This window comes from Ammospiza nelsoni, chromosome 9 (assembly GCF_027579445.1).
Source record: "Ammospiza nelsoni isolate bAmmNel1 chromosome 9, bAmmNel1.pri, whole genome shotgun sequence".
Taxonomy (NCBI): domain Eukaryota; kingdom Metazoa; phylum Chordata; class Aves; order Passeriformes; family Passerellidae; genus Ammospiza; species Ammospiza nelsoni.
In genome coordinates this window covers 13603940-13748118 of record NC_080641.1, presented here as the reverse complement: position 1 = coordinate 13748118, position 144179 = coordinate 13603940, and the positions used below count along the sequence as shown (strand labels likewise).

The 144179-nt window shown below is 38.5% G+C and overlaps 1 long non-coding RNA gene across 1 annotated transcript; it reads right to left on the bottom strand.

Moving 5' to 3' along the window:
- Positions 1-71198: 71198 nt before the first annotated feature.
- On the bottom strand, positions 71199-138623 carry LOC132077208 (uncharacterized). Its single transcript, XR_009419015.1, has 3 exons — positions 138408-138623; positions 114563-114741; positions 71199-71269 (listed from the first exon to the last, which is right to left on the bottom strand). It is a non-coding gene; the product is annotated as an uncharacterized LOC132077208 (long non-coding RNA).
- Between the last annotated feature and the right edge of the window lie 5556 nt (positions 138624-144179).

The following is a 144179-nucleotide window of genomic DNA, read 5'->3' as shown; positions in this document are numbered from 1 at the left end:
TCAAGAAGGCATTTGTGTTGTTCAGCTCTTTCCTCAGCTGGTGGAAAAGAGGAATAAGAGGCAATGGGAGATGGGGAGATGGATGAGGCAGAGATAAGGCAGAGATAAGGCTCAGTGTGGCTGCTGGCTGAGCACTTCTGCAGAATTTGGGAAGTTTTCCACATCAGCTACGCTGCAGCAATACTTTCAGCACACCCAGCCCCATTAGAAAGTCAAATAAGAAAGGATGAATGGCAGGAGATGAACGACCCAGTTTAACTCACAACACTTCTTTCCTCATTCTGAAGTATTTGTTTAAGTTTAATACATGCAGTTACAGAATCCAGCAAATACTGAAAATTAGCATAAGAAGTAGATGATTAATAGCTTAAATGCAGGAAAATGTAGTTTTCAATGGCACAAACATGCTCACCACCCAGTGAATATCAGGCAACAGATATTTTCTTAGGTGTACAGTAACTCAAGCACAGAAGTACTTGATTTTATTTTGGATCTGATTGTATTGAAAGTCTTTATGAGCTCCTGGACATCTGCTAAGCAGTTTTCTCCCAATGTTTATTTTTGTGATTCATACACAAACCAAGCAACATGTGTTGCTCACCATCCTGCAGCAAACAGGCACCTTGGATCCATTCTAAATGAGGTAATTTGTTTCACAATCACTGGGCAAATTTCCTTCTTTCACGTGCTTCAAATAAGTTAAGAGCAAAATAAATATGAGATTTTATGGGTTGGATTTGTACCCTATTTAAAAGGTATGCAGATGAGTGAAGGGTTGCTGAGAATGATATTCACCAAATTACTCCTTATTTTGCCAAATCACATTCATTCTCTTCATTGTAAAACCATGTTCCCCTGCAAATTAATGCCCCAAAGAAGCAGGCTGAGAGAAGCTCAAGCATGAGTCAAAGTAATTACTGGAAATTTAGCATAACACACAAGGACCTCGTGGAGCTTTCTGGCCTGGAACAAATGTTTGCTGTGCTGTTAACTCCCATGAACAACAGTACCTCATGACCTGTCCCTGACACACTGGTGCATGTCAGCATCGGGAATGGGGGTCTTGGACAGTAACTTCACTTCAGAGCACTGAGACTTTACACAACAGTCATTTAAAATTCAGTATTTATTGCCTAGAGATTACCATTTAAAGTGCATTGACCCTGGTGCACACAGCTAACTTGTTTCCTGGCTTAGTTCCCTAAGAATATTCACAACATTATTTGATAACAAAACTAATTCAGAGCTGTGCATCAGCCAAATGTATTACAACACTTTATTTCTCATGTGAAACAACTCTGAAGAGACTGAGCTGACAGCACTGATGACAACACATGGAATCACAGGATCAGCCTGGGAAATTGTGCTGGATTTTTAGCTAGTAATCTCTCAATACCCAAACAAGAGGTGACTCTGTTCCTCTAAAACACAGAGCAATGTGTTCACTTCTGCCTTCTCTTGCTCTGCAGCTCCTGCTTTGCTTGGAACTTACTTTTAGTACCGAGGGTGCAGAGAAATTGCGACTTTCATATTAACTGCTTTTCTACAGAACAAATTCTGTTACACTTGCACAGAGGAAAAGTGCCCTTCCCAAATTCCTCCAAAGAAAACAGCCCATCCACACACACTATTCCTGTCCTTCCCAGGTTCCCTGGTCCCACAGCTGTGCTCACTTTAGCAGAGGCATCTCTCAGGTAGGTACCACAGAGTCTGAGAGCAAAACCACCACTGCTGAGTCCACCACTAAACCACATCCCTGAGTGCCACATCTACGCATATCTAACAAACCCCCAGGGATGGTGACTCAAACACTACTAGGAACAGCCTGTTCCAGAGCTTGACAACCCACTCAGAGAAGTTTGCCCTAAAATCCTGTCTAAGTCTCCCCTTGAAGCAGCTTAAGACCATTTCCTCTCAACCTGTCACTTGTTACCTGAGAGAAGAGACCAAACCCCATCTGACTGCATTTTCCTTTCAGGTGGCTGTAGAGAGTGCTAAAGACTCCCCTGAGCCTCCTTTTCTCCAGGCTGATTGCCCCAGCTCCCTCAGCCACTCCTCACAGGACTTGTGCTCCAGACCATGCCCCAGTTCTGTTGCCCTCCTCTCGACAGGCCCCAGCACCTCGGTGTCCTTGCAAGGGGAGTCTGGAGCAATTCTGCACTACGGGCACATTTAGCATCCTCTGATCCTTAACTTCCTGCTAAGAAACACAGCTCTATTAATCTGATTCTATGATTGAGTGAAAGAATTTCCTTGAAAGAATAAGTATGGGAGAGCAGCAAGTTTTGTCTCCTTGCTCTGGGAATTCGCAGTTTTGTAGCCTGACCTTGTTTACAATTCGACTCTGTTCACAGGGATTCATGCTCTGCATTTAAATCTGTTACTGCACTAACTGTAACTCACATCATGTATCTATATGCTGTGTTTCTTCTCTCCCATTGGAAATAAAAACTCCTTTGAGCAGGGATTAAATCCTCAGAACGTGTTTTTATGCTATCTGGTACACAGGAGCTCCACTATCATCCCTTAGCAGAACACATGAACACCTCCCTCAGTGGAAATGCACATCCTAACCTCTCACAGCTATTTATAGCTGACCTCCTGCACCATGCTGCCTCTGCTCATAATAGCTCCCTTCTCTTGTTCTCTCCAAAATTTCCTTCTCATTGGAAAGGCCCCTCAAGGATGCAGGCAGCTGAGAGCTGCAGGTTCTGCATAAACCTTTGGGAGAGGGAGCTGGAGCTGCTGAGAGCTGCAGATTCTGCAGGAACCTTTGGGAGAAGGAGCTGGAGCTGTTGAGAGCTGCAGGTTCTGGAATAACCTTTGGGAGAGGGAGCTGGAGCTGCTGTGCCCCTCGACAGACAACCTCAACTGCAAACTGCAGGTCCCTCAGAGCTGCCAGCTGCTCCTATTTTGGAATTCTCCCACTTCCAGGCTACTCACTTCCACAACATTTATAGGAACTGAGCTCTTAGACCTTGAGCTCTCTGAAATTAATTGGTTTTTGTTTCGATCGATACAGATGGACAGAATTTATGTATTAAAAAAAAGCTCAAAGGGTTGTTCTGCTTCTCATCTGCTAAAGATGAGAAGTTAGACTTTATGCAAATCACATTAATATTGTCCAAAACACATAGCTGCAAATAAAAATACTGGTTATTGGCTATACTCAAATATTCAGTAAATATATTAATATTCATTTTTTACTATGCTCAATGCTATTTAAAAAGTATCTCCAAGCTTTGAATTTAGTGAAAGCACTTAAGTAACCAATTACATACTGCAAAATAATTAATAAAATGTGAGAAAATCAGAGAGCTCGTGATCAAATGAATAGATTAGAGAACATTTATTCAAAACATTACCAAATATATGGGAGTATAAAAATATTCTCAAAAGCTGAAGTCACTTCACAGGTTCATGAGCAGAAAATTTCATGTGAATAATAATAATAAATTCTGGCTTAAGTTTTTAAATCTAGGAAATTCATTTCCATGGCCATAATATTCCAAACATGACATATTGTGTGGGTATCATGTAACAGTGTTGTTCTTTTCTTTTAGAAAAGGCTCCCACTTTTAATTTTCAATGAGAGGCACAACACAATTTGCACTTCATTGATGTTTCCAAACCCTAAGCCACCCTCCCTCTGACATTTCCCATTCCCCCATCCTCCCTGTGGTATATTACCCCTTAACCTCAAAGGAACAGAACTTTACACTCCATCTTTTTGCATGCACTTCGCTTGATCTTGAGCAACCAGAGACAGACACAGTATCCCAAGACAAATTCTCTCCAACTCTTTATGCAACTGTGCTTCTTTCCCAGTGAAATCCCCTGCTGAATAGGTAATAAATTTGTTTTTCTCAGTCACTCTGTGATCCACTAATACACTTCCTTGTTTCTCTCTCATTTTCTGTGAAAACATTGCCACCACTGGCAGGAACCTTGTTGTTAATTTCAAGAACACAAACTTTTATCTGGAGATTAGATGTATTCAGAATTCACAGTATTTAGACTGTGATACAGCTCAAGGATATCCAATTTAAAGCAAGCAAACAGAACCCTGAGCCTCTCCTCTCTGACAGTGCCACTCAATTCACAGCAAGGAAGAGAAAAGGCACTAAGGACCCAGCACATCCAACTATTCTCTTATTATTCCAGTTAAGCTGAACTACGGAATGAGAAAACAAAGCAACAGGAAGAGCTGAAGCCCACTTAAACCAGGGGAAGGTCATGCCCTGTGTCCCAGTACCAACACCAATTACAAAAACACCGGAGAAACAGAAATGTTTTTAATACAATTACTACAACACAAATCCCATACACAATCATACATAATATTTCCCAGCAGGTTCCTCCATCTATTCCTGGGGAAGTCATTGCTGCAGTGCTGCTGTGCCAGGGCTGCTGGAGGCAATGAGGGCTGACACATCCGTGACAAGAGGCGGCAGCGCCCGGACGTGAGTGACAAGGCACAGGCTCCCCAGGACTCAAATAGAACAGGGCTGGGCACAGACTGCCTCACATCACACCCCTGTCTGCCTCCTGGACTCTGCAGCTCTTCCCAGGGCACCCTGACCACTTTCTTATTCATTCTCCTGCCAAAATTATTCAGACACAAGTGTACTCTGCCAATAAAGGTCACATATTTAAAGAAGTTAAAAACTTAGACCATTTCTTTGTATGTCTTGAACTATCTTTCAGAAAACCTTGAACCAAAAAGGCACAAGACAGACACCACCATGAATGTGAAACAGCAAAGAAGAAATTAAGAAGTCATTTGAATAAGCAAAATTACTGTGACAGATAAAAGCAAGCCCTCACTTTCCATCTCTCAACAGAAAATCAGGATTTTGGTTCTGTGGCCAAATTTAAAATTCAGAATATACAAATTGAATTGAAATAGCAACATCTTTTTACTGTCCAAGTAACTGATGTGGTCCCTCCCTCAAATCTAAACAGTTACTCTTGTAAAAAGTCTTTTTATGCCCCTCATTCATTTGGATTAGAATCTTCCTATTTATTCAATAATAAATTATTCAAGCATTAAACCATCTTGCTGGTTTTTTGTGGCAGTTGTTGGGTTGTATTTAACTTCACTTCACTTGTCCTAAAGGCACTATGACACCAAATCCACCATTTTTTAAAATAACTGTTGCTGAAATGAGTTAAATAAGAAAACATATACGAGAGACATCCCTTACATTGCTAAAACCAGCCATGCTTTCATCGCTTCTACTTTATATTACACTATATGGAATGAAATCAATGCAAGACAAGAACATGTTAAATTTTGTGACTTTTGTTGACTTTCCCTTGAGATAATGTTCTATGGAGACAATTGTGTATTGCTTCTTTACTTTCAGATCAGATGCACCTAGAATGCACTTATGAATTCTAAATATTAATAGTTAAATATTAACATTAAGTAATAAAATGCTGTGTCATTAGAGCAAACTAAAGAAAATGCTGGTATCCAGGTTTCAGATAAGTATATTCCTTTTACAAATTCCAGAACACTGGAAGTAAAGAGGCCATTTTTTCATAACAGAACTTTTCAGCCCCAAATTATTTACTTGAAAGTACACAGTTCCAAGTTCCAACTCAGCAATTGCTCTGCCTTTTAAGTACCAACAGCTCATTTCAGCTGAGATGTACATATTTCTTTTTTGTTCTCCAAGACATCTTTATAAATAAATATCCATACAGACTTTCTCCCTGAGACTGCTCTTCTGGAAGGACAGAGGAAACACATCCATATACACATTGTTTATATAGTGTGTTATTATTGGACTTCTGGGTTCTTTGCTGGATCTGCATTCCATCCGTATGATTTCAAAGAATCTTTCAGGTATAGCCCTGGTAACTGCATTTTTGGCAAAAAAATGAGTGCATTCTATCTGTTCAGAAAACATGCCAAAAATTCTACTAATCCACTATGATTGTGTTTCCATATATTCATTCTTTCCCTTGGACTGGCTTTTTCCCAGGCCCATTTCATGAAACAATTTGAAGTATTATTCATACTGGTCAAAAGAAATTGGACTCCTTTTTTGGTTTTTTTGGGTGGAACGTCCTTGGCATTGTCAAAAAATATTTTTAAAAAGCCTCTGGGGGACAGTTTGTCCTTGGATAGAGTGTGCAGAGTGTGCAGCTGCAGAGCAAGAGAAAGAGAAAACAATCAGTGCTAGCTGCTACCAATAGAAATGCCCATTAATAGCAGTTTCATGGCAGGATGGTTGTGACATGGCCATCACTCACTTCCTGAGAACAGATTTCAGGATGATGAAGCCGGACAGGAATCCATCTCTCAGGGGGTCAGGAACCAAAGAGAACCACACAAACTTCCTTCCCAGCACAAGCAATTAGAATGCAATCTGGTGAGGCAGAGCCCTGGCTAGAGTGTGGCAGCTGAAACCAGATAAAAACACTTCACAGTCTTTAAAAGATGTGTAAGTCCCTTGTTTAATGTATTAACCTTTAACTGTTTATATTTAAGAGGTTGTTTCACATCCCCACAATTCTCAGATGACATTTCCTACTGACTGCAAGCTTGTTCATATTTCTGGACCCACAATGTCCAGTGCTGCTTTTGAAAAATTTTTCATACCCCCCCATTAAAATTAGCAATTTTTAAATTACTTTCTACCTTTTCTGCAGCAGTATTCCCATAGAATTCTGAAAGCCAAATGCCAACTTCCCCACAAGATTTCAAATTTCTGCCTTTGGTTAGCAGTGATTTCCCTTTATCCCTGCTTTTTCCTGAGCACATGGGATAATTTGCCCATTTCAGTGCAGGCCAGTGCTGCTGCAGCAGCACAACGGGTGCTGTGCCAGGGCACCTCTGGGGAAAGGGTTTGTAATTAACTGCAACTGCCACAGCTGAGAGGGCACAAAGAAAGCCTTTGTGGGCATTGCAGGAGCTCTCCAGATATCTCATAGTCAAACCCCACTTTTGCTTTCATTTTATGCTAAGTACGCACATTCAGGAAAACATCCCACTCTATTTTCTGCACTAGAAAATTGCATTAGTGCAAATAATGGAACAGAATGTGAGCTCAGGAGGCCATCACAGCTTCCACCATGGTTACAAAACAGTGTTAAGGTGGCTGTTATTGCTGAGATATCCAGGCTTGTATTGAACTTTCTAATGTTCAATGCCTATTCAAAAAACAACACAAATCTGTCTGTAAACATTTTGTCTGTGGAAGACATTGTCTCTCTGTGGCCAAACTACTCATTTGATACTGAATTCTAGTGCATCCACAGCTGGTAGCAGAATTTATTCTCATCCTCTGCTGATGATTTTTTTTCCAATATACATGATTACAATTTTTTTTCATGAAAGGGAGGATAGTGGGTAAATAGAACTGAAATTAAGAATCTAAATCTTTGTCCCAGCTACGTCTTCTTAGAAATATTACACATGTATACAGTATGTATATTTTGTGCTGATTATTCAACTACAATACCCAGCAATGAAACACAGTATGACCTTCACAAAAAAAGCTTTCAGGGCTTTTGCCGTTACCTTATGTCAATCCTGTACTAGCAAGTTACACCTATCTGAGCTGTGACGAGGTTTCTAAAAGTGAAGTAAAGCCAAGGAGGGAAATTGCATTGGAATGTTTAGGATTAGTCCCATCATGAATTTGACCCAAACACTCTATAAAGCAAACATCTGTCTGGAACAGAATCTGTATGGATTCATTCTTTTTGCTGCTGGGAGGTTCCAGGTCACTCAGGCATGTTTGCAAATGTAAATGGTCCCAATTCTAAAGGTTTGTCAAGGTTGGTTTACAGAAGCTGATGTTTCCCTGCACCTCAGAGAACTATAAAAGCATAAATATTCATGCTTCTTATTGTATTTTTAAGTGCACAAGTTTACATTCAACGTTCCTGTCTGGTGATCTGTAGAACACCTGAACCAAAGAGCTTTCTATTGCCTGTAAAATTAATTATGAGAGGCAAATTGAAGCACAGAGCAAATGAATACTCATCTTTATGAGAAAATGACAGCAGTGAATTTCAAAAAATATCGTTTTAAAGCCAGAATTTAGTGCTGTATGTTTTATTTAAAAGGTGAACTGACACAGAAAAAATGTAAGTGTTAGAAGACTTTCATCATTTTTATGTCCACTATTAAATTCAGGAAAACTCAAGAAATTATTTTCCCTGCAGATAACATTTTAAAGTATTAGAGGATTTTGTACTGTTTACCCAAATCATTTGGTAGTGCACTTTTCAGTACCTGTAGGTACCCATACAAATCTTATGTAGCCATGGTCTCTGTTTTAATCCCAGCACTCAAGTTAAATGTCAAGATTAAAGGCAGATCTTAAGCACACAAGTAATCTCCTTTACAGTGTGGGTGTGGAGCTACTAATCTCAGATTTGTAATCAAACATATTCCTAAATCTTCTTAGAAATCTTTAGGTTTAAATACCTAAACTCAAATCTTGAGCAAAGGCTGAACACCAGAGTACAGGCTCATGGCTGCTCATAGGCTCCAAGTTAACCAGAACCTGTGTGACCCTATGAGCCCAGCATTAAATGTGAACTGAAATCACGGATTTATTCTGCGGCCAACCCCCTATTATTCAGCTTTTCACATGAAATTTTAAATAATGAAGGCTTCTGCAGCTTTTGCTGCATCCACAGTGCTCAGAAACACATTCTGAAGAGGCCTGGGTGTTACTTTGGTCACTGTAAGCCTCTGGGGTTCCTGTTAGGCTCCATGGAAAGACTGTCTCTGTTCAGATACCTCTAAAAAACTGCCTGAAAGACAACTTATCTCCTTGTCATTTTACATGGAAGAAACTACAAACTTGTTATTAACTCCATTGTTACTGACTAGATCACTGCAAGCTGCAAAACATCCTCACAAAGTCACTAAGGTCACAGCCAAGGTTACAGTGAAATCAATTCCAAGTAATATGAAAAGGTGCTCTGATTCCTATGAAACATTAAAACTGGAGCAACACTCAAAAATAAAATATTCAAAATAAATATAAAATAAAGACAGAGCATGTTTAAAGTGTTTAAACAAGCAAATTTCTTCAAAGGTAAAAGCACTTTTGTTTATTTTCATAAAATCATAGAAAGGGGTCATTGAAAAAATTATAAATAAATTATTGCAGCAGAAGTCAAAGTCCCTGGTCACGTTTGGAGGGGAAACATGCTTAATGCAATTCAAATTTAAAACATAACTTCTCAAAAACAATACTGGAAAGATCCTCCTTGCCTTACCAATAAATCACAAGGGTTTTAAGAGCTAATAACACTATGAGGATTTATTTCATTATATTGCAAAACAAAAGTAAAGACCTAAACTCTTTTGCCATTTACTGACAATTTTTGCTCTAAGGGTAACTAAACCTGAATTCTGGAATAAACAAGAGCAATGTCCCCTGGCCAAGGCAAGGCCCCTGAGCAGGTTTTCAAACAGAAGCATTGCAGTCTCACAGGAAGGCACTGCCTGCACTGGCCACAGAACTGCAGCTAATGGAATTAACTCCTTGTGTCACAGGACCTGTTCTCCACATCTTTTCCCACAGACAAGCTCCTCTCTTGGTGTTTGTTCAACAACCCGTCAGCCTTCAGATCTCTGACACAAACAACATTGCTCTTTAGCAGGCTGAAAGTTTATCTAAAGAGGGGGGTTTTAGGTTTTGTTTTTCAAGTCAGTTCATAAGAAATTTATTTATACGTCTTACACCCCAACTATCAAACCAATGTGCAATCTTGACAGCTCTCCATAAACAACTCTAATTGCACTCCAAGTAGAGCCCCTGCAGTTACTACCAAATCTTTACATGGGGCTCCTGAGCATCCTTTATCAGCAAGACTTTCTCTGTCCTGCCCAAAGCTTCTCTTTCAGCTGCCCTTGATAAACCCTTTCTTGCCCAGTCTGCCCTCCCAGCTCCACCTCTCTTGGCCAACGTTGCTGCTGTGCTCTCTCCTCAGGACTGAGCTCTGCAACTCTTTCTCTCTCCTGCAGTGCTCAGCCAAAAGGCAAAAATTACTTTCTCATGTCTTTTGAGGTGATCACAATACATCTGATATCACATTTTTTGTAAAATATTACATTATCTGGTAGTTGCTCAACAAACTCTTAAATTCCATCTGCAAATAATGTCATTGGACATAAAATTCTGGCAACCTTATTTACTTTTTGCAGTGCAGAGGGCATGACAAGCTCCTTGACTCACACTGGAGGGAGAGCACACACACAACAGCAAGTGCACACAGTAGATTTTGCTGACCTTCAATTCCAATAACAGCTCCTAGCACCGAGGACTTCCTGAGAACAGCTGCTGCTGTTCTGCTGCTTTGCCTCCTCAGGTTCAATGGCTTTTCCACAGAATCCTTGCAAGTAAGGCTTTACTCAAAAAAACAACCCCTCAACTTCTCTCATTAAACTCCTCATCAAAGTCATAGCCTATGTTTACAGCAACCAGGACTTCCTCCCTCAGGTAAAGAAAGGCATTAACTACCAAAGCCTGTTTTGTAGATGAATTCCAACAAAAGCAGCAGTGGTTAGAATAGAACACCTTGTAGTAAGCAGCAGTTCACCTATCTTTGATAAGCAAATGTCTCGACTACAGACAGTAAACAGAGCTTTCCTGCATGACTTATTTCTTTAAACAAAAGGAAAATGCGACCCAAATGAAACCTGAAACACCAGGAGTCCAAAACACCTTAGACTTGCAACAGAGGCCTGAAAGTCTGTTTCTCTAGTGAGAGCCCTTTTTCAGGGTTTGGAGGCTGGGAGTATTCTCTCTCTGTTCTTGAAAGCTTTTATCTTATGCTGTGAGGAAAATCTTTCCTGTTTGCTTCACCAACTGCAGCTCAGGTGGTTACATTATCAACATATTTTCCTTTTATATAAGCTTTTAATAAGAAGTATCTGTTGAGTTCAGTGAAAATACTGTTTTATAAGCATGCATAATAATGTGTGATAAAAATTTAAACAGAAGATATGATAGACTGAATCATGCATGAAGTATGGAATGTAAGATAAAAGCATATTTCTGATTACCAAAAATATTTCTTGCTTTTGGTCAAGTCTAAAAATTCCAATTAAATGCCTTGAGTTACACCAAAAATTTGCAGAAAACTATCTTTTATATAGTTCAAGTGAAAACAGTTGCATATTTCTGGTCTAAAACATCTCTGAATAGCTAAATCAAAGTACAGAAATCCTAAAATGTTTTGTATCCAAGGTGGAAGTAAAATCTAAATCAGTTGATTTCCCAACTTTGTTCAATACCTGGATTGCATTAAAATCCTTCCAGGAAATGCACATAAAATCCTGCAGTTTTCTATTCACAAATTTACTTCCAACTACACTCTGAAGGTAGATTATGCATATGAAAGTGTTATTTAGATCGCTGTTATCTACCACAGCTAAACCTAAGCTGTAACAAATTTATAAGCACTATCCTTTGAAATCCCCATCGTTTTCCTATTTATATAGTTTTCCTATCCACTACTCAGGCTTCACAGGATATTTATTCTCTCTAGTTCCTGCAAATTAATATTGCACATGAATGTGCCTCAGTACCAGCAATTTCTACAAAATTGCACTGGAATTTAGTAAATTTCTTTTTTTATTTTACACAGGCAGACAGCATTCCCTCAACCCCCAGCATCTCATAATCAAGCAGAGAGCTGCTCAAGCTTGCCTCCTCACTCCTTTGTCTTTAGTGCTGCCTGCACATTTAAATTTTGTGCAAAACAAGCACTGCATTTGTTTTGGTGATGAAAGTAAGAGAGCATCCTCTATTAAAATCTCTTGAGTAGCTCCAGGAACCAGCACTGAACAGGCAGAGCAGCCCGGTGAGATGTACCTACCCATGATAGGAAATAAAATTTGTAACTCATTAACAGAAATTATTAAGATTAATGTGCATATTTTGGCACATTTGGGAATATAATTACAGAAAGAAGCTATAAAAATCAAGCTAGAAATTAGAATGGATCATTGAACTAAAATGCAGGGTTTTAACAAGTTGCTTGAAATTGGGATTTTGTTAGAATGAACTCATACATAGTAAAAGCTCATCTGTGATTAACATAAAGCTTCCATGGTTACAATACCACCCAACAGTACTCACAGCACGGGGAATACCTGTACATCACTCATTTTTTGAACCACAAAATACATCTGGAAGAGTTCCTAAGGCTTTTCTGATTTTTAGTCTGGAACTACTGAGGGTTTACAAAAATCAAACACAATGAAACAAAGCTAGAAAGTGATTGTAGCTTGCAAAACATAGATTGCAGTGGAATTTTTCATTTCTGGGAGAGGCTTTTCACAGCAGGTTAGAGAAAGACTGAAATGGCTTCTTATTGTTTACATGCTAAGGGAAACATAATATGCATAATATGCAAGAGGGCAGAGTTGAGAAAAAACAGGTTTGGTAACACGACTGCAAAATAAAGGTCTGAGGAATTATTAGAAGTTTCTGCTGCTGCTGGAGGATCAGTAAATAAAGAAAAGAGGACTGTTGTCACACTCAAACCTAAGATGAATCTTACATCACTGGAGCATTAAAAAATATTTACACTAAATCCTTGCAATAGATGATATTAGAATGACAGCCCACAGTTCCAGAGTCATCTCCTTTTTAGAGCCAAGGCTTCTCTGCAGGACAGTACTTGAAAGAAAGGGCTCCTTCTGTGGATGGGTGCTTTTGCTACAACAGCCATTTCCAGATGCACAGGGCTCACATCTGCATTGCCTCAGAAGGTGCTACCCACTTACTGCTTACAGGAATTTTGTGATGAACTACTCTGGTTTTCTTCTGAAAGAGATAGGATAAAAACAAAGAGAAGCAACTGGCTTCTAAGCTGGGTAAGCAAGAGCCAACATCTTATGCAAAGAAGAACGTGGCTATTGTGTGATGCGAAAGGAAATCACCCTGAGTCACCGCTGGTCACCCTTCTGCAGGTTCCAAGGTGCATGAAGAGAGTCAAATCAGTGCATCTGGATACGGACAGGAGAGGACAAGAAATGCAGGGCGGAGAGAGCCAGAATAGTTAGGCACTGCGTGCCAAAAGCAGCGATTGCAGAGGCAGAAGCGGTAATGAGGGACAGCCGCGCCTCTCGGCACCGACTCCAGCGCTGAGGCTGCAGCGCACGGCCGTCGCCGCTCCGCGGCAGGCTGCGCCCGCCGTGCTGCCCTCGGCCCCGGGCCCGCTCGGAGCCGGCGCTGCCGGAGCCGGGCACAGCCGGGAACGCGCCGGGAGCTGCTGGGGAAACCCTGCTCACGGCGCTGCTGGAACAGAGCGGAACACTGGCTCACTCTGTTAACTGCTGGGTCACCCCCGTGTACAATTCCCAGTGATCTGACCTGTCAAATATCCAAGCTGATCCACCCAGCTTATAATGACCAGCAAGTTCTGCTCATTCGTTTTGTGTGAGTCGAGATGGAAGCAGAAGTGTCAACCTGATGTGCTGAGACATTAGGATAGGGGAACGACAGAATTTACTCTTAATCAGTGAACCTTGCTGGTTTCCCCCAAGCAGAATCCCCTTTTAGGAAACTAATAGCTGGTTCAGCCCTCAACAACTACTATGCCACTCATCTGCAAACATCCTTCATCTTCAAGAGTGGACAGCTTTATTAAGCTGTTGTTCCACCAGAACAGATGCTACTCATTAACTTCACCCAATTATTAGTCACATAACACTAGAATGCTTTGCAGATACTTACATAATGCCCTCCTCAAAAAACCAAGTAATGACATCTTCATTACTGACCTGCACAAGATTCAAAATTTTTTCTCCAAAGTTTTCAAGAAAAAACAAATTGTTTTCATATGAGATGAAGATCATCATACACATATTTTAGGGACTGTTTGTCACTTCAGGAGCTGCAGTGTAGACCTCCATTTCCTTCAGAACACACTGGGAAAACTCCAGCTGATACAGAATGCCTGCAGCAAAATTAATCACCAACAGAGAAAATCTGCTGCCGTGCTGCCCCTTCTTTAGAATCCATGCTGACGTCTCAAATTTTCCTTTAAATTCCAGTTTCATAAAAATGTTTATTCCTGTGCAGAACATTCTCTAGGGCTATGACCTTATTTATCTGAGGAAACATGTGTCCCTTATTCTCTCCAATCATAGGTTCTTGATAGCTTAGTCAATTAATTATGCAAATTAGAAATAGGGGTCAGCACATATCACAATCTTGGTAAATTCTACCTTATGGGAGCTGCTGATATCCAGCACTCTATTCAGTACCTAAGACAAAATAAAATGGTTTTGGGGATTTTCTTCAAGCCTTTAAGTGCATCCAAAAACATTCTTCTGCACTGCTTCTGTTGCTCTTCCTTGCACTGAACTTGTTACAGATCATTATATAGATAAGAGAATGAAGAATATTGTATTTTGATATAGAGAAAAGACTGAAGACAATTTTAAGTAGACAATATCACTCCCCTTCCACTTGGAGTGATGGGACTCAAAGAAGGCTACCATCAGAGGGAAGAAAAGGTAAGAACAAATGCTCACAAGCTCATTGTAACGATGACAGGATATAGAACAATAAACTGTTAGCAATGATGGTTGTATTTGAAAGTTGTAGACTTCCTGACTCAGCAGTGGGTCTTTGGACTTGAACACATAATAATTATCTTGAAATCAAAGCAAGAAGGGAAGCCTCCATTAGTTGCATCTTCTCAACTGAAAATGTTGTTTTCCAGAGGTAACAGAGTACACACACCAGCACATGTAATTGCACTGTATATACTTACTAATTTCCCACTCAATGCTCTAAAAAACAAATTTATCTGTTACTTTTCCTCTTATTCTTTGTTCTATGGTACATCTTTGCTTTGATTGCTCCTACTTGCTGCCTGATTTTCCTTGCTTTGTATCAGTCTCCTCACAGCTTTTTTCCCTGACCCAGCAATCACATCTCCAGGGAAGACTGTTTTTAAACATGCTGAAGTGAATCAACATACAGAAGTGTGGTTCTTTTTTCTGCCATTGGTTAATTGAACTGTTCTTCTAAATACAAGGCTCTTTTATAGCCATAATGACTAAAAAGTCCTGACCAAATCCAAGAGTCACCTCAAAGGAAGTTTTACCAAGTCAGCTCAGAACAGCCAGTGCTACTCTCCCAGAAATTCACATTACAGCTCCTGCCACAAATCTGCAGTTAAACGCAAGTAGAGCTGCAAATATTTGGAACAACTGCTATTTAATCAATGTGGGAAATTTGGGATTTAAATGACCTCTATGAAATTGATAATATGCATATAAAAGGACTGCAAAACGTTCATGTATAAAATTAATAGAGGGATGTTACAAAGATTTGGAAGCTTGCAGAATATAACAAAGAGAGAAGGTCAGATGCAGCACAAGACAAAAAAGGCTAAACTGCAACAGCTAAAAGCCAAAGACACCCAACCAGAGTGAAAATATGGATTCAGTGCAACTTTGAGATCTCACGAACTTTTTCTTCAAGTCTCAAATAAGGAAAACTCTACTCTATCCTAAGACCTGGGGCTGGCTGCTCTGACCATGTATTCATAGAGCCTTCTGGCCTAAACGCCTTTACTAAATCAAGCTGATCTGAAGGCATCATCCAGTCAGTTCTGAATCATTAACTTGCAACCACACAATACCAGAATTTCATTTTTTTACTACAATTAATCAGCAAGCACCTGTAACAGAACATCACATATTTGATGCCTGACTACATGCCAATTATGTGTTTTAACATCTCTGACTTAGAGCTCTCCTAAACTTTTAAAACATAGGCAATAATTAACAGCAGTTCAAGGGTCTCTTCAATATGAATAACACCTTTAAAGAGTTTCAGAATTTTATTCAAATAAAAAGGAAAATAAACTGCCTTACAAGCCAAGGCTGTTTCCAGAAAGTTCAGGTAAACTTTAAAAAAATCAGGTAAAACACAACAAGCATCTTTCAAGGCACCAGCTGTTCTGCAGTTTCTGAATACCAAATATTACACATGATCATATCTGTGAAAGTGAAAAGAACAGTTTTCTATCCATTTCCATACCCTTAATTTCATTTCTAAATGGTCTCTCTGAGAATCATGAAAACTTGCAGGTTTTCCAACATCTTAATTTAATGCACTTCAGATAAGAGATCTGACTACTGATGGGAGAGTCCTGCATGAGGAAGCTGCGCATGCTGCAGTACTGTCCCTCTTCCAAGGATCCAAACCCCCATCTGAGATTTTGTCTGGGACACCCACAGAAACCCTGATGCAGTCAGAAAGCTGTGGGGCAGCCTGAGGGGCAGAGCCACACTCAAAATAAGGGTAAAATCCCCTTCACAGGCAGAACTGCTGGAACGGACCTTGGTATACAGCAAACAGACATCTAAGCTGCTCTTGGCTTCAGCAGGGAAAAAATCACAGCAACATTGGTGAGGTATAGAACCCAAATGAATTAAAAGACAAGAGTAGAAGGTGGTAAGTCACCAACATCACAAATCTATTTCAGAAAGCAGGAGAACCAACATTTCCACTCCTGAGTGATGCCTGCCAGCAAAGCCTCTTTGGGCACCTTATCCAAAGCAGGGAGCATACTAATGCTCAGCTTAGGAGATCATTAAATCCCAGCTATTTATTGGCTAGCACATCCAAAAGGCAAGTGTTTTGTATCCAAATTATGCATTTTCTGCTCACAGATTCTCTTTTTCCAGATGCATTCAGCTCTGCCAAAAATTACTCAAAAAGGGAGGGTAACAAGACCAAATTTCCTAAAGAACTAAGGAGATTAAAGCATGCAAATGTTTTAAATACATTTAAATCCTCATTGAACTAGCGAATATTAGGAAATTACTTTTTCAGTATCCACGAGTTCCCTAGTATAATTCTTACACATCTAACATGGAAAATTTGCCCATTAAGCCACTCTTTTTTAGAAACCAACAATAAGGCCACCACAGGATGGTAAAAGAAATACATGACCAGTTCTAGACATGAATATTGCTGAATCCCACAGACACTGAGAAATTGCCTTTTCTGGCTGGTTTCAGAGGGAGTAAAGAAACAAACAAATTAAATACAGGAACACGAAGAGGTACAGGGTCTAAAATCACTATGAATTTGTATTACAGCATTGCTTGGATGATTAAAGAGTACAGTACAATAGACGAAGAAATTTCTCTATTTTCTTTCTCCTTCCTGAGGGAAGAGCTGAGTTTGAGGGATCTGGCCCTACCTGGATGAGAACAATATTGCAAGAAGTAGAAAATTTTCTAGACAGTTTTTACATTTCACAATTAAATTACAATCAACTCTTGCCATCTGGCAAACTATGCACAGCACATATACAAAAGTTTTAGATGAGGCCTGAGAACAAGCTTGGAAAATTAAGGTGCTTTTTCCTTCTTTAGTCTAAAATACTGCACTAGGCATTAATTTAGGACTGGACATTTATCAGTTTGCTAGGGGTTTTCAGTTGTTTTTCTGAAAGCTCTTTATTCTTTAGATCTGCAAGAGGTTGTAGATAGAATTGTCTGTTGTGGCCAACATTTAAAAAAAGACCCTGCCTTGAAGCAAAAATGGATTAAACATAATGGAACTTTGGCAGAAATTCCAACCCTTAAGTTCTCCTAAGGCCCTGACTTATATTCACATTTATATTCACTGGGAGAGCCAGTGTTTTCTCAAGTTATAAATACGTAAGGCCACTTTTCCCCAGGTTCTTTTACACCTAACCAGCTCACTACAGGTCAGAGTGTTACCATACTTTTGCAAAGTAAGAGTTTGCTCTGCACACTTTTTTACCCTGTACAATTATTTCTTCTTTATGCTTTTTTTTTTATCCTCAGCCAGTGATTTATAGGATTTCTTCACTGATAAGCTGAAACAAATCAACTGCTGTAATGCTGCTGCCATACAGCAAATCAATGTGCAGCAAGGCTTTCTGTGTATTATCCACTTTGTGGCTGACACAAGTGTGCAAGTGGTCATGAAGTGGTCTGAGGAGTAGAACAGGGGTCAGCAGAGACATATGAGGCAGGTTAGGTCCACACTAGAAGCAAGAAAGTAACAAAGATACAGAAACATCACTGAAGTACCTTGCAGTGACGTTACAATCAGAACTGTGAGGTCACCACTCTGCCATTAAAACCAAATCTCACAACTGCACCAACTTTTGATCCTACTACAGAATTACTGATCCAGAATTACTGATCCTACTACACATTGGATAATTGTGTACCAATTACCCAATACCACCAGCCCCAGCTCTTCCATTTGGCCAGAAGAAAGCAGCCCCTTACCAGGCATGGCAGAAGCAGCAGGTCCCTGGAGGGGAGCTCAGCACTGCAGGATGTACATGCAGAAATGAGACAAGGTTCTCTGCTTCACCTGCACTCCACACCTCATTTTACTGTTCTGTTCAGGCTGGGTATCTTCTGGCTTTTACTGAAACAAGATTTTACACACTATCATTAGTCTGGAACTCTTCTTGAGGATCTTGAAGCACCAGTGTGAGTTTACTAGAAAAGATTTAGAAGTACAGGCATTATTTAGTTCAGTTCCTTAATATATTTAAAAGCACACCATTAGAACAGCCGAAGAGCAGAGATCCTGCTTTTAAGAAAAAACTGTTCTTGCTTTTTGGAAATTATTTCCATATTAAACTCCATTTTCACTTTTTAATTTTAGTTTCGTTTAGTTTTACCTTTCATTCTATATTTTCAATTCTTAATGAAATACTCTCAGCCATTTTTTAAACCTCATCTTGAATAACATTAAAAGAGCAAAATACTGTGTAGCACCCTTGGCAGGAAGGAAGAGGGAAGGTTCAACTTCATAGAGTTCTATTCCTCATATATGAAGTACTCACTCGTGCTCAATGTGCTAAGTCTGAAGTCTGAGTTATACACACCCTTTTTCATTTTATAATTTATTTTCTCATTGAAAAATATGAAAAGGCAAAAAGCATTGTAATGGCAAAGCACAACCATTGACAAGCAAAGTATCACAGGATATTGTGTGAAGGACAGAAGTGTCTTCTAGAACCCTAAACCAATATATTTTTTTCCATTTAAGAAGAGAAAAAACACTTCAGTGCAAATCCAAAGCACTTCTCTTTCTTTGCAGCAGCAACCCAGTTACAGTAGTATCTTTTATGTGCCAACAAGGGATATTTTAATTTGTTTTTTCACTTTAGACATTACCAGAAAAGATGGTTACCCAGCTTTGGGCCATGTTGTGTGTGTGTTCGAGTAATTTTTCTTCTGATATTTTCACAGTTCAGAGTGGAGAATGTGAGCTTAGCCAAGAGATAAGTAGAAATACCTTCTACATTTGTATCAGTAAAAAAACCACTGACAAAGTTTCCATGGGTAGATGGTTCTTCCTGGACAGGTTATGAAGAAAAAGGGACTTCAAAATACAGTCTTGTCATATTTGGACAAACTTTCTCAAATACAGTGTGAGGTTTTCATTAGCATCTAGAACTGCTTCTAGTGAAGTGTTTCCCCAATATTTCCCTGTCTGTTTTATTGCTGCTAAGTGAGCTAAGATTGTCTAAATTATTTCCTCAGTTTAGCCTGTAAATTAGAGCTGTTTTTGCAGGCTGTCTCACTGTGACATGAATTTCAAATTTAATGTTTCATATTATTTCCCCATCTCACACTGTTAGAAATTATCCTGAAATTGCAGATAGCATCAGCTTTGACTAACCAGCAAGGGAGGCAGCAAAGTGGATTATCAATATTTTCATTCTTTCCTGGTTCACTGTGCACCTACAGTAAAACCATGTGGCCCTGAATAGCCTGCAGGTACCTCAGCTTCCAAGCAAAAACTATTTTATTTCCTCAATCTACTATTAATTCATTTCCAGGAATCTTTTCTCCTGTCAAATACTGTGGAGCAGACACATTTTAACTCTGGAAAACGCTGCTTTTTCTTTGTAGCTCCCCCCCTGTGAAACACAAATGGTCGCACAAAGGCACCTAGAGAACACCAACACACTTGTGCTTGGTGCTTACCCTTGGCCGCTTGTCAAGTCCGTTTCAAATAATACATTGGGTATACACTAAGGATTAAATATTAACACTAATATCTTATTCCTTGACTGGATACATCTGTTCCAGTCAGAAGAGGAAAGTTCAAGAAGTGAGACAGCAGCAAGTGCATCAGAATCAGAGCACAAATTCCTCAAGTCAAGCACTTTAGTGTTTTAGAAGTTTTCCTCTGTATGTATCCAGGTCTGTCTTCCCCAAAGGTTTCACACACAACTTCATTTGCTTGAATTTCAACAGAAAATCTACAAATCATTTTGATGCTGTTGAAATTTATCAGTGGTATGAATTTGAAAATGAAATTTGTCTATTTTATACTTCTCTCTGCACTTTTATTGTCTCTGACTGAATAAGCATTCATAGCACTCTTCAAATTATATCCTATGCATGAAGCTGTTCTATCAAAAATAAACATAGTTAAACAGCAAGCTAAAACCAGATGAAATTGATTAATCATTTTCAAAATTGCAGCACTGCCTGAATTTGAGGGGAGGAAAAACCCCCAAACAATCTGCTGCAAAATGCCCCAGCTGACCAGCAAACTGGGACATATTTTTTGTGCATTAGAGAAAATGACCTGAGTGTTCTGCAGGTAACATTACACTGCGGTGGGATGAGCCACTCTGGCAGGGTGTTGAAACAACGTCCCAGCCCCTCACAGCTATGTAAAGCTAATTCAATGGGAGGGAAAGCTGAATATCATCTTGGACATGATTCACCTGATAAAAAGGGGGAGGCACAGCAGGGCTTGGCCCCCAAATCTGAATGCTATAAACTCCAGTCCCTCTGATTTCAATAACATCGGACAAGAAATCTAAAAGAAAGCTTTTCTAACTGCTCCACAGATAGAGACTTTGTTTGGCACTGAATTTTGGTAAGACTTCCTGTGAAATTCTGAGCTTTTCTCCTAAAAATCTGGGAATTTTGACTGAACATAAATACCAGAAATTCCTGAATAGGCTACCTAAAACGCCATGCATGTCCTCCAGTCAGTATTATCTCATTTAACACAAATGGTCTGTTTCAATTCTTGTGCATAGTGGAGCACCTCATGAGATCCTGATCAGTTATGGAGGAAAAGTCTAAATGTATAAGATATCTACAGATTAATATATTTTTTACTCATACTACTATCATTCTACATACACTAGTTCTCATTTTTGATTTCTGAAGAAGAAAACTTAAACCAGTGTAAAAGTAATTATTTGTTTTAAATTATGGCTACAGCGCAACATTACATTTTCTTAAATTTACATTCCCCCTTCAACACCTAAAATACTGCCTGGGATAAAGCTTGCAGGTCTGTTGGTTCATGAGTTTAATAAACTGTGTCCCTAAAGACCCATGACCATTATGATGGTAACAAAAGCCATGCACTGGCTGGGAAGTTGGAATGAGATGATACTGAAAGGTCCCTTCCCAACCAAACCATTCTGTGATTCTGTGGAAATTATTGGAAAATGAAAACACCATCAAACCATTAGAATTGTGCTTGCAATAATCAGAAATATGCAGAAATTGAAAAGCAATGTAAAAGCCCATCAAAAGGATGTCATAAATGATGACAAACATGGTTTCCATGATCTCTAATTAAGCATAACACTGATGGCAAAAGATGGTATAAGCAAAATAACATCTTAAATATTTTCCATTTCAGAAAGTGGCTGACAGGGCAAAAATGTTCATCTAAGAAGTCAAATAATTAAGAATACAGTAACTGATTTCAGAAATGAAAATACAACACTGATTCAGCCCACAAGAGGTGGTTGGTATCTAGAACATCTGGTATTTGTTTAATACAGAGGCTAAACAAAACAGCTGCATAGAACTTCAGCTACCCCATTAAGAATTTAAAAACTTCCACAGATGCTTTTTAATAAGGAAGAATGGAAGAAAGCACAGCAGTGTTGCTGGGGAATTTCTCCAACTGCTTCTTTAATTTATACATTTGACAAGTTAGTAAAAGAGTTATGCAAGATTGCTGTGTTACTGGAAGTTACACAAAAAGTAATTTCTTGTCCTTCTCCCCTCAAATAAAAATTTTGCATCCTGTATGCATTATTTAGTCTCTCAAGCCTTCAAGCTACTGCTTAGTGCAGCAAGCTCATAAATCATCCCTTTCCCATCACCCAGCTATCCTTAGAAAAGCACAAAAAAATAGCCCTTTGTATACTATATCTCTATGTGACCATAATTATTTTACCATATAAATATATTTTTCTGCAGACTAATAGAAGATGAATTTTATACAGTAGTAGACTAGATCATCAGCAAATAAATGTTTGTGTCTGAACCCAACAGAGCTATTTCCTGATGAAAATTTATTCATGAGACAAGGCAAAAAAAAAACCAGACTGTCCCAAAGCACGTGGTAGCACTTTGGCAAAGTCATGGCTTTTATTTTCTAGTCTCCTAAGAATAAATAGATTTTAAAAGGGTCAGGACCAGCCTCGGGTTCAGCCTGTCACAGACAATTACAACATACCCTGCATAATCTCAAGAAAATTCTTCCCATTCTTCTTTATTTCACCTGTTGTTATCATTGATAAAAGATGACAACATTTGTTATGGTTAACTTTCCAGTCTGAAGCAATTACATCTTCTTTTATCTGCAATGTATTCTAGGAAATAGCAATCACTTTCATTCACATCAGGCTTTCTGGAGGAGGGCTGATCCTTCTGATGACAGAGCACCACCAAACACAGCAGTTTGTGACTCAGAGTGCCAATTGAAAAATAATTACACAGTGCTGAGGAGAAAAAGTTGAGTAAACAATCTACCTCCCAACAGCCCTCAGCTGTATGTTTAAAAAGGACACTGAAGATTACCCAGCAAATTGCACTGCATCACAGAAACATGGAATGGTTTGGGTGATGGGCACCATCTAATCATTATTATTTATAGAGGTGTCCAAATCCAGCTATCAGAAGGGGTGGCACAAGGAGCATATTATTGATGAAAATGCTTTCCTTCGCCTAGAAGGCCACAAAGGCTTCACTCTCACTCAACCACTCTTCAAAGAATAAAAGACCTGTTCCTATGTGTATCACTAATTATCATGTACTGGGCATTTTTCCTTTGGAACTGCCTGCAGCTGGACATGTGGTATAAAACCCATATGAGCCCCAGCCAGTGTCAGTGCTGAGGCATCAACTGCTCACTGTGACACCTGAATGCACAAATGAAATGTGTGAGGACAACCAGACGTGGGCACAGAGACCAAAGAACAGCCTGACTCTGTTAGTGCCACTAATGCTGAAGAGAAGGGACAAGTGGTGCAATAAACCTCTGCTCATAAAAATATCAGACACCACAATGCACTTGCTGAACTCCAATTCACAGTGAAAAAGAACTTGGGAAACACAAAAGATTCCTAAAGGAATGCAGAAATCAGCATACACTGATCTAAGGCAAGGCACAAGTTTTAAGAAAAAGATTACCAAATCTACAGGATGCTTAGAGAAAGGTATTTGCCATTTTATGGTAGAAAAAGAAACAAGACTGTATTATTCAAAACTCTTAGAGCAAACCTCAGCTCCTAAACATTGTTGGTACAAATGTAAAATGAGAAGGGAAAAGTAGTAATACAAGGCTCACTTGTGCTTTTCAATAAAAAATTGAATTACCAGGAAAGGGAACTACCATCAACTATTTAGAGACTATCACAGAACAAGAGCAGTGCTACAATACTAAACACTATAGGAAAATAAACTTACTGCCTTTACCACTGCATTTATATTCATATTTTCTTTTAAAATTTCAAAATAAGGATTTTGACATGGATATCAAATATTGTTATCTCCTGTGGCATATGACAGAGCTCTTCATTTAGGCTGAGTTATTTGAGTTTGATGCGTTTTTTAAAACTTCCCTTGCCTAATTTTATCTGAGTTGAATAAATATAGATGAACTTTAATACAAAGGCAAAGGACACATCTCATCTGGTGTGACAAACTGAACCCCCTCCAGGGTGTCCATCTACTGAGGAAGTCATATTCTATAATTTCCAGTCCAATTGTGAGAAGTGACAACACTCCCCAGAAGACATTCGTGCACTTGAGCAGACTGTCTGGCCATGGCAAAATCTGGCCAAATGTCTTTTCCTCCTGGCTTATGTGAACCAAGACAATGTAAGCAGGTCCTGAAGCTGCATTTTCACAGGGTGAGAGCCTGCCTGCTGTGCTAAGAGATTGCTTGACTGTTTGCTATTTTTATATGTATCTTAATATCTCCAAATAGAAGTAAACATGCTCCTGCAGGAGCGCGATCATCCAACACAGTGAACTCAGCTACTATAGTATTACAATGAATATTTATATGATTTCTCTCATCCTTCAAGATTAGTCATCAGATGTTAATGTCAGATTTCTTTTTTCTGAGAAGCAGCAGCTTGCAAAATAACCAAGTTCCCCGTCTTTATGACCTCCAGAAAAAGAGATGCCAAAATCAGGGCCATTGTGAAGCCTTTTCAGCACTACATAGATGGAAAAATACCCAACAAATAAAACCCAAACAAACAAAGAGCTAGAAATAAAACCAGCAGTGAAAAAACCCAGCCAACAAATGGTTATGAGCACTTGGTGTGTTTCATGTTGCACTGTGTGTTTGTGCAATGCCCAGACCCATTCCCAAGGACAGGAATAAGTTCACAGGCAGTGCTGGGACAAGCTCTCCCCCTGTGACTGCAGAGCCTGCAGAAGGCACTGCCCCCCAGGCTGCAAAGCCAGCCAGGTGGCCAGGACAGGCCAGGTGTTTGCTGAACTGATTTCTGTCTTTCCAGGACGCCTCTAGAATCTCTTGGGTTTGATCAAGTTCCATTTTATTCCCTTCTCAGAAAAGGTGGGCATCCTACAGAACAGCTTCCTGCTCAACCCTCTCCTGCTGCCATATTCCTGCATGCAGGTAACTACATGTATATTAAATGTGGTATTTCATTTCTTACAGTGCTCCTCTTCATGGAGCCTGAGACACAAGACAATACTTCCTATAGTTTTTGGCTTCATCCTTAGTGTGTTCTGTCATTCTCAGCTCCACATTTCTTCACCATGACTAGAACTGTCAGATGCTGCTGAAGAACTTAGCACAGATGCATTGCCTCATGTGAGTCTGGAAAAGCTTCCTTCCTTTCAGAAAGGGGTTTCCTATAGATGGTATAGAACAAACTTACATTTAACATTGTAGTGGCATTAAAATATGTTATTGCAAAAATACAAACTGAAATTCAAGCATCACTTCTACTCAAAGACCAAGTAATTTCTCAGCAGGAAAAAACAATTATTCATACACTCCATAGTCTTTTTTAGTCTTCTTCATTGATTAAATATTGTTTTACCTAGGACTTAACTTTTGGAAACAAAAGCAACATATTCTCCTTTGTTAGACTGGAGACTGTCTTGTTAAATAGCATAACTATTACCAGAATGCCTGCTGATACATGATTCAGAGCATACATTTCAAAATCATCAGCCTTGCTTTCATTTATTATCCTGACAGCTTTGCTGGTAACAAAAGACAAGTGTGCAGCTTAAAACCAGACTGTTCCCTTGCATTAACATGGCCAAAGAACAGCAGTACTGGTAGGCTGCCTGGTCAGGCACTCACTGCACAGCCACACAGCACACAGAGTAATTAAAGCAGTGAGTTTTTCCCTTTTTGCAAAGGTAGGGGGACAATGAGGCAAGCAGAATGAGCTTTATTCTAGAAATGACCTCACAGTGGTATTTCTCCTAACAGACCACTATTTGCATTATTGGTTTTTCCAAAAGTTACCAGCTGGTGGTCACCTTGACTAAACGTCAGATTCTTTAAAATGTCATTTACAAAGGGGCCTGGCTTTCAATTATGTGTGCAGCTGAACAAAAGGTTCATGGAATCATCTGAAGTAAATCATGACCATAACTTATCTCTGACTGGTGTGATTATATCAGTCCAGTGGGTTTTAGTATCAGGACAAGAAACAGGAGTTGATATTTGCCTTATGTGTGTGATATAAAATTCCTTATGGGTGAAGCAGAGATTCAGAGCTCAGAGAGATCCAGAACTCAGCAGAGAAGCAGCAAGGCTCAGGTTCTGTCCCAGCTCTAGCACCACCAAGTGTCCCTCAGTATGTCCAGGAGGAGTCATTCCCTGTCCTTCCCAGCTGACCCAGCTGCACTCCCATCTTCACTTCAGCCAAATCCATTTCTGTCTCCTGCTGTTCCCTGAAACCTGGGCCTGAGAGCCCTTCTGCTCTTTGCAACTGCACAACACTGCTGGAGGATGGCCAGATAAGCATTTCTGCAATGTTTCCAAAACCTGAGAAACCCCAAAAAAATTGTATTTGTCTTGCTTCATTACTTGATTAGTATTAGTAAGGCAAATCTCTCTCAAAAGTTTGCATAACTGCTTAGAAAATTCAGCTGTCTGCAACCTAATTTTCTGGGAGAGTGAGAATAAATATCTATTATTTTCAGTAAAACAAAGCACAAATCATTATTTATTCTGAAGCACTGAACATTGACAATTTTCTCAGCTACTTTTGGCTTAGCACATCACAGACAACATGCAAGACTCAAGTTAGAAAGATCTGGGACCAGAGTGTGATCATTCAGGAGTGTAAAGAGGTCTGAAATTATCCTGCATGGCAGGTGGGAGTCCTCCAGTCAGACAACCAATTATTCTGAGCAGCCCTAGGACTATGCCCCCTGCACAACTGGGCATAGTCCTGGGGCTGCTCAAAATAATGACAGAACACCAACATTTTGGGTGAAAGAACTTTGAGCATAGAGCCTAGAACAGGCTTACAGTCTAAAATATTTGCTTTCACTGTGCTTTTTGGTGATTGGACTCTTAACAGATTACTGCTATCAGACATATTTTAATTCCTACATGTTGTGTCCAAATATTTGACTCTCATGAACTCTTCCCAAAGCTAGCAATTTACAAAAATTAGTCTGAAAACCAAAAATTTACCAGCTATGCTTTTGTTACACAGTCACGTGCTGCTGCACAATCACCTTCTGATCCAAGTCCTTGCGGGTGTGCCCTTCCTGGTGCAGGAAGAGTATTCCTGATTTATCCTTGCAAGGTTGACCTTGGTATCTTCTGGAATTTCCAGTGCCATATTAAAAACAGCTTGGCTAATGCTCTATCTGGTCCTCATTCAGTTTTGCAGTATTCTTAGTTACCGTGGAGCCTGCAGTTCACATATATCTTATTATCTAATTTATTACCATATAAATTTAAAATAGTTCAATGACCAAAAACTGAAGTTTCCAAAGTTTGAGACTTGGATTCAGGACTTTGACTCACACCCACTATTAGTAAACAACATCTCTCTTTAAATAAAAATTTTCGGTCCTTTTTGATTAAGCACTAAGTCTTTGAACAAGACAAAACACTGTAACAGAAATGTGTAAAGCAAGGTTCTGCCACAGTATATGCAGGTTTTTTTGACATTACTGCATTTTTCAATTCCAATTCAAGCGCAAAACTATACTGACCTAGTAGATATCTTTGCATTAACTATCCTTTACATTAATTACAGCATCCAGAGTCTCTTACAGTAAAAAACTGAGATTTCATGTCACATAACCACATTTTCCTTAGTTAAAACAAATAAAACTGTGCATAAAGATTGATGCTAATTTGCAATTATGAACCTCAAATGTCTAAAAGATGTGCCCCTTCAAACAGTCTGTTCCAAGAGGAGGAGGAGAATCATGAGGCACACTTATGGCCTACAAATGGCACACAGCACAAAAGAAATAGGGAAGGTACTATTGTAACACACCAGCAAAATTTGTCACCAGCCAAACACATTTCCTCAGCTCTCTCTGAGAAACTCTCTCCAATGATAAGTCACCAAAGATGAGCATTCTGACACATCCTGACCCTAATTTGTTGTCATCTGCTTTCACTAAGTGACCTCTCTCCAGGTCTGCTCCCCTACCCTACTCTGACAGTGAAGACTAATCACAGTTCCAAATTCCAAACCCAATTAAATTAATGCTTGGGATCACTGTAAGGCATGGTGAGTGGAGTGGCATGCCAATCACAGTGTGCAAGAACACACACCCCTTACTTTCTCTCACCTCAAACCCCTCTCTTCCCCAGGCATTTCCAAGGGGAATAGTCCATTTCAAAAATACATATCTCCCAGAATTCCATATGTGTCCAAGTGTTTGTACAAACATTGCTGCTTGCTAGATTCTAATAAAACTATCTACTGCTGAAAAGAGTTGAGCAAAGGTCAGCTGCAGAAGGTCTGATTTTGCATTTCATCCCTCAGAATCTACTGCTAAACTAAGTCCTAAAATTAGTTTAAATTCTAAATTCATTTCTAAAATTAAACTTCACAGTTGCCTTAAACTAACCTTTTGACTGAAATCTCCAACACCGAGGGCATGCCTGACAAGGCTCAGCTCTCATTGTTAAACCACTTTGCTTTCTCATCGTTCCCAGCCCATCAGCGCAGGAAAAGGAGCTATTTAAGCCAGATTCCCTATTCCTTACAAGTGGTAGAACAGTCAGTCAAAGTCCAAGCTGTTCCTTGGCTCCCAGGCTCTCAGGGCTGATGTGGTGGGGAGGTGCTGGCAGTGGCTTCATCACCTCAGGGGACAGCAGCACCCTCCGAGGGCCACCTACACCCTGCTCCCACGGCAGGATTTTGGCCTCCCAGCATTAAAAGAGTTAATTCAGGGTGCATTACAGACACCTAAAACTTCTTTAAAGCTGCAATAACTTTCACTTTCTCCAAGTGAAATTCAACCTCACAAGAAGTATAAATTAATCCAATATCTTCCAATCCATAATTAAGTCAGTAGTTCAAACTATGATCAAAGGTACACCTTCTAAAGAATACTAATTATTCCATTTATTGACAATATGTCTGTTAGCTCCTAGTACCATAAATCCTGATCACAAATAGATCCTATTGTACATATTACTTTTTATTTTATGGAAAAGATTTTAAGAAAATTAATTAGGATCAGGGATTTAAGGAATTATATTTAAAAGGACACACATCCCCCACCACCATATCCATGTTTCAAAACTGAAAACAGTAAAACAAGGATCCAAAGAACTCAGTTATTATTATCCCACTAGCTTTCTAGTTTGTTTTTTTACAGATACAAGTTTCAATTCATATATTCCACTATAGAGTACAGAAATATGTACAGTTTTTATAGGCTCCTTTCACCTGGCAAAATTGCAAGGAGGAAGAGCAAAGGATGCTTTCTCACTATATAGTTTTAGATTGACCTCCAATTTTCTAGGAAAATCCCAGTGAAAACAGAGCCAAAGCACAGGCAATGCTTTGTACTGGAACTTCTTCCATCCACTGGCCTATTATTACTTTATTTCATTGCTTGACCCTTGAGGAAACACTTCCCTTTCAGCTTTTTTTTTATGTAGATAAAACCTTATTTCCCTTTATTTGAGGGTGGCTCAGATAGCCATCCAATGTTACAAATGTAGCATTACAGGGCTTTTTGTCTGGGTTTTTTCTATTATTTGAGAGATTCTGCAGCTGTGTCACATTCAAAACTCAGTTGTTTGTTCTGCCCCAATGAAAGACAATTTAAAATAGATGACTCTCAAATTTGGATTCATTTAAATTCTATACAGAATGTAGTTCAACAAGATTGCAGTTCTTTTTTGGCACACTTTTCAAAGCTATTCTAGTAACAGAGTTTACTCAATAAGAAGCAATAACTTTACACAATTATTAGGGAAAACAAATATCAGATAACACTTGCTTTTGAAAATTGTCTCCATATAATCAGGAAATCAATTCCAAATTCTTTCTACGTATACAAATAATTTTTGAATTGTGTCATCATGTAGTTAGAAGAACCACTGTCAAACAGGAAAAATACCCTAGTAGGAGACATTCCTGAAAGAAAAAATATTTTTTAGTTCTTAAAAGTTAAAATATATATATATCAGAAAAGACTGATATAGAGATCCAAGTACAGAAAGTTCAACCCTCAATGAGTACATTATTTTATCAGTTCTAAAGCTTTGTTAGTTCAACACAATCCTAAGAGAGAAGTTTATTAGTTGATTACAGACATTTTTGAAAATAGCTCAGGTCCAAACAACTTTTATCCACTATCCAAACCAATACTAAATCTAACTCAAGTAACCTCAAGGCAAGAGTTTCTTACTCAATTTGTGCAGATATATTGGAAATTATTAGAAGCCACATCTTCTGATATGTGGAGATATGCCTGAAACAGACAGTTCACTTTACTCAGACCTTTGGCCTTAAATCACCCCTGTCACCAAAAAAAAAATTCCAAACACCATTATAATCTGAGGAAAAAAAACCAAAGAAATCACACACTTTTTGTTTTAAATAGACAAGAATCATTTTTCAGCTTGCTCTGAAAGACCTTCTGCCAGTGTATCAGAACTCAAGACCTGTGGTGCCACTCTGGAGAGCCTGTGTTTAATCACACCCATCATGGCCATGAGGAAACCATTTTCCCTGCAATCGTGTTGCCACAATGTTATTGAGGTTTGTGTTTCAGAAAGGATTTTGGACTTGTAAGAGAGCACAGTGGGGACACAAGTGACCTGCTCGCTCTCTGGAGACTGCAGAGGTGAGAGACCTGCAAGCTGACCTGCTCTGTCTTACCAGTTTGAAGCTTACAGTGGAGAGAACCATTACAAAGCTTCTTTCCTTCCCTAGCTCCTTACAAATACTTTGATGTTCAATTACAGACTCAGAGTTACACTCTCCATGTTCCAGCACCAGTTCATCAATTGGAAAATAACCACAAGCTACAGGGTGTTATGGTAATGCTTAAAAAGTCCTGGAAAAGTGATTGGAAATGAGTTCACAAGCTGTAAACATCCCAGGGGCTCCAAGACACCCTGAACCTGAAACTTTCTAAACAGATTAAAAAACTTAAAACTGTCTGCGCTCTTTCCCCCATCCACCACCCTCCACACAGACTTGAAAACCAAATCATGTATTTGCCATTAGTGATAAAATATACCACAGGATATTTGATCAGATCCCAACTCAAAACTCACTGCAGTCATTGGAAATTTTCCTGCTGCCTTCTGTAGCTACAAAATTAAGAGACAAAGCCAAATGCTGAGTTTCAGCATGACAGGAACTTCCAGCCAGCAATACATGCAGAAAAACCACACTCTGAAAGGCTAAACCCATCCAGGAAATTACTTCTTGGGTAATTATCTTTACTTTTATGCAGAAGGGGGCTGTCAGCATCTGATCACTGTAGTCAGTTCAAGCTCATTTACAGGTGCTAATCAGAGCAGATTCAATCTCACCTTTTATAGCTTATTAAATCTTTGAAGGCTTCTTTATAAAAAGTGCTTCCTTGCAAAGAACTCAGTACATTCAATTCCAGTTCATTCAATAGAAACTGAATGGGCTTAGCAACCTTCAGGAGTCAGTAGTTTCCTAGGCTTTAAAGCCAGAATAGACCCTTGTGACCACTTAGTCAGGCCTTCTGCATGCAATTTCACTGCAGCCCTGAGAGCAGCACCCCAATGCAGGCAATTACTGACACAATGAGAGGCAGCTGCCCAAGGCAAGCAGCTGGGTAGGTTTTTGGTTATATTTTCCCCAAAGTTTGCTACCTAGAAAATATTTTCAGTAATGCTGCAGGGGAAGAGTGTACAAGAGTGTGTGGTTTTATTTTGGTTTTTTTAACTCAAATTGCTCGTGACAGATGTACATATAAAATGCAATAACACTTAGCTGATTTATGGACAATGACTGCTTAACTGAATGCTTATGATGAAGACCTGAAATTTGCCTTGCATTCCTTGGGGGTCACTAATGAAGTTGAGGTTTGGGTGGTTTTTACTTGTGATACAAAACCAGCTAGGAGCAGCCACACAGAATAATGGTAGAGAAGGAATCAGCAAACTGGTTTAACTGAACTTAAACTGCTGCTGGATTACCCTTAAAATTTTTGAATGCACTAATCAATATTAAGTACCTTGTCTGGAGGAAAGCTACTCAATTCAAAACCTACCAATCAATTCACTATCAAAGCAGTCTGATTTATTAGCAGCACAATCAGCAGCACGGGCAGGAAATGTCCAGAATCAATATCAGCAATCACACACACAAACCTCAGCTTCACAAGGTATTAACACACACCTACTCATTTTCTAAGCACTCTTCACGAGCTAATTCCCAAAATCTGCAATCCCCTCAAGTTAAAGGCAGCCATGGGGCACTCCCCCACTCTTGCAGAGGTGCAGGTTCCCCATTCCCACACACTCCTGGCAGCTGTGGTTGCTGCAGCTTTCCTGATGTTGCTGCTCCCTACAGCCCCTAATCCACAGGCTGGTGAGAAAGCCAAAAACACAAAGATTAAAGACTCCCAGTAAGAATCTCTTAGCAAGTCTTTACACACACATCAAGGACAGCTGATTTTGCATTCCAGCAAATACACCAAGGTAAGAAAGTCATAGGAATAGTTTGATATTATTATTATTATTACTACTAATACTACTGGAACATCACTATAAGTATAAAACATTCAGGTAATAAGACAATTTTTCATTCACCAGTGGCATTTTCAAATTAAAACGAGTATTTTTGAAAATAGACGAGTTGCTGTAAGGTGTCAGGCTAAGTTAGATTCTGTCAATGTAGAGAGAGCATTAGAGAAAAAAACAAACTGAATAATAAATACTATAATAAAATGAGCTCTGTATTTGTTGAAATGGCAGTGAATCAAACTAAACAGATTTTTCCAATGACCTTTCCAAATAGATGTGTAAAAAGTCTGAGGCACAAAAATAGGCATTGTTCATCACATCATCTTACAATATTATATATGGCAGTACTATAAGCTGGCAAGCACAAATAATAACTGAGTTTTTGGGTCTTTTACCCTGTTCATATTCTCAATGGAATGACCACATGCTATCTGATATAAGCACACTCTCTTAAATTCCAGAACAAACAGAGGAAGAACTGTATCAATGTCTACAAATTTGGCAGAATTTCTTCATCATCATCCTCCTAAACTACTGAAGCTCTCTTTGTTACTGTGAGATAAAATGAAAAAAATGTCATTTTTAGGAAGTAGAGAATAGTTTTAATATTTAAACTTAAAAGAGCTGTGTAATCACCAATGCCAGTGAGTCATGTTGTTTCACAGCAAGATATTTTCATTCATTTTATAGAAGAAAATTTGCAGAGGCACCACAACTGAATTTTATGCAATTTCTGACAATAAAATGTGTTTGGGTTATTGCTGTATGAATAAACCATTTCCCAGAGAAAGCAATATAGTTTCTAAAACATATTGCACAAACTCACCAGCTAACACCCCAGAGGAAAACCATCATTAAAAAAGCAATTTGGTAAGTCTGATTCCAAGAATTCTACCAGAAGTGCATCATCTAAACAGAATTACTGAAGTCAGTTCTATGATGCAAAGATTGAAATAAAAGCAAAAATCAATACCAAAATAAACACAGGAAAAAGGAAAAGGGGTACTGAAGAAATAAATCTGGCAACACTCATATTTCAGAGAGCATGATATATTTCCATGTATTGGTATTCTACATTGCATACATTAAACCCCAGATGTTTTTATTAGTCTGACAAGGCAGCTGAGTGTTTCTGTATATAGTGTGGAGGTCTGGCTCCTATTCAGATGAAATTCACTTCCTTACAAGATAAAATACCTAAAAAGTCAGATTTTAAATCCTTTCTACCTTCTAATGGTGTGTGCATATGATGTTGGTAATATAATTTAAAAGAATGACTTTAGCAATGATAGAAAACTCATGATTAAGATCACAATTAGAGACTAGCATATCCAATAATTATCTTTTTTATTAAGTGCATAATAAATAGAGTCTTTTAAGGCTTCACAGTAGGAGCTCTGGTTTAGACAACACTTTTGGTTCCAGAATTTAATTAAAGACTTAAAACTCATTCTATTTTGTAAGAAAGAGTGATGTGAAGACCATAGAAATACATCTGGAGGTGTTCTGAGTCCCTTTAAGGAGTTTCATGCTCAAGAATTCAAATGAAAATAAACCACAGGTTTAAAAACCAGCTGTTCCTTTCAGATTCTTATGGCACCACAAAAGAAATTTGAGTCAACCCAAATATCCAAACAAGTCCCACAGTGGCTGAAAAACAGTTTAAGCGATTCCTGCACTCTTCTATACTCAGATTTTTCACAAATACGTGATGCCTGAAATTCACATTTTCAAAGTAATTTTTATACTACGGCAAGGTTAAAAACCTGTTTAAAGTTACTGCTAGTGTTTGTATCCTCCCCGGGTAGGCAATCCCCTGGCTCTGGAGGGCAAAGGCACAATTATCTTCTCATATTCCCCATCTTCAAAGCTGTGCAACCAGACACCTGAGCTCCAGGTCTGAAATCTTTATTTGCTAATAATACTTGAAAGGAGAATTTCTGATTAATTCTGTAAGTATCATTCTTTCACTTCCTTGATATAATCACTTACAAATTAATTATAGGAATAGAACTGAATTAGAAATTAAACCTAGACTGGCTATTATTTCTCTTGACTGGCTCAACTATATCTTATTTTATTCCTCAACAGTCTATGTTGTGCATAAGACACACAAGTGCTTCCTTTACCCTTCATTTTCCAGAAAAACAAGTTGGGTATCAAGGCACAAACCAAATATGTAACATACATAGATAACTTTTAGAGATTACAGGTCTACAGATTCCACAGAAACTTGAATTTATTAGAGATTTTCATGTAGAAAAAGAAGAATTAGCCATCTGAGAGCTGGAGATCCTTTTGATCATTTTATTTCTGCTCTCCATGCCTGTGCTCAAGAGGAATTTTGTACTCATTTATACAGGAAATCAAAGGAACTTCAAAAGCACAATCTCCTTCAATTGAGAATACTTTACCTGCATTTTGTTTGAAAGTCCAAAAAATATCAATAGCTTTATCTGTACAGTCTAGTAAGTTCAGGTTTCAGGAGTGTCTTATTCCTTAAGAAATGCTGAAAGCCTCCATTTCTCATAAAACACTGTTTAAAGCAGACTGGGAAACCACATTGTGCCTTTCAGGTCTTTTTGCCACAAAAAGGAATCAACTCAGAAGTCCAGATTCCTAACAAGAATTCAAAGTTTCAAAGAGAATTCTACATTTAAATTTGAAATCTACTCCCAACAGCAATGGTGAACTCCATGAAGGGAGGATGGTGGGAAAATAAGAATAATCCCTGAGACAAGCCCAACACAGGAGTTATTGCTGAGCCATGGAACACCCCAAGTTCTACCTCAAGCCTTCCTATGCTGCTCTGCCTTTAAGAGAGCAAAATACCCCATGCAAATCAAGACTGATTAGTCCTTCAATAAGATCTTAAACATGGGTCAAGTCTGTAGTTTATATATTTTTATTTCCCCTCAATAAATGAGGTTTGAACTCTCAAAAGTAATTAGCTTCAATGGTTAATTCCAAAGCTGGGATAAATCAGAAATGAGAAGTGGTGAAATTGTGATTTTCAGAGAACTGGCGACTGAACCATGGGCATTGCATCACAGGAGTCTCACAGACAATATATTATGTAAATATGTGAGCTCAGCAGGGATGTTGAACTACTGTTTCTTCCCTTCAGAAATATTAAATACATTTCATCTTCTCTATTAGTTAGTATATGTATGATTGAAGAGACATAATTATTTTTCTAACAAAAAAGTTTATTACTGGTTATGGAGCTTGTCTACTGAAAGAAAATACAGGGGGGAAGAAGAAGATTTACATATCTGATGCCCCCCCAAGCATAGGAAAACAAACAAAAAATATCAATGAGATAATATGGATTTTCTGTACATTTTTAAACGCTCAACTGGGCCATCTCTTGTACTGTTCTGTACCAGGCTGTTTCCAGATAACACATATCACATCAGCCTCTCAGAAGTTGTTGGTTCAAGTTGCAGGTTATGCATTAAATAGAGGGTGCACTAGCACAAACATATCTGCTTTAATAGGCTCAGACACTAGATTGAAATAAAAGCACATTTCAGGCAGAAGATAATTTAGAATCTAGTGGCTCTTCACAGGGGTTTTTTAACTTTTTCTTGAAATTACAGGGACACAACAAAGGCAAGCCCACTCCTTTACAGGAGGCAAGGTCACCATTTTATCTCAGAGAATGCTGATGGGATCACTGCCTGTATCAGTCTAAAAGGAGTACTGAAGCTCAGGGTTTCGGCTGGCACCTTAAAAGCTGAAAATACAACATCAGAAGCATTTAACTCCCTGATCTCAGGTTCTGCCCAGCTTTCCATCTCCCTCCATCCCATCTCTTGAAACAGAAATTACGCCTTGGAAATACCTTAATGGTTCTGTTCTCTCAAGTAAAACCTAATAACAGTGAAGAGAAAAGATGAGGCAATGTACACTCCATTTCCAGACCCTAAATGAGTGTGCTTGCTAAAGCAAATACAAGAGGATGTAAAACCACCAAGTCATAGAAGAACAGAAGAAGCAGTCAGTGGAAAATTACTTGAAAACTGAAGTTCATGAAACAAGTCAAAACCACATAAAACCTATAACACTTTGAATAAAGTTGGGTAATGAGTGCTTAATTACTTTTGCAGTTAACTGAAGTGTCTTAACAGCATTATCAACTTTCAGACGAGGTGTGGATAAAATCTTGGCATTATAGTTATGCTGCTTGAATTAAACAAAGTTCAGAATTGATTAGTTTAGCTGGTTTTACTTCAGCAAGCCTTTCTTGCACGCAATAAGGGCATCCAGCTTCTCTATCCATTGTTCTCTGTTCTTTCAGTGGATGCTTTTATGGAAATTTTGGGAATCTTGCATCAATAGCAGTTTGTTTCTATTGTAATATTAAAAATTATGCATTGTACATGTGTGCCAAAAATTACTACTATTACAGAGTCATACAAGATCTAACAAACACTGAACCTCGAAAAAAATCAATTTTCTTCCTGAAAGGATGTTAAAATTGCCCACATTTTTCCCAGCAGTTGCAAAACTCACCAAATTGGAGTTCTCTTATCCAAAAAAAAAGGTAAGTTCTGTTCTTATTATTGTGCCCCAATTGCTGTGGATGTGCTACATACAGTACTTTTAAAGTGGTATTGGGCTCTTCTGCTGGGTAGATTGTCACCAAATACTGAAATAAATACTTTAAAAAATCAAGTAAGCTTAAATTAGGTCTGCAAGTTCACTTACAGCAGAACAAAGAAAACTTGGTCCCTTTAGTTGCAGATAACAGGAATCTTGTGAGGAATTTTCCTGAATGTCTGTGCAAATGAGCATTCCCAAGGATACAGGCAAGTCCCATATTAGGGCACTTATTTCAAAACTTGAATTTAGGAATTCTTCCTTGGAATGCTTCTTTTGTGGCAAGCAAATACACAGAGAGGAGAACACTCTATCCCTTGGAGTGTAAAGATCTCTATACTGGACCTGCTCTGAGCCAAAGACAGTTTTGGCAGTTATACTTGAATAAAGAAAATTTTAAAGGTACTAATCAGCTCTAAATTATTAAAATCTGCCAATTAGAAGTATAATGAATATTGTATTACAGCAATGTAAAATGCATTTCTTGGAATTTTATCTGAAGGACTAATCAAGGTTAGTAGTGACAATATGGAAATGCTCATTACTTTTTTGTCTCCTGCAAAGGACAATAATTAGTGCTTCCCAAAGAGATCTAATTGGAACAGTGAACCTTTTTTCTTTTCTTTGAAAAAGGGATTCTGAAATTGTCTGTGTTTCACCAAAAGCAAGCGATCAGAATAAAGACAATTTTCATTTACTTGACAAATTGGGCTTTTAACTCAACTCCCTCCTTTTTCACAATAATTAATGACTTTCCTGCTCAGTTCATCTGGAATACATCACATTAGGATGGACAGATTACAGTGAAATAGAGCGAAGAGGAAGTGAACTGGGAAATTCACACCAGTATCTCCTTGCTCTGTGTGCTGCCATTAGCACGAGCAGCCAGGCAATGGCCACAGTCACTGGCGCAATAAGGAAGGCTGAAGGTCATTCAGGCTTTTTTTCCTCATCTGTTTAGTTGGGGGGTATTTTTCTTGCTGCTTGTGTAAGCTTTACCACATGAAAGTGTGTCAATGCCAGTTTGCACTGACCGTGCTCACACTGCAGCTGGGTTATTGTGGCCAGGGACTGCACATCTGCAGCTTGTGGGGAAGGCAGGATCCCCTCCCGGCCCCGAAGGCACAGGACAATCTGTTAGTGCCAACATCTGTATGAGTGCCAAGTTCAATCAGTTCTGCATGCTCATGCCTGGAGGAAACAGGCAGGAGGAGTTCATGCCCCACCTTTTCCTCATCTCAAGGGGTTTATCCGTCTCTCAGTCCTGATAGCTTCTTGCCAAGCAGCCTCGCTTCCAGACAGTTTCAGCAGAGGTTTAAAGGAGATTTTTACTTCTTTGCTGTAGATTACTTTCTGTTCAGCTTTACTGAACACTAAGTAACTCCCAGTCACTGCAAGGAGCAAAAATGCTAGATTCCTTTTCAAGAAAATGAGATTCCCCCCCTCCATGTTTCATTTCTTGAAAGATACTATTTTCTTTTTTTTTTTCCCGAAAAGGATGAATAAAACATCAGTCTCATCTCCAACAGTAATTCACTTATGGGTAACTGAAGACCACATCAGTGTTATGTATCATTATGTATGCCATATGGCTCTCCTACAGAAATGAGCTTTAGGAGCGTAATTATCAACAATGCTTAGTGGCAATATGTTCCACATAGTTAACAAAAGAATATCATCAGTGGTGTGAGAGAAGGATTAAGACTATTTTAGAATATTATGCAGTACAAGCAAGGCCAGAAAATCATATCTATATATATGGTGCATATATATATGATATATATACACACACACAAACACACTTGGGTGAAGCACTGGAGGCACTTCAAGCACAGTATTTTCCTGTTAAATAAAACATAACTTCCAATGCAGGATATTAGCTGGAAGCTACGAAGATGCTATAGAAGCTAAAGAAACCAAAGAAGTGATAAATGAGTAACACACATACCCCAGGCAGACACTTGGTGAAATCAGCCTCTCTCCTACCCCAGGACAAGCTTTTAAGAGCATCTAGGGAAATATGGAGTATTACTAGATGATTTTTTAGCAGCAGATGTGAAGGTGTGGAAAATTAATTAAAGGCACCTCTGTTCCAGGAGCTGAAGAGCACACATCCAGGGCTGTGTGTGCACAGCCAGCTGCACCCCAGCATCCTGTCCCATGGTGCAACACATGGAGGACAGAGCTCAGACACAGGAAATAAAACACTCCCAGAGTTCTGGGATGAAGAACACTAAAGTGTATTAAATACACACACACAGAAGTAAGGAACACAGTACAATTGCTCCAAGAGTTTTGCCACAGGGGAGTTAATATGTTACCTTTACCTCAAGGTACCTGCATTCTCAGTCTTCCAGACCATTTTCTAAAAATTCGTTTTGGATTCAGGTATTGAAACTTACTTAGTGAAAAAGGCTTCCAAGTGAAGTTACTGAGCAAAATACCCTGCTTATCCTAACCTTCTTATAAATGAAGAAGTACAGATTTAAATCAAGCACCCTTAATAAAAAATACAAGTTAAGTGAGTTTTGTTTCACTGTCTAATTGAGAACACTAACAGGGCAACTATCATATAGCACAAATTCAATCCTCCCACTAACTGAATGTAAATACTCACTTCCATTCTCAAACTAATTTTTACAAAAAATACCAATAAAAAAATTCACAGCATACATAGACATTAAGTTTTTTTTGAGATACTGCTCTCTAATTTCACTTGCCAGATTGCAGCATAAAATACTCAGCTACTAAAAAGGACAGCAAAGTTTTTGGCTTATTATTAACAGTAAACAGCAAGCAGCATTTTGCATAATAGAGCCTGAATTGCCCAGAACTGCTCTTCTGCATAAAAAATGATACAGAGTCACTGAAAATGCAAAAGATTCCACCAATCAAATAGCAAATTAAAAAATTAAATAGAGAGGTAAACTTTTAAAAGCTGTGTTTTAAATAAAGCTCGTCCTCTCATTTAAAAACATCAAGTGCAGTCCAAAGAGCTACATCAAAAGCAGCTTCACAGCAATTTCATTCAAGTTTCCACAAATGTCCATGTTGTGCTTCCCTCAGCCTCTATCACCCCCCTAAAAGGCAGAGTACAAAGAAGTATTTCAGGAAGCTGGAAATTGCAGTGTGACAAGGATCCCTTATCACAGCTCAGCCCTGGTACAGTGTGTTAAAGTGATGGATGAGGATTCACTCTGTGCATTTCCTCCATTGGCATTCACAGCATTTCCTATCAGAGCAGGAACAGGCACAGCTGTGCTCACTTTGATGGCAACAGGACTGCATTAGAGACAATCCCCTGGTAATGGCCTGCTTTGCTGGAAATGCATATATATGCATTATTGCACTCCTCTCCTTAAGCTTCCTCAGAGTATTTAAGATAATGAATGAGTTAACCACGCAATACTCTGATATTTTTCCCCTACTGCACCTACTTTTAATCTCTTTTTAAAATGCAATCTAGTTGTCCTTGCTCAAACCTGAGAAACAGTAAACTACCACAGTGACCAGGTTTCCTCCCTCCTCACAGCAGCAGCCAAATATTTGAAGACTGTTAAGTTAGTTGATTTTACATTTACTCTATACAACTTATGGATCCAGTTCAGAGGTCTTATCACTGATGAGTTAACTATTTACAAAATAAATCTCTTTTTTTTGCAAAACAAGTACCCAGTTAGCTGTTCCTTCTCATGCACAAGCACTACTTTCAAATGAACAATTTTCAACTTCCCTTCTTTCCCCATTGTTATTCACCATTTAACAAGGTATTTGCTTTGAATTTTGAATTCTCAGTATATCCCCCAATATTTTCTACTGTGAAGGTTTCTTTCAGCTTGGCTTTGACTGAAGACTATATATACCATCACTGATGAAAAAGAATTGAGTATATACTGAGATGAGGGCATCTCCACACATTTTCCATTAAAATATTAAGAGCTTCTCCTTACAGCTTTCTGACCAGTTCTGTACCATTTCATATTACTTCATTTAAATTATTTTTTCCTTCATATATTAAGGCCAGGCTTCACCATCTTTTCTAGCAAGATCACCTTGTGTGCACTCCCTGTGCAGTCTGACACCACAAGCCATGCCTGGTATCCACACACTGCTCCTGACAGAGCTGCACATAATTTCTGAATTAGCAGTGAGCTGCTGTTAAGGAGCCCACAGAAACCCCAGGAGCTCTCACCAAGTCCAGTTCCCCAAGCCTGCTCACTGTCTGCTGCAGAGCACCAGAAGCCTTTGAGGCAGGGAGTCCAAGGTGGTAACAAGAGCCCCTTTGGGCTGCAGCTGCTTTTCAGCCACTCCGTACAAACCTTCAGCTTCACCAACTGCCTTCACATGGTTCCTGCTTTTCCCTTCACAATGGAAATGCTTTTTTACCTCCGATATAATTAATTGGAGAGACTGCAGTTTTCTTTAGTGCCTCTAGGAAGCCCCTCAGAGGATTTTACTGACCAATTCTAGGAGTTTAAGAGAGTCTGTCATACTGAAATGTATTGTTTTTATTTTGCTATTTTTCCTCCTTCCTATCTCAGAGATCACCACTTGCACTGCTGACAGCTGCTCTCAGTATTCCCTCGCCCTGACATTTTTAACACTTTTTTTTCCTTGCCAGTCTCAATTAAATCCCCAAAAGTCTATACCTAAAATGCTTTTTTCTTTGTAGGAAATATCCACTGAACACATTTCAGGAATTGTGTTCTGTTTCAACTCCTCATCAACAAGTTTCTGGGCAGTTAAAATCTCCTACAGCCATGAAGTCCTGCAAATCAAACAGTGGCTCAATAAAAGAAAAAATTCAGTTTCTTATCAAGAGATGTGTTACTTAATAATCGCTAAGCTTACTTTGAATTGATGGTGCTTTCCAGTGCATAAGAAAATTCATAAACACAAAAAAAAAAATTATTGCCACTCATATGCCATCCCACAGACCCAAAATATATAGCTTTATTCACCTTGAATCTGACTTGTGATGAACATGCTGGCCTCTAAACCTATTGTAGTTTCATAGGTTGTGTCAACTGCTGTGGAAAACTTGAAAGAAGGCAGCAATATAAATTACCTGAATGAAAGTCCCCAAAGGAAATATCAGGAAAATAAAGCAGGCAATTGCTTTAATATTGAAAACAATTTGGGTTTGTGCCTTGGAATTAGTGAAACCATGGATACTTACGAACTCTCTTGTTACTTGGAAACCTGTAGGATACAATTCCTATAACATAACACCCGCCACGACCACCTCCAAGGTTATTATTTTATAATAAAAATAAATAATAAAAACCTCCAAGGTTATTATTTTATACTTCAATATCTTCCTTACTGTGTGAAAAAAATCACATATTAGCATCACTTCTGATGGAACTCCAGAAAAATTTAGACATTAAAGAGTTGAATATTTCACTAGACTTCATTAGAGAAGGGCAGAAATCACACCATTATCCTAATGACCATTTACACAGGGCTGAATTAACTCTCACGTAAATTTATATGTATGTATCCACTTAGTCCAAATTGACTGGACAAACACACTTCCTTATGCAAGGTTTTGCTTCATACAGTGCCACAGACCTGTGGTAAACTTGTAAAAGGACTAAACTAGCACTGCATAAAAATAAACTACCAGTATTTTTTAATTTTCAAAGTGCTTAATGGCACAACATGATCTGTTTTCTTGCAGGGACAGTATCTCAGGCACAGCAGGTGTCCCATTGTGGCCCAGCCTGGGTTGTGCTCCAGTTTTCCTGTCAGAACACTGAGGTCCATGAGGTCCATTCACACCTCCAGCCAGGAAGAGCTACTTATTTATCAATGTTCTCACAAGATGGTGAGACCCTTCAAGAAGAAACTGCATCTGCTCCAAGGAGCTTTTTATAGAAGAGCAAAGAGCCACAGAAATGCAGTCAGGGAATGGTAATGACAAACAGGGCTGGTTGATTTCCCTGCTGAAATTCCTTGTATGCTTTACCCACAAACAAATGGGCAGAGGACAACAGAATCACATCTTACCTCTTGAATAGTACAAAGAGGCAGGAAAAACAACTCACAGTAGTTGGATGGAATAAAAAGCTACTTAGAAAATGAACCTCATGCCTCAAGAAATGGGGCAAGACTCTGCTCATATGAAAATATAGGGTACAGCCTTCTATACAGTAAATAAACAGGAGATTCCAGACTGGTTTTTTAAAAATCTCATTTATAATTGCAAAATTAATTTCACATTTCAATATTTAAATTTTTAAGACACTTCACATCATGATTTAAGAAATTTTAAACGTACTTGCAGCACAAATTCTATGTAACCAGAGGTTTACTCAGGACAACTTTCCCTCTTGTTCTTTTTTGCTATCCTGAAGGGTTTTTTGATACCATTACTTAGTAATGTTCAGTGTGAATTTGTATTTAAGCTAAGTTGTATTTTAAGATGCTGGGCTTCCACAATAATCATTGCCCTTTATGGTTCTTAAGTTGAAGCACCACTTAAGTTTTATTAGTGTGACAGAGAATTTACTGTCTGGTGCAAGAACATGTTAGGAGTGATACGGGTATGAGACTCATATGGATATGAGCACAGACAAAGGTACCCGTGATCTAGCAAGAAAACTAGAAATATTGCTGATTTCCTTATAGCAGGAGACTTAATTGTAGGAGCAGAAAGCACAAAGGAAAAGCTGAGGGAGTAACAGCAAATAATGATCTATTCAGGTTTACAGGTGTCAGCACAGTTTTCAAATAGTTCCATAATGGGACTTTCCACTTTGAGAAGTATAATCTGTCTGACTTGAAAGCATGGCACCAAATGAAAATTTGTTAGTGCCAGGAGGGAAAGTGTGGGAATTGAAAGTCATTCATCATCGTAACATTTCACCACAGACTAAACACAGATAAAATGTTCTGTATAGGCCACAGCTTCCAGTACACCAGGGTTTTTGTTAACTTGTCATACTGGAATGTACAAGGTGCTTACACAGAAGTGACAACTTCCAGAGAATAATCTACAACTTTTCCCAAGTTATTTTTACTCTTAGAGATTCTCTACTCATGCCCCCAAGAATGTCAGCTCCTACAATCCCTCACCAGGCATAAAATGCTTTTAATACATAACTTGGTGGTTTTTTAACAAGCTTTAGCATAATCACTGCAAAAATGTTATTGTATTAGTTTTGCATAGAGAAAACACTTCTTAACCAAAAGAATACGTCCTAAGGTCTGAACTTGCTGACCATTGCTAACAAAGTGCCCATCTTTCCATCAGTTTTACCCTCTTGTGTTGAAAGGAAATAGAATTTGAAGGGAAAGAATTGAGAAAGAGTTAATTCTGTGTGAAGTGTCACTTCAGACAGTCATGGTACCTCTTTACTGCTGAACGTGCAGACATTTGTCAGTGCTGGATAACCATCAGGAATGGAGAGTGGAGCTGCATCAACCATGTGTCTCTGGTACTGGTATGAATGCGTAATGAGCACACACAGAAATCTCCTGGGAGGTCCAGAGTTACACTACACAAATTAACATCCACTTACTGATGAGGATTTATATCAGCTAATAACAGAGATGAATTTAAGACACGGGAATCATTCAATGAACCTCATCAAAATATATTTTAAAAATCCAACAATTATTACTCCTGATATAAGGATTTCTTACAACAAGTTCTTCCAATTTTTGAGCCAAGAAAATGTTTAAAGGTAACATGGCTATATTTTTTAGGTTATAACAATATGAATTTAATACAGAAGTTTTCTGAATTCATCATATTTGAAGATAGAGCATTTAAGAAAAAACTTTGCTGGACAAGTTAAGGTATGAATGATTATTCATTCTAGGCAAAGTCAGAAAATAGGATAGAATTACAGAGAAATATAATTATTTAGAATGAGTATCACATATGTAGCCTGTTTATGTTCTTGCCAATATTATAGAGTTATATACAAACAACTCATATAGATGGGACAACTTGATGACATTCATGAACACTCCTGCTTTTAGAAATCAATCACATAATGATGCTCTGTAATATTAACAGCTTCCTTATTATCCAAATTTGACCCCATGTCTGGCTAGGGGTAAAGATGAATTATTAACCTTAATGCTTTAAAAACAGACACTCCACACCCTCAAATGCCTCCCTACAAGCTTTACTTTGCACACTGGCATGTCACGAGCTTTAAGAATTTTGTTTCACCACATAACATGAGAAATGTTGAGTTTTAAACCTGTATTTGTGTGTTCATGTTAAATGCTGTGCAAAACATCTACAGCAAAACAGCTTTGCAATGAAGACTCAGGTGACTCAACTCTTTCCCATAGAATGAGGCATTCTTTGAACAAAAAAAAAGCATAAATTTCAGAATATAATTCAGCCTAATTTTTGTGCTGACATTCGCTAAGTGCTTGTGTAGATTATAATGCCAGCAGGACCAAATTCAATGTTCAAATCCATTGAAGACTTATTTTTTGACATTTCATATCAACAATTCAAATATTCCTATCCCATATGTAGCATAACAATTATAGCCCTTCAGGGAAATTTAGGAATCCAAATCTTGCTCTACTTGAAGCAAAGGTCATATGGGGGACAGCAGGTAATGAAAAGTTGCAGGAATGAAATAAAAAAGGAAGGGAGTTTGATCAAACTTTTAGGGGGAAAAAAGTCAATGTTTTCAAAGATAACAGAGTCTGATATATTTGATTTTCTTATTTATTGTTATGAAAATTACAAATGCCTTAGGAGCACTAAGTTTTGTCAGAGCTGCTTATATTTCATTTAAAAAAGGATTATAGGTCCTAATTCTCATAAAAAATTAATTTGTTTACTGCCATGACTCAAGTTGGCTGCCTCCAAATAACACCAGAAGCTGCCCTGTCTCTATTGTATTGATTTCCCCCAAAACAAATGGCCAAACTTAAGGCTCTGATTCACCAAAGTCAGCATTTGGCACACACTTGAAACCTGCAACTCAATGGAAATTCAGCAGGAGTTCTGCTGCAGCTTCTCTTCTCCTCTGTAACTTTTCACCACCTTCCTCACGCACATTTTGCTCCCAAAAAAGGTTCCACCCACAGTTTTCAACACTGATTCATCACACCTGCAACAACAAATATCTTAGGGCCTTGGCCTTCCTTCGCCTGTTTCCAGTGGTTGCAAATCATCATGTAGCAACACCTAATTTAAAAAATCCTTTTCTATTTAGCAAATATTTAGAAAGAACTGTGCACTACATATTATTATTTATATAAATAAAAATGCTCATATATCACACAATTAGAAATGTGATTCCTGCCAAATACATCTCAGCTACTCAATTTAGAATAATGTTGACTATATAAAGATTATTTTTAGCTCTTCTATTAAAATATTAAGTTCAATTCCTTCACAACTGCTAGCTATACTGTACTTTTGGCTGCATACTAAATCATACAGCTCTAAAACCTGAGGATCTTGCTTTTGCCCCAGTCAGCTGCTACCCCAGAAATGGATAATTCATCAGTGAATTTCTCACTTTGTACTGATGGATAAAGAATGACTGAAATGAAGAGCAGCATCTTGTCCCTACCAAGTTCTCAATTTGTTAATGGATTTAGCTGGTGTGCTAATCACTTGAGGTTTGGATGTATTCTGAACTACAGAGTATTCAGATTGTGTTTTACACTCTAAACCAGGACACCAACGCTACCAACTGGGAGACCTTATTTTACAGTGAGAAAAGAGCCAATATTTCGATCTAGAAATCAAATTTTAAAAAACACACACCTGTATGTAGAAATATAGCAATAAACATATATATTAGAAAATAACAGTTACATATAAGAGCTACAGAAATGGCATAGGTTTGATGTCTGATATTTACCCAGCACCCTTCATTCCAGAGAACTGCAGTGGCTTTCTGAGCTGTACACAGGGATCAGTTTATCTGCACTGAATGAAACAGTCCTGCTAACAACACACGGTGTAAAACTTGGATATCACCAGGACAAGGCAACAAAGCCGAACCCTGACTGACATGAGGCAGGCATGGCTACCATAAACCAGGCAATTGTACCATGGAGCAGAAATGTCTTTCCAGGAAAAATGACAGTAATTACGTTCTGATGCATTTTACAGAGTTGTGAAGAAAAGTCTGAATTTCTAAAGCCACTCAAAAGCAATCACTGCAGAGCAGTGTTCACACCATTTCTGCAGTATAAGCAATTGAATCACCCTCATCAGGTCCCTTTTGTACCTGGTCATTTCCTGGAGACCCTTCAGTAGTCAATAAGAAATCCCAACATTGCTCAGCAGATGAAAACTCTGCTGCTTCTCAATCTCTTTTCCCCTCATCCCCACACCAACCCAAAACTTCCCACAACTATGGAATTTCTATCCCAGAATTAGAGGTATTTTTAAACCTCAGTGAGAAGTAGATCAAAGAGAGAAACAATATGAGTGAATAGGTACAAAAGTGAAAGGAACTGCATCTGTCACAGCTTTTCCTGACAGCCAGGAAACATTCTCTCCCAGGAATGCTGTTTCCAATAAGCAGGCAAAAATTTTGTTCAAATCAAAGGGGAAGTCTTTTATCTAGGGGTGGATACTAAATGGAATAGCTGGTTTCTAAGACAAAAAACTTTATCCACATCCAAAGGCCAAGTGCAGTATTTGGGTTCATTTCAAATGCCAACATGCTGTGATGACAAGGCTCCTGTTCCATTTTCCACTTGCTAGCTGTTCTCCAGTTTTATATTCCCCTTCAGCTCTCCCAGCATTTACATCCCAGTTTGGAATACACAAGCAGCAAGGCTCAGCCTAGAGCACTTAGACCCTTAGGAAGGCAATGTGCACACAGTGGCTTACAAATGCAAAGTAAATTATTTCACATCTCCTTGCAGCAAAAAGCAAATAGACATCAAATAGTGCACTGGGGAGCATCATGAGAATGTTTTTCTTGGTCACAGTCTGCACATACAGCTTCAGGAATTAGTTTGACACCAACACATCTCATCTTAACACACTGGATAAAAGAGACATGTCCCATAGCCCAAGAAGCAAGTGAAATATATACTGCTACTTAAAAATCATTCAACATTTATGGTCACTGGTATCATGCACACTAAGTACAGCCATATTACTCAATAGTTTCAAAGCTGCTTTTGTCATGACATTGTTTTGAAGCATGCAAAACCCCAAAATCTTTTATCCATAGCTACACATTCTTTACTTAGAGGAGCTCCCTTTCCTTTCTGCAGAGATACATCAAACATGAGAAAAAAGGAAACTAAGAATTACCTGTATCACCTACTCATATTTGTACTCCTAAATAATGACTCTTTATTTTTTTTTTTAATAAGGTTCTCAGTGAGTAAAATAAGCATACAATGAGCTGGTTGGTTTTGTGCAAAAGAGCAGCCTGAAAGTTGTTTGCAATAGAACGTGGAAGTTACAAACAGGGGAGGTGAGCAATGCTTGCAGAGATAACTGCTAGTCAGAGCCATCCCCTACCCTAAAAACAAACTGGTTCAACATCTCACTCACCAGGAGGAGTCAGGAGGAAAGCTGAGCTCTGGAGGGGTACAGAGGGCCAGCCAAGATCTAAGGCACATCAGGCATCACTGCACCTTCAAGTTCAGGTCACTCTGCTGCTGTACCTCAAACATAACATTTTTTAGAAGAGATTAAAACACCCACTTTTATTCCCCAATAGTCTTTGGAATGCACAATTCTGCTCCAGGACTGCAGAGCAAATTTCACCCAGCAATGTTCGCACAGCACAGGAACTGAAGGAGCCAGGGAGCGCTGCAGCCACCTTCAGCTCCCCTCAGGACCATTTCACTCTCCTACCAGAAACTGGGTGGAGCTCCCAGGCAGAATTGCACAACAAACCAAAAAGTCAATTGAAGATAACAGAGCAGCTCAAGGGAAATCTAAAAATCATGCAGCTTTGTCAGGGAGGAAAAGGATAAGCAGTGAATCATCAGACAGTGCTAATAACTGTAATGATAGCCCCAGTTTGGAATAACTCATTATCTTTCCCTCTGACATGCCAGTTTTGTTGATTTCCTGGCTATCTACTTGGACCTACTCACTGAAGTAGCAGCAAACTGTACCATTTATAAATACAAACACATAAATATATGTCTACTTTAACTTCCTCTGAAGTAATTTTTCATTGTAACTAGCTTTACAACAGCAATTCAATTTGTTTAATAGTGCCTGTGAGTTAATCAAAAGCTCAGTGATTACATAATTAGTAATTAAAACCACCTTGGAATAATCACATTTAAAATACATCTAGGACAATAAAAAGTTAGAACAGGTCTGTGAATTTGCACTTTGGCTGTAAAATAGAGAAAAATTCATCCTTTTTTTTTTTTTTTGCTGTGGTAGGTTGTGTCCATGCTGTAGAAATATTGAGGAGTTGATCAGTTTTGGTACATGGTAACACAACATATTCTGTGCCACAACTCAAATTAGAACTTCTTGCTTCATCTGCCCACCACTGTCCCAGCAGTTAAGCCAGAAACTTTTAGAAGATTGTTTTAAATGTTTTTAAGGGTAACACAGCATGACTAAGACAACTTGAGACATGAACAACTACATGCAAGAGCAAGTGTCTCTGCTGACTGGGGAACTGTGTCTAGAACCTCAACTTTATGCTTCTTTCCTCAGCACTTCAGCTGAGACATAGGAATAAGCCACAGAAATAAGCAAAGCTGCTTCTTTCAAGCATTTAAAAAAGATTATTGGTTGGGGATTTCTTGCATGCATTAAGGAATTAAATACATTCTGTCCCAGCAAACGTACTGGAACACCTTCAAAGTAGTTGTTGGGTATCTTGCTCAAAATTTAAAATTCTGCATATAACTAAAGAAATTACAGAGAGGTTTTTAAGTGACCTGTCATTTCCATATGAGAAAGGTATCAATGCCATTCAGTCATTCTTAAACCAAGAGGAAATTCCCACTAACGTTACCGAATTTTTTCTCAACTACCACAAAAAATTACGTTAAAAGGAAAAATCATCTCAAGAAATAAATGGCCATAACTGCAAACAAAGTGTTTCCTTAGTATTTCCTTTTATTCAGACAATTATAACCCCAGAATGAGAATGCCTTGATTAAAAGTTTCAGCTGGACAGTACATTTTTCCAAGAGCAGCTAATTCAATATCCAGGTAATGTGATTAATATTTAAACCTACGTTGGGCATTTTTCCAGGACTCCTCACCACTGTTCTAGTCTGTTGTACTCTATTTGGTTGTGCAGCAGCTAATAAATACCAACAGCTGGCAGCAGTATCAATGGCAGTGACTAACTCATGTCAGGAGGGCAGTATTTAGTTTCCATAATCCAGGAATTAGTGAAGCCGAATAAAATTGGGGAATTGCTCAGGTTTTCCAATCTTAGACTTCTGTTTTTAACTCTACACCACTTTTGAGATATATTAAAAAATAAACACACACATATTTTTAATATCCCTCCAAGGCAAGCATCATCTAGCAATCTAAACTTGTGCCCTGAAGTTCATAGTTGTTATTTTGCTTTGTGAAAGGATGAAAATGCAGACAGACTCACTTCTTTGTCATTAGAGATGATGTACTTCCAAAAATTAGCAGCCAACCAGCCAAGTAAAGCTGGCTCTGAAAGCATGTTGAGTGATTCCAGCAGGATGGTCTGGACTTAATCAAGCTACACATGAGACCTTCCCAAAGTTGTGGAGTTTGATGTTTGATTGGTTTTTGTCTTTAAGGCCTACAACCCAATTTCCTCAGTTGCCTGATGAAAAGATAACTAGAGGGAGAAGTTTCACAAAACAAGGTTTTGGCAGCTTTGCCAGGGTAAGATTGTCTTTTCTTATCTGCAGTTACAGATTCTGCAGCACTTGCCACCTCATCTTGTGCCAATAAAATTGTTTGTAAGGCTGAATTGAGAAACACACCAGGGTCTGGGCAAAATAAAAAGAAAAAGAGCCTATTCTTTATCCACATGGGTACCCTGATTCAGTCCCTGCCAGATCTGCAGAAAACATTTGTTTAGTACACCTGTAAAACATTGTAGAGCAGAGGCAGCAACAAACAGGCAAGAACAGCAACTCTGTGAGCCAGAACTGCTCTGTGACAAACAGCTCCCCTTGCCAGGGCCAACCAGTGAGGAGCTGTGCAAGAAACAGTGAAAAGGGGTTTTGCTAAATCCTTCTTCTTTAATTAGAACTGAATGAAGGGAAACTAATGGTCAGTGTTGGGAGGCTTCACGAGCCTGCAAAGAATTCCTGTTAATGGTTGGTCCTTACCAGGGTTAAAATCAATCTTTAAAACATAATACTTTCATTATCAGTTCTCACAGAACTGTTTCCTTACCCAACAGAAAACCATAAACTTTACTTCCTAAACAGGGACACACATTAAGCACAGACAGACAGCAATTACTGCACCACAGCAAAGGTTTTGGGCTGACCTAGGACTGGCAATGGCAAGCACAGTACAACACATTATCAATGAAAGGATGACCAAAGGACATCCAGCTGCTAATTTCAAGCTGCTGAGCAGCCAGGGACAGGACGACACTTTTTTTGTCACCTGTGGAAAAGAAAAAATAATTTGGTATAGCCAAATATATATGTCCAGATTTTTTCCTGCTGTCTTCACAATTCCCTATCATCAGTGATCAGACTTTTTTAAACTGTGCCAGAAGACAATAGCAGGAGCAGTGAAGCAAGAGAGGGCACAGAAAGAGACAGCGGCTGATCCAGCCAAAAAAGCAAGCTGCACTTTTAAACAGAACTTTCTGCTGCCAATTCCTTTCCTCTGCATCAAAACATATTTCTGAGAGAGCTTTAAAGTTTTGTCAGCTAGAGCACATTGTTATTCCAAAGGAGAATTTTTCATTTTTCCAAGTGGAGGGAGTTGAGCACAGATAATGAATCTGCTGCACTGAACAGCTCTGAGCAAGTCTAGTGCCTCTCAACGAGTGCCTGCCTCTGAGTTAATGCATTAATGCAAGGCTGGGGGCAAGAGAGCTGCACTGGCTGTGCTGTGGGAAGGGAGAGCTCAGACCAGGGCAAATCTCTGCTCTGCTGGGCTGCCTTTGCTTGTGCACAACAAGGAAAGTGGTAACAGCCTCCATCTGTTCATGCAAAGCATGAAGGCAGATAATCCCAGTGAGCAGCACTCGGGACCTGCTGAGCAGCCTCAGCAGGACAGGCAGAGAAGGTTAACTGGGCTTAGGAGGAGCAGGAGGGCTCAACCACAGTGCAGGAAAGGCAGCACATGGAATCACAGGACACACAAAACCAGGGAGAACACAAGATCATTCCCCTGTTTTCTCACTGAAGTACAAATACAGTGTCAGCAGGGGGAATGGAGGAGGGTGTGCTCATCTCCCCAGAAGCATCTCAGACCAAGAAACAAAATCAACACACAGAATCAACTACCTCCAAAACCAGACAGGCAGATTAGGGGCAGAATGGGAAAGACTAAAGAATTAGCTAAGAACTGTCCCAAGACAAACTACACAGAGAGGGGTCCAACTTCTCTCACTCTGCCTCCCAGACTTGCAAGATTCAGCAAGTTTCCTCTCTTTTTCTGGGGGATAAAAAGCTGCAGACCAAGTTAAATATGAATTCATGTTTTCTCACTCCCTTTTTTCCACAGGTCTTCCCATATCCCCTTGATAGCAGCCCACAGCAGCTGTTCCATGACACTGAAATTATGTCCATATTGGAAGAATGAATAAAGTGCAAGGGAAATTCACAGAAGCAGATTGAAAAGACAGCCTTCAAGCACAAGCTGCTACTAAAAGAAAAAAAAAGTTATCCTAATGGCTGCATAGAGCATTTTTTCTGCTGGAACTGCACATGTCTGTCTGGAAGCAATCACACAGAGCTCAGCTAGAGGAGAAAATGAAATGCTGCTCCCTCATGCATTGATTATAGCATTCATATCTGCAGAGACAAAAATCTGACATGAAAGAGAATCCCCAGCCCTATCGTGGCTCTACAGATGGAATAACAACAGCCTTTCAGAAGGTTCAGTTTTCTTTGCAGATTTTGAAATAAACTCCCTGTGCCTTGGAAGAAGCCTCTGTTGAATACATGTTCCAAATCTGTAGTTTACTGTCAGAGTTTTTAGGCCTCCTGTTAGACAATACTGAATTTCATAGCTAGAGGACCACTCCTAGCATTAACAACACACTCAGTAAAAACAAAAACCCCAAACAATCAAAACAAAACAAAACTTACACAGGAACTTGAAAAGATTTCACAGGGCAAAGAAAACTGAGGTTGGCATAAATGCATCACTGACACTAAAAACAAACAATAATGGTATTTATGTGCCACCAGTTATTCCTACTGTATACATCTATTTTTCTACACTTTTTGCTGGATAACATTGCTACACATACTGCACATCATAAAATTAGGACATTCTCCATAAGAGCACCACAAACACAGCTAGAGCAGCTCACCAATCAACCAGGAAATAAGCTGCGACACCTACTAACATCTTGGAAGTCAAACTGTTAATATTTTCCCTGTAAATATCACGTTTAAAGTCAACCCAAAACTAGGAGGTGAAATATTAGAGCCCCCATACCAGTTCCACAATTTACTTCTGTATTTCCCCTCCCTCTCTTTCTTAAAACCAAAAGTAGATCTGGTCATGGCTCAGTCACCCGACATGGGCAGTGCCCTCCTACAGGAACAGCTTTTTATACTGAACTGGAAACTGCTGGGAAGGGAAGGAGATGCCAGCATCTGGACAATCAACCTGGAATCTCCAAATTATTCCAAATAAACTCAAATTATGTCTGCCTGACTCCTAATAATTTCTGTACTTGGACATAGTCCAGAGCCGATTTTTCTGAGAGGAAATCATTTGGCTGCTACATATTACTCAAATTAGGTGATCTAATGATAACCTCTGGCCTTAAAAAGCAAGTCTTGGAAAGATATTTGACTATTTTTATTGATATTTTGGTAGAGTGTTGAAACAGCAAGCTTTAACTTAAAAATTAATTTTCCAGTTGCAAGACTGGTAAAGAAAGGATTATCTTCCTTTTTTCAAAGTCCCAGAATTTATGCAGAGGCAGAATATTAAAAGGGAAACTTTTAATAGGAAAAGAGAAAAGCAGCTGCAGATTTTATGGAAAAGCAGCTTTTTCAAGTAATATCTTGGACAAACGAAAATATTTTTCCTTCAAAATTAAAGACACACAAAAGTACAAATGCAGGAGTGTAAAGGACAGATTTAAACTACTAGCAGTCACATACCTAGTTGCAATTGCCCAAATAATCCCTCAAGGAGGTGATAAAAGAAGCTTTTTAATTAAAATAAACAGACAATATACCTCCAAATATTCACAAATTTTATTTTATTTTGTAGTTTAAGGCATATTAACTGTCAAGAAAACATAGTTTGGTTTTAATTGCCAGAAGAGGATGTGTGTTGTTATTACACAATGCAAGGGTCACTAAAATCAAGATGCATCACCTTTTGCTGAATTTTTCACTGTTCCCCTCCTCCAAAATTCAACTTATCAAGCATTTAGCAATTAAGGGCAGTACCTTGTGGATTTTAGCTAACAATCAAATAAAAGTGGGCTTTTTTCCCTCTGGACACAAGCTAGAAAGTGATTCCTCAAAACAGCTTTTCAGCTTTTTCTTCAAAATTTACAAACACTAGCATTTTTGTGAATGCATTCTGTTACTTAGAGCAGCATAAATTTACATGGTTCTACTCACATGCTGTGCTGTTTGCTAAAATTTATATTAGATCTAACAATTAAATTCTCTGTGCATCCACTCCCATGCAGTCACAAAATGCCCAAGCAGCACTGAGCAGCTTGGCCATGGCAGTGATTAAACACCAGAGATGGCGCTGGAGCTATAAATAGCAACTGTGCTGGTTGTGGAACTGGCCTCCTCCATCACCTTGGTTAATTGCAGTTAATTACATTTGGGGACATAGTGCTGGGTACCTTGGCAGCACCATCTCCTGCCCAAGCGTGGACAGCAGCAATAGTTACTAACTACAGCACTGCATTAATCCTTGCTCATTCATAAGCACTCTGTGTTCCCTCACAGATTCACATTAAAAAGACATACATACAAAATTACCCTCAAAAAAGAGCTAAGATTTAATAGCACACCACTACCCTTTTATATTATTTGGCTGAAGTCTGTAGCTACAACACCCAGGCATCAAACTCTCTGTAAGGCTCTGATTGAGTTCATACCAAAGAAAGATCCTGCTACACATCAGATGAGTAAGTGATAAACATTTGTCCTCATAAGGTTTTGCCTGTATCACTACAAGCTTTCATTGTCACAGCCTCCCAGAGGTCTCTTTTACAGAGACTAAATCCATCTGGTCCACTGTTTGGAGACTGCTATGGAACAGGGAGCAGCTGTCCAAACAGCCCATCCCAGTGCCTGAATGTCATGATGGTTCTTGCAGCAAAAATAAGACAGAGAAGCTTGGCTCCCCAGCCTAGAGTTGAGGGGAGCTGTGGGAGGCTTATGCCAGTTTCTAGCATAAACAAGTTAAATTCCTAAACCTGATGATTTCTTGTTTAAATGTTCATTTGGGAAAACTCCAAACAATGATGTGTGCACAAAATAATCACTGAGTGACAACTGACACCTCAGGACACTGCCCTGTGCTGGGACTGCAATCTCACACAGTTACTCACTCTGGGCTGTAAACTAGGGATTAATACACGTTGCATCTCTGCAGTCAGCATTGAACACAGCCAGCTCTCCACCAGCCTTGGCACTGGCCTTAGCAGGAGCGCATAAAGACCTTCCAGGAGCCCTTTCAAGTGTCTTAGCATCCCTCAACCCTCTCTAACATGAGCCACATTCCAGCTGCAAGCACCACTCCAAACCTGAGATGCATTCCCAGCTGTTATTCCTTATCCAAAATGAGTACACTATGCTGCTGCAATTTCTCAGCTCCTTAAAAATTTCAATTCTGACCCACTCAAGATGATGGTTATAGACCTTATCTAATAATGGCAGAAATATTAACAATCTGTTTCAAAGAGACAGGTAAGTTTCATTTTATTTCTCAACACTTTATATCTAAGATCATGAATGTTCAACAGCAGGACTGGACTGTGTGTTTTTGTGCATCCTCCACAATGCACATCTCTGTCCTGACATATTTTCCATAAATGCAGAGCAGCCATATTTCTAGTAGCCCATAAAGTTATTATTGCTTTATTTCAATTAAAGTGTGCATATGTTTGCTTTGGCAAACTGAAGTTGATAAAAATGCATCTCATCTTTGAAATTAAGCAGCAGAACACCAATGAAAATTCCATCAACCCTTAACTAGTGAGTACTCCCAGTTCTGCCAGAAACAGATATTAAGCACAATAAAAGTGCTGCAACTCACTATATCCATACTAGATTTTCTGTACAAACATTATTTTCAACATGCAGAGCTATGACCCAATTAATTGCACATAATTAAACAGAATCACAAAAATGGTGCAGCTGCTGACTACAAACACAAAGAGCCCTCAGGGGATGAAAAAGTTTAAAAAGAACCTTAATCTGTTCAGACAACACAAACTTTATGCTAATGAAAACATCATTAGAAGTAGCTGTTGTAATCTATAGGCTGGGCAGTGATAATGCACACTGAAGGATTTCCTCTACAACTCCCCATCTGTAGGGTGGGATTGCACACAGGGCTGTTCCCATTGCTGCAGCCCTGACACACAGCCACGGCCTTCCCTGCTTCTCACAGCAGGGAGGAACTGGGGGTGCTCAGCAAACTGGGAGGGGACCCAGCTGGGACAGGTGACCCAGGGCACACTGCCCAGCATCACACCAGCATGGACAGGTGACACAGGGGACACTCCACGCTGCCCAGCATCACACCAGCATGGACAGGTGACACAGGGGACACTCCACACTACCCAGCATCACACCAGCATGGACAGGTGACACAGGGCACACTGCACACTGCCCAGCATCACACCAGTATGGACAGGTGACACATTCCACACTGCCCAGCATCACACCAGCTGGGACAGGTGACACGGGACATTCCACGCTGCCCAGCATCACATCAGCATGGACAGGTGACACACAGGATATTCCACACTGCCCAGCATGACACCAGCATGGACAGGTGACCCAGGGGACACTCCACGCCGCACAGCATCACACCAGTATGGACAGGTGACACATTCCACACTGCCCAGCATGACACCAGCATGGACAGGTGACCCAGGGGACATTCCACACTGCCCAGCATCACACCAGCATGGAAAGCTGGGGAAGAAGGACCAGGGATGCTCAGAGTGATGATGGGTGCTTGTCTTCCCAAGTCACTGTTGGGCATGGTGGAGCCCTGCTTCCCTGGGGACGTGGAATGGGTTCCTGATTTTGCTTTGCTTGTGGGCACAGCTTTTGTTTCACCCACTAAACTGTTTTTATCCACATCTGCCACTTGTCTCACCTTCCCAGCTGTGTCCCCCATCCCACAGGGCTGCAGGGTGGGCTGCCATGGTGCAGGAGTGAGGGGCTGTGTGGGGCTCAGCTGCCAGTGGGGTGGAGCCACAGCAGCCCTTAAACATTTTGCTGTGAGCCATCAGTCAGACAGACTGACAGGCAGAAAGCAGTTCAACTTCTCTCTGGCAGGCTGGAGCCTGAATTCCTACAGACTGTTCTCACAAACAGCACTCACACATGTCCCAACACCACAGACAGGGTACCTTGCAAAGGATCACCTACAGAATTGTCCTGCAGTTTTGGCTAGGCCTGCATGCAGAAGCTGTTTTTACAATCACTTCAATGACATCAGTGAAAAAACACAAGGCTTTAAAAAGGGCAATAAAGACAAATATCATTTAATGTCTGCCAGTATGAAGCTAACACAAATATTAAGACTTCAGCTGAGCTAACTAAAAATTTCCTGTGTATTTAAGAATTTTTAACTCTCCTGCAGATCAGGAAAGGAAGCCCACATAGTGCATTTCTCAGTAGTGCACTTGTGCCATGAAAAGGAAATCACACCTGGTAGTAACTTTAATCAGGCATTCAATTTCCAGAAATCTTCAGAAAATAAACCATTTTTGCTTAGAAATTAAGCACTAGAAAATAGAACAAAACCAATGAAACCTGACACCACAGTGACTATTTATGCAGACATAAGCAGGAGCAGTCTAGAAAATGAATACTATAATATAGACACAATACCAAAAATTACAATTTATTCCCATCTGCCCAACAGGAAAAAAAAAAAAAAGGAAGTAGCGACAAGCACTGGCAAAGCTGAATTATGATTTAGACTAATGTTGCAGGTAGGCATAAAAGCTAACAGATTCATTAACATCATTTTGTACACTAATGACTGGAATAAAATAATAATAATGCAAGTGAGACTAAAGCTCCTATTTTTCCTGAGACAGGAAAGCAAAATAACTTCTGCCTCTGATTGGTTTTGCTTTTTGGAAAAAAATAAATCAGACGTTTTTGTATTAATCAGTGTTATTTGTTTTAAGTTTAATGAACTGATCAGAGTTTTTTAAGAAAATACTGTACTGCCCCCAAATGAACACACTGGAGCAGATAGACAAAACAATTATTCAGAGGGGAAAAGCAAGCAACAAAAAAGGCCTAAAGGAAAATCTGAGGTGAAAGAGAGACACATGTAGGCAGCCATCCTATTTCCTCATGGGTCTTGTGATTCTCTGAATGAAATGAGATTTTTAAAATAATTTTGCCTACCACTTCCAAGCACAAATATTTTTCATAGTTTTTAAGGTACAGTAACACAAAGTTTAACACAAGGCAGGTACAGATAGTGAAAACACTGCTTTGGTTTAAGAAAATAATCAGTAATTTGGCAGGAGTCATTATTAATGTCTCAAGTGAGAATTAATCATTGATATCATTTACACATTCGGCTAGCCTACAGTCTAGGTACAATCAGTCTTAAATGCCTTAATTTCCACATAGGCATGTATCTTTTGTGTCCTGGAAAAGCACAGATCATTCCTGGTAAATAAGCACAATTCACAGTCTCTCAGTTTAAAGTATTTTAAATAATAGACACAAAAAAAAAAAATTTAAAAAGGCAGCACAAAATCATCCAAGATATTTACTTTCTCCTTTACTTGCATTAAGTGGTCAAGTGGAACTTTCACAGGAGCCAAATTCACTTCACACTATAATTGATTCTTTTGCAATTGATTCATCAAAATTATTGTATTTATAAAACAGAAAGTGGAGATCAAAAAATTCTGATTAGAGCCATCCTTTCACCTTAATTGTGAATCATTAGAAAAATGCCTTCTCGTACCTTTGGATTTCCTCGCTTCCCACAAGTTAAAGAAACACTTTAATAAAGTAGAAAATATCTTCTCTTCACCCATCATATTTAAAATGCAGCTATGCTTATATTTCTTTATATCAATACTGCATGTACCTGGGTGGGGTGGAGGATTCCCCCAAAAAGGAAAACAATGACCTCTGGAAAAATGTAGGAGTCCTTAGTATAGCAAATATGACACATAGAAATGGTAGCAATTGTTAAAGCTCAGAGTCTGGGAGACCCAGGTGACCTGATGATCCTTCTGTCTCAATGCATAAATGCAAATAACACATCTGAAAATTTGAGGCACATTTGAAATTTTGGAAGTTAGCAAGGTGCAGTGCACAAGGTAAGACACATGAACACACCACTTAGGTCAAGAGAAATTTGATATCCACTTTTAAAAAGCTATAAACCTGAAATAAAAAAATAGGAGAAGGTATTTTTTTCTAAAACATCCACTAGCAACCAGATTGATTTACACAGCCATGTTCTTTCTCTCAGCTTAGACAGCATCCAGGTGAAAGCAGTAAAGGCTGTCTAGCAATCAATGGCTTTACTGCTTTAATTCTGACTGAAATTCAGCCTTATGGTCCCAACACCTGCAGGAGCCATTCTGAGGGAGGAAAGGAGTGTTTTGGCTATATGCTACTTTAGTTTGTCTCTCAAAACAAGTAACAACACAAATCCAATTCTCAACTTCAACTAGATGAAGAGGTAAAAAAACTCCAAACAAACAAACTTAGTATCTTTTATTTTAAAAGATACTAAGTTACAGCTGCTCATATTAACAAAGCTACTTTGCAGGACAGAAAGGAAAAAAATACACAAAAACGCTTGCAATATGAAGGAAACAAGTTTGAAAGCAGTCTCCAAATAAAGCAAAGAAAATAAGAAAATTCAGATAGGAGCGTATTGACAACAAGCAACTGTTTTTTTAAGAATAAACACAACTGAGTTCCAAGGAGGACGCTCCTTGCACCCCCCGGGCCCCTCATGGGGGGCTCCCACACCCTCAGTTTCACACGCCCAGGAGATGCCCATGAGACACCATCCATGCCTCTTGCCTTCCTTGCAAAAGGAGGAATTACAAAAACTTCCACTTGCCTATTCTTATTTGGAAAGGGAGAAAACTAAACTCGCGCTATTTCAAGAATTACGTACGAAATTTGGGGATTGGGCTTTGTTTCTCTAAGTGCGTCACAGGTGAGGGCAGCGCCGGCATCCCCTCACCTGCTGCGGGCCCGTGACGGCTCGGACCCCTCCGGGCGCACCAAACCCCAAACCTGTACATCTTACAAAATTTAAAAAACTTGCAAAACTTGCAAACCTCACCAAAAAAATTTGCAAAACTTACAAAGAATCTCCAGCACGCCCAGAAACAAGATGGGAATTTACACCTCACTCACCCCCAGGAGCGATGCCGGCGGGCACCCGAGGCTCGGCGGGTGCGCAGGTGAGCCCGCCCGCCCGGCCGGCGGCTGCAGCAGGAGCATGAGGAGGAGGAGGAGGAGGAGGAGGAGGATGAGGAGCCCGCGGGGCTGCCGGGTCCCCAGCACGGGCAGAGCGCCGGGAGGGTGCCTGTGAGCCCCTTCCCGCTGCCCGGGATCCAGCCCAAAGCCGTGCTGGGGCGGGAGATGCTCGGCTGGGCGGGGTGAATCCTGCCGTGATCCCTCGCAGATGTGCGGGGCACTGATGAGCGGAGCCGCCGCAGCTGTGCCCCACACCTGCCGGACCTCCGACTGCCCACCAAACACGGGCCAGGCTGCGACAGAGCCCCGCACCTTTCAAATAACGTCTTAGATAAAGCTGGAAAAGTTCCTGTGAGGCACCTGGCTAGAACCTTCGTGAAAATGAGAATGCACGCATGGAAAAGCTTATCCGGCTTCAACAGCTCTGGAACTGGACCATAAAAACAAACTTTGTTTGGTTCTCAGTGGTAGAAGAAAGCTGCAAAGATAATTTGAAAGGAAGCCTCTTAATGACTCTAATCATCCCTGACAGATACTAGGAGTTTTAATTATTATTTAGCAAGATCATAAAATAGTTATTACTATGCTGTAGCGACAGTTTGAAAAAGTGTAACTGATATTCTCTGTTTTTTTACCCCAAAGACTTCATTACATTGAAGTGGATCTCCTCAGCATGATTTTTTGGCACAAAGACAGCATGGATAATTATGAATTGCTGTCATAACATACCTGAAATCTACAAAAAGCATCTGTTGTGCAAGTGCTCCTAATTTAACAGGACACATATTTACTCGAAAGGTTGGTTGTAGTTAGTTTCCAACATTGCTAATTATGCACTGAAACCTTTTTTGAACCCACTGGTGTTTTGTCTTTGCCTTCCATGGAAATGCATTTCACTGATAGTATTGGAAATAATTTGAACTCTGAGCAGTGACACTGTGGTTGGGCAGCTGGAAAAGCACCTACAACCTGTATCTCTTCTTCAGAGCTGTTGTTTCGTTTGAGCACCACAAAGGCAATTAAAAAAAAAATCCATTTGGTAACAAGAAGTAACAAAACAATACGTGCCTTTTAGTTAAACTGATGTACAGTCTTGAGGAGCTTTCATTAATTACAGGACTAATTTTGCCCAACCAGGGAATGTATCCAAAATGTTACATGAACTTTCATGGGCTGTTTCTGTGTGGCTTTACTGTCATGAGGCAGGAGGGAACTGTCACCCTCGACCCCAGAATGCTTGTCAGCTTTACACTGCCACCAGAGGAACTTTTCTCCAGAAATTTACTGAGCCAGCAGAGTTGAGCTGGAGGCACTTGAATTATCCAATTTCCCATAAAGAGCTTCACAAGTAAGCCTGACTGTTGAAACACCCAATATTTGCCCAGCACTAAGCACTGTTAAATACAGGCATCATGTGCTGGGTCAGTTTCACCTGCACTTCAGTCTTTTAACATTTGCCACTGTCCCCATGCTCACCTCATGTCTTCCTCTTCAATGAGAATAAATAAATGTTTCCCTTTCCAGTGTGTTTTAATAGCTTGCTATAAACTTTCTATAAAAAGAAATAATTGATGTTCCATTCTTAAAATAAATTGTGATGGATGGAAATGAGATGAGCAATTATATCTGACATTAACAAATAAATCTGCATGATACCCACTTGGAGCTTATATAATTTTTACAATGTTACATCAAATTATTCAGCAAAATTTCAGACTTAAATGAGTGTAATGGAAGTATAGCTATAAAACTCTTAAATCTAGCACTTAGGGAATGGATTACACTTCAACTTATATTCTTATTCCTATGTAAAACTGAAATACATCAAAGAAATAGAAGTATTGGTGGTTTGGATTTTTTTTCCTTTTACCCTGCCTTAAATAATATAATGTAGTATTTCTGAAAATCTTGTTTTAACACCATGATGCTCCCAAGAAACGGCAAAACTATCACAAGAAGAAAGCAGCAAAGTCACACCTCCATAACGATATGCTTCAATAGAGGCTTCAGATGAATCTGCCATTTCCTGAGTGAAGCAGATAAAAGGAAGAGTTAACAAAGCTGAGAGAAACTTGGAATTTTTGTTCTGTGGACAATTCCAAGTTAGGACAAAGGAAGAAAATTATTCCAAAGACAGAAAATAATCTATGGTAACTAAGAGAAATGGGGATTTTTTCCCCCCAAAAGGCAAAAACTTTTAATACTGATAAACATAACTTTTTCTCTTATAGGGGTTGATACCTTTGAAATAATTTGTAAAGAAAGCAAAATCACATAAGCACATTCAAAGCACTCTGAGTGTCAAAAGAAGGAACCTCTGGATTAATTATTAAATTCAGTCCTGGAGCCCAAAACCACACACTTTGAGATAACACTAAAACACCATATCTTGTTTATCCTACCAACTGAGGAAATCTGTTTTATTTCACAAAATGTGGATGAGAATTTTAAAGTCGTTATTTAAGAATAGAACTGTGTATAAGATCTGATTTATCAGCAGGTCTTATAAACAAAGGGACAAACAATAGCAGATGGTATACAATACTTCAGAGGAAAAACAAAGAGGATGCTAAGCCTCTAAAAGTGGGGCAGAAATTTATTTCAGATACTTCTATGGAAGCATTTTAATGCTTTTATAAATTCTGTGGCTTTGTTCCATATATTCCTTGTGCAGCTCTCCTCTTCAAAATGTACTTCAAAGTCAGCTGGTGTCAGTACATGAGAGGCTTTTTTTTTTAATAAGTCTTTTTTCCCCATGTGCTTTAGCTCATTTCCTGCCTTCCTTGTCATCTTCTGTCACACTACTTGCTCTCCTGAACACTTCAGCTGACAGTTTATCATTATCTTAGTTTATCTGTTCTAACTAAGTGGCATTGCAGCAGCTGTGAGTAAAGGGATCTCTGTTATCAGTATCTGCCCAGCTAATTGCTGTGTTCTTTGTGCACATCAGGCTGCACACACAAACATAATCTCCACAAATCCATTGTTTATAGCATGGACATCTTTCCTTATTGAGATGAGTGCAGAGGTGAGTGTTACATATGGTTCATATATGCTGTTAAACACTGTGGGAGGCTCTCAGCCCATTGCTGCTTTAATCACTTGTCACTCTGAAATTATAATAGTAGCAAGCGAGTAAAAAGCACTTTCATCTTTCTGGAATGCTAAAATAGCTTTTGAATGCTACTTTTGGATCACTCAGATGGAACTTTCCAGGTCTCTCCAGCCTTGCTGAGAGACAGATTTCCTGTACAACATAAGAACACACTACATTTCTTTGCTCAGAATATATGCTCAGAAATTAACATTCGCCTAAAATTCTGCCAGGAACTCTGTGACCCTTTAATCATTAAATGATGAAAACGTAGATGGAAGGAAAGATATCTAAGATACCTTTTATTACCATGTAAATGTAAGACATTATATATAAAATTGTGACTCTGCAAAAGGTCTTTTTGATATGCTTTCAAAGTCAAGAATTTTTCATGGTCTTTTTACAACATTTGAATAAAATTTAAACAAGTCAGAAGACTAAAAGAGGTATCACTTATACCACAGTAGCAAAACCAAAGTATATTTGATAATCTATATTTACATTACACAAACTGTACTTGGGAGTAAGTCCAGAAGTAAACTAAAAATAGTACACTGAGCAAGTAGCAAAAGACCTTAGAGAGAAAATTAAAAAGCAATTGCAAAGTTACATTTCCCAAATACTGTTCAGTAAGTGGTTCAGGTACTCAAAAATTCCAGGCTCTATTTTATGCTGAAACGGAGAAGTGACACTCTCCAAAGTGAATGGAGAGAGCTGTTTGACATGGCACATTTTCTGGTGCTTGCCCATGAGGAAGATTGCTTCAGTTAAAAGTAGTAAGACCTTATTGAACTTTTTCTGCAAAAGATCTCCTAATCCACTGCTTACCAATGAAACAAGTGGGTAACAAGTCATCTCCACAGAAAAGGGAAAAATATAATTGATCAGAATTACATTTACTCAGATTGCCAGATTTGGATCTACAGAAACGAAATGAAGGCTCCGCAAAATAGAGAGGGAATAAAGAGGCCAGAAGAAAAAGAAAAGAGAGAAAAAAAGGATTAGGAAAACAGGAAGTTCTCAGTCATGCACACCTCAATTTACTCTACAAATCTATGGAACTGCATTCAGAGTGTAGAAACATAACAATTATGACACTCAGAAAAATGCAGAAATTCTAGGAAAGGCAAGGAGGGCAGGCACAGACAAGTGCTCAGATGATGCAGAACCCAGAATAGCTCTGTTAAGCTGCAGTCAAATCAGATGTTATCTCTAGATAACTGACTGAAATCTAGCAGGGAACAAAAGGTAGAAGTATTCAAGTTTCAAGCATTCCTTTTCCACTTCCCTCAGAAACATCTCAAGATGACATTTTAGACTGAACCTCTTGTGTTTTACCATTGTGTGTATTTCTGCCTCACTGAAATATCCTTCTTCCTACATTAATATTTTTTCTGCTTATCATTCTCCCCAGTGACAACCTGAGTCACAATCATCCTGTAAATAATGTTTAATACTTGATGTCATTTAAAAATTCAAGTATCAATCACCTGCATAAATTAACTTCTAAAGATATCTTTTGGAGCAGTCCGGATTTGGCTGCAGATTTGTAGTCCTCTCTGCTGTTTCTTTATCCCAGTGCGCCATGATTATTAGTCAGTGTGACAGTGTTACAAAGTTCTTGCCTTTTTCCTATAATGCACATTCTCCCACTTCAGTCATTTTTATTTCCTTTCCAGATCTCTCATTGACAACATCTCATTGTGCTCATTTATTTACTTAATTGGCAATCACATAACTTTCAGTACCATGATCTATTCATGTTATTAATTTCTGCTAGGTTGCATTGCTTTATCTGTTGTAATCATTGATTTGAATACCTGAACACAACCTTGAAAGTTTTCAGTTTATAGACTACCAACTCCTTCCTGCATTTTCTTCCCACTAATTGAAAAATTTGCATGTTACTTTAATAAAAAGACAACTGTCACAAACCACAGGCCTTGACTGTTCCAATCACACTTCTAGCTTTCCAGTACCCATAAATAGGGGTCTTCTAATGCACATCCTGTAAAATTTCAATTTGCTACTTTCTTGCATGACTTTATTTTTCTACTCCAATTCACATCAACACCTCACTCCTGGAAAAAAGCCAGTGAATTTGCCAACTATCTGTCTTTTATGAGTCCACCATCATCAAAATAACAGGAAAACTAGAGAGTTTGAGAAGTTTAGTGATTCTTTTTTTTCCTCTCCAGACCTGACTGAATGGATATTGATATTTTTCCATCAATTCCATCTCCACACAAAAATGATACATGGCTGCTACAGGTTCATAACAGATCAGGACACACATAGAAGGTTATCAGCTAATATCTGGGGGTAATTCTAACTCTGAAAACTGATATGAGCAATAAGTTCGCACTCTTATGCAATTTGACAGATGCAGACAAAGAGTTCTGTTGCATAAGTACATCATTTTCCTCTTTATTTATTCATTAATTATCTTAGATCAGCTTAGAATCATGAAATAAGATAGGATCATGGATAATGTGCAGACCAGGGAATTAGTGCTGCCAACAGTGATCTCATTTGACCAAATCAGAAGAACCTTCTTTATCCCAAGAGCCCACAATAAGGAAAAGTTTCATGTTACACTAAACTCCCTGTAAAACAGTAAATACAAAATCTCCCAGTGCCATTTTAGATGTGCCTCAGAAAAGAGAACAGCACTTGAAATGAAATGGCAAGGCTCTAACAAGCCTTGTCTCTTACAAGCACTGAAAAGCACTCTTGCTTACCACAATGTGAAACAACACAGCTTGTAGTAAAGTGCACAGCACAACCTGCTGTAACACCAGGGCATTCTTCTCCCCACTCTGACAGAGCACAAACAGAGCAAGTAGCACTTAGAAAGAGAAGCCCTTGCAAGCTCACATAAATCTTTATTAGTGTATCCTTTGTATTCTGCCTCTTGTGACCCCACAACAAAACTGTTCACAGTCTTCATTCCTTCAGTCAGGAAATCCTTTAGGAACTGTTTTGGTTTTCTGCTTTTTCTTTTTTTCAAGAGGGACAAAAGCCCAGCAGGAATGTGGGGGCACTTTGTAAGGATAAGAAAAAGACAGACTTCCCTATGGCACACAGAAACCTGCTAAAATGAAATAACAAAACTAGACAAAAAGAGCAGGTGAGAATCTTGGGCTGTGTAAAGCAAACAGGAAGTTCAGTTTTGTCTCTCAATATAAGTGTGTGTTTTCAGCAGGTTAACAAAGCCACAGAAAAGGCTTGGATGGGCTATAATATCACTGTCTCATCAATCCTTGCAAACCTGAAGGGGCAATAGCACTGAGATGGATGAAAAAGCTCTGTGCTGTCTGCAGGTCCTGTGCCTGCTCCACACAGCACAGAGTAATAAGTAGGGGTTTGAAACAAAACATTTTAAGAAATCTATTTCATTTCTTTCTGCAGCCTGCTCTCAGTATTGCCTCCGGGACATGTTATCTGAAGATTATTTTCTAGTTGTCTTTGTTGTTGTTGCCAAAAGACCTCAAAGAATGAAAAGATGCTTTTCAATGATAGGAAAGATATTCTGTGAGGGCATCACAGGCTCTCTGGCCATTCATTGTTATTCTTTTTTTGCTTCAGGTTTTACAGCCCTTCTCAGGAAGTTGCATTTGAAAGCATTTTTAGAGATACTAAATGTGCTTATGAGAGTTTTACTTTATACAAGTGAAGCCAAGAAGAAAGCAGAGTTTTGGGGATTGCATACAACAGTATGATTGTGACCTTAGCTAAATCTGGAAATTCTTACATCAATTGCATAGGATTTTGAATTAAGCCCTAAGAAAACACTGGTTTCATTAGTGAGCTAAAAATAGACATACACTTCAAAAGATTTACTGGCTCCTTTCACACAGTTCACATACTCAGATTCTATTACCTGTTTCTGTTGGTCTGTGATAGCTTCACTTTGGTGTGTATTCCAAGAAGTCTCAAAAGGTTATTAACTCATTCTCACTCCCTAACTCAACTAATGTAGAAAGCAATTAATTATTAAAACAATCTATTAGCAATATATGCAGTGAAATAATGGAAGTTTTGCTATGATTGAGGGAGGGTTAAAAACTTTGTCTACCAAAATTTCTCCACAATAAGCCTCAAGTGCTAGTAAACATCAGTGAAGTCTCTTGGGTAAAAATCACTGCAGTCACACACACACAAAAAAGCATTCTATTTTAAAGGCCATGCTATAAAATACATTAGCAGAACTCATGTTGGGACTGAGAGACCTACAACACAAAATGGAAGCGAAAAACTCACCTGCCCACAAGTGGCTGAGCTATCTGTGACCAAACCTGGTTAAAGCCAGCTCTGTTTGCTGTGTCACTGCTCACTGATGGCCCCTCCTGCCCTGGGACAGTCTCTAGGGCAGCAATTCCTATCACACTGCTGGAGGAGTGGAGAATAAAAATGAAAGTGTGTATCACCAACTCCAACTCTGTTTTAACTATGCTGGCCTCAATAATTCCCATTTTATTTAATAAAAATAGAATCAGACCATTGATCTTCTATAGAACAAAGAAAATTTTCTATGCATTTGTTTCACTGGGATTAATTTAGATCTTTAAAACATGGTATTTTTCAGTAGAGTGATTCATGGAAGACTTGGAAATAAAGTTGGGGGAGGGTGAATGAAACCTCGAGACTCCAATTAAGTTCTCTGAGCTCCACTGAGGTCACTGGGAATGCAGTGGAGGCTTCATCTTAACTCGGCTTGGCTCAACCATTATTTTTTATAGTTACCAATTCTCATCTTTTACATCTCTAGAAGAGGGTTGCCAGCTGCTGCATATACAGCTATTATACTACATGAGCTGGTATAGGACAGAGGACAATTACTCATTTAAATAGGTCCATTAATCCTTATAGTTTGTCATTTAGCACATAAAACGGGCTTGTATTCATTTTTTTCTGTGTGAAGTAGGCATTTAAAAATCTTTCACTGTCAAACAAGCCCGTTACACAGCCAGTGCAATCTTTAATGCTGTTTATTTATCAAACTTAATGTAATAGGATTCCTTGACACAGTATACTGATGAAGAAGTGAGGTTCATTTTCAGAACACTGAAATAAAGCAAAGATTTGGTAGCTGATATTTCACACTTTCTGTAATGCACAAATATATGTGCTGCCTCCACCTGCAACAATTTCTACAGCAGCCCACATATTTTGTAAAATGCAATGGAGAAGCTTGCTGTAAGACCTGTTAATCACTGAAAAGTGATCTGGCAAGCTACAGCTGTGGTCCAGTGATTCACAGATGTGGCTATGAACCACAGGACAGATGAGCTATATGAGAAGTATTAGCAACTCCTGGATTTAGGTAAAATGGTGTATTATATATCATAGCCAAGAGACTGGTATGTGAAAACAGTTCCCTCGTGCAATGATATGCAACTGCTCTCACTTTCCAGGGAAAACAAGATCTTTTTCAGCTCATACTGCAATAAAAAACAAAGCAACTATAATTCGCAAGTTGGTGGTTTGGGGTATTTTTGGGAGAGGATAAAAAGTATCACAAATCACTGTTACCAGTACAGCAAAACATTAAATGCTCTCTGTTATAAATATTCACTGTAGGTTGTATGTCTATGAGACCTGAAAGTGCACTTTTTCTATTTGCCAGATGCAATTACTCGCTGTGTATTAAAGCACACAAACAAAGGCACAAAACCATTTACCCAGTGTTAAGTACATTACTGTTGACAAACAAAAATAAGATACCTCTCCAACCTCTTTGTTTCTATAGCCCAGCATCCTCTCTCTTATAACCTGAGAGTGTTATTAGAGAGATGCAAACCTGCAGGTGAAATTCCAGAGCACAGTTCAATCAACAGATATATTAAAATAAAAAAACCCATAATATTACCTCATTGTACACACTCACACAAGGATTCAGGATATTTCTCAAGTGCTGTTGTTAAAAAAGCAGAATTGCAGTGTTTTTCATGGATATAGTGACTTTTGCAAGAACAGACACACAAAAACAGAACACTGTTTTATAGTGTTCCCATCAACAGAGCTTTCCACTTGTAATACAACTCATTAGGGAACATGCAGGTTCATAAACCAGAATTTTACAGAAGGCAAGTGAAAAGCCACAAAGGACAGAAGTGTTTTTTACATTCATGCAGCATTTATAGTGAGTCCCAGTAATGCAAAGTAAAAAGGGTCATGACAGGAGCAAATTCTTCAAATATTGGACAAAGCATGAGCAGATCCATCCACCCTCCCCCCTGTTTTGCAAGGTATTGCATGGATTAATGGAGATCTAACCAACAGCAAACAAAAAAAAAAAAAAAAGCTCCAGACATATTTTTTTAAGAAGTATTTTCATGGGAGAAAATGCAACTTTATCTTGTTTACCTGAAAAAGAGAGAAACCAATTTTCCCCAGAGCAGCCTGGTGATGCAGCATTAGGCTGGGTCTTAAACAGGCACAGGTGGAATTGAATGTGCCCATCTCACCTGCCAGGCAAAACCAAACACTAACAACAGGAGAGACAGGCAAGCCCTGGCTCTCTGAAATAACCCTGCTAATCCAACCCACCCCACATCACTCTGCTAGACATGGCTGCTAAAACACAAAAGGAATTATTGGAGGAATTGCTTTTTCTCTGAACCCCAGACTTTTTCCAGAAAGGGAGTGTTTTTCCCCCAGTTGGCCCTCTTTAAGAATATATGGAGCATGTCAGATATAAGGGAGAGTGCAACATGTTTTGAGAAAATTCACAGTTTTCTAACCTAGATAATGTCAGCAGGAATTTCTTTATTTGCACTGTGTATTTTCAAAGCCAAGAGAAGAAAGTTATTTTTAAAAAACCAACAAAAAATGTATTTTTGTAGAACATACAAGACTAAAAATTTGGGAAGACTACTGAAAATTTGGAGAAGAACCAAATGCAATTTCTAAATGTTTAAATTAATTGAGTCAAAGTAAGCCTTTTCTTAAGATACATGTCCCTAATGAATATCATTAAAAATAAGTTAGGGAAGAGGTTTGTTTTTTTGTCAATCCTAGCTGTAAAACATACACACAGAAAAGCACATGCATGCAGGACTCTTAATAGAAAGATAAATAAATGAAAGACTGTTCAGAATGCTACAGTCTATTTAATCAATCAAATTTATCATGTTTCTGTGAGCCTGAAGGAGAAAAATATAAACAGAATCTCCTGTGGGTGTGAGCTATAATATCTGGTTCTTCTCTTACCTCCATCTTTTCTTCATTTCTCTTTCTGTAGCTGGGAAGAATGCACCATAGCATTGTCCTGCTCATTCTGAAATCAACAGAAAATTTGATGTTAGACCTGCCAAAACATCATGACTGGAATATATAACCTGTCAGTCAGTGAATGGGGTTTCTTTTTTGGCATGCATGAGGAAAGAATCCACAAGAAAAAAGAATTTCAAATGTGTGGCATCCCTCCCTTGAAAATGTCTTTTGGTGGCAGTGGTGCCCACAAAGCAAAAAGGTGTCATTTATCATCCCTTCTGCAAAAAATACAGCCAAAAATTGCTACAAAGAAATGGGGCTTCAAAGTCTTAAGAAAAACATAAACAAAGAGTTAATGAGAATATAATGTCCTCAGGATTCTGGGGAAACAGAAATAGAAGCTTTTCAATGATCTAGTTTAATATCTTTGCATTGTCCCTTTATTTATCTCTATGTATTTTCACACAAAATGAAACAATGATGGGAGATAAGTACATGGAGTTCTGTTTTCAAAGTCAAGGTGTTCTGCTAAAAAAGGCCCATAATAACAAACAAAATAAAGAACAAAAGGTTTTCCTATAAACTAATATTTCATTGTGTTAACTATTACAACAAAAAAATTAAAAAACTTTTAAAGTTCTCAACTCTTTAAAAAAAACCCCCATATCTCAATACTAATTACTAGCATAATAGAGATAAAACATTTGCACATAACTATGAATTAAATTGGAACTGTTCATTCATTGCCCTTTATTTCATAGCAAAAATGGTTTAGAATTATTTCTGTCATAGGAGATTCTTGGTCAGAATTAAAGACAGAATTAAATAACATTTTCAGGTATTTTTCAATTTCTCTCCCAATTTTGGATAAAACAATATGGAAAAGGACTTTTTTTTTTTTTAATAACCAGGAATTTTCCAATTAAATAAAATGAATATGGTGTGAGCTCCATGAAAGTTCACATAGGTCCAACTTAAAAATATTAGTTAGCCTATAAAAAAGAAAACAAATCAGAACTTCACTTCACAGCAGATATAGAAACAAGGTGTTATCTTCCAGTTTCAATATCCATAAAATGAAACCATCAATACCTCAAGTCCCAGAAGTAGCTCATAATTACATTTTCTAAATTTCTTGTTTTGTCCTGCAGTAGTGCCATAGCAACCCAACTGAACAAAAAGCAGAATTTATAAGGCAGGGCTTGTGAAGGAAGGCTGGTGGTGCAAAGGCTGACAGCACTCATTTATTTGGCACACACACTCTGGAAAGACAATCAGATTTCCCTTGTTCAAATTGCCCAGAAGACATTTGATGCCTTGGGTGAGAAATATGTTCTTCACCTGAAGCTGGTTTTAGCACAGCAGGTTTCTTTCCTGGAATTAGCAGAGCAGAGCTGAACTCCTGTGTTTGCTTTTAGCACTGATTGCTGCTGCTCTGGAGCCATTTCAGAAAAAGTGCACCAGCTTTACCAAAAATGGAGCTGCTGTGATTTTGGACATACTTGGGTTCCCCTATTTCATCCGTTCTTGAAGCGTTTACTCACTTAAATCTGAAACATCCAACATGTTTCCCCTCTAAGCTGGTTATTTCTCTTGGAAATTATTTTCTTACCTAAATTAATAACAGCCTTTATATTATTTCCCTTAAAATTGGCCTACAACAATGTCTCAGTTTTGGAGACAAATTTCAGGAGAAAACACCCTGGAATGAGCATTTCCTCTGAAGAGAAAGGGCTTCAATAACTCTCTTTTCTTCTGCCAATGAGAGAGGTTGATACTAGAAGGTGAAAGTGAAGAAAAAGAACTGTTCATTAATAAAAAACAGGAGGGGGGGGGTGGGTTGGGGGTGCCCACAAGCCACAGAAAAGGACAGAATAAATTCTACATATGGACTGCCAGAAACTTACCCTCCACTCACATACGCACACCCACACTGCAGCACAAAAACAAACTCGAAAATTACAAACAAATATCAGCAGCCATTAACAGTCTGAAGCTGGACTCAGTCATTGTTTAAAGGCCTGGATTTGGAATCATGGCAGATTCCAAACAGTAAATAAACTGCATGTTATCCTCTGCAGCAGTCAGATATCAGATCCTATTCAAACCGTGAATAAAATGAAGTATAGTATCATGAGCTCAAGAAAATTAAAAAAAAAAAAAAATATATATATTTAATTAATAAAAAGCAGCAGTCACTATATATGAGGACTAGCAAACCATTATATAACTATATTATGTTATTGGATTGTATTCAAGTTACAAAATAAAATTTATTTAATCCTAAAGCCCAATCAAGCTATCAAAAATAAGCCCAAGAATATTAAGGGTACCTCAATATTCTCTCCTTGACACTTTGTTAATTAGACTCCTTTTTCACTACAATTCTGGAAAAGCACTCAAAGAAAATAATCACAATATTATGAGATGCCACACAGGGGACAGAGAAATTCTGCAAATAATTCCTTGAGATGGAAAGCAAAATGTGTTTCTGTCAAAACTGTGCGTGTTCTCCTGCAGTGTGGGCTTCCAGAGATGAGCCATACCCAGGGAGCATTAATGTGGAATCTGAAATGAAGAAACTCCAGAAACTGTGGACAACTCCCAGGTGGCTTCTTGCCAAAATTTCTTGATGAGTTTACGAAGTGCATCCAATTTGGATTTGTACTTTAGCCCTCAGAAAAGTCATTATGTATATAAGGGAAAAACAATTCTCAAGTTTAACAAGCAGGAACGCACTTGCAAAAAATCTCTGCTAAATTTGACCATGTGTTTGTGTTCTCAGTGACTAATAGAGGGAAATGAGCTCATAGAGGGAGAGGGATTGTGTCTGCCAGCCTTATCTCCAACATCAAGTGGGAACAATGTCTGCCGCTCCTCTCTGCTCCTTTTCCAGGGTAACTCTTGAGAGAACTCTGATTCAGACCTTGATAAAGTCTACTAAAACCAGTCCTTATGGATTGCTTGTTTTCCTTAACATCCCTGGTTACATCTGTTTGCCTGCTCCTAACATCTCTGTGTCTCAGCACTGCCGTCCCAAATCCACTCCTGGCACACTCTGCTCTCTGGGCCAGTTACTTTGCACCAGCACCTTTCTGCCCCCAGTTTTGGCAAAACACCTCCTCAGTCTTATCATGTCTTTCATCACCCAAGTGAAGAAAGACACCTCAGCTTTAACATAAGGGCACTCACAAGTATGAGTTTTGTAGGAAAGAGTTTATGGATAATTTTAGCCCCCAATCCATTAGGAACTGTGTCTAATGTCATTGCACATATGCCTTTCCTGCCTGTCTATTCTGTTTCTTTTTTATTTTACTGCAAAATCTTTGACTCAGAGCATGTATCATGAAAAATGAAAAGCATTTTTCTCTGTGAAAACATTGCTGTAGTTTCAACCTTAGCTGCCCTCCTAGGTCAGTGGTTAATTTCCCCTCTTCAAGCAAGGTACTTTTAATAGTGCATCTCTGGTAATTTTCTATTCCACCCTATTACATGATCTATCCACATTTTGAGTCTTTCTCCATAAATTTTTTTTGCCTGCTAATGGAATTATTCATTAGAAGAAACAACATTTTCCAAATAACTGTCTAATAATGTGTGCCCAAATTCATATTTAAACATACACATTGTTGACCTGACTTTTTTCCCAAAACCTACACAATGAAGGAAAATACTTTATCTAAAAAAATAGAATCCAGCTAATTTTAAAACTTAGCAATTATTTTCACTGCATTCTCTTCAGTGTTTGTGGAAAATGATAAAAGCATAGTAGCATCAACAAAAAGTAGGATTTTGATAGATGATACATCCTTTTCTACAATTTAGTCAGTAAAACCATAACAGCACTTGATATAAGTTAGCTCTTCTGAAAGACAGCAGCAGATAATAAGATACATGGAATATCTATGAACAAAATCTCAGTTGTTTCTAACCTGTTCTTTTTCACTAGCAATTTATGTGGAAACCTATGTTGAGTGAATAAAATTGCCTATAACCTCCTGTTTTGGTGGGGATAAATAAATTAAAATTATATGTCAGAAATGTTTATCTTCTTATTTGCAGCAGAGGCTTGATCCTGTTGCAATGGGATTCTAAAGCCAAGTAGAGGTGAGCGAAATGGATGGACCTGCTCCAAGTACACACCTGCTGGAAACTGACAAAAATGCACACATTTAAAAAAAAAACCTGAAGGAACAAGCAACTGGAAATCAATTTGACACTCTATTTTCCCTCTTCTTCTCACCCCAGAAAATATTTGCATCATTTTAGCCTTCAGATACTTGGCTTGCTGTGGACTTTCAGGGTGAACAATGGAAGAATGGCAAGTTGCAGATATTAAAACTTCCAGAAACAGCATGTAAAGAATTTAGGTGAAATTCTATGGTACTAAACCCCTTGATTTTCTGTGCTGTGGACTATCTCCTTTACTCCAGGTTTGAAGAAAGTATGTTGCTGAAGCACAGAGCCAAATGAAGTCCCACCTTATGCTGGAATTTTACAAAGCAAACAAGGAAATCTGAGTGGATCATAAATATGCAAAATTTGCAATAATTTGTTTGCTTTGGGGACATGCCCTGTATGAGAAGCACATTTGGTTGAACTGAGGACTTTGGGTCTAGGGTGCAGTGGAAGTGTGTGCTGGTAAAGGAAACATTTGTCATTCCAGAATGACAGACTGTAAGTCAAGATGCCAATCATTAGTGTATAACAGATGTCTTCAGTTTTCTGCTGGCTCTTTATTTGGAATTTACTGTATTTCAGAGATGGCCAGGAATACCAAAAGATAACACTTCTTTATCATGAGGAACAGGGCATGTTTGCCCTAGTGAGCAGCTAGAGAGCAAGAATGGCCCAAGAAATAAGATTAGCAGAAGTGAAAAGGACACATCACATTCTCAGCAGCACAAATCCAACAGCAGAAATCACTCTGCTCACAAGCCCATTATCTGCCTTGCCAGGGGCAAGCAGGCTGGCTAAACAAAATGCTTTGGTAAAGTTAAAAGCAAAAGTTAAAAGACTGAAACAAACAAAAAAACAAAAACCAGGAACTTAATTGTACCTCTCATAGACCATCTAATGAATATGGAATAAAATCAGAATACTGGAAACTAGGCTTAGATGGAGAAAGCAATGACAGAATGTAATATTTTCCTTACCATGCCACTTCTCCTTAAAACCAGTAATTTTTATAAAGAATTATGACATGAAATACATGAGAATACACTGAAACAAGAGTATTGAAGCACAATTTCCACTCTCTCTTTAGCTTCCAGATCACTGGAGGCATTTTGGATGTGTCAATAGCCTAATCCTCGCCACTGTCTGTCAGGATTTTATATGAAAATGATTTGTATGTTTATTTTGTATTGTAAAAGCTAACTTTTTATTATATACAGAATTATCCATCAGACTAGGAATATTACCTATAAAATTCTTCCAACTATATGTGGATGTGGTTGAAAAGAAAATCCTTATTAGGCAATTAGCACAAAATTCTGTCCAACTCGTTGGATGTCACAGGAAAATTAATGCTTCAAAAGCATTTATCATTATGCTTGTAATTCATGGAGTAATGAACAAAAACCTGTTCTGTGCCTGGTTCCCAGCTGCCAGCATGCAAACGCCAGTCAATACCAGAGACAGAGATTTCCTCTGAGATACATCATTTCCATGATAAACTTGTGCTGACTTAATTGCAAGGTTGTCAATTAGTGCTATTGATATCAGCAGTAGGCTTTCTCAACTAATTTCTGAAGCACAACAATACATTTTACATTTACACACAACTTTAAAATCATTCCCAAAATGGTGTACAGGCCAACAAAAAGGGTGTAAGGAACAAAGTAAAATTAAACTTTAAAAAAATCTTCCACATTTCAGATACTATTATAAGAAAGATTATCCAACTAAGAACAGATTTTTAAATTTAAAAAAAAAACAACTTTAAAAAACAATCAAAAGTACATCTTGATACTAATTTCATATAACACATAGGCAGCCAAGATTTGGTGTGTGAGTCAAAGTCTTTTGAATCTGAAAAAAATCTTCTGAGTCTGAACCTTTTCAGCTGAAGACTAAGTGAGACATCAAAATTAACAGACTTGATCCTATGGGCCCATTGATTGTATCAAATTTGTTAAAATAGCCAAGAAATCTGTTTTGCTATTCATCAGGCTTGCAATTTGTCTCTGAATATAATCAGTCCAGCTCCCCAGTACAAACCCTGCAAAAGCACTGAGATGATTCTGGAAATCTCAAATGCCCAAACACCCAAAAACTAAACTGGCTTTGGCCACCTGAGGCTCTAGAGCAGCCAAGGATCTGAAACTCACATTGCAAATATTAAATCCCCAGCTATCGCATTGTTCTTTAACTCAAAGTATCTTCCTTCTAGCTGGATTGAAACTGATGATGCCTTTTGTTTGATCTAGGAAAGAACCCCCCTTGGATCCAAAACCTACTTAGCTGATGAAAATGGGAATAAAAACTCAGTGTCATTGACAAACCAAACACATCTGAGTTGATGTTTTCTGTCAATAACATTTTACAACACAAATTATGGCACAAATTTCAGTACTTTTGAGGCTGGAGTACTCACTGCTATTAACTCCAAGTCATTACAGTGTGTGTGGGTGAAGGACAGGAACCTGCATTCTCTGCCATGCTGAGCTGGCTCCATCAGCTGCATCACATCTGAATAATTTCTTATACGTGATAAATCACACTAAAAAACCTCCACTGAGCTATTCTGTCTTCTGTGGAGAGCAGGTATCCTGGTCCTTGTGTATTTATAATTTCTCATGGCACATTTTGCTTCTTTTATAGCAACAGCTGTTAGAAAATTTTATTGATGAGTTTTTGTTTACTGTTGTGATTATCCCTCAAGGAAAACAGAGTCACATTTTCAGCAGAGTAAGCATTGGAGACAATAAAATATACATATTTGGGTAAATGTTTGCATCATCTGCTCTATTACTAGAACAGCTGATGATGAAAATTTTTTAATTTTCAGGTCATCAGAAAACATTTCTTCCTCTATCCATATCCTCAGGAAACACTATCATTCACTGTTCCAAATGAATGCTTTATACAGATTTCAGGAAAAAAATACATCCAAGCAAAAGCTACAAGGCATGACAATTACAAACAATTCTTCAATTACAAACTCCAAAAGCTACTCCAGTCAAAGTACAGGAGTAGGAATTCTATTTCTCTGTCTTTTTATTTCCATCCCTACAGTCACTTGTAACAATTGCTACATGATGAAAATCAAAAGTCCTGTCATGCTGAAATCTTTGATTCTTAAGTATATGTAATTATATTAGAATATATGAAATATTTATTTGCTGTCAAGCTGCTGAACAAAATCATAATATTAAAGAACTTCTGCAGAGCACTGGAAAAACAGTACTTAATTCACTGAAGCTTAATTATTTTTTGTCAAAATGGTTTAACTGAATCAGGGATGACTAAAATCCCACAGGAATTGCTAAATACACTCTGTATCTTCACTAAAGGCAGAGGCTGCAATATTAAAGCACACAACCATTTTCTACTGGATTTTCTTGCTGGTGTTCACTGTTTTATACCACTTAATGGAACTCCTGGGTTTCATGAAATCACTAAGAAATGCAGTTATCATAACTTGGTTTCTGCTCAGGTATTGACTCAGGATCTGCAGAATAATTTAGAATTTAGATCTGAATATAGATTAGAATAGGCACAGCTGTGAGCCTGGGACATTTTTGCCAGGTTTACATTATCTCTATAAAGAGGAACATTTACTGCAAATAACTAGAAAAATGGTCAGTAAAGGTGACAAAATACAAAAAAAAAAAAAAAAGGGTGACTGAATGGTGAACAGGACCACAATTTATAAAATATGCATAGCAGATAAATTCAGGAAGCAGATGAATTTGAGAGAGAAATGTTGTGCTAGGAGGCCTAGGGCAACAAGCTCCCAATAACAGAATTAATAACAGGGCAAATTGTGCTAACAAGTGTGTTAGACTAGATAAATACCTTTTTTTCTTGCCCCCAAACCTACAAATACAATCTCCTGCAAAAAAATAGGATATCTATGCTTAAAAGGGAGCTATAGTGCAAAACATAAATATGTTCCATAAAAGATTCCAAACTCTAAATTTCCTGACTCATAATATCTCAGATAACATATTCACCAGATTCTAACACTGTGGTTCATTCTAACACAGTTGATTTAAACAAGCAGAAAAACTCACCATGACATTAATTACAGAAAATCTCTCTACTGAAGAGCGTGCAAACCAATATATCTACTTAATTAAACAGATTGGTGTTTAAAGCACAAGTGTAATATTTTCAATAAATTTACAGAAAAGTATATCAGAATATTTTACATCACATCACAACTAGAAGTGATAAAAGAGTGTGATTAATTTTTCCTTTCCTGAAGCCAAATTTGGCTGCTGGTTGCACCTGTTCCTTGTATTCCCTGGAGTTTCAGAGAATACAAACTTCTTATTCTCCACAGAAAAACCCAAACCAAATAGCCATTATAACTGTTCCTACATATGCCATCCAAGAGGAAACTCTGCCTCAATGTTCTTATAGTTAATTATTAAAACCTTAATTCCTTTTTTATCTATTATTAGGATATTATTTTAATTATATTTTTAAATAGCCAGTTTTACAACAGCAAAAGATGTTTGCCCTTGAATTCAAAGCCTTTTTTTTCAAAGAAAAGAGAATAAATGGAAAACTTTTATTTCACAAGAAAAGCTGGGCTTTTTGTTAAATTTGTTTGTTTAAAGTTGCTGTGATTAAAAGGGATGAGGGATTTTAATTATATCCCAGGACCTATTGAGCAAATGAAAATACATTGTGTACCAAAGTTTTCTTAGCCTTTCCTTGCACTACCAATGGCTTTTGCTGCATCAAGTCTTGCCAGTGAAATGCAGCCTGTGGATCCCTGTGCTGCAGTGACAGACAGACACTCTTAGCCAGAGCTGCTCAGGATTTTCTCAGCAGCATTATTAATATGCAAATGTAGAGAGTCCAGTTCACCACCATAATCTTTTTGCTTTGATTGGCTCTTACATTCAAAATTTTCAAGATCTGTCCAGCAACAAAGACGTATCTCAGCTTCTCATTTCTTGTTAAATGAGCAATAAACTTCAAGGTCAAAGCCAGAGTGGTGTAATTACCTCATTAACTGCAAGTACTCTCAAGTTATAATTTCAATAGTATTAAAGAGAAGAAAGGCTGTGACCCATAAGAGTGAGTGGCTCTGGTTCACATTTTGGCTTCAACTAAATAAATAACACAGACCGGAAGCTCTAAATGCTTAATCTCAATCACAAACCAGCAGTTTATTCCTAACAATAAATCTATTCTGTGGCTTGATCAGACTGCATTCAAGTTATCCATAAAAGCTGATTGACTTGAATGATTTGGGAAAAATTTCCTCAAATTATATTCACAGTAGAGACTTGGCACTCTCTTATATGGTACTTAATCCTCATGATGCAGCAGCACAGCTCACCATTGATATGTACTAATGACTGTTTCATTCGGTGCATTTTTTTAAGTTATGCTTTTTAAAAAAATTAATAACACATTGATTTTTCATCCCTCTGTTATGATTCTGGTCCTGCAGGCAGCACAGCCATTCATGAGCTGATCCCTTCAGAGCACCTTGGCTCTCTGAGGGCCCAGAGCCAGCAGCACATGGAAAGTCTGAGGCTGTCACAGCTGTCTGGTGCCCTGACACTCAGGAGAGGATTGCAATTATTTCAGTTATATAAAAATAATATTCAGCATTCACAGAACAAATCATGGTCCCCAATGACCCCTCCCACAGTCCTCTAAGGGCTCTGCACTTCAGAATTCTGTTTTTGGGCTTGGTGGGCACTGCTGGCACAGGGTTTGGCCAAGGGGCTACCCAGAGCCCCCTGGCCCTTCTCAGGGTGTTGCAGCGCTGGTGCTCGAGGTGCAGCTTGGGGTGAAGGGCTCACTGCCCCAGCACCAGAACAGCTCCTGGGATAAAGATTCTTGCATTGCTCAGGTACTGCTATGTGCTAATTTAGCCAGACAAATACACTTTGATTCAACAGTGTTTAGTGCAGCAAAGGACTCCTGTCAGTGCTTGAATGTAATATTTCAGATGAGATGACTGAGCAGGTACTTTCACTATTTAGCGTAGTTATTCTCTCCTTGTTTCACAAATCTCTGTGCATTATTTTGTTTTTGTATTCATGATAACTTCAGTTATCAAACCATCTGAAAAAATCACACCATTTGGAAAACAGAAAAGTTGAAATCTCTGCTTTTCTAACTATTTGCATATTGTAAAACATGAGGTATTTATTACTCTTTGGATGACATATGGGAAGACCCCATAACAACACTGTAACATCTGAAATCATTTGAGCCCAGCACTTTAATTTGATTTTAACATCTACAAATCTTGAACAGTTAACATTAAAGACACATAAATCCCATAAAATCTCATTTAGATGTGAAGCTACTGAGTTCACAAAACCCATTATGAACCTTAATAGTGATGTACTGTTCATTTACACCAGATTGACTAATCCAGGCTGGGGTGTGTTTTCATTGCTGGGTTTAAATAAACCATGTTAGAGATGTTCTCATGTGCACAGCTCTGCTCATAAAACCCCAGGCTGCAATAGAAAATAGTTGATATAAAGATTCTAAGGAGCAATTTATCAACTCAGAGTACTGAACTATTAGTCTCTATTGTTGTCTGGGATTTATTTCATAATTAAGAAGAGCTTATACATCAGCTTTATTATGATCAGAGAGTAAGATACTGGAAGGTCTTCCAAACAGAAATGGAATCAACAATTACATCTAGGATCCAGAGGAAACCTCTGGGTTCTACAGTAAAAAGGAGATATATACCTAAGCAGTTACCTATGGAAAATCATGGAAGCAAATGTTTTTTATCAGAGCAGATTTGCAAAAGAAAGAAATGCCTCTAGTCCTCTGTATGCCCCACTTCAGACTGGGGTCACTGGGGTCACAGACTGGGGTCAGGTTTTCCTCTACAGTATTTGTGGGGACAGTTCAGTGCCAAGAGACAGGAACACAAGCTGACCACCACCTTCCTCAGCCTTCTAACAGTCCATTTCACTCCACTGCATTAAATTAGATAATGCCTTCTCCAAATACAAGCAAGAAAATATGAAGCAATCAAAGAGAAGTCTCAGAGGCAATGCTTTGCATCCTTCTGATGCTCCTCACGTAAGCCCTTGTGAAAAAGGCACTGTGACACTGCCTGACCCTGTGCCTGTCCCAGGAAACCACGTCCTGCTCCCTGTGCAGAGGAAAGGCATCACAGCTGCTGCAACAAGAGAGCCAGTCTGAGCCTTGTGACTGCAAATAAGCACGATCTGCTCCTTATTGACTGCTTCATGAAATCCAGTGATTGTATCTGTCAATTACTGTAAATTAATGGCGTTCTACAGCGCATTGCCACTCTCCACTTCCCACGCCTTTCATCTGGGGATTCTTAACAATCCCAAATAATAATTAAACATTTATCTGTGCAGTGGTGGTTTCTATGGGAGTCAGTCACAGTCCAGCCTCTGAAGAGGGAGAGGCAATCACGAGACATTGCTCACTAGGCAATAGTCACGATGTGGTAAGCTACAGCAAACTGACATTTAGAACAGGACCACTTCCCCTGCTTGAGACAGAGCTGTGATGTCTGTGACAGACATACACCAACTCCTCAATGGAACCATGGAACATGAAGGAATGAAGCCAATTCCGGCTTTTCAGACATATGGAATAAAGTAACCTACAATTAATTTCACATTCCTTCAGTGTTACATCGCTCTTTCAATGATCTGTTAAAATGCTCTCTCTTCTCACTAACAGTCTGCCTTGTCAATACTTTTCAATACTTCAATGCCTTCTCACTCTTAACTTTCTATTTCAACATATTAGCTTGCCATCTTTCTAAAATTAGGACAGGCTAAATTATATCCCAGGCTACATTATTTTTTCCAATATTAAATCCCAGGCCATATTATTTTCTAAAATTTTATCCCAGGCTTTCTAAAATTATATCCCAGGCTATATTATTTTTTTTTGTCCAAACATTACAGATATTTCTTTTAATGCAAGCCTGAACAGTCAAATGTAAAAGGAAGTTTTAGTAATCAAAGATTAAGCATGAGATAGCAATTTCACAAAATAGAATTTCCTACATTCATTCTGAACTAGAATTTTTTGCTTACATGGGCATTCTGGACATAAGATGTGTAGAGATATCTGCATATGATGAGAGTGGTGACAGCCCACCTCCAATAATCAGGAATCCTTATGTTGGCTTGTATTAAAATACCTAATTGTTCAAGTATGGAAGTTTGTAACCTTATAGATGCTAGAATATATGTCCATCATTATCATCCATTAGTAACTCAATTTGATTTTTGTTCATAAGCTGAGCAAAGACAGTATTACAGTGCTGAGCATTCATTCATCCTGGAGCTCTGTGAAGCCCTGAACTCCTGCACTCACATTACAAATAAGTAGTTTCTAATAAAGGCTCAGATGTTCCCTGATGGAAGCTCACCCAGAAGCCAAGAGTGACCTCAGCACAGGCCATGCCCACTCCAGGGGCTTGGGCAGCACAAGCAGCAGCCAATGGATCCATCCCAGGTCTCCTTCCCACACCTCAACCAGCACTGGGGGAGACAACATCCCAGAGTAGTCCTGGGCTAATGGCAGTGCCAGAGATCAAATGTTCTGAGGATGATCAAAGAGCAAAGGAAGGAAGAATTCAGTACCAGCAAGATGATTTGGGCCGAGTAAGCAGGGTGATATTTTTATTTCCCTGTAAAATTTCTATGTTTCAAAATGTCACTCAGTAAAGTAGTGAAGCACCAACACTTTCCACATAATTTATATGAAGTTGTGTTTTTACCCCAGCACAGCTCCCACTGGTTCACTGCCAGATGAAAGATAAGCACTGACACTATAGCACAAAATAACATAGAATGTTATTTTCAACACCAGAAGCATAACAGTGATCTACAAATACGAATTGATTTACAAACATGAACTGATTTGGGAAAAAAAAAACAATCCTACAACTACAGTCAATGCCATGTGGAAGTGAAGTTCTTTTTACAGGAGAACCAGAAGTGAATTTTTCTTTTCTCACAGTGGCCAATGATTCAAGAGAAAACTAAATTTATAACCATCCCAGAACCTCTGAACAATCTCCCATCCCAAAGTGTATTAATGTGCAACACGGTAAAATTCCTTCCCCATACACCATTTGCTAAAACAAACCATCAAAGGACCTCAGAGGGTTTGTTCTGAAGATTATTTAATTTGCAAGAAGAAAAACTAAAATACTATTGGCATTATTGTTGGATATATATACCTTATATTTTCAAAATGAAGCTGTTCAAATAATCATTTTTGTTTACATTTATGTCTTCAATGCTTACCAAAAATTTAATTAGGAGCATGTCTTACACATTTAGGATTATGAAGCTTAAGTTTCTTCAATTTAGGAATGAAAACGTAGGCAGGAAAAATGATAATTTGAAATTGTGGTGTAATTCAAGTTGGAATTTTTAATGAATTGTGCTGGTGAAGAAAGTCATCAGTTATTGGTATACCTCTTTAATTACCTACATTAACTCCTCTCCTTTGTATTTAATTTAATCTAGGACAGCCAATGTAAAATCTTGGTGAATTCTTTTAGCAAAATCCTGCTCACTGTCTGTTAGAAAGTACATGTCTGCAGTGGAAATAACCTGGTTGCACTTTGCTGCACATCTGCCTCTTCCTTCTCCCTTTGCTCTCCTGTTCTGACTCTGCACTACCAAGCCCCTACTCCACCTAAACTCTGAAGTGTTCCCATTAATTCCACTGCATTAAATGTGTGTATGAAATTCATGCATCCAAATGTGTACACTTGGAATTATAATGAAGTGACTTTCTGGGGACTGAGGGTGTGCACAGACCTGGCCCATTTTTTCAGCACTTATTACTCATTTCCCTTCAGGCAGAGATCCTTAACCCTTTTGTAGCATAAACCAACTCCCATTGTTCAGAGAATGACTCTAAGCTGCAGAGGGTGCAGCATTGATTTTGTGACTGCAATTCTGTTCAGATTTTTAATCCCATGCACAATGGTGCCTCAGGATTGTCAGACATGCAGATAAGGAATTCCCAAATTGTGCCCATGGGGCCGTGTGCCTTTTCCCCGAGGTCATGACAAAACCACCACCAGCTTCAGAGATTGAGAATGAAGCTTTTCATTTATGGTTCAATTAACTTCAGCTCTCTAAAGGAAAGACATCAGAAAAATGTCAGCCTCTCAGTCACTGAAGGAAACCAGTGCAGCAATTACTCATTACTGGCTTAATGGATACATATTAAGCAATCAGATATGTTTAATCCTGGACTGCTGAGAAGTGATGAGGAAAGGAGAGTCCGTGCAGAAACATCCACAGCCCAGGCTCACAGACAGTGATGAAAAGCTGGCTGCAAAGCAACAGGGCATGAACAGCTGAAAACACTTGCAACTCCTGTTTACAGCTATTTTGAAAACATTTTTCTTCCTGGTGCTGAAGAGTCTCAAGAGTCTTTTTTCCCTTGATTATGAAAAGAGTTTGTTCACAGCTATGAATATTTGCTCACAGAGAAATAAACGGATGCCATGCTCACAAAATAAGAACTAAAGATGGGCTTTTAAAGTGTCAATTTGTGCTGCTCAGTGTAAAGCAGATATGACACAAACCCAGTCATATGAAAGGAACATTTCTGAGAGCGCCCAGCTGGTGACCTGTTCTTGGAACCGTGAACCCCAAGCTGCAGCCTGGTGTGTCTTTGAAAAGAGACTTCACTCCTGGCTCTCCTGCTGCAGCTCTCTGTGGTTAGGAAGCATTTTTTCTGAATCTCAGTACTGTCAAACTTTCAGAATGATTGTATCAATCTCTTGATCAATCTCAAACCTTGTCTCTTCGTTTTTCTTTCCCCACCAGAATGGTGCTAGCAGTTAGAAGCTCATTCCAGTTTTAAAAGATGTAAATTCAAAGTGCACAGAGAGAGACAGAGCTCCTGAAATCTGAAATGAGAAGGAGATTTCACCAGAGATTTCTCAGTTCTGAAGAACTGGCATTTTGACCTTAATAATCCAGCACAGGTCACCACTGTGCCTGTGGGCTTCATTACTGAATAATCTGAGCCTTGGATGGGGATACATTTCTGCATTTGAAAGAGAAAACAATCTGATGTGATTAAGAGTGATTTGGTTTTGAGATATAATAGTGCAGCATTTTTTAAAAGTTATTCCAATTCTATTATGTAATGAGTTCCTTAATTCCAGCAAGAATGAGAGGTGTAAAAATACCAACTGAATGGGAAAAAGGTAAATTGTCAGAGCCTTCTTCAGGAAGCATATTTATTCACTGCTACAAAGGAAAATCTATCTTTGTTGTGGAAGTTAGCAGCAATAAGCTATGACAAGATTAATGAAAATATTCTAGTCCCTATTCCCAAACATGCCTGGCAGAAACATGTTCTGTCTTTCCCAGTGATGCTGCATCTATCAACTCTCCCAACAATTTGTCTTCGTGGATTTCATTTGCTATGCTCTTCAGGGACAGAGCCAGCCTGTTCCAAAAAAGTCCAACATTTATTCCAGAAAATTTTATTTATTTTTATTCTGTTTCCTCTGTGCTGGTATGACTGATCTTTCTTCCAAAGATTTTCCATGAGACCAAGTTACACAAATTACTATTAAAATCATAACAAATGTCAGAAATGGACCTGAATTTTAATCATCATTGGGCCTTACAGGCATCATTTAAAAACTGGAAAGATTAAAGAAATGAACAGAAAATTGTTATGTATTTTCTGAGGACTGCTTCATTACTCATTTTTGCATTTTACATGCTTATTTTGCCCTTTTCTGATTTATCAGTGCAGTTCTCCTAAGAGAGAAATGCTACATGGCCTGTTGCAGTTTTGCTTTAATGACCAAACTTTATAGGGCTCTATTCCAGTAACAAGAATCTCTGGAAGAATCACCAAGGGTAAAGTAAACTCCAAGAATTGCACATATGAAAAATCAAAACAGCAGAAAGATACAGCACCTGAGGAAAGAAATATGCTTATTTTTCCCTACTTTCTTAGTTTTGTAGGGTCCTGGAGATTTTTAAATCAATTTTTCCATCTTTCTTCTCCTTTAGTCAATTTGTATTTGTCTTTCACACCACAGTTCCACTACCCCAAAGTTTTCCAGCTGACACTGAAACATAGTAAATCTCTTTTACCAGCACAGCTCCCTGAATTCAAATACACGCATTGTGCAGATGACAAAAGGGGCAGAAATGGTTCAGTCCTCCCACAGAATTATTGAACATTACAGGTTTCTCCTTATTTAGGCATTATGTACATAATGGGATTGACTGATGACGATGGAAAGCAGAGACTTCATTTGCATACAATTTGCGTTTCTTTCCAGGCTGGTACAAATTTAATCACATCAATTCTTGGAAAGTATTTTTCATGCTTAAATGTGCTGAGAAATTATGGGCTAGGAAAACCATACAGCACAAACTTTATCAAGCAAGTGGTTATCCTCCCAAATTAAACCTGGGTGTTTGCTTAAGGAACAGAAATAGCATTTCAGCTAAAGCCTTTATTGGAAACATAAATTAAACAAATAAATTCACAGAACATTTCCAGGTTAACACTGAAGAAAAAAATTAATCCTCAGCCACTTGTAAAAGCATTTGTCCTTAACTTACATGCTGCTAAGGCTACAGACAAAGCATGGAATTTTATAAACTAATGTGAGAGATTGTTTCCGCATTTAAAAACAAAAAACAAGATTTTGGCTTCTAATTTTGAATAAAATCCACATGTATAGAAATATGCTGAGTAATTTATGCTATTTTTTCTAGCTCTCCATCTCAAGCCACACCTTTTTCTATTCCAAAGGAAGTCATGGTCACACCACATAGATGATCTGCCCAATGTGTAGCTAAGATTTCGTACAACTAAACACTTAATTGTCACCCATAATATCACCCTGAAACATAAAATTTTTTGAGGCTTTGTCTCTACTGCATAATATTAAAAAAATCAAAAGCATCTTCTTCCCAGCAAAGTGTTGTTTTTATATGGCATCAATCTACTAGCTAAATGATCATAAAAATCAAAATGGAAGGGGGAAGAAATAGTAAAAGGGTTTTCTTTTAAAGTATTTCTCATCCCCTGTTCAATTATTTCATATTGCAACATGGATTGTAATTTGAGAAATAGATCTCTTCCTGCAAAAATTACTGAACTTGCATTTTTATGTATCTAACATTAAAACTATTTTGAAAACCTTCAGTGATTTTAGTTATGTTTGCATTACACCATTTACAGGATATGACAATTTTATTAATTAGTTTGTAAGTATTGGAAAAACTGCTGTTCAAGCACCTGATAAAGGCCATTCTGATGGAAACTCTCCTTTCTGAAGTAAATAAAATTCATTGCCCCTGCCTTTTAATTCCCTAGCTCAATGAATTATTTCTTCTTAGCCAGAGAAAAAATGGTGATTGAGATAACTAAGTGTAAAAATACATCAGCAGTGAGATTGTGTTACTGACATGAAATTCTTCCATGGTGGCTGAGTTAAAAGTGCCTCAGAATTGTGTCCTTGAGACAATGAAGGTCACCTGCGCACTGGCTTGCATTAATAAGGCTGCTGAACAAAGCAGTAGGCTGAGCAAAAGAGTTCCTTTGGCTCTGCTGCGCTCACAAAACCTCGTGTGGGGAAATAAGGCCGCCCCAGGGCTCCCTGGAACAAGGCAGACATTGAAATGCTGCAGGAAATCCACAGCAAGGCCACCAGGCAGAACCTGGATTTCTGTCAGGCTGGGAAATGGCTGTGTTTGGAGATGCTTAAAGACTCACTTAAAGGTGAGGGGCTGAGAAAGCTGCCAGGTCTGAAGTGCGCCCTGTGCTGAGCAGGGTTAGAAGAGATGATGAATAAATCATTGTGCAGTGATTAATCCTCTTTTAAAATAGTTACCTAGGAAGTCACCTGAATCACACCAACTTAGAAGCCAGGTAGAGCTCTACGTTTCTACTATTTAAAAGCCATATCCAAAACTCATCACTTGACTGGAGTAGCCTGGATTTTGCACCTTTGTAGGCAGACCTTTTATTATCTACCAACTGCTTGCCTGCCCTCCCCCAGCACAGAATCCTCCATCAGGTAATCACTGTGGGCTGGAAGGATTTCAGCTAATCCTAATTGAGCACTCCTCATTTCTGATTAGAACATCACTCCTAAATAATATTTTAGAACAAAATCCTAAATGCCAGTTGTCTGTCAGTAAGTGTCCCCCTGCACCTGTAATTTTTATGGATCTTTCTATAGCTTCTTATTTACTAGCACTAAGCTTGTCAAAATGGTATCTGTCACCACAGGAGCCTAACAGGAATTAGTTTATTTATTGTGAATACAATCCAGTTGAAAACCCAGTCATATCTGTTTATCAAGACCTAATCCAACCCACTTGAAGAAATTCTCCTGGGGGTGCATCATCACAACCAAACTGATTGCCTTGCTTTAATGAGCAAAGTCTGACAGACTCATGCTCTCCCCAGTGAGGGATTGCCATGACAAGATCTCATCCTTCAGTACAAAAGGCTGAAAAGAAATTCTTCACTTCTTCCTTTCTTTACCCTGGGGAAAATTACTATGAAAGACAGCCAGCTCTCAGAGGTGCTCTTAGAAAGAATCATCTAAAACTTTAACAGAACTTGGGCTGAAGGACCACTGTGACACCTGACATATTTATCATGCACTGCTGCTTCCAAATTTAACCCCCAAGCCTCAGGGGCACGTGGGGTCATGGCAAACAATCCATGTCATTTACATAAGCTAAAGGAACATGCTTCTGAGTGAAGGTAGGAATCTGTTAATAGTCTAATTAAAGTCTTATTAGTTGAACTGATGATCGTTATTAGTCACCCAACTTGTTTCCAATAAAGACAGTTAAACTTGACATTTACAAACTTTTTTCTCTGGTATTTCTCTGTTCACTCTAGGTCTCTACAATCCTCTTCTTTCTTTGCTTTCCCTTCTGTACTCTCCTAAGTTCACATTTTATGGGGTTGGCTCACTGCAAGAAGAAAGAGGGACAACCATTTATCAGCATCCCATGTCCTTTGTCAGGAGAATGATGTTCATCATCTATTCCACCTTGCTCCTGTGTCTGCATGGGGTCAGTTTTAGCATTATTTTTAACACAGCACCTACTGTCTCCCTTGCCATGGGTTCACAATTCCATATTATGTGTGAATTTTCTGTACTGTAATGTTGCCTCTGCTATCCCTAAAACTGATTTTAACGTCTCACAAGGTCACACTAATTTAATGACCATCGATGAGTTATTTATACCTCTGATACCTGCAGTACCATGCTGTGTTTGTACTTCCAAGACCTCTGCTTTCATTCTGTATTTGTGCATTTTAGTAACCTCTCCTTCATCCTTCAAGCTGGGGGTTTGTGATAAGTAAGGCTTTATTAGCACAGGCTAATCACACATATATCTTTGCTCAAGGGCAGTAATAGTTCAGGCTTCAAAGTATGATATATTTGAATACAGACACATAGAAATGCTGCATTCTGGTAACAACTTCCAGCCCCAGTAGCTGCCAGCTGCTGCAATATCTCCAGTATAATATTGGAATTGTCTGACAACAACACACCGACTGCTGACAAAGAGCACTAATGAAGTTTTCTGCAAGGTGAGGGTTTTCTAATTGTAATGCATTGTGCTCCATTAATATGAATTCATTGAATCAGGGGACTGCCTTCATGAACAAATGCCAAAAACACCAACAAGCACTACTCCAGAGGGATTCCTTCTAAAACTCAATATATTGAGGGATTCAGATGTGAATAGTGTGCAGAAAAATGTTGAGATAGAAGCCACTTTAAACAAATAAAAATTCATAGAATTATTTGAGTTTAGATGAAGTCTGTGCCTCTTTCCAGATGCATCACCTGGATGCACAAAGCACACTACTAGACACATAAAATAGTGACAGATCACTTGGAGGGTGGCTACAAAATACCCCTTTGAGGTTACTTGTCTGGTTATGGCCAAGTGTCAGGACACATTTGGCATTGCTGGCTGGAGGAGATGCTGCCAAAGAGGCCATGGGACTTTTGGGTTCAAGACGCTGAGGAGGAAGGAAGGCAAACAGCAAGAACACCACCCCAGGCTTGGAGATCTGCAGGTGCAGTCCCTCCTCAAAGCAGGGTTACCTTCAAAGCTGATAGGAGCCCAAGCTGCTGCTGGTGAAAATGCTCAGATTCATTACCACAGCCTTTTCCTGATGCTTTCAGAAAATGAAATTTATTTTGTCTTGGCACTGAGCAGGTAGTGTGAGTATGGGGTAGATTAACATGCCTCAGCTGACAACCTGTAACTTGTCTGAGAACATATGAGCATACCAGAAGTTTCATCTCTGCTCCAGAAAAGTTCCATCAATCTCTGGCAGAAGTAAAGCTGCAAATTGAGCAAATATTTGCCAGGGTTCAATCACAATGGACAGAAGTGACATTTGGCATGTTGTAGTTTATCTGCTATGTGACTTCCAAAAAAAGGCTAGCAACAAAAAATGTCAAGAAAATATTAAACATAAGTACAGGTTTACTTTAAATTTTGCCTCAGATTCCAAACAAAACTCAGAAGGCCTTTTTGGATGCCAAGCACTGAGCTGAGATCAGCTGCAACAACTCTGATTGAGGTCAGCAAGTGCATTGCATGTGGAGGGAGGCACTAAGGAGGAGCTGCAGGACTGTGCTGAGGGATAACAGAGGATGAAAATCTGGCATGAAGGAAGTAACCTCAAAGAGTAACTACAGAGAGAGGAGACATGGTAGGATGAGAAACCAGGAGGATGAATTTATATTTATCATTTGCAGAATATAAAACCTGATTATCAGAGATGTGGTTAAAAAGAAAGTAAACCATGACTTGCACACAAATATTTAGCAGTGCAGGTAAAAACTAATATTTCATTCTGAAAGGCTGTGTACAAAAGGGCAGGATCTGAATGCAGAAACTATCTTTACAATGCAGATATGTGAATACAGGCAGATTGCAGGGAATAAAGAAGTGAGAAGTGAAGGAATAGCAAAGTAACCTTGTACATGATGGGAGATGGCAGGAGAATGCAACAAATAGCTCAAGTTTTATGGTATTCAAATTCTCCTGCCTTAGAAAATATATCAGTAAACCACAAAAGGTTTACTGTTAGAGTCAAAAATGAGAAAACAAGACTAGAAAAGGTATTAGGGTTTTTTAAAATAGATCTCATGAAAGCAATCCATAAAAGGATCAGAGGACAAAAATAAAAATAGTAACATGAAAGGAAGAGCATGACTAAAGTTGACATAATTCTATTCAGTATTGGTATAAACTTTCTTGAAGAATGGGAGCCTGGGAGAGAACTGAGGATTGCTGAGAAACAGTACAAGATTCGGTCATAGCAGATAAGCAGCCAACCATAAGGGAGAAGGGCAGAAAATATGTAGGAAATGGTAATGCAAAGGGAAATGAACCACTTTGGCAGTGAATTTAGAGGTGGCATGACACAGAAATTACCTAAGAAATGCCCAACAGTTCAATCACAAGAAGCATATTTGTCAGAAGAAATGTGCAGATGTGAACAATTTAAGCTACCTTGGAATGATGGAAGGTTGAAACAACTCAGTCTGGGTGTGACCCTCGTGTTCTTTCTGGACTTTAATCTAAACAGCTGAATAGCAAATAAAAGCTTAGATTTTTCAGTCAATTTAAATGCATAATCCACTTATATTCACAGAACCCAGTCAACTAAATCCACACAGGGCAGCTGAAAAATATTAGCATTAAACAAAGCTGAATGTTATATATGCAGAAGAATAGAAACCAACTACATTTATTTTTTCCCTAATTTTTCATAAAGCTACACAATCCTTCAGCTTCAGAGCTGCCATTTACATCTCCAGACCAATAACCAGTAGGGTCTGTGCTTTCAAAGGCTCTGTTCCAATATTGTCCAACAATTACAGTATGCAAATATCTTTCTTAACTACACGTGCTTTATGCAGCCATAAGAGAGGTTTGCCATGTTTGACTTCATTAAGTGCCACAGGATGTCTCTAGGCATTTAGCAAGGTCAGTTAATGAAATAACTGGCATATGCTAATAACAGCAAAGGGAACCCACCTCACCACAGCAGGACTGAATTAAATAGCTCAAGGCAACATTCATCATTTTATCTGTCTGCCTGAGATTCTTCTTCTCACCAAAACAGAACATACACACCCTCAGTAGCCTTTAGACTTCTCTGCTACTTGTTTACTACTTTATTTTACTAAATATCTCCTTCCAACTTATGCAGAAGCTGTGATTTTAAGAAAGGTCCATCACATTGAAAAGGTTTTGTGTTTAATTTCCTTTCTTGCTTATAAACTTTATCAGGAAACTGATTATTTCCATGGCATTCAGCACTGTACAAAAGGTGCCAGCTTTTCATCTCTAATATCTCTTGCTCTGCCAATGATACCTGCATTTATTTTGCATTTCCTTTCACAGCACTTTGAAGGATAATACAGTCAGCTCAATTTATTCCTTGGTTCTCAAGACACAGGATAAGAATACAATAAACATAACTTAAACAGACTCAAGTGAAAATAAAGCAAGATGGAACAGATCTATCTCCTACATTTCATCATTACTGATTCAATGTGGGTTTGTAAGCAGAAATCACCTTACTGAAAAAAAGAACATATCTTTTTAAATCACGAGTATTGTGCACAAAAGGATCTCTCTAACCCTTTTCAAGTGCCTGCTACCTATTCCTGCCTTGTTTGGATAATCAGTGTTACAAAGGTATTAAACCTCTGAAACAGATTACTGCAAATTGTTTTTTCCATAAAATCATCCCATATCTAATGCACAGGAGCTGGGAAAGAACCTCTACAGTTTCTCATCACCTGTGCCTCTGAACACTTCCATTCTGCTCCAGACTATCCAACCATGACTAATTCTAATTCTGTTTACTTTCATCTTCATGTTTGGAGCTGCTCCATCAGCCCCCTGAGCTCATGCATTCCTTTATGGACAGCCTTGTACAACCCAACAAATACTTCTAAAATATCTTTAGCACAAGTTCTAAGCCTATGTAGCACAGCACCAACACAATTGTTACAAAACATGAAGATCAACCCATGGAATACATCCTACCTTGAACTGAATAAAAAATGAGCTGTGGGCTGGAATCAGCAAATTCTGATTTTCTGTGTTGAGCTAACACCAAATGGGAAAGTCATGATTTTACCAGGCATATTTTCCTCATACACCAAACAATAATTTGGCTCTCATCTTCTGTTACACACAAAGGATTATTCTAAGCTGTGAAAAGGACAAGCCTGAAGACATTAAAGAAATTCTAAAACAATTTCTAAAAATGTAAGGAAAAAACCAAAGGCAAAGTTGATACATTATATTAAAAGATGAAGTTTTACCATTTTTATTTGTCAGCAAGCCTATCATAACTTTTTGATTGGTCAGAAACTGATTAAATACAGATAATGAATTCAACAAGTCCAAGCTCTTTTCTTCCATTAAACATACAATCTGATATAACTGACCTTAGTAGAAACTTATAACAGATACATATAAACTCGATTTTTACTCAGGCTTCAAGCAACCCTTGTTCTTGTGCAGTTTGAGCTGAGAAACTGCTGTTTCTACTGAGGAATAATTCACAGACAAAAATGGCAAACATGTAAGAAGTAAAGCAATACTGCCAGGACAGGAAAGGCCCCATAACCTCACCTGGGAAGGAGGACAGCATGGGCTCAGAGTTTCTGATCAGCAATTTGGAGCAAAGACCTCAGAGATAGATGGTGAAGCAACTCCAGAGCTGCCTCGCTGCTCTCTTCCCTGCTGCAGCAGCAAGCATGGGAAAAGTGACACAATGAGCTTGTGAGGGAAAAAAACCTGCAGAAAACAGTTAAAGGGGAAAAAAACCTAATTTATTTTACCACTGCACTGGATTTACACCCCTGCGATGCCTCTCTGCTTCTGAATCATATTTCTTAGAGCAGATCCTGTATTATTTTCTCTTCTGACCACAAGCAAAGGTACTAAAAGCATGTTCATTTAGGACTTAGATACCAATTTGAAAAATACCTCCATTACAGACAGACAGACAAGGGCCCTGTGCATGGGCATTTTTGGATGTGCATTTGTTCACTCTCAAACTGCCAATAAGTCCAGAATTTTTCCATTTCCATTCAGAGTTTGGGATTTTTTTCTAGTTTTAATCCCTGTCTATTATTTTGGTTTATAAGAAAAATATTTTCAAGATTTATGTAATAGCTTCTTTCACACCTGACCAACACGTGGTTTTTCAGGGAAATAATTTTCCAATGCAATACAGTCATAAACACAAACATGGAAGCAGTTGCATTTTCACCTGTTACATACAGCTAGAAATATTATAAAATAAAGGCCTTGCTCTGCTGAATTACCAGCTAAGCCTGTAAATTCTCATAAGAGAGAATCAAAGGAATGAGAAACCGTTAGTACAACAAGCTATTCTTGTAGAGAAAAACAGTCTGCACCTTTAAAAAAGAAGAAATCTGTCCCATGGGAATCGGTGAACAAAATAGTAAGCAATCCAAGAATAGAGAGATTTGATAGACAAGTAAAATGCCATTTACTAACCCATGCATTGAATGGCACGAAAACTACTAAAGCCAATTGGAGTTAAACAGGGGTGTGTACAAACTGTGTAAAAATGAGCCATGTGAATAAAGAATGAGCTTTTCCTGCATGAGGAAACTGAGCTCCATCTGCTTTACTGCAGCATTCACCAACTCCACCTGCTACAGCAGCAGGTCAGAACTTTTTTGAAAAGTAAAGGAATGATAGAATGATCCATACTGATTCCAGATAAACAACACAATATTTTTTTAAAGTGCTTTCCTTCTTTGCTTGCCTTTGGAGCTCCACTAGCTGATACTACACATCAGTTCTGCACAGAACACTGAACACAGAGCTCAGTTTTCCATATATGAGATATTTTTTCTCCTATCTCAATATTGTCCCAGAAAAAGTCAGTGCTGTGACAATTTGACAGTATCAAGTTCCCTGGGAAGGTTTTGTGTTTATCTCCCACAAGCTAAATGCACCCAAATTCAGTTAAACTTGCAGCTAACACCTGAAACCTGAATAATGACCATAATTTTTACCTGGAGATCAGACCCTGCAAACTTAATTTATTGCATCACCAAGCAAATTAATCTCCTCCTTGAGGCTGGATACATTGCTGTAACACAGACCAAGAGTGTCCCTTCCCACTACATTTAATCCAGTATAATTGCAGACAGTCCTCAATGGGCAGCTGTAACCCCCTCCATATGCCATTCAGATCAGCAGTGATTTAATGGCCCTGTGCCCAAGGGGAAGGGGGAGCTGGGGCTGGAGACCAGGCTGGAGATCACTGGCACAGCCATTATAGGCAGGAACCATCACAAAGCATGACACATTTTTGGTTTTTCAGTCAATTCAAGGCACCAGTTTTTTTCTGTTGTGCATGCATGTAATGTTTAAATTATCTAAAGCCCAAAGACATCTCACATCTTATTCTGACATGCAGAGACAAATTTACCTGTTGTCTTTGGAAATAACCAGCGAGGTTACTGCATTAATTTGATTGAGAAATAATCTGGTGATACTGAGATTTATTTTTTCTGAAGCAGTTTCCAGATCTACAAAATGTACTTCTGCCCACTGCTGGATGCCATTTTCACATGAACAAAAGGTTTTTTACTTTATAGTGAAGAGTACATCTAGATTAATCTCCAGTAAAGTCATCTCTCTAAATCACTTGACTTTCTCTTTCAGACAATGGTGTGGGATTAATTTTACCCACCCTGTACGGACTGGTGCTTCCCTCAGACACAGGAAGATCTGTCCACCTGCTCTCCAGGTGCTCCAAGAGAGAGTCAGTATTGTATTTGCAGGGACTCCCATGCCAGGGAGCAATGATGAATTTGACCCCATGCTCTCAGAAGGCTAACTTATTATTTTATTATACTATATTATATCAAAGAACATTATAGTATACTAAAGAATACAGAAAGGACACTTACACAATGCTAAAAAGATAATAATGGAAACTCGTGACTCTTTCCAGAGTCTCCACACAGCTTGGCCCTGATTGCCCAATGAGTGAAAACAACTCACAGCAGAATCCAATGAAACAATCACCTGTGGGAAAACAATCTCCAAACAAACACATTCCACATGTGAGCACAACACAGGAGAAGCAAGTGAGTTAATAATTGTTTTCCTTTTTCTCTGAGGCTTCTCAGCTTCCCAGGAGACAAATCCTGGGCAAAGGGATTTTTCAGAGAATGTGAAGCCACGAGTTAGGAAAGCAGAGGAGCTGAGAGGGTAACCTGGAGGTTATTTTGTCCCACTGCTGTTGAGAACCTGTCACATCACACAGGGCAGGACATGATGCCCTCCTTGGGCAGCAGGGGTGGGTGTAATGCTGCTGCTGAAGAGCAGGAACCACTGCAGACCAAGCAGGGCTGCTGCAATGCCAGCAGCTCACACACAGCCTCAGCTTCCAGGAGCTCTCCTGCCCAGTAAAAGATGTGCCACAGCCTGGGAGCTGCAAGGGCTCCTCTGGAAGTTAATTTTTCCTGCAGAGCCAGCAAGCAGCCACTTGTTTAGCAGTCTCTCAATATGAAGTCAAAGACTTGACACTGCTTTTGTATTTAGGAAAGCAGAGTTAGTTTCCCAAGGTATTCATTTGTTTTTTCTTTTCTTTAAACAAAACATTTATCAGTAATTGTCATTCACTGAGCACATACACATTGTAAATTATTATATCAAGCTATCAAGTAGGACACATAGACCAGTGTTCATTAGTGACCTCTAGAAATTGAACCCAGTCTTGGCTGAAGGGCTCCCAAATAAACCTGTACTTGATGTGGAAAGAAAGGCCAGGAAAATCTTTTTGAAGCAATTTAATTTTACTAACAAAACCGGTTTGCATGAATAACACTATTTCACCTCAATTTAATTAAATATTTGGTATGACAAATCCCCGTGAAAAAGGTTTGCCATACAAATGCTAATTATGCTGCACTTTAAACGTTTACATTCTCCCCATGAAAAAGCAAATTTTTTTTCCTCAGAATATCAAAAGTGAATGTATATTAGAACACACAATCAGAAGTTAAACATTTACTGAAATATAATGAAAGTCACACCTGACAGAATCATATTTTCAGAAGAATCAAAGCATCAAATCTTGGCTCACTTAAACCCTGGGAGTTCACACTGCCTATACAGATACTCTGATTTCAGTAGCCCCTGCCCATGAGAGAAATGTTCAACCTGGGTGCTAAACTGGCCTGAAAAGCCAGCTGGAACAGAGCAGTGTAACAGGCTTTGGACTTTACAGCAGTCAAGACTCAGGAAATAATTTAGACAAACCAAAGTTACATCTTCTAGTTCAGGCATAGAAACTAGCTCATGGTAAACTGCACTATTTCCTATTCTTTTCCTGCAATGAATCAGATGAGTGGTTTGAGTTTAGAAGAGATGGGCATTCCAGAAGGATCTGCAAGTGAGTGACCTCTTGGTTCTGACTGATTGACATTGAATGGAATGGGCTCTGCTGTAGCCTGGGACCCGCAGAGTGACCCCAGTTTGACATAAGTGTTAGAATACAAAGGGGAAAAGGAAACAAAATAGACAGCAAACCCCAAACTCCCAGCAGCAAAAAGCCTATTTGCTCAGCAAAGTCAGAAAATAATCATGTTTTTTTTATTTCCTTATTATTCTTTCAAAATAAAGCAGAAGCTTCAACTAGCAAAGAAGAGGGTGCAGCTGAAGTATTTGTGTGCTTTTCTGAGTGCGGTTAAATCAGGAGAGAGACAGAGATTAGCATCCTGTTAACCCTGCAATGTCAGAGACAGCATCCTGATAACACATGGATGTAGTGCAGTCCATGTAGTCCCACTAAAGCACCACCACGACTCCTCCAAGATCCCTGTGGCTGGATGGAAGGGGCCAGCACAGTCCCTGATGCAGGAATACAATTAAAGGCCCTGTTCTATGGACAAACAAGAGAGCATCATGCAGAAGGGAGCCCTAGATGTTTTCCACTTTCTTTAAAATTTCTCCTGTGCCTACTGGACATGGCACAGGCAGCTTTCCAATGGATGTATCTCATTACCAGAAAACCACACACATCCTTAAAAGATCATAAATCAAAAGGGTATCTTAGGGTACATAGTTTGTTCATAAACAGTGCTAATCCATTTCCCAAAAATAATTCCAATACTTCAGCATTTACTCTCAGAGTTCCCAAACTGGGCCAAGGTTGGCACAAAATGAGCCACTACTGAAGCCCCAAAGTAGAGGTTTCAGGAACACCTGCAAGCTTATCCAATTACCAAAGATTGATGTGGCTGCTCCTTGAGTGACACCACAGCAGAGCACAAATTCCTGCTGATTCTAGATCTGTCCATGAATGATTTATCCTGAATTATTATGCTTTCTGTATTATTCTATTTTGAATTTATTTTCCAAAGAGGCAAATACTTACTTCAGAGCCCATTAAGGAACAAGACAAACACATAACAGATTTGCAGTAAACAACTTTTACCTTGTCTTACAGAGAAAGCTGTGTTACTAACTCTATTTCCTAGACTCCATTCAGATTTTATATAAAATTTCCTCTCTAAGCTATATGCTTCCTTTCAGTAAAAACATTCTTTGTATGGTCTTATAAAACTCAAATTATCAGGTTTCAGTAACCACTTTACTCAGCAGAGATAGAGAGAACAGACTCTTATGCCACTGACTGGTGTAAGAGGTTAAATTTTAGCTGAATGTCAGTATTGGTTTAGAGACTGATGGTGAAGATAGGGCTTTGTAAGATCACAAATTCAATTAGCTAGTGGTGATTAATTGTCAGGGTAAGGAACCCAGAAGCTTAGTTTGTAACTCCCTGCTACACATTAGAAATAGTTATTGCAACATTTGCTCATACTTCTCAGTCTGAGAAGTACTAGGTTGTCCTTAACATTGCTGTTCTGTTCATTTTAATGAGAGCATGCACCTGCTGATAAGCAGAAAATGCCTTGTCATTACGCAGAACAAGCAAACTAAATGATGCTTTGTATGAGCCCTGGCTGTAGCACTGCTTCTTAAACCATGAAGGGCCACTGATTGATATTTTCACTGCAATGGCAATTTTAATTTGAAATATGCATTTGAATTTGATAACATAAGTATCAGTTATGAAATTATTTGAAACAGCTCTTATCTAAAAAGTAGGAGCTAAATTTCAATGCCAACAATGCAGTTCCATAACTGCATGCATCTGAGGGCAAGAGATTTGTATCTGTAAAGACAGGCTTATTTCTCAAACAGAAATTATTAATTTTAATCCCATGATCTAAATATTTTTTAATCACCTGAGTGGAAAATTGTGTATATACACATATTGTTGCCTGATAAACAGATAAAATGCACCAAGGATTTAAGAATTTGCTTTGAAAAAGTAATTTCTCTCAATTTCCTCCAGAAAAGGGTTTTAATATGAACAATTTTAGGGTGCTAGGCAGACATTTGAGATTTACTTCCTAATGAAAATAAGGGAGAATTTTGTCTGCCTGCAAAATTCAGTGCTCCTCTTCAGGGCTGCTCTTTGAGTTTGGGATTGTCCCAGACCAGGAGCAGCACCTTGCACTGGGCCTGTGGAACCTCATTTAGGTTCACCTGGGCCCATTTCTCAAGCTTTTGACTCAAAGTACCTCATTTAAGGTAATTATCTCACCACAAATCCTGCAAAAGCAGCAGTATCATGTATTTTAATCAATCTGATCAATCAAGATTTTGTGTGTGTCAGTGTAAAGTCTAAGAGGAGGAAAGCACAGCCCAAACCCCTTTTATGCTTCATGCTCAATTCCCTGTTTTTATAGGGTGCCACATGTGTAGGAATGAAAGTAAATGATTTTTCCCTCATTTGCTAGAGGTACAGGTACTATCTTTTCATAGGTAAAATAGCAAGAGAAATATATGGTTGCCATAACAACCATAATAAATAATATTGAGGTAAAAAAGTCCTTCACAAATGTTTTCAAGTGATAAGCTAATTTAAAAATTTTCACAGAGAGCATTTGAAAAATAAGATATACTGGGATATGAGCATAAAACTACAGAAGTGTTACTATAGCAACCCATGGTGGAAAGTACTGTTCATGCAGCGATTATCCTGAGCAGATAAATCACCCTCATTAACAGTGAGGTGCATCTCTGCAAAAGTTGGGAGAGTAAATAATGTAACAGACTCTCTAGACATGCTTATGTCATTACTGTCTGGAACAACATTTTACAAAACAAAAAATAACAAGATCCTGAATATACCAAAAAAACCCTGCACGAAGATTTGGATTAACTCTATGATTAAGAAATAAAACCTCAGAAACTCAGAAAAGCTTCTCTCCATTCTTCTAATAGGTTAAACAGAATCCAGGTAGGACACCATGCTTTTTATGAAATTCATTTTCTTCCCAAAAATTATTCAATGCAATCATTAATTTCCACGTTTTATCAGTCCAAGATTTGTATTTTGCCTTTGATTTTTTAATGAAAATGTATTTCAAGTTTCTTGTGTGGAATGACAGCAGCAGAACCCAGCTGTTTCCACAGACTGAGAGAATCCTGGGTTGGAAGGGAACTCAAAGCTGGTCAAGTTCCACCCCCCCTGCCATGGGCAGAGGTGCCACTCACTGGGTCAGGATCCATCCACCCTGACCTCCTCTTCATTTTCCTTAGACATGAACAACTTCATTTCTAATTGAAATATTTCTCCTCAAGAAAAATCACAGAAAATGTCTTAACTCCATAGGATGATATAGATTTCTGCATTTTGCTCATAAATTAAATATGAAACTGGTGGATGCTCTGGATATTCTTGGAATGCAGCAGCTGTTGGAGATCAGGCTCACACTCCTTTTAGACAGACACACAAGCAGCTTTTGAGAATGCTCCTCAGCAGCCCATCCTCAGTGTTAGCAATAGCTCCTGGGTGCACAGGGCTTTTGTAATGTCACATAAAATAAAAGGCTGCATGAATCACACCTCCCTCTGCCTAATTAATGCTATAAATTTTAGGTAAGTCAGACAAAGAGAAAAATACACTTGCTTTAAACATGACTTTGCATGCTGAGATATCAAATATATAAACAACAAATGTATGATTAGAAGGCCACACATAAAACTGCCCTAAATTCTACCTGTTCCAAGCACATTTTGAGTTAATCCTTAGTAACCACAGACACAAGCAATATGTTAATAATATGTTATTATATGAATAATATGTTAATAAGCAAAGACTTGGGACAATCAATTGAATCTACCTTGAGAAAGTGAGGGCAGAGCTGCAGCAGTTTGAGACACAAGATCTGACTCCTGCAGTGCCTGCTCCTCTCTCTGGGACCATATATCATGGCTTAACCAGGTTATCCAGGCTTCCCAAAGCACAGCCCAAGTGCAAGCCCTCAGGCTACAGCAAATTCAAGTCACTACAACTCAGACTATCTCCTTACTTTCCACAGTTAGGTGTATTAATAACTAAGTGTGAGATACATCAAGGTGTTTTCCATTAACATAAAGTAATGTGCAGAATTACCAAATTCACAAAAAGCATGGATATAGTGAGGGGGGTTGTGTCAAGTGTCTCCATTCCCCAAAAATAAGACCGGGATGGATCTCAGAGACCTTAATACAAATATGAAAGAGTGGCTGATTTACCTAATTTACCTCATGCAGTACTTATCAATGTTATATTTAATAAGCTAAATTTTTGTTCAAGGCCTATTTAAAGGAGCAATTAAATACATTTGAAAACTGAAATACATTTATAACATACATACTATTAATGGAAAAACAGCCATTCCACACAACTCTGAGACTTTTGGATTAGCCCACAATAGTAGCACAATTCCAGAATAAGACTGAAACTGTAATTCAGGTAGACAGGAGGAAGAGTGTGATCCAGCAGTAGCAGAAATATAGAAATTCATATATTCAAATATAGAAAGTTATTACACAGTCAACTGACAGTTTTAAGTCTCAACAGCTTTTACAGGTGATTTTCTCTGATACCTCAAAGAATATTTTTGACTTGCCTTTAAGAACTTCATTATTGCCTAAGATATCAGTTATAATAAGAAAACACTGAGGCACCATCAGTTTGGAGCAGCACTCTCGCGGAGCCCAGCGCTGCTCTCACTCCAATCAGAGCCTGTGCATTTCCCAGCTTGCTGGATGTCTATCTATTGAATGCACGTGGCACACTATATATAGACATCTTCATCTGGAGTGGGAACACCTGGATGTGTCACAGTGACTGCTGAGTCACTTTCCTCCAACAATGCCCAAGTACATCCTTGGACCCAAAGGACTGAGTGAAAAACTAGAACTTTATGTTTATGATAAAAGAACTTTAAAAAAAGATTGGTTCTTGCAAACCCTGTTATTGTTCTACATTAGAGAGCACTAAATAAATTATGTCCTCAGTAAAAATCTCTGTGTTTGCATAGGACAGGTAAGGAAATCAGAAAAACAACTACAAGCAAGGTTCTTGCTCTCTCCTAGTGCTCCTCCTGCAATGCCAGCTGCAGGGGCGTTTGGAGAGCTGCACAGCTGATGGTGCTGAGATACAAACTGCAAAACCCAAACCATGCCCCACCACTCAGTACCCAGCAACATTAAAAGCTAAGATAAAAAGGCAATTTTGCTAAGGTGAAAACCAAACACTTCAAATAGACTATGGAGAAAAAAAAAAAAAAAAAAAAAGAAACAAGGGCAAAAGAAAAGGGGGGGAAAAAATAAATCTTTCTTGCTGGCCAAACTGAAATACATCAAATTCTCCTTGTATTCAAATGATGGTGCACAACCCCATCCCCAAAACATCAACCAGAAACTCTAAAAGTTTCTGATGGATAAACCAACTCCTTTTCATACATGAAGAACACAATACCAAACAATACATTAGAGAGGAAATATTAAAAGCAAAAAGGTGGTATGGAGAAAAGTTGTAATATCTTAGCTGTGTACTAAAGTAATTATTTAAACTTTCTGTAATAGTATTTTCTTTTCTTTATAAAATAACTCATACCACTTCAAGAACAGCTAGAATTTTTCATTTCAATTTTTAAATTCCTCTGTAGTAAGAAAAAAACTTATTTCCACAGAAAGCAAAAAGAAACAAGAGAGGGCCTATGAAATGTACATGATCCACTCACTCTTTTCTGATTTATCCTAACTTTTATTTAACACATTAAGCTTTTGAGAAAATACCTCTGTATTTTTAATATTCAGGAAGCAATTTGATTAAATTTCCAAACAGGAAAGCTATCACTTATTACAGCTTTCAATTTATATTTTATCCACCCCAGGTGTATGCTCAGTACTTTCATTTTGTAAACACACTGCTGAGACTTAACATGCAACAACTCATAACCAGGAGTAGCTAGATAAGAAATCAATGAAGAAAAGTGCAAAACTGAGTTTGGAGGCCGCCTTAAAGCTCACCCTGCCTTCCCAAACTGCAGTTTGCTGTTTTTACAACTCAGTGCTTGGAATTACTCCAAGAGGAAGCAGGGGTAGAACTTCTCCTGTGTAAGTGACATTCATGGAGCAACAGCTTCAAGATAATCTTGCTATCATTACAAATAACTACTCAGGTGACTCAGAGAGAGAAATGGAAACTGAAGTATTTTAAGTTTGTTCTTTTCAACCAATCAGATTTTAAACGTTGATAATCCTTTAGGAGAGGTGAGTACAGATTTCATATCCAGGCTGTTTCCATTGAGTGCAGAGAGATTCATATCAAATGCAGACCTGCATTCATCTTAGGTGGGGAGGAGCTTTATTACAATTTCAATTGCATTTCAGTCCCCCAGGGCCATAGGATATCACATTGCACCCACTACCATGCAAGCATAAAGGGGGAAAATTCCCTGCCTTAGGTTGTTTTCATAACACATCAGGCTGTAAGAATTTGAAAATATAAATGATGGCTGAATAAGCAAAATTATTTGCCCAAGGTACAAAAGGTCTTTTCTAAAATTTGTCCCACAGAAAAGCAGTATAATGCTAGCCTTTTGCATGGGAAAGTATTTTTATCTTAGTGCTTTGTTACATTAAAAAAAATTATTAGGAAGTGATGCTTCTAGCTCTGTTGTGCCCTTAGGTGAACCACAGGATGCTTTGATAATAAAGATAGTAACTCTAAAGAGTGAAGAAAATGACATGCAGCCCAGGGCCCTGCTTTCTTTCCCTAAACTCAAATTAGCAGGTGCTGCCTAGTTCTATTTAATGGTATCCTCAATGTTCTTAAGTGTTATTGCTTGGTGCTGGAATATTCTTTTGGGTTAAGTTTCCACTCTCAGCAGCAATGTACCACATCCACATTTTTTTGCTACTTGTATTTAATAAATGTTTGTAAACAATCTTTCAACAGGAAAAGACAATATGAAATTGTCTAAATGTGTAACAAAGATTTGACTGGTTTTGTTTCAAAAACAACTATATTTGGTAAAATAAAGTGCTAATATAGCTGCTGCTTGGGTCCAAATTCAGTCTTTCACTGAAGTTTTCCCAATTTCTTGTTATCAGCCAAGTATGAATGGCTGATTCATACTTGTGGACTGGACCCAAAATATATAAAGTTAATTTATAGAAATCGGAGGGAATTCCATAGACATTTTCTGTACTTTTAGTCATTAAGAATTCAGAAGTTTAGATGCTGGAACTGGGTGCTGTAAGTAGAACTGTCAAATAAGCAACAGTGATTTTTTAGAATAATAAGAAAAATGTGTTCTTTAAAATTTTGTTTTTTCCTCTAGCTGAAAGGTCATTCCACTCACCAAAGAGATTTCAAATCAAATTTACCACTGATAATTCCTTTACAACATTGCCATATGCTGCATCAGGTATTCCAAGGGAAATGTGTTAAATTACTCCTTAGCATCCTCAGAAATATTCTTTTCTAGAAAGAGCAAGCAGAGAGTGAACAATAAGTGTCTGTTTGTCGCTATAAATACCTTGTGGTGTTTACAACTTGTTATTAAAATAAAGTAATTCTGTGAGGATCACAGGTATTTTGTTGATATCTGTGTGATTGTATCCTCAATAACCATAAGTCACTATAGTCTATTTTTATGGTAATAAATATTATACATGAGACTGAGCAGGATAAGCATAAATTTCTGTGAAATCTTACCCTTTGTTTTGGAACCATAGAAACAGCTCTGTTCTTCCTAGCACTTTGCTGGTGATTTTGAGAATATCAATTATGTAATTGTCTTGTAACTTACTGTCAGCAATAGAAGGTGTTACCACTGAATTCAGCTGCTGGGATAAAACATCACACCCATCTTAACTCTAATGACTCTTAATGGCTGCTTGAAAACATTTTCACTTACAAGTTATTCTAAGTATCTTAAAAGAAAATTATACTTTCAACAGCATAATTATTTTTTCTGAGAAACTATTTACTTTTTGAGAGAAAAATCATCATTTCATTAAAACCAATAATTTCCTAAAGTATAATTAGAAACCCACTGCTGTAATTCATGTGAATTCTCTCTTTTCCAGCCAGAGGCTCTGGTGAGGTGTGACTTACATCCCAGAGCTTGTCTCAGTGGCTGGAGATTCCTGCCTTGCCCTGCACTAAAATAAAGGGTGTGCAAAGTGTTCCTCAGTAGGGGAGCCCTGGCAGCCACAAAGCTGTGGGGACAGTACTGTGTCTGAGATATCACCGTGGTTTTAGGTACAGTAGCATTTTCTTATATCAGTGCTGAATTTTGAGCAAAACCACATCTTCACAGAAAATCAGTGGAAATGGAGGGGTGGAGAGGAACACAATACTCTGTCAAACTAAAGACTGCAGGTTAGTTAAAGGCAATGTACAGATAGATATTGGAGATGTGCATAATTAAAGCTATTGTTTCAAGAAAATACACAAATTGTAGGACAGACTTTATCCACTTTCCAGGACAAAGACTCTGCTTTGTAGCTTACACAGCACAAGTCACCCTATCAGTGAAATGATAATTGATTATACACCACATATTTCAAGCTGACGTTGCATGTTGACTAAATTTCCACTTAAGGAGAAATAACTGTGATTCTTCAGCTACAAGAAGTTCCCCAGGTGCTGCTCTCTCTCTCACCACCTATGAGATTGCATGCTGAACTTTTCAAAAGATGAACACCTTAAATTGATCAGATCTCAAAACCCCTGATATTTATACAGCAAATCTCAGCCTTTTTTACTGAGCCTTTGATGAAAGACAAGGCTAAGAAGTTTTCTTCAAAAACTCGTATTGGAATCCAAGGGTATTTTATGTCAGAAACATTTGGTGGGTTTGCCTGACTTCACTGCAGTTTATTCAAGACCAGGCTCAAAATCCTTTCATTTGCAGTCACTGCAGAATATTAATCTGAAAGAATCTGCATTTAACAGATCTTTAAATTAAAAAAATCTCCAAAGTAGAGTATTAGTGTACAAAAAAACCCAATCCACATAGACAAGTCTTGCATAGAAAGAGACGTGATTCTGCCAAATCCTACCATATGCATAGCTCCTTCTCCTTGCCTATTATCTTTCCAAATGAGAATTTTCAGTACTATTTGGTGGTTCAAAATGATAGAGGAATAAAACAGAGTTTTAACAGCATCCTCAAAAACACATTTTTGTGAATGTGATCAGTGATAAATGAAGGTGATTTAAACCTTCAACCTTTACAACCATGACAGAATTACCTTTATTCTATACCCTGATGCTCAGAGAATATATTAATACAATATATTAATAATGAACTAAATTACAAAACTTTTTAGCAAAACAAACAATTTCTCTTCTGTGGCTGAGCAGGATCAGTATTATAACATTTAGTCCCCAAAATCCCTTTCTCCATACTGCGGAAATTTTCTTCCCTCTACAAAGGGCTCAGTCTCTGTCCCTGTTCCCTCCCAACAGGGTTAACTGCTTGTTCTCCACCAACTGGAGCAAAGGTTTTCACTTCTCAAGCCTTTTTGTTGGGAAAAGAAAATAATCTTCTTTTCAGTTAAGGAGCTGAACCGTTTGAATCGCTTCCCCTGTTTTTCCCAGCAAACACAAATTGTAAAGCACGGAACCAAAATCTACTTATATTTTGCTTAAGTGTTTTGCCTGCAACCCACAAAAACTGGCTGCAAAGTCAAAGAGGATTTTGTAGGCTTGGAACTGGAGAAAGAAATTATCTTTTGTGGAACACTTTGTGCATGTGTGCATCCTTATTTACTCTTCTTTTAGTCTTGCACAGGATTTCTGGTGGGTTATAAAATGATTTTTTTTTTAATGTGTAGAGATTAACTTACTTACAGTGGAAGAAATCTAAGACTTATAAGTGAAGGATAAAATGCACACATCAATACAATTATTAAAGGAAGGGATGTCAGAACAAGGACTAAATGAGTGTGAGAAGAGAGGGAAATAAAGGGCTGTGTCTGCACCGCAATGTTTCAGGTCACAGCTCCCACCAAGCTCAGGCTCTCTCCCAGTTACCACTCCTGTACATTCTGTAGATGCTCAAACACCAATTAACATCTCACCCATCACTCTTTACCCTTGACATTCTTCTGTACCATTGGTTGGCACAGCTTTCTAGGTAGTCCTTTAGCAAATAATTTACAAGGTGGTAGAACAGATGCTTCTCTTTCCCTTTCTATGACATAAGCAAATACTTTCCATTAAAGATAGAATGCTGACCTGAATATTTTGCTGCATTTAAAAAACAGAAGCAGTAAAGACATAATAAATAAAATCCTCATTATAGCATAAACTTTCTTTGAGTGATTTCTCCTCATTTGAAAAACAGCTAATTGACTATATCACTGTAGCAGCTGTTTGAGCTGATTATTTGCAGAATGCAGATGGGTTATTTAGCAACAGGGAAAAAAACTGAAATGGGAGAGGCAGCATTACCAACTCTGGTAGAGCAACTCCACGTGCATTTTTGACACATAGCTAGCGCTAAGAGTAGGTGTGTTTCACCCTAAGTGTGAGCAAAGACACAAGGCAAAATAATGGCTTAGTTTAGGAGGGAAGAAAAAATGAGGTAAATGTGCAGTTCACAGGAAAAATACCTTCACTACAAGTAATGAAGTTTGTGCATGACAGTGATTATTGCTTCTGACAACCATCCTCTGTGCCATTTCCTTTGAGTACATATCCAAGAATAAACAGTGTTAAGCAAAATATTTAACTACTTTGTGTTATTGAAATCCCATTCCTCTCCAGATATTTATTTTCTTTGAAATATATTACTGACAAAAAATGAAGGAAAGCACTGATCTATGCTGGGTAAAAGTGTGTCTCAGCCATACTCATTGAAGCCTGCTAAGGTAAATAGGTGTAATTTTACTGGGATAAATGGAGCTGAACCAATTTTAAGCTTCACTGAAGCTTCTGGAGCTGAGGAAACAATATATCCCTTGTTTTGTAAAAGGATAGAAAAATTTAGTAAAGAGGAATAATGATAAATTTAACTGCATCAGGAGTTCAAAGATGCAGTAGAATCATTTATTTCCCAAGTATTCTTGAAGAGCTGGCAGTGTAAGACTAAGTACAGAGTTCTTTTTACTTACAAATGCTGCTTGATTGTTCCCTTCAGCTGATTTTGTTTTAGAAGAGTGAGGCTACAGATTTAAATTCTTTGCAGGAATTCTTTGGCATTTCTGCAAAAACTATCAATACTCCCAGATGAAAGATCATCGTTGTGAAACATCAAGAGGTTCCCAAAGTATCTGATTGACTTTTAAAAAAAAATTAATTGCTGTGTTGCCTTGCACTATTATAGGGGGAATCATCAGCTCAACTCCTGGTTTTGTGGCTACTGTAAAACATCCTTCTCTCAGTCATGGCAAAAGATAGGCTTAGTGGTAAAGGCAAAGGGAAAATTACACAAACAGTTAATTCAAATTATTCACCAAAGAAATAATGAAACTTTCAGGTAACATCAGCCCTCTCATGTCTCTTCTGGAGCAGTAGATCAGTAAAAATCTTGTTTACATTGGAATGGTTAGGAAAATGAAACTGATGTGAAATTGGCTTCTTTTACTATAAATAATGAATATTGCTTTGTATCTATTCAGAAGCCTTTGATCAAGATACACTCCAGTAGTGTATTCTGTGTTTGCTTCTTCCCTCTCATTGTCTTGTACTGTCCTCCTTACTGCAATCAGAATTTTAAATTCACAGGCGAGAAAAAAAAAATCCATTTGAAAACATGAATCCAGTCATCAAGAGCAGAGTCTGGGTATGTCACAGATGCAGCGATGGTGCACAAGTCAGCCCTCTACTGACGTTTATGATTTGCAGAGGTGATGACAGAACACAAAGCTACTCCATTCTTGGAGCTACCAAATCTGGGCAAGAGGGGCTAAAACAGAAACACAGAGGAAATGGGAGTAAGGAAAATGGAATATATGTGTTGTCCCATACAGCAATGCACTATAAAAAGGCAGAAAAGGAAAAAGCTCAGCCCTGGCTGCAAAGTGCAGAGGATTTCTGTGACCTGGCCATGCAAGAGCTGTGTTACTGGTTTGGACTCAGCTGGACTCTTGGCCAGACCCTTGTTGAAACAATGCCAGATTTGTCCAGGAGAATCCTGGAAGCATGGAATGCCACTTTTCACTCCTTGCTAATTTGAAACTTAGTAATTTTCACTGCTGAACATTGCATCCTCATCCAGATACAGAATACCAGGAGATATTCATGGCAGAACTGAATCTGGACCTGTGTCTCTAGAGTAGACTTAACTAAATTTTTGGATGTGACAGGGTTGTCTATTTAAAATTCAAAATTTGGATGTAGGAGGAAGAGCTGCAACTCATTTTGACCACTGTCAGCATACCTGAACCTTGCTCCTACCATTAATCATCCCTACAAAAGCAAAGTAGTATTTGTTGATACATGAACTGGTCTGGATTTCTTTGCCATACACTTACTTCCTCTACAAGCACACAAATTTTTAAAAGTCTTTAAGAATCAGCCCTTTTTTGTCTGCTTTGCACATTCTGACATAGCTCAGCAGTCACACTGAAATCAGTGTCATTGTGCATTCCCCTAAAGATGCACATGTTGAAGTTGAACAATTTTATTGCAAAGTGTTCCATTTGCTGATGCTGTTTTCAGATGGGAAGAGGAAGTTTGAGGCACTCATCCTTTCTCAGTTCCTTTTAGGACTAGAAGCATTAAAGAAGAGTTTAAGAACATTCCCAACAGCTCCCTAGAGAGCAATGCTTAAGACTAGTGGTATCTTCCTTTCCACTCAATTATAGAATTTAGCTAGGAGAGATTTTGAAGGAACTGTGTAAGCACTTAATACCAGAGTTTTAGGGGCAATTCTGGGAAGTATAGATAGAGCTGTAAGTCTGTGCTACTCCTACTTCATTTTAATTTAGAAACAGATAAGTAATAAAATAGTAAATTCCTTAACAAAGTAAAATGGCTTTTTAAAATAAATTTTCTCCACTTAAAATTCTTACACACATTACAAGAACCCTATCAGAAAAAAGGTTGGTTTAGGATAATATTCCTATTTAACTCAGTTCTAAAAAGGACAGATTATTTCCCTCTCCTTATAAACACAGAATTTAAAGGGCAATGTTGCAGTTATTCAAGCTGTTTCAGTGAGGCATGTTATGTAGATTACAAAGAGTGTAATAATTCCTTTTAACAAATTTGTAATTCTAATCAGCATTGGCTTGCTCTCAAGCTGTCAATGTCCATCCTATTGTTCTCCTTGATAATGAAATTATTTAAACATCAATCAAGCATGAATGTTCTATTTTTGCTTGGAGAACAGCACATTAACATGGAGAGAGTAGTTAAACCCCTCGTAGTGCTTAATAAATGGATCTCATCAACCACAATTATCCACCTAAATACCTGCACACAGATGTTCATGATTAACAGCTCAGAGAGATGTGGATGGCCATCTTGAGGAAACCTAAAGGTTTCTGATCAGTCATTAAGGTACAGAAGACCTAGAAATGGCAGATAAATCCTTGAAGCATATCCTCCAAGAACTCTGAGGCTGCAGATGGACTCAAGTGAGACCAAATGCCTGCTAAAGGAGTGAAGGACAAAGCTCATGGGGTTCTCTTGGTTGGGCTGTACTCCTCATCACCTTTCTAAGTCTAACTGAAAGCACAAGAAAGACATCAACATATTCCATCATTTGCCATATAGAAAGTATCCTACAAAACACATCTGAGCTGGCTTCTGCTCCCATCTCTCAAGGAGGCACACAGGTGTTCCCCACACCACTGGAGCAGCAAGGACTGCCCTGGTGCAGGAAGGGAAGGTCCAAAACCTGCTGCTTTTCTGTCCTGCTCTGGCAAAGCAGATTAAGTGAGTGTATCAGATTGTGTTACAAAGGCTGGCTGTACATATGTGGGTACTTTTGCACTTAGGTAAATAAGACTCCTAATGGAAAACACAGAGAAGGGGAGAGGCAGGAGAATTCTGGCTTCCTCTGCTTAGGAACTGAGCTGTGGAAATGCAGCCTGAAAAAAATGTCATGTGCATTCAGGGCTTGGAGCCGTTGCTAATATCATTTTCAAGTACATTTGGCTCTGGATAAATGGGATACACAGAGCTCTAATTTAGTCTTTATGTATGTACTGAATACACTACTTGAGTAACCACCCACGTTGTTTTCAGCTAATTCAATACCTTACAAACAATCTTTCCTCTTTTAATATCTTCTAAAGTACATTTAAGTATCTTTAAAATACAAATCAAATCTTTTCAGAGTGCAATAAAGGCACAATAAAGCAGGTCTAACATGCAATCAAACATAATAACCGTATATTTAAAGGTGGAAAATGAACTCCTATAACACTTGCAAAACTCAGCCGGTGACCAACATTTCAGAACAAGAAAAAAATCTGTTGTCTGAATTCATCCAAGCTATCCAGATTATAGTTCTAACTTATATTTCTAACTCTCCAGCTCTCTTTTTGTAAAATATACAAAGATTAAAAGGAATGAGACAAACCTTACAACTGCAAGAAACTACTGATTCTTCTCAGCCTACCATAACCATGGATACTCATGAGTTTATTCATCATCATTTAGAAATATAGACATTTAGTGAGTAGATAGAATGTGCCCACCTAAGAAACATCAAATTCTTAAAATAGATAAAGGGGAAAGACAGGTCTGTAAACCACTCAAAAATTGATGAATAGTTTTAACTTAGCTTTTTTTGTCCCACACTTCTTATAAAAAATTACTTAAATAGAGAATCAAAACACAATTTTTCCAGAAATATAGCCTAAAATTTATGTTCATTTGCTTCAGATGTTAGAATATCATCTTGTACTTGTAAAAATTTGTAATAAATAGATTAAGGTACTCTCACTTGGGTAGCATGTTCTACTGGCAGATGTAAGGTAACAAATTCTGCTGTTGAGTGAATACACTGACATTTTGTGGTGGCTTTGCATAACATAAAAGCACATTCTACATAAGGCATCCTCCTCTGGATTTCTACAAATATTCACAGACAGCTAGCACACACACATTAAATTGGGGCCTTTTAAAAAAATCACTACCTTCAGTGTGCAAATGACAGGAAGGATGGAAAATGACAGAATTTACAGAATAAGAAGATAACTCCAATTTCTAAATTTAACTGTAAGAGCTAAAACTCAGACACTATGTACCACTTAAACTCCTCATACATTTGTATAAATAGCAACAGAATTCCAAGGGAATTGCCTGCTGCAAGGACAGGCACTTAGAGGAGCCAGCTGGGGATTCCAGAGGAGGTGAACATTGAAAAGGCTTTTGGGATCTAATCCAGACATACCTGAGCCCAAGCTTTTTAAAATGTTTTATTTGCCCAACCTGACCAGTAAAACAAGACAACGTCACCAACACTTCCAACCACTTGAACAGAAAGTAATTGTTCTAAAATACAAAAATACTTGCAGAGGATTTAGAAATCTTTGCCAGGAATAGGTTTCCTGTGACAGACATTTTTTCCCCTAGTATTTCCATGAGGAGTTCTGATTTTCACTCTATCCATAAGAATTAAGAAAAATGGGTTTTAACTAGGTGTTACAACTCACAGCAAAAGTTATTGGACAATGACCTAATTTTTGAAGGAGTTATGGAAATATTACACCTATAGAACAAAATGGACTTAACTTACCTACTGGAGCACTTGTTAGGAAGCACATCTAATTCTCTTGATCTGTCCCCTCCTAGAGCAACTTCAGGAGTGGCTGTTGCAGGAATGGGAGAATTATTCAAAGGCCATGACTTGACTCCAGAACTGGTGCTTGCTTGGAAAAGCTCTGCTCTGGAAAGCAGTAAGTTCATCGAAATACCCTTTAAGAAAATATAAAACACAATAAAAATGAATATTTATGCACAGGAAAAGATGGGGTTTTTAATGTGACTGTTTGACTGCTGCACACTGACATTCCTACATTTAGCATGTATAAAGGCTGTGAACAAAAGGAGATTCTGATAAGATTGAAATATTTTTGCTCACAACTGATACAGTTATTCCTCAAAGTCTCATTCTTCTTCCGTGTGACAATAAGTTATAAACTTCCCTCTTATCTATACATTATGGGAAATCTCTAAAAAAACTGACAAATGCCATTTATTCTTCTTCTCCACTTCTCTCAGGCTGATATTCAGGGTTAAGTATGCTCCTGAAAGAGACTCCAAATTTTGGTCCCTTTGATAAGTAGGTAAATGACTTGGCATGTCTTTAAACTGGAGGAAATGTTGTAACTGGAAACTTCCCACTATTTTTCTGAGCAGCACCCAGTGGTTCCTGGGTAACAGGTCAGAACTTTTTCCTGATGCTGAAAGATTTTCTTAATAGGTCACTGAGCAACACCAAGAAATGACTACATGTACCAGAGTTCCTGCCACACTGAGGTGATTAAGGCAGAGATCCAAAGATCACCAAATACCCCACACACTAGTTATGAATTCCAGTTTAGAAACACAGCAATGACTCCTCCATTTTTTATGTATATGGTATTCTGAGAAACATCACAGTGTAGCAATTGCCATTTCACCTGTACATATTTCTGATGATGATGATGGAACCCAAGAAATGGCATTTCTGGTGCCAGGAAGGGTCACTGATAGTACTGCAGCAGAGATAAAGTAAAATGTGGGGGAAGCCGCCCTCCTGGAGCGTGCCCACAGCTCCTCCTAGCTCCCATGGGACAAAGGAAGGAAACATGAAACTCCCCCATGTGCCCTAAGGACAGAGGAGATCAAAAACAGTGTCAGGAGCTGCTCAGGTGGAAAAGCTGCCATTGGAGGGAACTGGCTTTAGAGCATCTTTCACCCAAACTGGCATCACCAAAACATGCATTTCTGCCACCTCCAGAGTGCTGGGTGCAGATACACAGCTCACACCTTTGTTTTCAAGTTGTATCTTAAGTTCATAATGTGCCACTACTTCAAAACACAGACAAAACAGAAAAATAGACAAAGTTCAGTTCTCTAAAATAAATAAGTCAATAAACAAAAATCACTGTCCATCCACATACAGCATATGGATTTTAGTTGCCTCAATTGAAATGGCAAGGCAATAAAATAAGGTTATTCCACTGTACACTACTGAAGCCAATTGAATTATTATCAGAAAATCTTCCTTTCAAATCATGTTAATAAAGGATAGTTGTAGCATCGGTTTTGCATAATATTTTATGTATGAGCTCATAAAGTACAACAATAAAATTCTTAATCAGATAAGACATTTCTGGTGTTTGAAGGAAAATACTGCCATAAAAGCATATCCCAATGTGAAATCAGCAATCCACCCCTGAAACCATTGCCATCCTCACTGTGTCAACTCATCAATAGTTATAATGCTGTTGGGAATAAAACATTTCCAGTACTGCTAATATCACCACTTCAGCAGCTCATTGAGAGGCAAAAAAAGCCTTATTGTTTTATCACTGCTTGAATAAGTTCTTCACATCTGAGAATTTATTACTTTAATTACAAAGAGTCTTCCACGTTATTCCAGGAGTATTGAAAAACTATTTCTCTACAAATGTGCAGAGATCCTTTAATATTTATGGGTATATCACAACTAAAATTAAGAATTTTTGATGGTATAAGTTTGAAGAGTCCAGATTATCAGACTCATTTTTCAGTTTCTTGCAATTCAACTGCTGTCACTGGCCTGATTCCAGAAAGTCCCTCAAACAAGGAGTCCAATTTAAAAGGTTGCCTTCTGGAAAGTAAAAAGGTAATTATTGAAAAGAATGAGGGTGCCTCATTTCTTACAGGGCCTCCTTTTTAGATAGCAAAGAGGCAAGCTGTTTCTTATTTTCAGGCAAAAATACATCAGTGAAAGCAATACTCCTGCAAAGATGTATCTGACATAATGAAAAAGGTGTAGGAATAAACCCTGTACTTACCAAAACAAAACCCAAACTGCCACCTACACTAAATATACTATTAAAAACAAAAGAGGCAGGGAAAGCAACAGAACTAGAGGTGTCAAGCAAAACAAAAGGCAGCGAGAAAATACAATCACTACTCTGTTTCAAAGGTCTAAGCATTGTCACATCACTGATTATCCATATTCCCATTAATCCATAAGTTAATAGGAAGCCTGGCAGAGGGAATTGCAAGAGCAACAACTGATAGGATTCACTGAAGTACCTGTTAAAAGTCACTAAAAGAAGGGCAATGTAACTAAAATATCAATGTGCTTTTTAAAGGAGAGAAAATAGAAATAAGTCTGGACCCTTGGAAAGTGCCTGGGAAATGGAAGCAGCTTGTCCTTGATTGCTCTCTGGAAAGAGGAGCCCTTGAGCTGCAGATGCTGCAGCCACACAGCACAGCAGTGTGGGCCTTCCCTTAAACCCTTGGGAAGGAGATGAAGAACTTTTAACTCTGTGCCTCCAAGTTCCATCTGATTTCTAAGCCATATCATATACAATTAAAAATATCTAATGGACTGAGTTTAAAAGAGAAAAATAGCAGTTTGGAAATACTGAGAGTGACATATCCTAAGGAAGTAATTAAACCTCAACATTATTTATCATATCTTGAATCATTTTCTCCATTGTTGGGTTCCTTATGGAATAACTCAATTCTAGTTCCTCACAGTATTTCACAGACTGGCATCTTCCCACACTGAGAATACTGTTCCAAATTGTTTTACTAGCAAAAGTTAGCAAGAGATTTTGCATTTGCATGTGTCTGGAACTTCTTGCATGACTGATGACACACTGAAGAGCTTTATTTTTGCAAAGTTACTCTCTGTAATATTGTGTAAATATCACTTCCAGTGATTTTTGCTCATTCGTGAGTATGACAGTGAACACTGGTCCCCTGGGATAACCAAAGATGAGTGTGGGGCCCATGGAAAGCAGACGAAAACAATTCAGTAACTGGATACTTCATTAAGTTCCTTACCACTTGAAGAGAAAGTATTCTGTCACAACAGACCCAAACAGCTGAACAACTAGTGAATTGTAAAATAATATGCAACCAGATTTCTTTTTCAAGCAAGAGCTGAATTTCAGAATAGGTTTTGAAGCACAACATTCTGTAAAATCAGCTCAACCAAGTGTTGCTGGGCTGCTCATTCAAATTATTATAATGAAGCTCAGCAGTTTACCTGGGTCTCTGTAGTAAACTCAAGAATCTGACATAAATAAATAAAACCTGATATGCAGCTGATGAACCCTTTTTTCCCCAAGAGCCTTAAGTTTCCAAAATCCATTGAGACTTTTAAAACCCCAAGATCTGTCCCAGCCTAACTATCCAAGGGAGTGAGTCATTTGACAAAACATCTCTCTGATTCATAAGCTGCTTGCATAATTTAAAAGCTGCTACTGCTTATCCAGCCCACACCACTGCTGGTGAAACTAATACGTGTAATGGCTGTGTTGGTACACTCCAGAGGAACACATGAGGGGATTATTTTCTCCTGTCTTTATAGCATAATTGATGAAGATCTGTGCATGTATACAGAGAGAGATCAAAACTATCTCACCATATGGTGATTTTAGCATAAGGTACCTTATCAGTGCCTTAGCAAGTCAAAAATGAAGAAAAAAATCTAAACCACTTGATATTAGAATACTGGCATGCATATTATCAGTCTTTTCCTTCTTGGACACCTCCAAAGAATTAATAATCAAGAGATGTTTATTTTGGTAAACTGTAGGATCTGAAAAATTCATTTCTCCTTTCAAGATTAAAAATGCTTGTACTAAACAGAGTGTTACCGTCTACTACTTACTCCTTATGAAAATTATCAGGAATAAAATTCTCAATGACTAGTCATTATCTGGATTCATATTACAAGACAATCTTAGATAGTATTAATTGGTTTTCAATTTTTAAAAGGGTTGAAAATAATAAATTCATTTTCAAAAGAGGAAGTCCTAAAATAAGGAGATTAAAAAATAAGGAAACCAGTGACTAAACCCCCAGAAATCTAGCACAGGGATATAACACTCTAATACCACATCAATTTCTTGGCTGTATAACTAGATTACCAACTAAATTGTAAATGTTTACTCTGCTGTTACCACAAAGCATTTTTCCCTCCAGTCTGAGCTCAGTGGGATAATCAGTGCCCAGAGCAGTGTGTAGGTTTTCCAATCTGTGGCAGCCTCAGTCTCCTGCGGCTCCCTGTCCCCACAGTGGAACAGAACTCCTTGAAGGCAAATTCTCTTCACCTCACAGCCTCCAGCAGGTAATTCAGAGTAACCTCAGACCCTCCATGCCTGGCTGAGGTGGGCTGGGAGGCTGCAACCTCTTAGATATCAACTGCATGTTTAAATACAGAAACAGGAACTGTTTTCTTGCAACCCCAAAATGCCCAAAAAACCACCTAGGAGAGAGAACATGGGCAAGAAACAAGGAGAATTTCATCTCTGGTACCTGCTTTAAATTACTGCTCCCAAGAACAAGATAAAATGGAACTGCAAGTGTCCAGTAAATGAAACAGTGAAGAATCGTTTTGGTTTAGCACAGTTCAGAAAGCATCTTGGGCTTAGAATTATGATTTTCTTTCTGTAGGTAAATCTTTCCTGGGTGCTTTGTATTTAAGCCTGTTAAATCTTTATAATTTTTAATAGATAATAAACATTTAGCCATTTAAGAGTATTAACATTCCCCATCACTGGAAAATAGTCTCTTTGGTAGTGTATTCTATCACAAGATCTGCGTGTATTCTCTCTGTAATCTTCTGTGTTTGTTACACAACTTCTTTTCTGTTAGCTTTACTCCTTCCTTTCGTACACTGTCAGTATAATAAAAAGTTGAAGAGAATCATGGACTTGGAAAAGCCATCAATGACTTAGGAAGGCCAGGAACTGCCTTACTTCACAAGAGTCAGCACATTTTAATTTCAAGAGAATGAAACAGGCAAAATTACATCTTTCTAGGCAAAGTATGGCATCCTTCATTTCAAATTAAACCCCAAATGATGCAACTTACACAGCAGTGATCTCTCATTTGTCTGTCCTGTGATTTTACTCTCATGACCCAAACACTGTCAATAGGTGCCTGCACCTCAGACACCTCTGTGTTCTGATTGCCTTCCTCAGCTCTGTTCTGTCACCCAGCCCCAAGAGCAGGGAGCCCAGCAGCTGCTGAAACTGGGTAATTACTGCTGCACATTGTGGTCATCCCTCAGCACCTGTGGGAGACTTTGTTACACCAAACACAACTCCATTTTGTATTTGTCTAGAGAGTTACTTCAAGTCAGCGAGAGATTTATGGAGAAAAAGACCTTTCCTCTTCTTTTGTCACCCCTCAGCAGTTTACTCAGAGAGATGATGACCTGTTTGGGTTCTGATCTGCCACCAGGTTATATGAGAGAGGGAAATCTGTGACTGCTGAGCTGTTGGGTGAAAAGTTCCAGCTCAGGCAGAGCACCCAGCCCTCCTGAGCAAACAGATCTACAGATCCTGCAAGGTGTTTCACTCTGGTCTGCAGGTGTATTTGGCCTTCTCAAGGGATTGCGGAGAAACAGAAGAGTCTTTTCAAACAAATCAGAGCCTTCTATCTCCCAGTGGGTCTGAAGGTATTCCCCATTTTAAAAGTCAGCAAGTTTTTGCTGAAAATTCCTTGAGTCCTCAGGCAGGGATTAAACTAATGGTAGATGGAGAAATATTGTCTTACAGCTACCACACATCAGAGAGCATCACCATGGCCCCAAGAAGGACTTTTGCCTAAAGCTGTCCCCAGATTCACAGTCCATATCTTCAACAAAAAATTAATTTTGGAATGATGGACCTTGAAGAAATGGATACATGAAAGATAATAACTATAGCTCACCATTTCATACTTTTGTTTTACATGAAAGAAGCTGCAATTGCAGTCAAAGAATTAATAACATGGAAAGAAGAATTATTTTCTATTCCTGAAATCCAGTTTAGGTAGGCTAAACTTGTACCTGTCCATAGCATGCAGTATCATACTTAATGAGCTTTTACAATAAAATATTTTCACAGTCTGAAACATGAAAAAACCATTTTAAAAATAATTTTTCTTGTTTGTTGAAAAAAAATCATGTGAGATATTAAGCCCTGCATCTAAGTAGCAAATCAGATGAAATTTCAGGTTTACATATTTGATTGATATAAACTTCAAAACTTTAAGTAGCATTACTCCTTGCTTTATTCAAGACAACCGAGCTTCAGTTTTTTCCCCCTCATGCAAAATCAATTCACATGGTACATGTGAAATATTTCCAATGCCTTTATTCTTACTAATATACAAAACAATTCCATTAATGGAATCACCATGGGCTATGTAGCTATTAAGTTGTATAAATTAACCTGGTGATATTAATGAAACTTCAGGAAAATCTTAGAGGATCTGGGAGATTTGAGAGATCCCCAAAGATCTCCCAAATACATTTCCCCATTAAAAAATGGCAACTTATAAAAAAATTTGCCAGATAAAAATATTTTTTATATACATGTGAATGTATGTGTTATCCAGGTGAAGGTGTGGGGTTCCACATCTCATTTGCAGGGAACCAGAGAATGGTTTGGGTTGGAAGGGACCTTAAAGCTCATCCAGCTCCAAACACCTGCCATGGGCAGGGACACCTTCCACTATCTCAGGGTGCTCCAATCCCCATCCAAGCTAGCCTTGGACTCTTCAGGGATCCAGGGGCAGCCACAGCTGCTCTGGGCACCCTGTGCCAGGGCCTCACCACCCTCACAGGTAAAATTTATTTATAACATCTGCTCTAAACCTCCCTTTTGTCAGTGGAAAGTCCTTCTGCTTCAAGCCTTTGACAGAACACCCTTTTCAGCTCTCATGCAGCTCGTTTCAGTACTGGAAGGGGTTTCAATTCTCACCTTTTTTTCTCCAGGTTGAACAACCCCAATTTCTAAAAAATTTTCGGGGGAGGTTTCCATGCAGTACAAACTGTCTTTTCAAGCTCTCTATACAAAACCTCATGTAGCAGAAAGAAGGGATTTCCTTGCTCTTGCTGCAGGGGAGAAGTGCAATGAGGCTAAAATCAAAGTTAGGACAGGTGAAAGACACAGAGTCACAAACGCTCTCCTGTGTTTGCCACAGGGTAGGAGTTGTGACAGATGTGAAAAGCACAAATCTTTGAAGGTGATCACTGTGTGTGGATGTGGGTTGTGTTGGATTTTTTAAACAAAACTTAAAGGCAAAGCTTTTGTCAAATTGTGCTTATGTCAAGCATTGCCTAATCTGAAACTTTCATACTATTTTCTTTAAAGTAATCATTTTCATTTCAATTTCTACTTGAACGAGATTCATCCAAATTTGGAAAGGCAAATCAGCTTTTGCCAGGTGACAAGAACATCAACAAGTTTAAAAATCAAAGAGAAAACTTTTATTGCCTACCTTTCTCTCTTTGGAAGTTATGAATATGCTGAGGAGCAGCACATGAAAGAGAAGCAAATTAAAAATATGCTAATATATTGTATTTCTTTTATGATATGGCAGGAAGCGTGCAGCTTGGATAAATCAAACCACACAACATAATTAAAACCCAAATGTAACATTCAAATGATGACTAATAGAAAATGATAAGGAGGTCATAAATGGTAAGTATAAAACACAGTAATTAGTACATCAGAAACTGCAAGGGAGCTGAGTATCTAAAAAGTAAATGTCTGTTCCCCCTCTTCAGTGAGAAGACACTCAAAATAATCAACATAAGCTTATATATGTTGAGAAATAGCTTCTGTTCCTTTAATTGCTAATTATATAGTTAAACCTAAAAGCTTGAGCAAATTATTAATAATCTACCATAAGCAAGCTAAAAATTTCTTTCTTAGTTGGTGAGCTGCTGTGAGGAGCTGCATTTAAGGCATGTGTTTAGATTTCTTCTGTATCCAGCCCCTCACACATCTTGAATTGTGTTCAGCCATGGAGATTTGAGGAGAATCTCCCCAAAGTCACAAAGCAGTTTGGATTTATCTGGTTTATTCTCATGAAGGGTTTCCAAATGAGTTCATGGATGAGGTTCTGGTTATGGTTTTATCAGCAACAAAACACTTCAGGGTAAAGGGGAGTATTCTCAAAGAAAGTGAGAACTTTGGTTAATATTCTTAGAATACTGACAAACTCTTATTATATACATGTCACTATTTTAAAGTGCAGAAACAAATTATTATCAAATTGATTCATGTAAGTAGTTATTCTACAACTGCTTGCAGAACACCAAAACAGAAGTGAAAGTAAGAATCTGTAAAGCATTAAAGCACTTGGATGCCAAAGTGCTTAGTGATTAGAAGCCAAAACAAACCAAAATTTTTCTAAAGGACAAAAAAGAACCTGAAATAATAATTAGACACTCCAAAATCTGAGCATATATAAAACATCACAGAAAGAAACTGAACTAGAAAAAGAGCCCTAAAACTCTATAAAGAGAAACATTAATTAAATTAATGCTTTCATTAATTAAAACAAAAATCTGCTGAAGTTCTAAAACCCCTGATCTTTCTACACTGTTATAAATGCAGCCCACCCCCATCTCATAAGTTGTATTTATGCATAATGCACAGATACACACAGAGCTGTTGTGGAATTGTTTCTGGAAGCCAGCAGCTCTGCATTTCAGGCTGCAGTCCCACCAGAGCTGATACCAACACTCAGAATTTGTGAGTGCAAGTGAGTCCTGCTCACCTGTGCCCCAGCATTTTCTTACCACCATTCAAAAACCAAGCACTGAAAAATCACCATACAGAAATACATGGTACAGGGGACTGGAGGAATCAGCAAAGAACATATGAGAACATTAGGAGAGATCCCAAATTAATCCTGATCAAGTCTACTTAAAATGGACTATTTGAGGCCTTTAATATGATCATGTTCCTAGTTTAAATCTTCAATGCTTCTTTTTCTGGGATAATTCCTGCAATTATTTGAGGACCAGCACACAGATAGAGCCAAATGTCTTGTTGAACAATGACTCTGTAGTAAATCACAAATGTTATCAGCATCCTAAGCGCTCTTCCTGGTTTAAATCTTTCTGGCAATCCTTTTGGAAGCAGGATATACACTCACCTAAATCCATTTAACTCTGCTAAAAACATTCTTTATTCTCCTGGGGTAAAACCTGTGAGGTGATCATAAATACACAGGAGTTTTCTAACTCTGGGGTTTTATTTCATGGATATATCAGCTTTATCCAAAAAGCAGGAGAGATAATGAAAATCCTGACAAAGTACACAGCTAAATTGGATTAATGTCATGGACTAGTGCAGTAAGAAATTATGCAATCAAAAAAACAAATGTCTCCTTGATACTGCCTTGACACTCTTTCAAGACAAAGGGCTCTTGCACTTAAACTACAATTTTAAGAGCTGTCAAGGACACTGAGCTATAAAATTGTTACCAAAAAGGAACAGTACAACCATGCCCATCATTAACACCAAAATCTTGACCTTTCTCAAGAATATCAGAGAAGGTTCTCATTCTCCTGATGGCCAATGTGCTGACAGTTATCAGCAGAAATTTCTTGTTCAAAACCATGCACTGCTCTTCCTGCCCCCCAGAAATAAACACAAGGCTAAAGCAGCTCTACAAAGGGAACACCTGACAGTTTTGGTCAGGACAGCAGGACTTAACCTGCCTTAAATGTTTCCATTGAATCAGGTTCCCTTTTTGTTTCTCTCAGCAGCTTGCTTGGGCAGCTGTGCTTGCTCAAACCCTAGAAGACAAAGTTCTGTTTCCTAACCTGACCCTGCACAGAGCAGCTGGGCAGCCATAAGGCACAGGAGCCTCAACTGGTACCAATTAATTGCCACATGTGCTCAAGTTAATGCAAAACATTCGGCTACTGGTTCATCTGAAATTAAATTCCCCTTGAAATATCACCTGCCAACAAAAGGAGAACCTTCCCAACTCTCCAAGGCCTCATTATTGTACATCAAAATATTCTGGGTTTGGAAGAACTAATCACACAAATGAAAAGGCATTATTAAACAAAGTTCCTTTCAATACAAAAAATGAACTATTCATTTCTAATATAGTAACATGAAAGTCATTCAGACTTTTTTGGTTGGGATAAAGCAGTAAAAACCAGGAATGTGAGAGCTGGCATTCATGTTAGCTGCCAGCCAGTTCTCTGGTTTGAATTGCTCTATGAACTCTGTGTCTGATCACAGAGAAATGCTTCAGTCCTAAAGCCCAAGTCATCTCCTTTGGACACCTGAGAACGACAGCAAACAACCTGGAATGTTAAAAATCCAGTGCGATCTCATTAACATTAATGTCTGAGCCTGCATCCAGAACATGCATTCAATTCTGATTTCCAGTCTGGGAAAAATATCAAGGGTCACCCTTGCTGAATCTGAGGGCATCTCATCTTTAGCAATGAGAAGCAAGGTAAGCCCCCCATGAGTAACACAGGGCAGGCAGGAAATTAAACTGACTTTCACACAGGTTACACCTTGGGCATTGGACCAAATTCACTGTGAAATCAAGTAATTATGAATGAAAACTAACAGCCTTAAACTCTCTTGGTAATTATCACTGAGGGAAGGAAAGGTGAGGGAACAAATACCTCACCCCACAAAAGGTTTTACTAGACACTAACTTAGTGAGGATCACTTCAAAATAACACTGAGTGCTCTGGGTGTGCGCCCCTCATGGAGATCTCACAGAATCCTGCACCATATCTGGCTATTTCTGTTCCTTAAAGACAATATAATTAAATCAGGATCGACTGCCTGCCCACCATGGTTGATTCATTTCTAATTAACCCTGCCGCAACAATGAAGCATACACAAAGAAAAAATAAAATAAGAAATATGCAACAAGTTAGCTTAAAAGAGCAAGTTCAGGGTCTTAACATGGATAATGAGAAATGCTCCCACTTCTTAAATTTAAAGTTACTTCTGTCAAAGTTTATATTACTGTTAACATGATGCTTATGGACATTCACACAACTAGCCAAGCAACACTAGAAATCTGTTAAGTTTGAAATGATGCTATTTCTATTAAAAATCCAAAAACCTTGAATATGGATTTTGTCAGTTGAAACAACTTTCTTCTACAGTTTGTGCATGCAATTTCTTGTTTAGATTCCTGAGAATCAGAAACACAGAAAATCTTGGCAAAACAGTGTTTTCAGTGTTGGTTTTTTGAGCACGGTGCTGGCAGCACCAAGGTCATGGATTCCATCTCTGTATGGGCCATTCACCTAAGAGCTGGACTTGGGGGTCCCTTCCAGCTCAGAATATTCTGTGATTCTCTGAAAATGTCTAATATTGAAACAACCACAGAAAAATCTATCCTTTGAGTTTACCAGAATTATAAAATTTCAATTCCGCTTGAATTAAAAACAACAACAGTAATAAAAATAATCCCATGAACTTTAGACACAGGACACAAGCCCCCAATTTATAAACTACAAAATATCTCAGTTCTACGTGAGAGAATTAGAACATGTGATTTTCTTCAAAAGTACTATTTTATTTGTTCTCCCTGCTACTGAAAGATATATTCACCTGAAGGGTAATGCTGAGAAGACAAAGATAAAATGCAGAATTAACATGGCAGGTTACAAATCACAAAACCTACTTTTGTGGAAAATCATGCGAGAAATTGCAAAATTTCAAGAGGAAGTTAAGTCAGAAAGAAGTTTTCACCACCAGCATGTTTAGCACAAAGTTTGTCTTAAAATGGGGGTAAGTCCACGATGTCCATTTAAGAGAAAAAAATACTGAAGCATTATTTAGTTTTGAGACATTCTGCTGAGAATCAGAAAGTGTAGAATCACCTAAAATCAAGTTCAAAAGATCTTTAGATTCCTACCAGACAAATCAGTGAAATTGGCCCAATTTATAAAATGTGAACAAAGTTACTTTTGATTGATGGTAGAAGGATTTCTTCTAGAAATGAACTTTCAGACCAAATCAAAGTATCTCTTTAAAGAATAATTCTGCTTTCAATTCTTGTTTGGTATTGGTATCTGCTATTCTAACAAAAACCCCCCAGAATGATAACACCAGATCATCTCCATTTGCTCACAGCATGGTCATAACTCCAGTAAGACCAACAAAAATGCCAAATGACAATATAAAATTCTCTCCTTCAGCTCACACTACACATTTCTTAGAGATTATCTGTTCTTTTTCTACAACTGACTGACATATCAAGTTGGTTTCCTTGTTTTTACACAAATAATCTGTTGCTGGAAAACAAATATCAGCATCACGTTGTGTTTACATTTCAGATATATATATATATATGCAGACATAGAGATATATATATATATGCATTAAAGCCCACAGGAGAAGTTGGATGCAAGCTTTCTGCCATCCTTCACTTTTGCTGCACAAAACTTCATCTTAAAATATTGCAATTCCTTCAGAATGTGGGAGGGATTTCCAAGGCCTCTCTGTCACCTTCCTGTTCCGAGCCTTGCTGCAAAGCACAGCCCAACAGGCAATAGATTTTGATGGGCCTTTGGAGGTACCAGGGCACTGCTAAAATAACACAACTCGACAGGCAGGGAGGGCTGAGGGAGCTGCAGAACGTGGCTTCACAGCAGATGAAGATCCTTCTTCAATGAAGGAACTGCAAAGCTAACAGAGGCAAGGAAAATGTTATTAGGAGACAGATTTCTTCAAACAGGTACTTGATTTCACAGCAGTTGGTCTCAGAGGTGCTGAATAAAACTACACTTGAAATAAAATAATCCCTAAAGATCCATACTGAACTGCAGACAGAATGGCTTGAAAGAATGGAAATTGTAGCTCTGTAAAATTTGTTTCTCATACACAGAGTGAGCATTCCTGGAGCTTAAATCTTTATTATCTCGACAGGATGCGTGACAAAGGGAGGTATTTGTTAAGCCACTGCCATTATAAAACTGCAGCTCAGATTTATACTTTTGACTAACCACCAGTAAGAAAAAAGCAGGATTGAAGCTGCCCTTTCCTCACTTTGTTCTAAAACTTTCATACTAGGTTTTGACACTTTTAGGTCTCAGTCTTCCAGCATTTCAGTCTAAGCACAATAAAATTTTGTAATAGTGAGCTCTGAAGTTCTGATATCCCTCAAGGGGAAAAAACCACCCTCATTTTAGAAGCAGTTTAAAATTAGCAGATTGGAAGCATTACTATGAAATCTAGACACTCTTCATTTTGAAGAGATATTTATGTGATCTCTGAAGACTCTTTGCAGAGAGAAGCCTTTCAGTTGTGCTGCTGAATTTTTTTCTCCAGCATACACATTTATCCAAAATGAAAAGTTTTGATGCGTCTTGAAGCAGTTATTTGCTGCGTCAGCTTCATACTCATTGCAAATTCTCTGCAGCAATATAAAAAAATAATAGCCCAACTAATGTATTAGATTTGTGTTTATTAACACAAAGAAGAAGCCACAAGTTTTAAGTGGTTCTGACCTATTCTGTGACCATCACTTGATAACTGCATTAGTCTATAAAAAATGGAAATAAAGATGAGATCTATGAGTTGTAGAGGGAACTTAAGTTTTCTCTACAAATCAGTCAATCCTAGGTGGTTTTTCAGAAACTGCATCAGTAAGTAACATGATTAGGGGCGCACAGTAACACTGACAGGAACCACTCTGCAAATACATTCTGGTGTCCCTGACAGGGTTTCACAGGGGAAGAGCAGCTTTGCCAACTGCAGCCACTTCAGTGATGTCCTTTCCTGGCAGCTTTCTATTTATTTTATCCTTCAGGGGTATGACTTAAGCATCAACAGACTGGCATTCCTGTTAATCATATTCAGTCTCAAAAGCTTCTTTTCTTTTTTTTTTTTTTTCTTTTCTGAGAATGATTACAATCAATACATATTCTGCCTGGCAAGTACACTTACATAGCAGTGGCAGAATCTCCACTGCCACCTACACTGCCTTGCAGGATCTTTGCTTAAAAGATCTCATACTCTTTGCAAGGTGTATGTGACATTTCTGAATTACATACACAGACATTTTTTTTAGATTATCATTTGTTAGTTCCTCCTCACACACCCCCTTCCTCCACAGAGAGAGAAATCATCAAGGAGACATCTGACGAAGAGCACAGGAAGCGACTGCCAAAATGTTTCAGTGTGGATCTAACTGACAGTTCAGAAAGAGGAAAATCCTTTATACATTCCTCATGTAGGAAAACTAGTGCATGCATATTAGAGTGCCCCAGTTTCTTTGCAGAGGAAGCTGTCTTCAGCCACCTTTTCTTTTTTCCATATGAGATGCTACTTTTCTCACTAACACAGAATCCAAAATTCAAACAAGATTTTAAAAGGATTTTGTTTAGGAACTGAATGTAAGATTACTATGTTCATCTGATACTACAAAATTATACACTCCTTTTTCACTCCAACCTCTGTTTCCATAACATAGGGAGCATAAACCACAGGCACATAAATGAAATCTAACCCACATCTGATCTGGTTTAATGATCTGTTGATTGCCAATTACATTCCTCAATGCTGTTAAATTAGCAGGACCAAAAAACGATCGAGGGATAAACCATTCATACATCTTTAAAATCTCAGTCTGTTTTTTCAGTCTGTTCAAAAGCTTTGCAGGCTGTCAGTGAAGAGACAGACACAGAGACAGCATCTACCTCAAGGAAAAAGCGGGGGAAGCAAAACAATGCAAGAAGGCAAAAACAAAGAACTGAAATTTAGAATCCTCTGCATCACAACAAAAGGTAATAACTAAACAGAGGAAAAAAAAATACACTTCGCAGTACATGCATTTGATGTGATCTCTAAAAGGGTTTTGGTTTGCTGGTTTTGCACCTTAGATACAGACACCTACAAAAAGGAAAACAATCTCAAGGAGCTCGAAAGGCAAGCTGAGTTGTAAGGGAGTGAGGCAGGAGCCAGGGTCACAACAAGCAGGAGGGCTGTGTGCTGAGCACAAAGGGGTGACCCTGCAGGAGCCCAGCAAGGCAGGGCAGGGATGGGCACCAGGTCCTGCCCCTGCCCAGACTACCAGGCACAGCTGGGGCTCAGTCTCTTCTCCCAGGCACAGCTGGGGCTCAGTCTCTTCTCCCAGGCACAGCTGGGGCTCAGTCTCTTCTCCCTGGCAAGCAGCAACAGGACAAGAGTACACAGCCTCGAGCTGCACCAGGGGAAGTTTAGGCTGGACATCAGGAAAAAATTCTTTACAGAAAGAGTGGGTGGGCATTGGAATGGGGAGCCCAGGGAGGCGGGGTACTCACCATGCCTGGAAGTGTTTTGAAAAAGACTGGATGTGGCACTCAGTGCCATGGTTTGGTTGATAAGGTGGTTGTGGGTTGTAGATTGGACTTGCTGATCTCCAAGGTCTTTTCTAGCCTAGTTGATTCTGTAATTTTATGGGTAAAGAGTTGGAGGCATGAGGGACAGAACAAATTGCCATTTTTATTATCACCTTCAGTGCAGTTCTTCACCAAGTCTCTTGACTCTTTTGCTGCTTCTCCCTCTCCTTTCCTGTTAAATTCCTCCCCTGCCTCATGCTGTCCCCCTTCCCTGCCCGTCTACTGACACCATTACAGTGGGGTAGGGTACCACAGGCAATAACACCATTCCAAGCTCCCTGCTGTAAATCTGGAGCTGAGAAAGGTTCATATTCAAAGTACAACTCAAAAAGTAAAGCTGCAATTCCATCATATGTTCAGAAAACTCCTTATGAATTTAATTGCTCTAAAATGAACTTCACAGATCTGGAAGATTCTAATAGGCAGAGAACAAAGTTCATGACCTGTTTTAAATAAGATTTCCTGGTTATCAGAGTACAAAGACAAGGTCAAGTCTACTGTATCCAAAACTTTGCTCCTCAAGGACTGCACAGTAAATAAAAAGAAACATAAAGCCAATTTCATTTCTGCCCTGAATATTTACAGAAAGAAATTCCATTTACAAAGTAAATTTTCTAGAAAACATGAGACACCAAACTCAAAGTAAAACCTGTCTGTAACTACAACAGTGCTAACAAGATGCTCTAACACAGATTAATATTCAGCTTGGTAAAACTGCAAAGATTTGATTCACACAAAAAGCAAATGAAAATTGTTTGCAAAAATTCCACTACAGTATTTGGGGGAAGCAAAGAATGAACAGTGCCTAGTGCCTATCTCTCTCTAGTATTTAGCTTTTAGTACTTTTCCATCTATTCTGAAAGGCAGCAAGCACTTGGGAGAACGATGTATTGATGAAATACACAAAATCAGATACTTGTGCATTTGACTGCCTGATGGAAGAGGAAAATGATTAAGAAAAATCTCAAGAGGACAGGGTCACAGATGTGAAGGAGCAATCCTGATAGTTTCAGAGAAGTAGCTTTGGCACTTAAAATATCTCTTTAGAACAAGGAGCACAGATTTTAAAACTAATTATGATGAAGATAAAACATTTTGATGATCAAGTAAGAATGTCATATGGTTGATACATTGCAATTCAGTTCATATATAATTAGAGCAAAGTGAATAAAAAAGACTTTCATTTATTTTCTTCTAAAGTTGCTGTCTATCAACTTTTTTGATGTAGATAAGTAAAGACACCTATTCAACAAGAAACATATAAAATATCTTTCTGAATTTTTTTTTTCCAAAGTGTTCTTTTATCATTTCAGCCTAACAAGACAAAAGAGCTGGGCAAGAGCTGGGCTGACTTTGATTGTGTATTTCAAAGCCATCAGCACTTAGAGAATTCTAAACAAATGTTTCTTTCAGCTCCACGCTGGTTGGGGGTCAGCCCCCTCTCAGCTCCAAAAGCTTTAAGTTATCCTCAAGTTTTCTTTCCATCATTTATAAGTATATTACTTATGAACAAACAACAGACCACTGGAAAAACAGCTATCACGTTTTATCACAGGTTGCCACAAATCCAAATGGTCACATTTCCTAAGGGAGGACTCTCATGCTTGCTCTGGTATGCAATGAAACCACTTAAGTGACATCAAATCACCTCAGAAGACTTGCATGTGTGTGTGAAGGTGATGTTCAGGAAAGGGAGTGGGGTGGATGACACCAGCTGGGCTCTCAGAATCACAGAATCATTGAGGTTGGAAAGGACCCTGAAGACAAACCAGTCTGAACACAATCTCGACACCAGCTGGGCTCTCAGAATCACAGAATCATTGAGGTTGGAAAGGACCCTGAAGACAAACCAGTCTGAACACAATCTCAACACCAAAGCTGAGTTCCTGCTGCAGCTGATTAGTGAAGGGAGAATATCAGCCTGAGGACCAGTGCCAGTGAATATCAGCCTAAGGAGCACTGCCAGTGAGCACAGCTGGGCACTGCCACACTGGCTGGGATGCACAGAGCAGCCCCCAGCACAACTGTAACAAAACCCTGATTTCCATTCAGTGATTTACTTTCCATTCAGTAGAAGACACAAAAGCATTCCTGGCAGTTGTAATTTTCAAAACAGGAGACCACTGATGACCTTCAGTCATCAGAAACTGAAGGATAAAAATTGGATTTAGTAGAATGAAGTTTGGGACACGTGTGAAAAATCATATGGTATTTTAAAAATGTCACTGAGGATGCATTTTCTTTTAATATTACTGTCCCACCAAGCCATTGTGCAACCCTGAGTGGCTCATGTGGCAAATATTCCCTGTGTAAACACTGGGTCTTCTGTGCCTGTCTATTCTCACCAAAACAATAATCTCTCTAATTACAACTATGTAGATTAGGAATTCTGCATGTGAGTAGCAGCATTAGCCTAAAGGAGGATTTCAGATGGATTATTTTTCTTAAGACTAGCAATTGTCTAGCAATGCTTTGTTCTCTCTGCTTCGACAATATAATCAAATGCTGTTTGTACAACATGCAAGAAAACATCACGGGAAAAACATTGCTATTTGGCCTGAAAAGGAAGCAAAATTTTTCCTCTAGAAAATTTCTTTCACTGTTTTTTTTTTTTAAGAATCTTTGTGAATGGATAAGCCTGTCACTATTTCAATGTGTGAGACATTATTTCAGTCTCACTAAAATGCACAAGAATTACCACCATAACTGCAGTGATTTTTGAATTGTCTCTTGGGTTCAGTTTTGGGGTGGTGTTGTGGAGGGGTTTTCTGGGGTCTCATGTGTGGCACCCCCAATAACCATTTCCAGAGACAGTTCTCAGCTACTCTGCAGCAGTCAGACTTCCAGCCACAAGTGACAATCAGTTGTGTGAAAAGCAGAAGTACACAAACCAGACAAATGACTTTGAGGACTCTGGGACTGACCCTGATTCTCTCTATAACTTGGTAAAGTTTCATGGAATGTGATCCCATAATGTCCCATTTCCAGAGTCAGGCAATAACAGCAAGGCACTATATACCATAATCCAGGCTTTTCAGGTACTGAGCAGCTGCATTTTTATCAGCATCAATAACACTGGCTGTAAATGTTTCTAGCCTAATCCAAGTTTTGACAATTCATGATAAAAATACTTATTTTATTTTTTGGTGCCAGAAACTAAACCACTGAAATGGTCTGGTTAATTTAAACAATCATTTCCTGTGGAAAAAAGGAGGTTTCTCAGAGGACTAGACCTGAATTTCTCAGGCATCTCAGGGGCTTTCCTGCCAGCTCCCTTTGGGCTCAAGCAAGGCCATCAACTGCTCAACAGTACAGCAGTTCTACAAGCTGGATAGGTAAGAGGTTTTTTGGGTTGCTCAGTTTTATAAACCAAGATTACACCAAAACTTTTGTTCCACACTGCTAGGATAAGAAAAGTCACACGGATCACACAGACTACCCATAAATGGTGGCAGAAAAACAACCACAAAAACGTGAGGAACGACGTGGGGGTGGCGAGCCCATGGAGGTGGGCTGTGGGTGCTGCTGGAATCAGGGGCTCCCACTGCCCCAGACTGCCCTGGAACGGGGCATTGGCAGCAGGAACAAGGGAATTCTGCTGAGTCTCAGGTCCTGACTAAAGACATTCACAGTCAGGCAGTGGCAGAACACAGAAATCTCCCTGGAAAGAAGGCGCAGATATTTTTGGATTTGTTCAGTTAGAATCACAGAACTTGCAATCAAGCAAGAGAATCCAAATCACATATTTCAAACTGTTAAAAATGCCCAAACTTCTCCATCTCTAGTCTTGCTCTAAGATGAACAGTAAGGAAATAACCTGATTTTATGAACACTCTGTTGACATCAGTATTGCTTTGGTAATTTCTGACTCATTTTTTCACATATACAACAAACCTTATTGTTCTAAAAGCAAAGAAACCCTCAGGTTACTTGGGCTTATTACCCCACAGACTTTCACATTGACTGTGTGACTAATAGTAACAGTCCTTTCTCTAAAAGCACCCCAATAAAAAAGCCAAACCCCAAACAACAAAAATAATTTCCCTAAATATATTATTTTCCATTTCTATATCCCTACTGCACACTTTCTTTTGTATTCTACTTTGATATTTCACCTGTGCTCTGAAACATTCTGATATACTGCATATTTACACATCATTTTTTTAAAGGTGTGACAGTGTGATATTTTCAAGTGAAAGGAGCTATACTCATCTTTTATTAGAGAAAAAATTTGGTATCCAATGAAACAGACACAAGTAACTCAAAACCATGAAAAACACTCTGTAGGTGTCATTCAGGAGCACTTCCTTCCACCTGTTTCAAATCAAAACCATCTCAAATCTATCTGAATCTCCTTATTCATACCTGGGTCTGGAAATTATTAACATCAAACTAATAGAGCCATCTGTGAACTGCTCTAAATTGCAGACCAGAACAGGTTCCAGTACCTCAGGGAAGTGTTAACAGCCCAAAGTCATCCAGACATCAGGCTTGTCTCCACTTCAACTTGACAGCAGCTAAGAGTCCCCCTGCCATCAAAGGCATATTCCCAAACCGATGCAAAAACCATGCTTATTATTATACTTACAGTTCCCTGGACATATATGTATATATCATACCAATTACTCTCACAGGTGGTACATTTATTATCCCTTTGGACAGAGGCCACAGAGGTCCTGAATAAACATGATTTCCTCTTAGTCACAGTTAAAGGACATAATGAGTTGTGCTGTAAATTCAGTTGTATTTGAAACAGTCAAATGGCTGAAAACACAGTACATGGGTGTATTCTTCTTCCTTTTATACCAATGTCCATCAAAATATTTTTTAATAACTGATTTTTTCCTAGATCAACTTTTTAATCCATCACTACAAAGAAAATTCTTTCCTCTTCTTGCAATGCCTTGTGTTGTTCATAGGATCAGCTGTTAGAACACACACACCATGCCTGTCCCCTGGGCAAAACAAAGACTGCTCCAACAACAAGCAGAGACAGGCTGCAGGGGTCACTCCTGCTGAAGGGAGTCACAACTGCATTTTCATCTGCAAGACTTCATTCCTGCCATGATGACAAGCTTTTATAAACCTGAACTCTATATCTTGCCCTCTCTACTTTGTATAGTTCGTACAGTCATTTGTCATGAGCTAACCTAAAATTCATGTTGTGTATGGACTCAAACAGCAAAGAAACCAAATGGCATACTTAGTACAGGAGAAAGGGTTTTCATACATTGTTAAAAGATGTAAAACTAGATTCTTTTTTTTTTTTTTTTTGCCAAGAAAACTGAGACACTCTTCTGTTGTACAGCTACAGATTCTGTTAGAAAGTGACCTAAGACAACCCAGGTAACAGCAATATCTAACTCATTTACCAATTCTGCATCTGTCTCCCTTCACCAGCCACTCACTCTGCTGGCTATTGTGGAAGTGAGGCACAACTGCACAGCTCAGTGTTGATCTCCATAAGACCTTGACAGAAATTACTCTTCTCAGCTCCCATTTTCCCTCCTGGCAATTAGTAAAACTGATTTTAGCATCTACCGAAGACCTGCTGAAATTAACTAAGAGACTTTGATGGGCTCTGAATCAGATCTGGCCTATGAGAGAGAGAGAGAGAGATACATGAAAGCTCCCTCCCCTTTAAACATTAGAAAAGCTCAAAACAGCAGATGACATGAAAACCTCATTTCCCTTTGAAGTCAGTCTGATTCATCAACCCTGGTGGGAAGACACTCACAAAATTTTAATTTCTTATGCCTTTAAACTTATTCCCTTGTTCTACCCAAAAGTCCATTTGACCTATACAAAACAGAAGGTAATGAAATCAAGATTTCATATCTCAAAAGTTTGAAGGGCTCAGCTAATTATTCTTGTTTACTGAGTACAGAATTCTGTCACTACATAGAGAGAAGATTATATACTTTTAAAAATAGAGTACTAGAGAAATTGTAACAAAATCTTACCATCTTTTAAGAATACTCTGTGTAATTACTTCTTGAAGTGTCTTTCAAATAGAAAAAAAAATATCATCTGTGAAAATGACTGATTAATGCAATAGTCAGAAGACATAATTTATCCTTTTCCTGTCCATCTGTTGGCCTTGTGTTCCTATCTCACAAGGTCTCTGTGAGCAGCTAGTCCATAAAGATAAAACCTGGGCCACACATGGAGATTATTTACCATAAAAAATAGCCTTCAGGAGCATATGTTGACCATGTACCAGAAGCACCCTTAGTTACAGGACAGAAGCACAATTCTACCCTTCCATTCACAATAAACCCTTGCTGTTGGAATGCCATTTTCATCCAAGCTATTTTGTAAACAAACGAGACATCAGGGAATAAGTGGTGCTTAAGCAGACCAGACAAAAGGTTCTGTTTGAAACTTAGTGTTGTTTACTTTCACTCTTCTCTTCAAGAGAACATTTGAGCACCTTTTAAAAATAAGGGTCAAATAGGAAGTAATGGTTGGCTCTGCCAAAAACTTCCCTCAGCTGCTGCTTCGAAATAAAAGACAATTAGAGAGCACTAAATTTAACTCTTGAACCATACTGAGATATCTGAAAATTTGTTTGATAGAGCAAACTAAACCCTGTACGGCTGCATTGCTGGTAAACCTGCAGAAACTTGTGGGAATTCAGCACAACATTCCTGATGTGCAGAGTCACCGAGACAACCCTTGGGGGGCTCGGAGGTCCTGGAACACTGCCAGAAGTGTTTGGTGGTTAGACTTTGATCCTGCACAGGATGTAACAGCTGTATGAGGATGGGAGGATCGCACGGGGATAAATGGTGAAGGGATAGGTTAATTATAGTGTGAAACACAGGTTTTAGAATCTCGGTACAGGGGGGTTCTGAGAGGACAAGATGGAGGAATTAGGGCGTGTCCTGTCCTTCTTCTTGTCATCCATCTTTTGTGGTGGTGGTGGCGGCACTTTGAGATTGGTTCTTACTGAATGTGCACTTGTCAATAAGGGTGAAAGGTATTGGGAGGAAAAGGTAAATATCTTATACGTAGTTTTTGGTATAAAGATAAGTGACCGCCCCGAGGGCAGGCAGCGTGCTCACGGCTGGCTTGCTGTGTGGACCTCTGTCGGGCCGGGGGAAAATATTGTAGATAAGAATTAATAAACAACACTGAAGAACTGAAAAACCTGGAGACTCCTTTCGTCCTTTGGAGCGCAGGCTGCCCCAAGGCCATCCCGAGCCTTCCAGGCCATTGGAACAGCCGAGGAACGGGACAGAAACTGAGGGGCTGCCCTCAGGGGAAGGGATCCCTTCCCCAGGTAAGACAAGCTGTTCCCTCAATTCCTCACCACCAGCCCACAGCTCCTGCCCTGAAAACTTCAGTGGCTCTGCTGAACTCCTCAGCTCACTTCATTTCTCCTTGATTTCACTGTATTAGGGAACAAAAACTGTCACTGGACACCAAAACAAACAGCCTCAGTCCATCTTCCTTACATTCTCCCTACAAGTATCCATTTACATTGATAAGAAGATCACTCCCCTCTTTTCTTACTACAGAATCAATTAGATTCTAATCAATCAGATTAGATTACCAGCACCATGCAGTATCATTTCCTTTAGATTAAACAAATGCAACAGATGCACAAAGTGCTGAACAACCAGCTGAAGTTTCATGCTTTTACACTGAAGTGATCCTTTCTTTTTGCCAAATTCTTATCAAGAAATTAAAGAATTCTATCTCTTTTTTTTGTACTGAACAGCTACTAAGCAAAGTCAACTCTACTTAATACATAGCAAGTCAACTCTACTTAATACATAGCACAAGTATTTGAAAATATCCAGTCAGGATGTTCCTAATATAAATGATAAAAACTGTTTACAATAGAAAACATCATGTAAAGCTCAACTGGTTGATGCAAACTTAAAGCCATTATGACTACTTGTTGCACAAAATGGGAAATTGTATTTATCAGCCAGAATATTTAATAGAAAGCCATATAATACAGAGAAATAAAACTTGACCCTACTCTAAAACTTTCAAAATACTTGACATAGTCATGAATAATGCCCTCAGATTTGAAACAGATTTACCATTGCATCTGCAAGAACATCATAAGATCACCCCAGAGGACAAAAAAACTGTTTGCAGAGCTTCAATGTTAAAACAGAGATTTCCAAAGACACCTGTTTAGCAAATGGCTCCTCCTCAGAAATGTGTATATAATTGTTAGATGTTATTTCAATATCTACATGTTCAAAGGCTTAACCTGAACAGGTAATAATGTAAAATTTTAATTAAATACCTCTTTAGCTCCATTTGGGACAATAATTGGTGTTGCAGGGACAATGATTTTGGCTACCTGGAGTTCTGCCTCTGGTCAGGCTGCCAGTGTCTCATTCTTGTGGTCACCAGTGCCAGCTTCCTGGTCAAGTACTTCACCCTCTTCACCAAAGAAGGATCTTCCTCCCTGATCAGCTTCATTTATGGTTCTTTCAAGAAGATGATCAAGCAGATCATTATCCCATCAATTCCCAGTTCAAGGTGGGCTATATCATGAAATACTCTGGTACCTGTAAACCATTAGATGCAGGTAAGGGAGTGTTCATTACCTCTGCAGTTTGTAGGCAGGAGGTGGCCTTTGCTCTCCTTCTCCCCTGTGCTGCAGCCCAGATAACAGGTAGGTTATTCCTTCTTTATGGGCTGCCTTCAGATGTCCTCTCTCAGTCTCAGGTGCTGCAGCAGAACTCTCATTAGGGGTAGAAATGAGCCAAGGCACAGACTTTCATTTACCAACATGAAAAGGGTCCCAGGTTATGCTCCTTTACACCTTAGCCATCCTGACTCTGGCTGCAGCAAGCTCCTGCTGTTGGCTTCTCTGGGAGACTCTGACTGCTGGTTATTCCTGCTGGAATATCACTGCAAGTATTTCCCTGCTGCCTCTGAGCACAGGCTTTTACCTGCCTCAGCAGTGACTGCAGGCTCCAACAGCAGCTCTAGCTCCATCACACCCAGATTGACCTCAGGGCAGATCTTCCAACTCTCTTCCTTGATTCATTCTTTTATGGGTCTCTCTGGATCATTCCTTCTTCCTCAGGGCTCCTCTACCTCTTCAAGGTCTTCTTCTAGGTCCTCTTCCTCAGGGCTCTCCCTGAGCAGCCAGCCCACCCCTTTTATCACACCTTTATCAGTCACAGCTGTGACCCATTAAGGGCAAGGCTGTTCCTCTTTGGTAATTAGTACAGCTGTGACTTCTCAGGGGTGAGGTCACTTGCAATCCCTTCTTCTACACCCACAAATTGGAGCTCTCTGCTTCTGCTCCTGGCTGAGGTAACACCCTCCCACCCCATGATCTCAGATACAATAAGGGAAATCTGTACATTATCCTCCAGCAGCTCTCCTAGACTTCTAAAGGACAGCAAATCTAGGCAAGAACAGTAAAAAACCACCTTTGTTCATAGCCTCAACCAGGTAATATGGACTGCAGAAATTGCATTGCTTTAACAGGATATTGCTAAATATTCCATCTGTTGTTCCCCTGCAAACTATCCCCAATGTCAATGGCTCAACAAACCTCACAACTGGACTGAGACTCCCTTTTGTAGTGCTCTGCATGTTGGATGGAATCATCACCTACCACCATCCTCAGTTTTTACAGTCAGTGATATAAAACCAGCAAGTCCTAAATCTGAATCCCTGCTGCAATGAACAGGATGAAATTCCTCCAAAGATCACTGGGATGAATATTGAAGCAAAACCCTTTTAAATGCAGTAATAGCAGTAAGCACTTTGACCTAGTTTTCAAAAGTATAAAAGCTAGAAATGGAAGATAGAGTCCTGATCTCTTGGAATCCTTTGGAAATCTGAGTCTTTCCTCTATAAAGCAGCCAACACATGAAGCAGTTTCTATTCATCCCAAAGGCACAGCACTCAAACATTTAATTTCTCTTGAATAATATCCCCCTTGAAATCATTTATTTGAAAGCACTCTTCCATACAGCTTGTGCTGAGTTTTTCTCTTTTTGATAAGAGGAGAAATTTTTAATATAGGGTGATTTATCAGGTACTGGATCTTTCAACATGATATAAACTGGTGTGAAGGTTTTTCCAAATCAAATTACTTCCTACATTTAATACAACACTGTTACCATAACTACAGGATCAAGTGGATGTTGCTAATGAAGACAAAGAGATGGAGATTTTAGATTAAACATGCTCAGCTTCTGCTGCTCATGGCACCAGTGCAGCTGCTATGAGCAGACAGAGCCTGAGTGCTGCAGGGAACCTCAGCAGGGCACGTCTGGTGTCACCTAAGTCAGAAACAGCAGCAAGGGTCAGCACCATCACAACAGACAGAATGGGAATTTTCAGTGGCATTGGCATATTCAGCCCTGATTGTAAGAGATTTCCCAAAGCACTCCTCTCACAAACACTCTGACTATGCACTTAGTGCATGATAACCAGATTAAATCTGCCTGTTTCACTTTAATTTAGCTGCTGCTATCCAAACTCATGAAGCATGGGAATCCATACAAGATAATATCCCCCTCACTTTTGTAACTGCAATGAAATCTTTGTCTTTAAGCCACAAAAACAATAAGGATCAATTCACTTTCTTTGCTTCCCAGAATTGGTCTCTTTTTCAGCTCATTAAAGCCAGCCCTACTTTCTGCAAAAAAGAGCAGGTGTTCTCATGAAACTTAAAGTGAGAAATTAAAAAAGGAAACTAGACTAAGTGCTAAGTTTTAATACACCATAATTATTACAGTTCTTCACTGGGAACAAAAGGGGTGAAAAATAAAATCATATCTGGTTTGCAACGAGTTTACCAGATTAATTTTCTCCACACATCCTTCACAAACACCAAGTTCCTTCTGTATTTCACTCCTTCAGCTGTACTTCCAACTATCTAACACTGTACTTAAAATGTTAATCCTCATTAAGAAGCAATTGAGGGATGGTAAGATTTCTGTAAGGTACACTGCTGTAAACATCAGCCAGCTCAAATATAGGATTGGCCAATGCCATAAGTGCATTCACATAAAAACAGGCACAGAAATAGCCCAGGATTGAGGGTTCCTGCAACTCAACATGCCTTGAAGAGAAGTTCATACAGGTGCCTGCAGAAATGTTGTTTCATTTCTCAGGAGAAATATTATAGCAGGAGGTTTATGTCAAAAAATTATCAACTAAATCAATCATGCTTGTAACAACTGACCAAAAGAGCCAATTACATTTTTCCCCACATGCTGTATCATTGTACCTTCATAAACAGGATGTCCACTGCATGATTCTAAGTAACACCACACAATTCAAAGAAATCTTTCACTGAGGTTTGAGATGGGCTGAACTCTTCCCACCTCATTCATGACGCATATAATGGTCAGCACCACCTTTTGTTTCAATTATTCTGTGTCTCCAGTACTTCACCAAACTGAGGTTGTGTTCCACTCTCCCCTGGTTTCAGGGATCTCATCTGCATCACTTAAAATAATAATCCACAACTATCTTACAGAACAATAATAATTGATAAATTAGATGCTTCTTTATAAGTACAGTAAAAACTCTAATAGTATTCTCCCCATCAAAAGTATTTTGATATTTGCACTCATTATATAATGGAAAAACAGAGCACTATTATGAAAAAATCAAGACCTTACCAGATCTTTTACTCTAGTGCTTCAGTTTGAAGATTATAATCTCAGCTCTCACAAATTTTTCATTGATTATATAGATGAAGTGTTTTAATTCAATTTTGCTCTATTATTTGTATGCATTAGGAAAAGTAATTAAACCAGAAAAATAGATGGCAATAAATGAAAGAAAAGGCCCATGATTTTCAGCTGAACACAGATACTAACCAAAGATGTAATTTTATCTAAGCAATATCTCTGGAAATTAAAACTTTAATGAAAGCAATAACTGAAGCATAAGCAAAACAACATGAAATCCCCACTATAATTTTTCATTATATTAAAGGCTTAAAACTGTTTTCCTTTCTTAATTCTGCAGTGCACTCAAAGGAAGTTATTAGTTTTTAATATTATTATTCAGTTGTACATAGTTGGAGAAAAATCTACACATATAATGTCACTGGGGAGTAATGCAAGCAACAAACTGTAAAAAGTTAAAAAATGATCATTACAGAATGTGCAAGGTATTTTAATAACTGGAATGAGGCTTTTTGTTATGAATGAGATGCATCAAAAGCAATGCTGCTGATTCCCACAATTAGAGCTTTAAGATTAATTTCACAACTGCTAGGAAGTCTCTTTGCAATTTTTCAAATTAAAAACTCTTCATTTTTGTAATGAACAGTAGGACTTATCTATGACTGCAGTTTTTCAAAGACTAATATCAAGACATTCAAGAATCAGTTCTGACAGATGTACCCCTCTAATAAATTGGTTATAAAAGAAGAAACAGGAATGCACATTACAATTAACCTTTTTACTTCCCCTCAATAAAATCCATCATTTCAATTTGTGAAAACATTAGGCTGAGTCCCAAAACATGAGTTAGAAAATTTTGCAAGGTAAATGGAGGTTTTCTTTAATTTATAACAAACCTACTCTTTGAGATTCTTTGTCAAGACAGATTGGTTATTCAGAGATTTTTCCAATCCCCCTAAAATAAATATCCAAACATGTTTTTAATTTGTATCAAAGCAGCAGTAAATTAACAGGTTTGATATGTCAATTTACTTCCATATAAAATTCTCATTTAATTTTATGCCTTGGAAAAACAAAATGTACTTGGGTTCTGTGTATGAGGGAATCTTAATTTTCTATAGAACATTCTATAAAACCTTTTTTTTTAATTTAAGCATTTGGGGAAAATTAAAATGCATAATTGAAACATGTTCCATCATTTTAACAAATTGCAGGTGATAAAGAAAATAAGACTAAACCAAATATCATTAATTTGTGTGAATTTCAAATTATCAAGGTGTACCTTCTGCCCACAAATCAGCAGAGAACATGGCAGTCAGCAGAGAGCAGAGGATCATTTACTGGGAATTATGGGCGACTGATTGTGAGACAAAAATGATATGAAAAATGAATGTAAAAAACTTTAAAAGAATGACTATAAACCAAAAATATATGAAATGGGAGCTCAGCAAGAAGAGGAACAATGAAAAACAAGCCCTTAAATTTCTCGCAGGGCTGAAATCTCTCTCCCTTTTCTCTAACTCACCCCACTGATGGAAGTGGCTTAAGGGACTTGGTTCAGTTCATGTGGATCAATGAGGGATGCAGGGTTCTCACCAGACAATTTATTTTGATTCCCTCACACAAACTGTGCACAGCACGTTGTACATGTGCACCCTGTGACACCGAGAGGGACATTCAGCTTTGGAAAATGACTTTTCCTGCTTGGCTCTCTGCAGATGCTGCCAAGCCAGGGCTGCTCCAGCCTTGCTAAGGCTGTCGTTGATCTGACAGGGTTTCTGTAACTCCTGGTTACATTTGATTTGTGAGGAAGGTGTAAGGATTAATGGTATAGTTTAACAGTATAAGGTGGTTTTTATTAGACCACTATAACAGATTACCTAGTGAGCTTTCCTCTACAGAGAATACTCTGCTATCACACTAGTTAAGACATACTCTCAAAATCAGAGTTACTTCTGTAATCTTTACATAAACACCTTGAATCTCAAGTATTTGCTTCCCTCAGCAACATTTTATCATTAAAAAACCTACATGAAGAGCTGAGGATCTCCTATGTTGAAAGTTTGTTAGCAATTAACACTTGGACGCCTATTGTGTAAGTCTCTCCACAAGCCTTTGTAAGTCTATAAAAACTAACAGGACATTTGTTCAGCAATATAAATTTGATTTTTTGATTGTAAAAGGATATCAAGTGAAACCATTAGGGACTAGCTGAAAATTATGCAAAATCCATTCTAATCATTGCTGCTCATTGCAAAGAAAAGACCGTAGGCCATTCAGAATATATCACACTACTAATGAAATTGTTAAATGCAATCCATCTAAGAGTTTTTGTTAATAATATGCTCTACCACACAAGATGTGCTGCTACATAGTAAATTTAATGCAAAAAGTCTCAAATTCCA